At 39.5% G+C, this 144,179-nt stretch overlaps 1 protein-coding gene across 1 annotated transcript; it reads right to left on the bottom strand.

Moving 5' to 3' along the window:
* Positions 1-34,657: 34,657 nt before the first annotated feature.
* Positions 34,658-136,047, bottom strand: GUCY2F (guanylate cyclase 2F, retinal). Its single transcript, XM_072956336.1, has 20 exons — positions 135,827-136,047; positions 125,752-126,566; positions 115,903-116,204; positions 104,001-104,355; positions 102,536-102,620; positions 98,597-98,693; positions 89,903-90,034; positions 84,217-84,306; positions 68,872-69,048; positions 66,398-66,554; positions 60,564-60,713; positions 57,414-57,562; positions 54,996-55,159; positions 54,039-54,231; positions 50,064-50,238; positions 46,388-46,486; positions 43,371-43,465; positions 37,840-37,928; positions 37,662-37,750; positions 34,658-34,751 (listed from the first exon to the last, which is right to left on the bottom strand). The coding sequence occupies exons 2-19, from the start codon at positions 126,479-126,481 to the stop codon at positions 37,663-37,665; spliced, it is 3,327 nt and encodes a 1,108-aa protein (XP_072812437.1). The 5' UTR covers positions 126,482-126,566; positions 135,827-136,047; the 3' UTR covers positions 34,658-34,751; position 37,662.
* Positions 136,048-144,179: the final 8,132 nt, after the last annotated feature.

Below are 144,179 nucleotides of genomic sequence, written 5' to 3'. Positions count from 1 at the left end.
AGACAAGGATGCCCACTATCACCACTCCTATTCAACATAGTCCTGGAAGTCCTAGCCACAGCAATCAAGCAAGAGAAAGAAATAAAAGGGATCCAAATTGGAAAAGAAGAGGTAAAAGTGTCATTATATGCTGACGACATGTTACTATATATAGAAAACCCTAAAAGGTCCACACAAAAGCTACTAGAGCTGATTGAAGAATTCAGCAAGGTAGCAGGTTACAAAATTAATGTTCAAAAATCAGTTGCATTTCTTTACACTAACGATAAATCAACAGAAAAAGAAAGTAAAGAAACAATCCCCTTTAAAATAGCACCCAAAGTAATAAAATATCTGGGAATAAATCTAACCAAGGAGGTGAAAGAATTATACACAGAAAACTATAAACCATTGATGAAGGAAATTAAAGAAGACTTTAAAAAATGGAAAGATATTCCATGCTCTTGGATTGGAAGAATCAACATTGTTAAAATGGTCACATTGCCCAAGGCAATCTACAGATTTAATGCAATCCCTACCCAATTACCCAGGACATATTTCACAGAACTAGAACAAATCATAATAAAATTTATATGGAACCATCAAAGACCTAGAATTGCTAAAGCATTACTGAAGAGAAAGAAAGAGGCTGGAGGAATAACTCTCCCAGACTTCAGACAATACTATAGAGCTACAGTCATCAAGACAGCATGGTATTGGTACCAAAACAGACATATGGACCAATGGAACAGAATAGAGAGCCCAGAAATGAACCCACAAGCCTTTGGTCAACTCATCTTCGACAAAGGAGGCAAGAATATACAATGGAATAAAGACAGTCTCTTCAGCAAATGGTGTTGGGAAAACTGGACAGCAGCATGTAAAACAATGAAGCTAGAACACACCCTTACACCATATACAAAAATCAACTCAAAATGGATTAAAAACTTAAACATAAGACAAGATACAATAAACCTCCTAGAGGAAAACATAGGCAAAACATTATCTGACATACATTTCAAAAATGTTCTCCTAGAAGAAATAAAAGCAAGAATAAACAAATGGGACCTAATGAAACTTAGAAGCTTCTGCACAGCAAAGGAAACCAGAAGTAAAACAAGAAGAAAACCTACGGAATGGGAGAAAATTTTTGCAAGTGAAACCGACAAAGGCTTGATCTCCAAAATATATAAGCAGCTCATAAGACTCAATAAGAAAAAAATTAACAACCCAATCCAAAAATGGGCAAAAGACCTAAACAAGCAATTCTCCAAGGAAGACATACAAATGATCAAAAAGCACATGAAAAAATGCTCAATATCACTAATTATCAGAGAAATGCAAGTCAAAACTACAATGAGGTATCACCTCACACCAGTCAGAATGGCCGACATTCAAAAGTCCACAAATGACAAATGCTGGAGAGGCTGTGGAGAAAGGGGAACCCTCCTACACTGCTGGTGGGAATGCAGTTTGGTGCAGCCACTATGGAAAACAGTGTGGAGATTCCTCAAAAGACTAGGAATAGACTTACCATATGACCCAGGAATCCCACTCCTGGGCTTGTATCCAGAAGGAAATCTATTTCAGGATGACACCTGCACCCCAATGTTCATAGCAGCACTATTTACAATAGCCAAAATATGGAAACAGCCTAAATGTCCATCAACAGGTGACTAGATAAAGATGTGGTATATTTATACAATGCAATACTACTCAGCCATAAAAACCGACAACATAATGCCATTTGCAGCAACATGGATGCTCCTGGAGAATGTCATTCTAAGTGAAGTAAGCCAGAAAGAGAAAGAAAAATACCATATGAGATTGCTCATATGTGGAATCTAAAAAACAAAAACAAACAAACAAAAACAAAGCATAAATACAGGACAGAAATAGACTCATGAACAGAGAATACAGACTTGTGATTACCAGGGGGGTAGAGGGTGGGAAGGGATAGACTGGGATTTCAAAATTGTAGAATAGATAAACAAGATTACACTGTATAGCACAGGGAAATATACACAAAATGTTATGATAAGTCACAGAGAAAAAAATGTGACAATGAGTGTGTATATGTCCATGAATGACTGAAAAATTGTGCTGAACACTGGAATTTGGCACAACATTGTAAAATGATTATAAATCAATAAAAAATGTTAAAAAAAAAGAATGGATCTTAGTATGACTTAAGAATAACTGTTCCTCAGCCCCTTACAAGGCATTGACTCTGTGGGAGGTCTATAGCCAAGCACAAAAACTCTTTCCCAAGATGGAGTTTAGGGGACCTCGTGAGTATAAAATGGGAGCCCAAAGAAATGTGGGTCTCATATTAGAGGTTTTGGAGTTAGTCACCCAAGCCATGTTCTCTGTGGGTCATGAAGAAGATCCTTAGGGTCTCAAATAACTCCTCATTGAATTATGCCACCAGGCTCTATTTTGGGGGTTAAGCACGTGTCTGTGTCTCTGAGTCACTGTGTCTCTGTCTCTGTTTTTGTCTGTCTGTCTGTCTGTCTGTCTGTCTGTCTGTCTCTTTCATGTTGGGGGAAATGGTCTTTAAAAACATACAGCTCAAACAAGAAGGGAGTAAGTGGGAGTGCTGGAAGTTTGGGAGAGAGCCAGAAAATGTAAGTTTGGGCTGATGATGTTAAAACTACTAACTCTGGGAAGGGCTGGCTCAGAGCTTGCTTGCTCATTTGCTTGATCTCCATACTCAGTGTGAGGGCTTTAGGACAGGGATCATTTGTCAAACCCAAGAAGACTTAGAACCACAAATGCTCTTATACTTGTCTCTTCAGGAAGATGTTGAATATTTGTTGAGCAGGAAGCAGCTTGGTACATAGAAAGAAGTAACTTGGGACTCCTCTTGGAGAAGAAGACACGACCTAGGTAAGCCATGGGCTCACCCTGGCCTGAGCTTCCAGTATCATTGGGCCTTTAGCACGGTGAAAGGGGGTGGGGGAGTTCCTGAAAAGGGAGTGAGGGAAGGGAGTGGAGATCATATGTTGTTAATTAGAAAATAAGGAATGAGAAGAATGCCATGCTTTAGCTTAAGCTCTCCTTGTAGGTTGATGACAAGCCACATGTAAAGTTTAAAATGGGTATTTTCAAACTCATCCTTCTGCCCCACTAGAGCTGCTCCAGCTGTTTGGTAAAGAAGCAGAAGTGGCAAAAGAACAGGATGTTTCAGGCTTTGAGTTTCAAAGGGCCAAACAGAAGTGGAGATCTGGTCCTTTGGTCTTCTGCACTCTGAAGATTGAAGGGTTTGTGGCTCTCTGGGGCTATATTTTTCAGCTTGAGTAAGGGCCCTGTTTTTTCAGGTGTAACTATAAGAGAGGGAAAAAAAAGAGAAATCAGGTTGAGTGGACCCTGTGAGGTAAGAATATGGTCTTTCTCATGTACAATGGCAGAGATAAGTGGCCATTCTTGGGTCTGCCGAGAATCCTTGGGCAGTTCACTGAAATTTTCACTCAAGATTCCCAAATGGGACAATCTGCAAGTCTCCAAACAGAAAGAAAGTGTCTTCACTGCATTGAAGGCTGCTAGATTCCTAGATCTCCTCCGGATAGAAGGAAGAAGGAAGACGCTTGACTGGGTATGCCTTTGCCTGGGGAGAATATAAGGAATTTTAATGACTTCCTGTGTAAAGTCTTGAGGGGCCTTGTGTAGCCAGTATAAACAGGAGGCATTTCAGTTGATTGGATTTATGTTTCTGAAATCAGGAAACAGGCCAACATGGGCCTCTGTTTAGCTCTGTTCCATGGGATAAGAAGTTGGAATGCAAGGAGATGCCGCCTCAGATTTCATCCTGTAATCAGTGGCCACTCTGTCTTCTTGGCTTTTATCTCAGCTACTTAAATATGTGTGTGTATAAATATATGTACACATACACATAGATAAAACAAATATATATGTATATATTTATATACACAAACATACACACACATATATAACAAATATATATGTGTATATGTATTTTTAAAATTATATATATATTTGCCCCTATTCTCAGGGAGGTTAGGGACTGAAAGAGGTTCTGGCTTCCATGGATGGAATGACTAAGTCACAATAGGATTTCCTGCAAGCCTGAGACAATATTTCTGTAAGTGGCAGAAATTGGACAAACTGGTCTTGAACATCCATTCCAGAAGCTCCCTTGTGTAAGAAGTACAAAGGGCATTCAGGAACTTCTGTATTCCATTTGCTAGCCAAGCCTCTAGAGTTTAGATCACTTTACCTCACACTCATTTCTACCTTGTCTTGTGTGAAGAATTTGACACTTAAAGTTAGCCCTGGATTCCACCTTGGGCTTGGCCAGCAGCTAGGTGTGTAAACTAAACAATTCACTAAATAAGAATAGCCACTATTGATTGAATGTTTATTTACTATGTCAGCCCTATGCTAAGTGCCGTGTTTCCTCACAGCAACCCTGGGAGGCAGAAACTATTATTATCCTCACTTGAGAAGGATATTGTTCCTCAGTCGAGAAAAATGAAGTTAAGTAATTGACTCAAGGTCAACAGTTAATCAGTGGAAAGTCCAAATTGGAATCCAGAACTATCTCCAAAGCCCATGGTACTAAACACTATGGTAGACTGCTTCCACCCCCATACACACTGTATTCTTTGTGTCCTGGGTCCTTGTAAACTAAGAATAATAGCTTGAATAATACATTGTCTGCCTTCTTTACAAGGATGTTTCAAGGATAAAATGAAAGGATAGCTATTCCATTCCATGAATATTTATTGAGTGTTATGGGTGAAGCATTGTTCTAGGGTTTGGGTATTCAAAAGTAAGTAAGATAGGGTTCTTTTGCTCCAAGATATTATCATCTGATATGAAATTGCCTTGAAAAATATAAAGCACTACACAAGTGCCAATTTCCTATGATATGGTTTTATTGCACCTACAGTGAAGGGAAGCTAATAGCCATATGTACAGAACAAGCTAGGGTAAAATCCCACATGGCTTTCAGCTGCTCCCTACAAAATTTGGCAACTAACTGTTGCCAATCCCCATTGAGAATGAAAGGAGAGGAAACAGGCAATAATTTAAAATGCGACCATTATGTAATGTGGCTGCTGCTTTTTCACAAGCATATTAAGACATGCACATCCAAAGGAGTGGTGTCCCCCTCAGACTAGCACCTTGGTAGGCCAAATCCCTCTACATTTATTGAAATGATGTTGCCATTGCTCAAAACGTTTTTTGAAACTCCTCTTCAGTAATTGAGTTCAGAGCCTGCAGCACATTCTTTTGAATATCCTCAGTGGTGATAAATCTTTGTCCTTTGAGGGTGGATTTGATTTTAGCAAACAGCCAAAAGTCACTCAGAGCCAAGTCTAGAGAAGAAGGTGGGTAATTAAACTCAGTGATAGGGTTGTTATTTAAAAATCAACCCATTCCATCTCTTCTCCATTCCTTTCCCCACCCTACTTCATTCTACCTGCCCCTCTCTCCCTCTCTCCTGTCCTTCCTTCTAAATATGACTGGGAACCATTAAGACCATTTTTCTTGCATGTTTCCTAACCTAGTGCAAATAAAAGGTTAACTGACTACTGCCAAGGTCACAAGTTTAGGTAAGAGGTGAGCTAGGATTAGATCCTATATCTCATTCAAATCACAGCATGAGAAACTTCAGCTAACAGAGAAACTTGATGACAAAGGGATTTAATTAATAGAAATTGATGAGCAAAGGACCATGGGCTCTCCATTCCTAAAGGTCTTTCCAAATCCCTCATGGAGAGCATAAATATAGTGCTGCTTGATGGTAGCAGGAATGCCCTGTGATTTGGTGATTCTCTTCATGCAAATCCAACTGGGAATAGGCCAAGATCTCTGAAAACTAACTTTCCAATTAGGGTATAATTAGGAGGAGGTAAGAACTCTCTACTTCCTTACCCACTCTGGAAACAAAATGACAGCAGCAAGACTGTAAAAAACCAGGGCTGTCCTGAGTAAGATTGTAAGGCAGGAAAATATGTATCTTTGGCAACCACTTTTCCAAATCTATACCCTTCCCCCATCACCTTCTCCCTGTTTCTCTATTCTCCAGTTAGGGAGAAGTATATGTCTCATTAGTGCATTCACACAAAGGGGTTACACTGACCATCTGCATTTTAGAAAATAGCATTAGGGCTGTGATCATCCCAAAGGAAAGGAGACCAGACTAAGCAGAGGCTCTTGATATACCAATGAAGGGATACCTTTAAGCAAGGCAAGAGTGTGCCATATAACCCTAGTGAAATGATATCCACTGCTCCCATGCATGAAGTTATCCCTGGAGTGAGCTCTACTACAGGCTGCTTTCCCTCAAGCGCTGGCCACTGTTTGAAGAGTTGGATTTTAAAATCACAGAATTTCAGAGCTGCCAAAACCCTCAGAGAGGAGACCATTCCCTTATTTTGAAAATTGGGTCCCAAGGTAGGTGTGAGGAATTAGCAGGGGGAAGAACAGCCTGTTCCTAGATCATGCAAGGAATTCATGGCTCCACTGGAGCTAGAGCCCAGGTCCCTGGCTTCCCACCATTCCAGAGCTCTCTTCAGTGAACATCTGACCTTTCCAGGGCCTTGTTTGTGGAAATGCCCAGCTTTTCATTCAGTGGACCCTAAAGAGAGGCTTTTTGAAGTGGATCACTGTTCCCATGCTAGTTTCCTCTTCCTATTGATGCAAGAAGTGCTTGTGTTTCTCAGAGGAGGAAGGAGTGAGAGAAATGTCAGAATGCTGTGCCCTTTTCAGAGACCCAACAGTTTCTCTCTTTTGAGGACAAGAAATCCCCTTGGGAACCCAAGAGCACTGCTTTTGAGCCCAGGCAGCCAAGCGTCCCTTTCACAGCAACTTGAATTTGTATTTTCTGTTGAATCCCCAAAATGAACTATTGGAGAAAGTATTCTACCAATTATGTTTCCATGGGGCCCAGAGCACATGGTCCTGATTAGAATGAGCAAGAGCAAAGCAGATTTCCCCTGTGAAGGTCTGAAAGCAACTTGAAATTCAGCCAATGTTGTTCCAGCAGCCAATGCCTGGCTTCCAGCTGCTGCTTGGTGGAATTTCCAAACTCAAGGACATGACACCTGCAGGGGTACCTGGAGGTGCAGAAGGCCAAGCTAGGGAGGAGGAGAACAGCAGGAGAACTGGAGTTAGAAGAGTGCTAGGTTATGGCTTCCGCCAGCCCCTCCACCCCAACTCTAAATCCCAACACACCTACGCAGAGCTGATTGCCAACACATCCCATGTGGGGCTCCATGGTGAGACTCATTGGATACTAAGTTAATGCCTACCTCCTACAAAGTCTTAAGACTTTTCTAGCTTACCAGGAAGCCTGCATGGCCTCTCAGCTCTTTCAGCAAGAATGATATTGCTCATGATTATCTCTCTACCATTATATCCAGTTTTTCAGTCTCCAGTGGGTATGTTAGCTTCTTCCTCCTCAGATAGATTGTGAAATTCTTTTTTTAATTGAAGTATAGTTGATTTATAGTGTTGCGTTAGTTTCTGGTGTACAGCATAGTGATTCAGTTATATATGTATATTCTTTTTCATTGTAAGTTATTAGAAACTATTGAATATCATTTCCTGTGCTATACAGTAGGACCTTGTTGTTTATCTATTTTGTATATAGTAGTTTGTATCTGCTAATCCCAAACTCCTAATTTATCCTTCCCCCCTCCTTTCCCCTTTGGTAACCATAAGTTTGTAGTTTTTCTATGTCTATGAGTCTCTTTCTGTTTTGTAAATTAGCTCATTTGTGTCCTTTTTTTTCAGATTCCACATGTAAGTGATACCATATGATATCTTTCTCTGTCTGAGTTACCCTATTTAGTATGATAATCTCTAGGTCCATCTATGTTGCTGCAAATGGCATTATTTTATTCTTTTTTAAGGCTGAGTATTGCATTGTATGTATGTATGTGTGAGATATATATATATATATATATATATATATATATATATATATATATATATCACAACTTCTTTATCCAGTCATCTGTTGATGGACATTTAGGCTGTTTCCATGTCTTGGCTATTGTAAATAGTGCTGCTATGAATATTGGGGTGCACATATCTTTTCAAATTAGACTTCCCTGTGGATATACACCCAAGAGTCAGATTGCTGGATCATATGGTAACTCTATTTTTACTTTTTTTAAAGAATATCCATACCATTCTCCATAGTGGCTGCACCAATTTACATTCCCGCCAACAGTGCAAGAAGGTTCCCCTTTGTCCAACCCTCTCCAGCATTTATTATTTGTAGACTTTTTAATGATGGCCATTCTGACCAGTGTGAGGTGATGCCTCATTGTAGTTTTGATTTGCATTTAGCTGATAATTAGCGATACTGAGCACCTTTTCATGTGCATTTTGGCTACCTGTATGTTATTGTGAGTTTCTTGAGCTCAGTACCTGCCTCTTCCTTCTTTGCGCAACCCACAGGACCTCCCTCAGTTAAAACCTTGCAGGTGATTGACCACAAAGGAGAGTCTGGACAGGGACAGAAGCATAGATGGCCCTTTCAGCTTTTGCTTCCCTTTTCCATCCAGGTTGCCAATCTAACCTGCACAGCTTTGCTGGGCAGGAAGAACTGCAGTAAAGGCCAACCTCTGTAGGAGCCACCAGAGAGAAGGCAGCTTGAGGACAGGTGAATGCTTTATGGGATATGGTAGTGAGGCCAAGTAAGTTGGGTGTGAGACTGGGAGAGGAACCTAATACCCCTATTTTTATCTAGGGGTGACCTTGCCTGGAGGAAAATCTGTGGGAGAAGAGAGGAGTTAAGAAGAATCTAACTTCTTTAATCCTAATATTTGCTCTTCCAGATGCAAGCCCTATAACTCTTACTTAGGTTCCTCTGGGAGGCCAAGCTTTGCTGCAGTGGCTCTTTATGTGTGTGTGTGGGAGGGGTGCTGGGGAGGGTAGGTTAGCAAAGCTGAGAACCTTATGGATGTGTTTGTGTGTCTGTGTGTCTATGCATGTGTGTATATATTTGCACTTTCTTTTATTTTTCACACCGTGTCCCAGTTTGGATGCTGCTAGACATACTAATGCTGCTGTCACCCCTTCTCTGAAATGTCACTAACATCTCCCAATCCACCCAGCTCCCATCACCAATAAGATGGCATGAGAATAATAGGTTGACTGCCACATGCTAAGTAGAAACATATGATCTGTCATTCAAACAAGAATCCGTGTTTCCTAAAAGATGCAGAGTATTAATAGAAAGGGAGCCCCAAACTAGATACAAAGAGCTGAAAACATCCCCTCTACAGATAAGCTGGAGAAAGAAGCTGCTTTCTGGTTTGTTTTTTTCTTTAATTGTGCCAGGAATCTCTAAAGTACCCAGAAAATGGAGAAGTGCTCTGACTCTTGGGGATTCCTGCAGGAGTGCTCAGAAATAGCAAGGGTGAAGATAGTTTGAACATTTCATGGGCAAGGGTCACACAACTCAGTGGGACTTCCTTGCTAGATCTTATTAGCCTGGCCTGTCATTCACTCAGTTTGGGGCTCTGAGCTATCCAAATTGCACCCAGATTTTCTATCAAGCAGAGAGGGTGACCAAATCTTAGAGGATTTCCTCCTTTGTGTACTCCATAGTGCCTCACCCGAGACAGCCCACTCATAATCACCTACATCACCACCCACAGACCAAGAAGTAATGAGCTTGTAGAAGCACAAGGAGTAGAAGTTAACCAAAAGGGCACACTTACAAACAATAATTAAGGGAATTTCTCAATAAATTTTTAAAATAAGGGTACTGTGGCATCTGTCTGGGGTGGTTTAAATGTGACTCTATTTCTTAAAGTCCCTTCTTGCTTGAAGACCTTGTCACTTCTATGCCCTCCTTCTTAGAGCTCCAGAGGAAAAACAAATTTAATCCAAGAGGGACAATGCCCTACTTCTCACTGCCCTCTTTCATTCATGCTGTTTTGCTCACCTGCTTACTTCAGATACCTTTCAGCCCTGATGGCTTTGTTTCCTTGCTTGTAAAAAGTGGAAGATAACATAAGAAGCAATTTCAAGTGTGGGCTGTTGGGCACTATGGTTTCAGGAATCCCTAAGGTTTGAGCCTATCTCCGTGGGCAGGTTGAGGTGGGTTGGTACAGGCAGCACCCATTGGTGAGTCTCTATAACTTTTCAGGTATCTTTTTTCTTTGGAAAGAAATAGACTCACACTTATATACACACAGACACACACACACACACACACACACACAGCCTTCCCAAACATGCTGACTACTACAGGGAAGCTGAATAATAGAACTATGCCCTTATCATAGAGGGCAAGTGGTCAAGGAAGCCAAGTTTGACTTTTTTGGAATAAAGTAGTTTTTAAATACTAGTACTAATTACAGAATTTTGGAGCTGAAATGGATCTAGGAAAAATCCCATATCTGTTCCAGCACCCCTGCTCTCAGTTCTTCAGAGAATGTGCTAATTTCCTGTCTATCCATTGAAGATGTACCTGCTACATCCTTTCCATGACACCAAAACCAACAGAGTTCCACATGATGTAGGCCTTAAAGTCTCCCCTGCTGTATGAAGTGTGGTAGATACTGGGTTGCTGGTATCTGGTGCTTCCCCTGAAATCTTGATGAGGTATCAGAGCTCCACAAAGCTGCTGCCAGAGGGAGATTACAGCTGGCTCCAAGGTGGAGCCAGATAGCAATTTGGGCCAATAGGAAAAACAGTGAGACTTAAGAAATCCAGTGGTCCATCCCTGGGTTGGGGTACTAAGCTGCATGAAGGAAATTACCTAGGCACATCTTTACATTCACTGGGACTCTATTATTTCACATCTGCTATGCTTTCCTGGAATTGTCCTAAAGTCCTTTCAGGTATGTTTATATAGCAGGACAAGGCATATCGGGGCAAAGAAGGCCTCCTGGTTCCTAAATTCCTGCCATAATTCCAGTGCTGTGAATTTACTAGGCACACACAGTTGGGTTGTCTAGTGATGTGCAAATACGATGTCGACACAACTCATTGTCATGGCCCAGAAACACTCAGAGGCAAAGTTTGCTTCATTTCATCTCATTTCGTTTCATTTCTCCTTCCTTCCTTCCCCACCTCACTCCCCCGCTCATTCTTTCATCCTTTCTTTCTCTCTATTTCATTTCAACACCTCTTTTAGGATCAGAAACTGGAGACAGTTCTTGAAAGTCTGTACTGCATTCAGCATGGCTGGGTGGAAACAGGTGTTCTCATTTGGCTGTGATGACTCCTGCATGGCACAGAGCTGACTGGCCTGAGGCCTGGCCACCTGACTTGTCAGGTCAGGGAAGTCCTGCCATTCTTGCACTCTGCCCTCTATCGCTCTGGCTCAGCTGGCGGCAGAGCACAGTGGCTGGCTTTGTGTACTTTGGCAAGGCAGCACTGTTGTAATAGGCCAGGATGAGGTTTTCCTCAAGCCACTGTACATTCCCCTGGGAGACTGTGGATGGCCTCAACCTAGCTGAGATTTCACTTCCTTTTAAGAGTTCATCAAGAAGTTGTAAAATGTTCAATGACTTCCTTAGACATTGGAAGGAATACAGCTGCTCTCAGGCTCGAAATACTCACCAAGGGAGGCTTTCCAAAAAGGGAAGTTTTCCTAGGTTAATGAAAGGCAGTTAACTCAGCAGCCTAGAGAAGAAGCAAAGCTGGGTGGAGGCAATTAGCCAGACTGGATAATAGGCATTTCCCATTTCTCCTGACAACAGCACAAAAGGAAGTGCTCTTAAATTGCAGCATCTGGGCTTGAGGGCGACTTTAAGGGACAGCCTGGATTGCTGGCAGGCAATGGCCCAGGCTCAATGGAAGACACAGAAAGCAGCTCCAGAGTAGATCTTTGGCAGCTTGGGGGCTAGATGAGCATACCTTGCATGGTGTGTAGAGCCCTCTCTCCAATGTAACATTTGGGGCCTCTGATCAAGTGGGCAACCAGGATGGATTAGGTCCTGGTGCCCAGCCAGAAGAGACTTCTTATTGTCTATTCTTAGGACACAAAACAGGAAAAATCCTTTCTGCTAAGGAAGATTTAAGGAAAAATACACTAAATGATGTGCAAAAATTCTTCTAACTCAAGGGGTTGCCGAATATCAGTATCTGCTCAACCAGGATGCACTTAATATGTGAACCTAATCTAAGAAACTGGGAATGTTCTCTCCCAACATTGCTCTGTCCTTCTGGATGGGGTAGCAGCTTCATCAAGAGCTAAAGATGAGGTTTCTTCTCACATGAAACAAAACATAGAGGGCCAGGCATCCTCAGGTTGTTGTGATCTTCACAAACCCCCTGCAATCACCAAACTGTGTCACTCTCATCCATGTTGTCATTCATCTCTTCCCCCACCCACGACATGCCAAGCCATTTTCCCTGCCATCTCTTTCTTCATCTACTCTTTACAGTATGTATGTATTTCTAACTATATATATGACTAGCATGTGCAGTAGCAGGATAAGATAGGCTATGTGACAATAACAAATCCATTCTTACATCTCAGTGACTTGGCACAACTAAAGTTTCTTTCATATAGACATAAAATCTGATGAGAGTCATCAGGGGCTCTCCTCCAACCTGGTCAACTTGGAGATCGAAGCTCTTTCCATTCTGTGATGGCCCCATCTCACCATGAGACTCCAAGCTTTCTGCAACAGAGGAAGACAGGGCTGAAGGTTCCTATGAAATATATTTTTAAAAATTTTAAAACAACTTTACTGTGGTATAATTTCTGTGCAACAAACTACACATATTTCAGATGTACAATGTGATGAATGTATACACCTATGAAATCACCACCACAATCAAGATACCTAACATTTCCATCACTACCCAAGAGGTACAAATTTCAAACTCCCAATTTATCCCTTCCCATCTTCTTTACCCCCTGGTAACCATAAGTTTGTTTTCTATGTCTGTGAGTCTATTTCTGTTTTGTAAATAAGTTCATTTCTGTCTCTTTTTTTTTTAAGATTCCGCATATAAGTGATATCGTGTGGTATTTTTCTTTCTCTTTCTGGCTTACTTCACTTAGAATGATGATCTCCAGATCCTAAATGTCCATTGACAGATGACTGGATAAAGAACCTGTGGTATATTTATACAATAGAACACTACTCAGCCATTAAAAAAAGAATAAAATAATGCTATTTGTAGCAACATGTATGGACCTGGAGAGCTCCATAAAATATTTTAAGGGCCAGGCTAGGGAGTAGTTTACATCATTTCTTCCACATACAGTTGGCAATAACACAGCCATATGGATCCCACCTAACTGCAAGGAAGGGTAGGAAATGTAACCTTCTTGTGAGCCCAGAAAGAGGAAAATTAAACAGAACTTGGTGATTATATAACATTGTCTCTGCCAGAATTTATGTCTGTGATTTTGTGCCTTCTTTTTCATCTTGGTACCTATTCCCTAGAGAAGCACCTTACCTCCTGATTCCTACACACAGAAGGATGGATATAACTAGATAGCAGTGGACATGAACCTTATCTCAAAGCTAAGCTAATAGGTAGCTTAGTGGCCCGAAGTCCACAGAAGCATATGAAACTAATCTGTGCCTCTTTAATGGTAAAGTGGGGATGTACTGCTTATGTTACAGTGCTGTCAGGATTAAAAATACCATATGCCACATTTGAAAGTTGCTAAGAGGGTAGACCTTGAAAGTCCTCATCACAAGAAAATTTTGTAACTGTGTATGTGGTTATGGGTGTTAACTAGACTTATTGTGGTGACCATTTCACAATATATTCAAGTATTGAATCACTATGTTGTCCACTTGAAGCTAGTATAACATCATATGTCAATTATACCTCAATATAAAATTAATTAATTAATTATGCTTAGAAACACCGTATGCCAGACATAGGTAGGAAAGGGATACCTTTACCATCTTCACTTTGTCCCATGAAGACTCATAATCCCCGAAGTGGTTCCAGAAGGTTTCAGGCTGGCTTCCCCAGGATGTAGTTAGGCCTACAGCATTTCACAGTGAGCTCTTCCCTGATATGTAAGCTGTCTGACTGTCACTGTCAGCCTGGGTGTCTACATTTCGCTTGTCTGAAAAGACTAGCCTGTTTTCTGATAGGCATGCCTAGCTGGGGAGATTATCCAACTCTGCCCAGCAGAGCAGTAAGTGTTTCATTAAATAGCAATAGTGAATTCCACAGAGCTGTTTTAAGGAATTGCAATAACTATCATTTATTGTTTGCTATGTGCCAGCTACTTTATACGTATATTCTCATCTAGTCGGCCTAACAATCCTTCCAACTTCACAAATGTGGAAAACTGAAGCTGAGAAAGATTAAGAAAATTGTCCAAGATCATGCAACTAATAAATGACAGAACTGGGGTGTGAACTCGGGTCTGCCTGGCCTACAGTGCCCCTTGGCAGAGGGGAGAGGGTGAGAGGAAAGGAATCCTTGGAAGAGTGGGCCCTTCTGCTTCAACCACATTTTTTCCTTCCTCTGCTCCAGTTCCTTCTTCCTTTCTCTACTCCTCCCTGTCTTGATAGCACAGCTCCAGCAATATCTAATGGAGAACAGCAATTAGGTTTATAAGCAGCCTCCGGACCATAGAGCCATCCACTCAGAAAGGGTTTCTGGACCAAAAGTAATCTTGTCTATTGCAAATGGACAAATTGGTCTATTAGAGAAATAGCATACAGCTAGAGAGCAATGGACAATTAGTGAAGTGACCTTTGGTTCTCAGCTAACAGACCCCAGCATGAAGCACTCTTTGGTGATATAATGCACAGCTGGAGGGAAAACAGAGTCCTGAGCTGACATTGCTGAACCTGTCATGAACCTGGAGAAGAGTAAGAACGGGATGAGGAATCCTCTACCACCAATCCAGCAGGGACCAGATAATAAACTTGCTGGTAAATGAAGAATGAGCTACCAGGGAATCAGCAGGCATGGAATGATGAATGGAGGCCAGCTTGAGTGAGAGGTAGGGTAGTGTGGGGATGATGTCAGAGTTACATGGGCCTACAGATATGTCTAGTCCAACTCCCTCATTATCCCTATGAACAAATCAAGGCTCAGAGAGGGGAGGGAACTTGCCAGAAATTACACAGTATTAGAACCAGGACTGGAATTTGAGTGCTTGGAGTCTAAGTAGAAGGCTCTTTCACCTTGTCAATACATAATTTAGGCAACCAGTATTTGGAAAAGATGGTGCCTCCTAAGTGTGTGCACATTTGGAGGGGTGAAGAAAAGACTATGCTGTGAGAAGTCTGTTTGTCCTACCTTGCTCTATCCAGGAGCTGCACCAGATTGTTACTGGAAAACCCTCATTTGTCTACCCACAGGACATTCCTGCTTTTAGCATACCCTCATTCCCCAGAAGGATAGTGAAAAGGACCATCCTTCTATCTTCCTGCCCTTTTGGCCCAGAACTTTCCTACACTTCCTCATATCTGGTTATTCTTCCAGAAAACTAACCATTATCACTCCAGACCAGCCAATAGTTGCCTCCATAAGGGCCAGATTGTTAACTCTGACATAGACCAGAATTTTCCAAAAGCTAATGTGTGGACCAGTTCTAATCTGTGTTCGTGTCTCTACTGGTCTGTGTTGAAATTAGATGATCAGAACAGTGCAGTGAGTTTTTTATGAATTAAATTTACTCTAAATGTATTCTGTCCTTCCTACCTTTCTGGAGTTAAAGTGTCTTTTTTTTAAATGAAATGGTGGAGATTTTTTGCTTGTAGGTTTTTTGTTCCCTCACAAAATAAAAGCTGACCACCCTACGCCATTCCTAAATTAAATGATTTGTACTCTTCTATGAAATTCTAAATTCTGGGGAGCACTGGCACAAGCTACCCATCCTGTTTCCAGTAATATATCTAGCCCCTCTCTGGGCCTTATTATCTCTGCTTGCTGCTGCTTATTTTCTCAGCTTTGCTTCCTGCCCTGAAAGGTAAATCTTCATATGCAAGGAACACAGCCAGTGTCAGGTATTAGTGATACTAATGCTAATCACTACTCTTTCAAATGCTTAATGAGATGCCTAGGGGAAGGCACACATGCCAAGCCTGTTTGTTAATGGAACTGAAGGTAGCCACAGTATTATTAATAAATTAATTGCCTTATGATGTGAACCTCATACATCCCTCAGGCTCATCTTCCTAGCTATTGACAAGATTAAAAGAAATAATTTGTTCCATAGGGGACGCCCCAAAAGGGAATTTGACAATGGTAAAAGGTGTGGTTAGAAGTTGGTCAGGGCTTTTATGACTGTTATCATAGTCCCACCTCAATGTTCTAGTCTGAATAAAGGTTATTTCTTCTCGTGATAGAACTGGGATGCAAGACAAAAACAAAACTCTGAGAAGAATGAAAACATGAAAGCTCCAAAGCAAGACAGAAACCCTTTCTCATGACTCAAAGCCATCTGGTCTTTGATAGGCCAGTGGTAACCACAGGAGGGAATGAAGGACATGCCCATGGTCTGATGAGACCATGTGCCTTAATGTTCATTGGTGTTCCCAGGTCTAGGGTAAAATTAGGGAGATTGATTGTATTGTTTTTGGCCCCTTCCAGCTCTGTCATTCTGTGGGTTTATACATTATAAGCTGTCAACTGCAGTGATGTTTACCTTCTGATTATATTAGGACCTCCATGAACAAGGCAACATAGTTCTTGAACCAGTGAGTTTTTATAACCTCCTGAGTTTTACAAACCCTAAGCCCCAACCCTGCCAGGATGCTTGGTGGTTATCCAGATTGGGAAAATGAGGTGTCAGTTCCCATGGTGCAGCAGTAAGATAGGACATCTGAAAGTCTCAAGTTCCTCAGATCCTTGGTGAAATGAAGTGGGGAGTCAAGGAGTGAATACTCGTAATCATGCTAAAAATCTGACTCTACTGAACACAGTTCTGAGAAGCAGACATGAGGGTGTACAACTCTTGGCTTCCACTGTTCTTTCTCCCATTGCTGGGATTTCCATAGTCTTTATTGCAGGTCAAATACCTGACCTTCACCCTTTCACTGCTTCTTCACTGGTGAACCAAAGAGGACAATAGTTTATGACATCTGTGAAGAGGTAGCAGGGAAAAGTGCTTAATGGTGAAAGACTGGAGTGTGCTCTGGATGAAGGACTAAATGTAAAGATCTTATACATTCCAATAATCTCTGCCTTACAGATCTTCATCCCTTCCATAATAAACTGGCTTGGTTAACCCCTTACCATGAACCCATTATGTATGTATGTCACTTTTCTTGGTTGCATCTGAGGCTCTACTAAGAGCTTTCCATTGATTAAGTTGATTAACTTGACTAAGGCTTTTTGTTTCTGGGAAAGGGGCCACAGTAGAGCAAACAGCAGTGTAGGAGGCACCCACAAAAATCAGTATTTCACCAAAGACATTGGCCTTTGAGAACTCTGCTAGTGGGTGGCAATGCACATGGGTGAATACCTTCACCAAGACATCTTATCTTTCAGGCTGGCATGGATGTTTGGCTTTAGCTACAACCCAGAGTTTTCCAGGTAAGCTAAGAATGCTCAGTCTAGATTATAGGCTGCTTTAGTACATCTTGCCGAGGTGTAGGTATCCCATATATGTCTCAGCGAGCACCTCATTAATGGGCAACTAGTTATCCAGCACGTGCATTGCCACCCACCAGCAGGGGTCTCAAAGAGCCATGTCATGCCACCCAGGGCTTTTTCACCTTCCCTAATTATCCTATGGCCTGGAGCATCTAGCATTACTAGAATTCAAAATTAAATTTCCCTGAAATTTTTAATGATCTGACTGAATTGCCTGAACATAGAGTACATAGAAAATTGTCTGGAACTAAACATACCAAACCACTTACAGCATTAACCCCTGGGGATATAGATTGGGGGATTAAAGGCGATCTTTCCCATTCTAGTATATACATGTTTGGTATTGGTTGAAAATTTGTCAACAAGTATGCTTGTCTTTTGTAACTTAAAGTTCTTAAAATAACAATCTGTGACTATAAATTTGGTGCCAATTTAAACTGGTTGAAGAAGAAGGGCAGGCTTAGGCCCTAAGACACCTGAGAGGGAGGTGTGCCAAGAGCACTTAAGATCCCTGAGCCAGGGATGGGTGTGGTCAGCCTGAAGCAAAGCAATGAGGGCTCCTCCCAGGCTGGATGGGGCTAGGAGTTGAACTTGACTCCTAGGGGCACTAATGGATTTGTTTCACCATCATCACCCTACTCCCACTGCCCCTAAAAAGAAAACATCAGGTGGATGAATGGTTGAGGCAGAGTTGGAATGGGGTGGTTTGTGAGCAAGGAAAATGAGGAAGTCTATTCCCCCTTTCCCCTGTCTCAGAACCTACCCTTAAGTTACCCTAGATTCAGAGGCTTTAGGGATCAGAAGACTCTTTAGGTGTTCCTTTTTCTCTTTTAATCACAAGACAGCCTCAGCTTTTACCCACATCCACCCACCCCACTGCCTTTAAAATCTCTTGTAACATGAAATACTAAGTCTCATTTGGGGGCATTAGCCAATGGCTGTGCAGTCAATTCATTTGAAACTTTGAGGAAAGAAAATTTGTTTTCATATTTCATCAAAGTAACCATGCCAGCCTGCAGTCCCTAAAGGCATTCCCAGGTGATTGATGGAAAATGAATAAGAATCTTTGTATGTACAGACTATAGCACCTTTCACATAAATTTAATTCAGAGACTTCATCAACAGCTTGTTGTTTAGCTGTATTGGGTTTGGGCTTGGGGCAGGTGAATACCCGCCAAGACACCAAAATATCTGGTGACTTATGATGACTTGTTCAGTGTATGTCCATGGCAAGCCAGAGGAGGGCAGAGCAGGATGCCAGGAAAGAGGTCAACTGCTTACTTCCTTGAACCTAGTTGTCCTAGGCCATTTGAGAGACAGATGATTGACCAAATCCTGAAGGATTAAGGGACCTCTAGCCTAGTACATGAGGTGACTGAACCAAATACATCATTACTCTGAATGTCTGTATCAAATGTGCAGCTCACTCCCAGGACCAGTGCAAGTTTTGGCAAAGAGAATCAATTTAGATTTCAGCTTCAGTTAGATTGGCCTTTCGGCCTCTAGGCACACTCTGCCAAGGAGTAAGCCTGGCCAGACCCACTGATTAGTAGCTTATTTGTTTTTTGTCCCCTAGGACTTTGTTTGGGTATATGAAAAGACAACATGATGATTGCAAGAGATTAGACAAGTGAAAATGGCTTCTCACAGAAGATCTAACCTCAATAGTCTGAAGGGAAACATACACTATCTAGTACCTTCTCCTTTTCCAAAGACTGCTATATATATTATTTCTTTTGAACCTCACAACATCCCCATGAGCTAGGTAAAGAAGAAACAAACAGTCCCATTTGACCATTGAGGAAACTGAATTCCAGAGAGGAAACATAATTTGTCCTAGACCAAAGTTAATGACAAAGTTAATGGCAAGTTAATGACAGAGCTTGGACTGTATCTGAGGTCTTCTGACTCCCAGAGTTATGTACTTTGGACTATGCCATATTAGCTTATGTCATATTTCCTTTTTTCCCAAACATTTATTGAACACCTACTACATTCTAGGCACTATTCGAAAAACTGGGGATAGGGCAGTGAACAAAACAGTCCTTGCTCTCATAGAGCTTACATTCTAGTGGGGGGAGAGAATAAACAAGTAAAAACAAAGGTATAATTTTTCAAGTGGTGTTGGATGCTATAAAAAATAAGAAAGATTAAGAGGAAAAGTATGATGGATGCTATTTAAGATAAGATAATCATAGAAAGCATTCTCCATTAAGATGACATTTGAGTTGAGACCTGAAAAAAGGGAGAAAGCAAACTCCCAGAGGGAGCAGCCTGTGCAAAGTCCAAGGCAAGAGTATACATAGTGTGTTTAGGGAACAGCATGGTGAGTTCATATTTTATAGTACATCCACATTCATCTTATTTGAAAGCAGACAACACTTCTACCTTAGTCTATTGCTCATGCTTTCTCAGAACTTGGGTGGATTTAGGGGCAGTGTGACCCAGGGGTCTTGACTGAGTTGCTCAGTCAAAGCAGAGCTGAGAGCCCGAAACACGGAGTAGGGCTGTAAATCTGGGATCTCAGTGGCATCATCAATCAGAGACTGAAATTGACAGGATTAACATGTGTATCAATTAAATTCAGGTTTAATACTAAGATTATGTATTTTGAAGTTAAGTTAGTTTGGGCTCAGTCACTTCGGAAAATATACAACATTGGTTCCAGTTTGAATGAATCAATTCACTGTTTGTTAAGAACAAAAACCAACTACAGCAAACTTTGGTTCAGGTCACCGTTCAGTGAGAATATCTGGCTTCAGTTGGTGAAGTATGTTTTATCCAATGAGTATGGCTAGTCCTGGCATTTGGTTTCTGGTTTGAGTCCATCCAAATTCCAGTATTCAATATCCATCAGAGTCCCCTTCTGTAAGCAAAGGTAGGCCTTCTTGAAGCATTGATGGTTTTAGTGATGTGAAACTTTTTTTTAATTGATTCAGTAGTGTTTCCTCTGTCCAACGTTTTGAAACCAAACTTCTCTAAAAGGCTGAAATTTCAGTTAAGAGCAATGTGATTTAATGATTTGTGTTTGCTTATTGCATTTCACATTTTGAAGGAAATTATTTCTGCCTACCCAGCCACACCATACCCAGGGAACACACACTCTGACGCTGATTGCTGAATATGCTTGCCTCAGCCCTTATGTGTTCTCTTCTTAGCTGCCTCATCCATCAAGTATTTGTCAAACCAAGCATCAAAGCTAGGAAATTATTCTCTCAAGTAGGATATAAATTCCTAGAATTCAGAATTCCAAATAGTCCAGTCCTTGCAAAGTCTGCAGCGAAAATGTAATTTTGGTCTCCTTGGTTAATTTTGCATCATTTGAGTATAGCAGAATGTGAATCTGGTTTTGATTTCACTTGCCACTTACCACTTTTGTGGCGTTGGGAAATTTGCTTAACCTCTCTGAGTCTCAGTTTCTTCATTTGTAAATTGGAGTTAGTGATAGCACCTGCCTTCCAGGACTGTTATGAGGATCAGAAGAGATCATATGTGTACAGTTTCTGCCACATAGTAGGTACGCAATGATAGTGATAATGATGATGAGGAGGATTTTCTGCTAAAAGGAATAGATTAGCAATTTCCTGTTTGAAAATGACACGTTATCTGGCTCTTCAAAAGGCTAATGATGCCTGGAGTTAACAGTCACACTTGATGTTTACTCCAAGGATGATGGGCGAAAGAGGTAATACACTTTGGAAATTCCACAGTTAGTTGATTTCTCATAAATAGATAATTCAGATCATTCCAGCACCTCTACTGCAAACAAACCCACTTTGGAGACCATTTATCTGGTTTGGCTGCTTCTGTGGACCTGATTAACAGGGTATTTGCCAGATCTCTTTGCCATATGTGTCATCCTTGCGTTGATTCCTTGGCTCAGAGATGGGACTGGAAAAGAAGCGGAAAAGAAACTCCAACTATTGCCCATCTGGCAGTACCTCTTTGACACTGTGATAAAAAAAAAACGACTAGAGAAAATTCAAGCACATGCCCAGGATTGCCAGTCTGTATGAATAGCCTGCTGATCATACAGGATGCAGATTAACCAATGAATTACTTTAATGAGTAACACCTTGGACAGAATCTAGACAGCAGCCTACTCCAAATTGTTCTGTTATAGTCAGGTAGGCGAATGGTATATTAGACATCTGGGTAATAGTCTGTTTATTGGTTAATATTCAACATATTATATCACCCTTCTGGAAGCTAAACTTATCTCTATGAGGGACAGGGAGGACAGGTCAGCTGCAATTCCACTGAAGTTAATGTCACCATTGCCTACAACTGACTTTTAATAAATTCAATTCTCTCTTTCCCAAGGTAGATAATACCACTATGGTGAGGGTCATAATTAAGTGAACTATCACTCACTGGCTTAAATACAAGATGGAATTTTAAAATCAGTTAACCTAATATCATGAAGGTATTATTTTAAGAAGTTAGTCTGAAAAAGTGTTATGTAGGAGATCTGGTAGCTCGTAGCAGATTCTTGTTCTAGATGTGTAATCTTTCACAGTCAGAAGATTTGAATGGGAGGATTTGGAAACTAATTGGCCGATGTGTGATCCTAAACTGATCCATAGATTGGTAAGTTCAAGCCTCTCTCCCATAGGGGAGGAGGAAGCTGAATAAATATATCATTCACATAAGCATGATTTATTTACTTGTAAGGTCTAAAGACTAAGTCCATTTAGAAAGTATAAGTCAGGAAATTCTTAAGAGTGTAGACTAAATAATCAAAAGTTGAGGCCTTTCCTTTCTACTGATGTGATATAACTAACCAACTGAACTCGTCCAAAAAATATTTTGTGTAACTTTTTCAATCAGTGCCAAAGAAGGGAGAAAATGCAAGATCTTGAAGTGGGCTAGAAATGATAGTGCCACATGAAGACCTCATTAATCACTAATGATTCATCCACTTCATAATGGAAAGTGGTCAGAATATGTTGGAGTGAAGTGAAGAAGCTATTGAAGACACTTGGTGCCGTTTCAATAGTGGATACTCTGCTGATAGCCAGTGTTTGAATTTAACAGTAACTATGCACCTGAAGCAGGAAGAGAGGAAGTTCTAGTCCCAGCTCAGCCACTAACCAGCTGTGCAAACTTTGAGAGGATACTTTCTTCTCTGGGAATAGTTTCCCAGTCTGTGACATAAAAAGTTGAACTAAAAGATCTTTGAGGTCCCTTCCAACTTTGAAATTCTGTGAATCTATTTATTGGCACCATAAAAAGAAACAACAAGATATAAAAACTGTATATTGGGAGGCCCATAGGTGAGCTATTTGGGTAGATGATTAAGGATGTCTATCATTGTCATCCACCATTAAGCTTGACCTGCTTTTTCATTAATACATGCCCGAGCCTTTGATAGGTGCTTGAGACATAGTGCCACCACTGCTATGAATCACTGAGTTATTCTCATTGCTGTGTTTATGCCAACTACTATTCCCCATATCTGTAATCAGAGTGCATATCCCATCTGGTATCAGCATCCCATGACTTTCTGAAACAGTAAGATCTGAATGGTCACTAAAGTCAGTTACATTGTTAGTTGGGGAGGAATCGTGAAGAAATCTAGAAATTTAAAAATTTAGACATAGTATACACTTCTCTACTTTTCTAAAAGGTACAGAAGCTGGCATTTCTTTAACTCTACAGCCAGTGTTTTAGGTCCACAAATGAGAGGATGAAGATGTTTTCGCCACACTTTTAAAGTACTTTCGATTCAATTTTCTGTCTCTTAGCCAGAATCTTTGTCGATGGGGAAGAATGGTGTGATCACTTACCAAAATATTTAGATTTGGCTTTAGAATTTGGTGTTGGATTTTTTGTTTGAAGAGATATTCCTAATGCTTTGGGACTCCATACTACAAGCTGAATATTGAAGCTCCACTGCAAAGGGAGGACATAGGACGCATTGGGAAGTTTAGCCTGCTTCTCCTTGCTCCCTCTACACTGAAGATACCATGTCTCAGAATGATGTGTACAACCAGTCCAAGAGGATCCCCAGCCTTCCACCAGGCTTGCTACCTTTTCTGACCACATCCACTAGCAGGCTTTGCTACAATTAATTGGTGTTTCCAAAGGTCTTTGTTTCTAACTCTTGTAGGAAAATCTATTCTATAAGTTAGAGTGAAACATGAGATAAATTGGGTTAATAACAAAATGGAGTGAAAGTGAGTTATTCTGGTGATCTATCTGTCCACAATGAAGAATTGATTAAACTTCCATGTCATAGTGTGATGGAGTAAAAATGATTAATGTGTATACATTAACAATCTTTTCTTTCTTCCAGTGAATCAAGGAGAAGTTGCATTTTATTTTCTCAGATTCTTGCCATTCTAACCTGTTCTATGTTTGGCAAAGTTGATCTTTGGCCTCTTGTGATACACAATCAAGAAGAGAGAGCAAGAATACATGAGAGATAGTGGGAAAAGATTTAGGCTGCATTCTAATTCAATATATCTAATCAAGTGCTTGAGAGAAGGAAATATTAACAGAATTGTTCTGCCTTGAGGTCCAGGAAAAGTTGAAGGGGGTTGATGAATTGAAGAGAGAGACATTGGAGACCTATCGAATACGATGCAAAAAAAAAAAAAAAACAGGAGTGAAAGGGGGATTTTAATGAGTTGTTCTGGATCTCCTTCATGATTTTTTGATAAGCACAAGAACTTGAATTATTTTGAAATTACTTTTGGTTGTTATACTCTGTCTTTGACCAAGACCTACTCTGATACTGGTCAACAAGGGTCCTTACTCTATAAAAGTTTCATTCATTTCACAAAATCATCTTTCTGTGAGGTTGAATTCCTGCCCCTATAGATAAGCAATAACACTTCATAGCTGACCTGACAAACTGGCTTTTCGCAGGAGCTAACCACCAAAGCCCTGCCGGAGGCCTAGGCCCAGGTAAGATGCAGTCTGGTGACAATAGCATTATCTCTCATCCCTGACATTTGGTTAGAAATTGTAACTTTCCCCAGTGTTTTGACATCAATTTTCTTCGCTTCTTCCATCCTCACAGCATCCCTATTAGGTAGGGAGGACCAGGATGCATACCTCTACTGTCTTTTGTCAGCAAGTAATTGGCAAAGACCACCAATCCTTAGGCTCCTAACCTCAATCCTCCTTGAGACACCCCTCAGAGAATTCAACAATGTGTTGTCTGTGATCCAAAAGTTCACTTGATACAGGAGATACTTGAGACCAGATAAGGGTCATGTTAACTGTTCATTCTTCTAGGTTCTCTGTGCCAGATCTCTATATTAAGCCAGATCAACAGAACGCAACTTACCTTAACCATAATAGCTTAGCTTTCTGAGAGAAAAAGACTCTTATTGGTTTAAGATGTAATATTTTACATCCCCCCACCTTTTTTTTGAAGGAGAGGAAAAGACATTTCCATTTGAAGATTATATCTGTATCTTTTGTAAAACCACATTATCCATTGTAATAAACATTACCTATTATAGAAGGAATTACATGATAAATTCCTCCTAGAATTCAGTGGCAGGAAAAAAAATTTGTCTGGGCAGATGAACTCACAGGCATTTTTTTTTTTTTACTCAACAGAGAACCATGTGACTCAATTTTGTTGTTTTCTTCCATTTTTACCTTAACTGCCAAGAAACTCAGAGTAAAATTTAGTGGTCAAATAGAGCGATTTATCAAGGGGCTGTCAGAACTTTCTAGTTGTTCCTTATAACTTTTTTTCTGTTTTGAATTTGAATTGATCTGTTTTTATGTGTTCTTAAAATTTGAAAACTGCTTCAGTCTATTTTAAGGAGGCATATTAGGGAATCATAGAGCCAAAGCCTTTCAGAATGGGAACAGATCTTAGAAGACCATTTGTCCCATCCCCCCAAATACAATCCTAGAAATATCATCAACTCTCTCCCCACCACATGACCATATAGTCTTTATTTGAATACCCCTAGTAACAGAAAACTCACTATCTTTGGGGCCCAAATATTCATTTTTGGACTGCTCTGGTTACTAGAAAATTCTTCCTTATGTTGATTGACCTTATATCCTCAGCTTCCATCATTTGATCCACATTCTATCTCCTGAGGCCACATAAAACAAAGTGAAACCCTGCTATCCATAGTATCTTATCACATATATAAGGAGAGCTATCCTACCCCTCTCTTAGCCCTTTTGTTTCCATTTTTCTTGGCTAAGTATTACAATTCCTAATATTGGCTCCACACAATACCTCAAGAGAAAATAATAGTAAATGATAACTGGATTCTTTTCAATGCATGAATGGGGAACATTTATGCTCTCAAATGTCAGTGACCATAGAGGAAAAAAAATGTTAACCAACAATGGCATAATAAAAACGTGACTTAATTTATTATCTCTTAGAAATTTAATGAGGGGAATATAAAAATTGCTTTTCAAATTAAAAACAAGGTATTTAACCTCAACTTTATAAACACAACAAATACCAAATATATTTTATAATGGTTAATTTAATTATATATATATATATAAATTTTTGTAGAGACACAGATAGGACAGGGTGGTGAGAGATAGAAGCATGGGAGCACAGGGAAAACATTAAATACAAAAGGAAAAGAACTTTATTATTTCCTTCCTTCTGCTGCCTTTTGGGGATTTTTGCTCCACTTTTTCTAATTCTTTTAGCTGGTGGTTTAGATTGTTTATTTGAGATTGTTCTTCTTTCTTGAGGAAGGCCTGTATCGCTATAAACTTCCCTCTTAACACTGCCTTTGCTGTGTCCCATAAATTTTGTGTGATTGTGCTTTCACTTTCATTTGTCTCAAGGTATTCTTTAATTTCAACTTTGATTTTATCATGGACTCATTGGTTTTTTAATAGCATGTTGTTTAGTCTCCATACTTTCCTTTTTTCTCCTTTGTTTCTCTGTTATTGATTTCTAGTTTCATGGCATTGTGGTCAGTAAACATGCTTGAGATAATTTCTGTCTTCTTAAAATTGTTGAGGCTTCTTTTGTGCCCAGGTACATGATCAATCCTAGAAAATGTTCCATGTGCACTTGAAAAGAATGTATATCCCATTTTTGGGGGGTGTAATGCTCTGAAAATATCCACCAAATCTAATTTTCTATTGTATTATTTAATTTCTCTGTTGCCTTATTTATTTTCTGTCTGGAAGATCTGTCCTGTGATGTTAATGCAGTGTTAAAATCTCCGACTATGATTGTATTCCCATCAATATCTCCCTTGATATCTGTTAGTAATTGTTTTATGTACTTAGGTGCTCCTATATTGGGTGCATATATATTAACAAGTGTAATATCCTCATCTTGTATCACTCCTTTAATCATTATAAAATGTCCTTCTTTATCTTTCTTTATGGCCTTTGTTTTAAAGTCTATTTTGTCTGAAATCAGTACTGCAACACCTGCTTTTTTGGCTTTTCCATTTGCATGGAATATCCTTTTCCATCCTTTCACTCTCAATCTATATGTGTCCTTCTCCTTAAAGTGGATCTCTTGTATGCAGCATATTGAAGGTTCTTGCTTTATTATCCAGTCTGCCACTCTATGTCTTTTGACTGGAGCATTTAGTCCATTAACATTTACAGTAATTAATGATAGATGTGTGTTTATTGCCATTTTGAACTTATCTTTGCAGTTGATTTGGTATTTCCTCTCTGTTCCTTCCTTCTTCCTTTTGTGGTTTGGTAATTTTCCTTTGTATTATCATGGATTTTATTTAGTTTTTGTGACTCCCTTGTAAGTTTTTGGCTTGTGGTTACCCTTTTTTGTAAGTCTATTAGCCCATTACTATAATTGTTTTTATTAAACTGATAGCAATATAATCTCAAACCCATCCTACTGAGAACAAAAAATTTTAAAAAGGAAGAAAAAAAATACTCTGTATTTTCTTGTTTCCCTCTCCCACTCTTAATGATTTAGATGTCTTCTTTCACAATTTTGTATTTATTCTTTTTGTAATTTATGGCCGTTATCTCCTTTCCAGTTGTGAGTTTCTCATTTTTGTAGCATCCTGCTTCTTTTCTATTTAGAGTAGACCTGTCAATATTTCTCTTAGCATGGGTTTAGTGTTGCTGAGCTCTTTTAGTTTTTGCTTGTCTGGGAAATTCTTTATCTCTCCTTCTATCCTAAAGGATAGCCTTGCTGGATAAAGTATCCTAGGCTGCATCTTTTCTTCATTCAGGACTTTGAATATATCTTGCCAATCCCTTCTGGCCTGTAGTGTTTGTGTAGAGAAATCAGCTGAGAGCCTTATGGGGGTTGCCTTGTAACTCACTCTTTGTGTTTCTCTTGCTGCCTTTAGGATCATTTCTTTATCCTTGACTCTAGTCATCTTGATTATATGTCTTGGTGTGGGTCTATTTGGGTTCTTCTTGTTTGGGACCCTCTGAGTTTCCTGTACTTGGATATTTGATTCCTTCTTTAAGTTTGGAAAGTTTTCAGTCATGATTTCTTCCAAAACCTTTTCAATCCCTTTGTTCTTTCTTCCCCTTCTGGAACCCCTATTATGTGTAGATTGGCATGCTTTATATTATCCCATAGGTCCCTTATGTTGTTTTCATTAGATTTTATTTGTTTATCTTGTAGCTGTTCTGATTGGGTGCTTTCTGTTGTCTTGTCTTCTAGGTCACTTATTCATTCCTCTGCATTATCTAGTCTGCTTTGTACAGCCTTTAAATCAGTTCTCATCTCAGCCAATGAGTTTACCAATTCTACCTGGCTCTTCTTTATAGCTTCAATTTCATTTTTGACACATTTTATATCTCTAAACACTATCTTTCTTAGTTCCTTCAGCACTTTGATCACTCCTTTTTTTGAAATCTTGATCTAGTAGGCCATCAATGTCTATTTCATTGATCATTCTTTCAGGGGATTTCTCTTGCTCTTTTAATTGGGAATGGTTTCTCTGCTTCTTCATCTTGCTCATATCTCTCTGGCACTGTCGCCTATGGAGTATCAGTTATCTATTGTGGTCCTTAAGGAGTTTATTTATCTAGCTAATGCCTATGTAGGCATAAAACTTAAGAAAAAAGAGAGAGGAAGAGAATTTTAAAAGAAGGGAGAAAAAAAGATTTGAAAACAGTGTATAATCAATAATAGAAGAGCAATTTGAATCAGACTAGCAATTGAGTTGAGACGTCTTTTTAAAAACCCTTAAAAAAACGAAAAAAAGATCAAAAAACAATATTTGAAACCTGTGTATAATCAATAACAGGATATCAAAACCAAAAGAAATGAAAATAAAATCAGGTGGATTTTTAAAAATAATAATAATGAAAATACTTTAAAAGAAAAATTTTAAAAGGTTTAAAACTAGAAGCATATACAATTGTTTAGAAAGTAGAAATTAAAAAGATAATAGAACAAATAAAAAAGATGAAATAAAGAGAAAATTTTAAAAGAAAGAGAGAAAAAAAGGTTTGAAAAGAGTAATGAATAATACAAGAGCAAGTTGAAGCAGAATAGCAATCTGGTTGAGATGTCTTTTAAAAACCTTTTAAAAAGGAGAAAAGAGGAAAAAAATTTTGAAACCTGTGTATAATCAGTAACAGGAGATCAAACCTAGAGAAATAAAAAAATTAAATGATGTGGATTTTTAAAAATAATAATAATATTTTAAAAGAAAAATTTAAAAAGGATTAAAACTGGAAGCATATGTAATTGTTTAAAAAGTAAAAATTAAAAAGGTAATAGAAAATAGAACAGGTTAAAATAGATTAAAAAAAAGAAAAAGATGAAAATGCACATAGGAAAGATATATACACAGAGAGGCACAGAAACATTCATTTATTTATTCAACAAATATTTATTGAATGCCTTTTATATGTGTCAGGCACTGTGCAGAAGACAAAGATAAATCAAACATGGTTCCTGCCCTGAAGAAGCTTGTAACATTTATTTAATTTTTTCTCTAAAGCAGAAACGAGACAGTAAGACAAGTAAACAAATAACTATAAAACAAGTTAATAATATATAACCATTAAGGAAGTACAGGTAAAATTACTATAGGAATCCAGAAATAGGGACATATTACTAAAGGGAACGAGGAAGCCTTCATGGAGGAAGTGATACTTGACTAGAGTTTGAAAGACTGGTACAATTTGGACCTATGCTGGTAGGAGATCAGAAGAGAATTTCAGGTAGAGAGAAAAGCATGAATAAAGGTAAAAGAGCAAGCAATAGATTTGGGCTAGAGAATGACCTGTAAGAAGGATAAAGCTAAGTTGGAACATAACTAAGGAGTTTATAAAAATAGAGAAACATTGAAATTTTTGCAGCAAGAAAATTACAAGATCTGAACTTTAATCACAGAAAAGTACACTGAAATATAGACAGAGGTATACACCTAGAAGGGGAAAAATTAGTTCTCTGGAGTAACATAACCATCTTATGACACCCTTTTGGAATATTATCTACAAATCATTAGTGTTACACTTTCAAATTATAGGCAGAAGTAAGAGCATTTCACATTAATATTTGTCCTTTGGGGTCAGTGACCATGTCAACCCAAATCTGACCAATGAGACAGGTTCTGCAGATTCACAACTATCCCAACAATTTTGATCTAACCCTAGATTGCTCCCAGACCAAGGGATACCCCCCAAAACAAGCAGGTCTTGCTTCTTAATCACACAAAATATGTCCCAATGAAGCTAATATACCACCATTTATGAAGAACCTAGCTCTATCAGCTAGTCCCCTAAAGGGCCCTAAGAAATTGCTTGGAGAAATTGCTTTTCCTTTGATCTCTCATTCCAGAAAGGCATAGTCATGAAAAGTTCACCTGGGACTTCTCCCCATGATGGGCTTAATCACCCCAAAGCAGCTGGAGCCAGAGAGTGCTAGGGCAAAGTCCCTCTCTGACCAGCCAATTCCTACTGGATACAGAACTGTACCCACAACTCAGATTTCATGGCTCTGGAGGAGAAAGGTGGTGTCAGCAATAGTCATCAGGATACAACATTGTAAACTGACTATACTTCAATTAAAAAAAAAATAGTCATCAGCATTAGTTCTTATCTCACTTTGAAGTTTGCAAGCTTGGTTCTCCTCTGGCTTCCCTCACTATATACTGGAGCTCTTATTTGGATGATGGGAACAGTGAAAGTATTCCTAAGATGTCCTCTGAAGTCAGGCCTCTTCTCAGAGTCTATTTCTGAGACTTTAATTTAATAAATAGAACTAAACCAATGTGCTATCAACTACAAATGAATTCATATGGCTGGGCAGAATTTAGAGGTTTGTCTTCCACTTACTTGGGCCAAATCAACGTAGAAATATGTATGACTATGAATGAGATCCTATCTACATGATAAAAGTGATTTAGTGACCAAGGAATCGGCAATCTCTCTCTCTCTCTGGACTGTGATGTCAGTACAGTCACCTAGCTCAAAAATACTCCAAACCAAAGTATTCCTGCCAAGCTTATGCCCATACGTACTATTAGGGGTCTTACTCCAGGATCTCTAAGAAGTGTTCCTAAGGGTCAAGGGTTGTCCTTGATAACTCAAAAGATATTCTTTTTGACTTGGTAAGAGCAGTTCCTCTTTTACTAACTAGATTATGACCTTAAGAAGATGGCTTCTCCTCTCTGGACCCTAATATACTTTTCCACGTTTCAAAAAGGTTGATGGTCTCCAAGGCCCTTCTAGCTCTACGATTCTATGTGCATATTCATTTGCTTGGAATTAGGTCATCTTTCAAAAATCTTTAGTGGTATATGGAGCCACTCTAACTTGCAGTGAGCCAAAGTGAGATTAATAGATTAATGGTCACCTCTGCTCTCGGTGCTTCTTTGAAACAGATCCACTACTGCTTGGCCTGCAGCAAATCCAAAATGGAAAAGAGGTAAGATAGCCGGGTTTTTATAAACCACTCCAGAGAAACCCAAACACACAAATAACAGACGTATCATGTGTTTTTAAAAGGTACCTTGTGTCTAGGTCTGTGGTCTGCCTATCAATCATCTTGATCTAAGAACATCACGGACCAGAAAAGGGGTGAAAGAGAAATGTATTGCACAGATTCCATTATTTTAATGGGCTAGAAGCAACCAGCCAGGTGGGAAATGTGCTTGATTAGGTCAATCAGCTTTGACTGGAGAAGAGGTTAAAATAAAAGGTCCAATCTATTGTGGCCTTTTGTCTAATTAATACTTACTTGATTCAACTGAGCTTTCAAGTTACATCCAATTGTTTGATGTCACATAGATGTGACCACCCAGTGTTCGAAGTATTACTATTTGGCTGTTTGCCACCTCCCACTCCTTGCAAGTTGATTCCACTTGGATTAAGGACAAGAATGTGATGAGATGAGTAGCTTGGTAATAAAGTTGTTTATACTAAGTCTAAGGCAAGGTAGGCAGAATGGGAGTCCTTAGAACAACACTTTTTGATAGAGTAGCTTTATGTAGTAAACCAAGTTACAGATGAGGTAGATAGTCATCTGCTATCTCCTCCTGCTTAGGTACACCAAGTGAAATAAGGAACAAGTGGATCACTGAAAGCTGCTCACAATCCAAACAGGTTCAGCCTCTACCACCAAAAATATGAATAACACTGCTAGTAATAAAATAAAAGTAAAATGGACTAATTGGAGAACAAGGCTGACTTCGGGTATTCTTTGGCTGGTTAGATGTTATAATAACATGCAATAATCTATGAAGTGAGCCCAAACAGGAATGATAAAATAGAATAATTGATCCAAAGGGATTTTGAGCAATTTTAATTTCCTTTATGTCTTTCTGTGTTTTCTAAATTTTCTACAATGAATATGTTTTGTTCTCGATATCAATAAGAAAAATATTCTAAAGGGATTTAAATAATACCCCATGGGATGACCATTTTGTTAAGTTACATTTGTAGAGTACAGTAAAACCTCAAATAATCAGAACCCAACTTAAAGTTCATTAGCATTTGGCTTTCTTTTTCCAATACTCCATTTCAAGAAGAGTCAGCTCATAAGAAAATAAGCAGATATAACAGATGTGATGAAACTAATTTAAATATCTATTTGAAAACCTTGTTTAAATTGTGTTTTAAATATTTTGTTTTGTGCAAGGACTATAAGTAACTTAGGAAAAACATCATCTTGAAAAACTCATTTTGATCTCTCTTAAACACCAGCTCAAGCTGCTGTTATTAGCAACAGGTAAATAGAAAAATAATCAATTGTATGTAAGAAGCAGGCTATATTCCACTAAATAAATCAAATCATACATGAAAGTAGAGAGAGTTTTTCTTCTCCAGAAATAGTTAAAACACTAAGGCAAATTGAAGAAAGCTTTGTTTTGGTCAATGCAGAAGGCCTTAATGAACAAGTGTCCAAGAAAGTATAAAGGTTCATGATAGAATCAAGCAAAGGAAGACATGATCATGACCAAGACAGGACTAGTAGGTGAGACAAGGTAGGCCTGGTTGACATGCTAGACTAGAGAAATACTAAAGAGGGAACTAAGGGATAGGGTCAGATACAGAGCTAGAGATCACATTCACTAGATCTTGTGGCTCACTAAAGTACTTTGGCTGCTCAGTCCTCACTTTGTAGGCCCTGCCCTGGGACTATACTGTTCCTGAGGTTAAATTACTGGACGATGTCTGGGAGAATCCTGATCCATAGAGCCTACAGCTGCAGCCTCATTCCCCTACCTTGCCCCCAATAATCCTTACATATTCATATTAGAGGGCCGTGCCTCCTCCTCTAGGAGAAGTAAAGTCCTGTTTTGAGTTGGTACCTTTCTTTGAAACTTCCCTTAGGCTTTGCCTCTTTCTAGAAGTCTTAAAAGCTCAGCTTTGGACAGAGACCTTGCCACAAGTAGAGGATGATACCTCCTGTCTCCTCCTCCTCCTCTGTCATGTCTAGAAAAAGGAATTAGAAACTCAGATCCAGGAGGTTGAAAGGCAACTTGAGCCTTTTCTGCATCCTCTTGAGTAGCTTTAGCGTAGTAAATAGACCACCCTGAGGCTGGGAGAAGTTAGCTTCTGTGAAGAGAGAAGTCGTCTGAGGGCACCTTGACTGAAGGTTGAGGGAAAACTGCTGGGAAGAGCTTTTGGCTCTAAGTTCATATTCAGGGTGAGTTGATAATGGAAAAATTAAATATTAGTGAGAAAGGTATCAAATTATACCTTAGGCATTTCTTTCTTTAAAAAGGCTTGTTCTAAAAGAATTAACTGGCTGATATATTTGGGTTCAGCTGTTTTAATAAAGAGATTATTTTTTATAATAAAAGAGAGGAAAAGCTTGCTTAACTATTTTAAACATGCTTGTGACTTAAGCCTTATTGCTTTGGTCCATGTGACTGTGCCAAGCCACTGCCAATAACCCCTTGAGATCTGGAAAACTAAAAGCACAAAGTAAAAACAAATGTTAGAAGGGCTTTATTTTAAGGGCAGGGGTAGGGGCTTGAAAGGCAGGGTAGGCAGGGGAAGGAAGGGAAAGTACCAAACTTCAAGGGAATTGTTCAATTCAATCTACGACTTCTACACCTTTCACTCTGACAATATCTCTTACATCTCTTCTGTCATGTTCAGAATGTGGCACTGAGGCCCAGTGAGATATTCACCTAGCAAGGACAATTCAGTTATGTTGCCTAGATTCTCCTTACTTAGACGGGAAACGAGACCATGACAGTTTGGGAAAGATTTCGAGTAGTAAGCAATAAGAAAACAAAGGAACTTCTTAGCCCTTGGTTATCCAAACAACACAATTAACCAGACTCTTCTCCTCCTCCCGTGTTCCCTATGCATTCCAGCCAACTGAGGTCACAGTGGACTGGGATTCAGATGTATGTTTGCTGGAAGATTTTTTTCCTGGCACTAATCTCATAGTATCTGAGTTATAAATTATGCTCATTAAATACTTTCTAGAGATTCAAACGAAATGAAAAAAGAAAACAAAGTGCCTCCTACTTTTTTTTCTGTGAAAATAGAGACCTTCTTATCTTAGTCCAAGTAGGGCCTGCTGTTTTGGAATGACTAAACTTGGAGGTGGGTCTCTACCCTAATGGTTCACATCCATTGTAGTTTACATTCAAATGGCCTTTTGGTGATAGCTGTGCAGTGAGCAAAGCTTATTAAAGTTACTTCTCAGGGACCCCCTTACACTGGCATTAGGCCTGAATAACCCTGGAGATTGGTCATCCTCAGAGATCTAGTCATTCACTAACTTCTTGCCCAGGCAGAACAATTTGTTGAACTGGAGTGAGCGTTTCCATTGCCTCACCCAGAGAAGATTCCAATCTTGGCACCTTTTGCTCCTGGGTGGGAGAAAAAAGAAAACAGTCAGTATACCTTCTCCATCCTAGACCTTTCAAAGGATTTCAATATGAATGATCCCAAGCCCCACAACACCATGATACTCTACGAACAGCTTGCAAATTGCTAAACTTTCCTGGATTGTTGAACAAATAAATATTATTACATTTGTCAGGATTGCATAATTACAATGGCATACTGTTGCTATTTACAAGGTTTTCCACAGATTTAACAAAAAAGAGAGGGCATGTTAATATATAGGTAATTCTCACCTTCCTAATGAGATGTGTCCTAAACATGTATAAGTCAATTATTTCGAATTTGGAATAGAAACTGTTACATATGTGGTGGTCAGGTTTCTAGGCCAGTCCACAAAGGCTGATTTAACCCACATGAAGCAGTTATATTAGTGCTCTGGCAGAGGTCCTAGGTCCTGAGAGTAGAAGGAAAAGTATGCTTTCTTCCCATTATTTGGGTCCAAGGAAAACCCAAAGCAAAAGTTTTAAAGGAGGAGGGGATCTAAACTGACTTTCCCACCCTCATACTTCTTTCCACCCTTCTCCCATGTCCTAGGGATCCATTGCTCTTGTATTGTCCCAAACCTTCCACTATGACCTGCCCCTATTCTTTAAAACTGCAAACTTCTTTATTTCTCCCACTCTCAATCAAAATGAAACTTCCCAGTCCTCCTGAACATCTGAGTTCATCTTCATTACGATATGAATGATGAATTTCCCCTTACTCTCCAAAAGGTGTATCTATGGTTGAAAGAGGAGATTTGTCAACCCCAAATGAACCCAGTTGGTGAAATTTTAGGGAAAGTAACCAGATGAAGTAATAACTTCTAGGAAGTTTTAGGAAGTGGTAGATATTGGAGGACAGGAGGAAAGAGCTACTAAGTAGATGGCAGGGCACTGCCTGAAGGCAACCCCTGTAGCCAGTTCACCAAAGCTGTGCCCCTCTTTCACAGTATCTTTCCTTCCACCCTGTCTGACATCACAGTGCTCTCTAAAGTTTTCAAGTTTCTTCCCAATAGCTCCCATGATGGCAGCAGTGCATGAGAGGCATTCCTAGGTCTTGTAGGTCTTTTATAAATTGGGTCTGTCTCACTGAGTCACTCTGAAAATTCATAGAAAGTTGGAAACATTCTGGAATAGGTGGTGTTACTGGGTGACATCAACACAAGACATTTAAGGAGAGATAAGCGAGATGTCTGGGAGCTCTTAGATTTAGGTCAAGCCTTCTAAAATTTGTCAAGGGTGCTCGTTTTGAGGACTTTTGTGATTTGCACAGCCTGCCAAGGACATTGTGGTCAATTCACAAGCTGATTAAAGCACAAGTGCTAATGAGGCCAGGATCAGAGGTCAAGTCCACTTTGGAGCCAATTGGCTTCAATCTGTTCCATATACCCACAGCCCATGGAATCTTGCCCCTCTGTCAAGGGGATCCAGATAAGTGAGTGTAAATGGCCATGGCCACATCATCTGCAATGCTGAAAGCACTACCAAGCACACAGCCAATGATGGTAAGTCAGCTGCAGCGTCTTCTGCTGCAAACTCCAACACATTCTGAAGAATGGAGAGGTTCTTATGCAGTGCCTTCAATACCTGTGCCACTCTGCCAAAGAGAAAACCCTTCAAGAGCTTACAAGCCCTTTCCTGCTGTGAGAGAGAGGCAGAGAGACAGAGACAAACAGAGATAGAGACTGAGACACAGACCAAGACTGATTGTGTGCTGTGTGTCTTGGAGGTTTCCTTCCCCACAGGAAAGACTGTCCTGAAAATTAGACGAATGTGTGTCCCAGCTGCTTATCTGCTTGTATTGGTCAATAGGAAAGAACAGAGCCCGGTCCCAGGTAGCAGGGTGGCAGAGGGTGATGCAGTGGGCTGTAGGGCCACCACATGCTCAGTACTGAAGCCTTCTGAAGCATAAATGTTATGATTCTTAGATGTTACCTATGATTGTCACAGAAATGAAGATGCACCGGGTTTTCTTAGGCAAGAAGCAGTCAGAGAGCTGACAAAGTCAACAGAGACTGGTGGGAATATAGGAAGTATGTGGATGCCTTTGGTAGTTGCTGCTAGATTTGTGATTCTTCTGGAACATGCTAAAAAGACAAGGGAGCAGGAGTGTGTGGATATGCCCTAATGTTCACTGCAGAATCTTGTGATTTCCAGGAATATGTGGAAGGAGCAATGGGTCTAAGGGCTAGTGTCTCCATGAAAGAGAGACTAAGAAAGCAAGATAAGAGAAGAGATACTGACAGGAGCTCAATAAAGAAATGGATTCCTCAGGGAGAATCCCTGATAATTAGGCTGTTGTTGCTGCTTCAGAATGATACTATTCTAGTAGGGGAGGAGGGAAACTGTCCTGAATTCAAGCCAGGCAGTCAAAGAGTTGCCAGTCTCATTTTGATTGTCAATGCCAACCTCAGAAGCAATTGGGAAGCGCCTCCAGAGGCAATGACATAAATATCCCCTCAAAGATGATCTTGCCAATAGATCCCGGGAAAAGGGAGTCATTGCCATATTGCAGTGTTGCTTAGAGAGACGTGAGTCTCTAAAGACCTGAGGTGGCTCCCCATGTAGCCCAGGTGCTCAACAATGAAAGAGAAAGGTGCACCTGCCTGATAACCGGATAACAAGGCCAGCCTTGTTAACATTCAAATATGTTATCAGTGCAAGAGGCAAGGATCTCTCACAGCCCAGGGCCGCTGACCTCCCTCAGATGCATTTTGCTCTGCAACAGGCCTCCCTGCAAGGTTTTGCACAACTCAGTGGAACTTGGAAATTCACCAACTCCATTGCATTCTGCCAACAGTGTAGGCTGAGACTGGCACCTGTGCCAAAGGGAGCCCCAGCTTTGAAAATCTGGCAAGCTCCTGGGCTCTGTTTTCCTGCTCTGGCCATTACTTTATGGCTTGTTTCTCACCAGCTGCCTTTCTGCTTTTCTTCTTTGGAAGGCTGCGATCTCCACCGGTTGCAGGCCATGGCCCACTTCCCTGCAGGGCAGGAGAAACACGAAAATCATTAGTGAAGAGAGTGCAGCAGAGAGGGGCAGAAAAAGACTCTAAGCGTGATCTCCACTTACCCATCTTTGCCCACTGGTGGAGGAATGGGAAGAGGCTTGGTGAAGCCTTTTTTTCCAACCAGCCAGAAGGTCTCTTCTGTGCCTTTGCCCTTATTAGAGAAAATATGGAAAATCTTAAACATGCTCTAACCAATTTTCCTTAAGAAGTCCTTCTGGTCAATAGGGTGCAAACATTCTGTTTGGCTCAGAAACTTCCACTGCTTTCCTCTTGTCACCACTCCCTGGAGTCTTCCTTCCTACATGGCTTCTTTGCCCTATATACCTAAGGCTCAGACAAGCTCTGTAAGCTGCCACGGTAGCCAGATGAAAAGTGGACAGCATTTCAAGCTGTCATACATATGTTTTGTCTATCCGCTGCCACACAGCTCCATCTTTGGGAATGTGTGGCTGTTTTGCTTCATAGCAACTGTATGCTCAGTCGAAGATTTTGTTTGTCATAATTGCCCTGATCTTTTGGCACTGGGCAACTCATTGTCTTTTGTATCTAGAGTACATACGTTCAGTCTATCTCCCCCCAATACTCCATCATCCAACGGCTCTCACAAAACCCAAAAAGGGCATAGAAATGGAAAACACACTGTGCAACTTTGTTTTGAAGCCCGGGGCATCCTGGCTGCTTTGAGAAGTCTACATTTCTGTTGTGTGTTTTTCTTCAAGGTAGAGAGAGACCCTAGGGGGACCTCCATCTACAGCTCAGTTAGCTGGTTGTCGAGAATCACAGGTTTAAGAAAAAGGGAGTATAAACTCAAGTTCATTGCCCCAGAGCCTTAGTGATGACCTTAGAATAGCCAAATTTTCTGTCTCTGCTCTGCCCTCCCCTCTTTCCAATCAACCCTCCTCAACAATGGGTTTCTCTCTCTTCCTTCCAATTCTCTTTTGTCTGTCCTCTCTTTCCTCCAGTCTGTAAGGCAAAAATGTGTTTACTAAGACTGAGAAAAGTAATGGGATGTGTTTTCAACTCATTAACCTGAAATATGGTCCTACTATAGGCAGATCTCATTTGAAAGAGTTCTAAATTGTTTAACTTAGAAATTCCAATTAGGTTTGCCCCTTTTAAATATCAAATCCACTGTACTCTATATTACATCACATATATCCATCATTTAACAATAATAATAACAACCATAATAATAATTAGCACATTTAATTGGAGAATCTCAAAATATTTTGCAAATGTTTGGTTCAAGGCTCTGAACAAGCCTCCCATGAGGCAAGTAGGAAGAGACTACCACTACAGGCTAACCTCCATGAACAGGCAGCCAGCTCACCCTAAACCTCAAATAATTGGGCTGTTTGGGGCCACTCTGTTTTCAGAACAGGTGAGCAACTTGAAAATATACTCCCATCATTCATTCTTACATTTATTCCACCTTCGTGGTGCCAGGACTGGGAACAGAGAGATGGTTCTGTCCTTAAGGAGCTCACAGTACAGTTAAATAAAAACAACTATCAGGCCATGTCTTGGCCCTCAACAGAAGTCCAACTTTTCTGTCTCCTAAGCTATTTCTTTTCCTCACAGCACCTACTACCGTGTCTTGTATAGAAAAGGTGCTCAGTAAATAGAGACTGTTCCATTAACTGGAACTCACAACTCTTGAGTACTTGGAATACTCAAGGTGTTATTGGACCTCATTTTGGTAAAACATCCTCTCAAAACTTGACCCCACCCAGCCACATTTGACTATTTGTCTTGTGATCCAGAGGCTATCAGGACAGCATGCCAATCCCCAAGGGAGCTTTGCAGATGCCAGGATTGTCCAGGTATTTGGGTGAGTCCTAGGACACAGTGGGATGCCAAACCTAATGGTTACAAAATAGGATGGGAGTGTAATGGACTCAGGCAAGCTTCCAAATCAAAGAGTATGCTGGGGAGCTCCAGGGACTCTCTGAGGTTTTGGAGCCTGTCCAGGAGAATTCTTAGAATCCTAGTTCTCTGTTTACCCACCCTACTTCCAAAATTCTGCTGAAGGGAGAGAGAGAAGGGAGAAACAAGGATGCAACAAGTAAAACTTAAACTCTGACTCAGTATCAATCCCTAGGCAGTCCCAGAGGACCCCCCCCCCCGTCCCCAAATAACAGCACCTTACTTTGAACTGACACTTTTAAGATGCTTTGGCATCTCTTGTCTTATTTAATCCTCACAAAACTCTGGAAAGTAGGTTTATTATTAAGCTCATTCTGCAAATGGGGCCCCTGAGATTCATGGTGATAAAATGACTTGTCAATAAGCAGGCATAGTTGGGACTTGAGCCTAACTCTACCATACTCCAAATTTCATTTATTTTTATTATGACTTTGCTGTATTTTATTGATGTATAATGGACATACAACATTATATTAGTTCAGGTGTACAACATAATGATTCAATATTTGCATATATTGTGAAATGATCACCACAGTAATTCTAATGTCTTACAGTCCAAATTTTAACAGTTCTTCCCTCCACACCGTATAGCTTTTCCAGCACACTGGAGTCAAGGGGCAGGTCTAGAGGCCAAAAAGCAACTGTGAGAAGTTTTAAAGCTTGTGATTAATGAGCTTCCTGATAATCACAGGTCAAAAGAGGCCTCCATGTTGAGAAATGGAAGCACAGAGAAGATGAAGTTACTTGTCCAGTGTCACACATTGAGTCACTGATGGGACAAGAATTACAGACCAGACTTTCTGACCTTCATGACTCTGTCAATACAACCTCATTACTTCTTAGTTCAATTGCTAGTGTGCATGTGTGTGTGTGTGTGTGTGTGTGTTTACATATTCGAACGCATGCATGCTCGTGTGTGTGTGAAGAAGGTTGAGGGTAGGGATGGAAGAAGTTGTGGAAAAAGAAGAAATCGCAAATAAAATAGGACTACTGCTTAGAGGCCGAGGAATCAAATACTATTTAGCCCCAGAATTCAGAGACAAGGTCAGAAAATGCCCACCTCTGGCAAGGACAACATAAACCAGCTGAGAGCAACCATTTGGGAAAATCTTTTCAGAGTGTAAATCTACCTAAGTGGCCCTGGCAAACATATGTGATAAGCCTAGATACATACAATGTCTCAACAAGGAGCTTCAAACTTGTCGGGAAAACAGTACCTGAAACAGGATTCATTCATGTAAGAGGAGGTGTAATAAGATGGCTTATCAGCAAGCCATTAGGAGAAAGATATTGAAAAAAGCAGAAATGGTCGGTTAAGCACTGATGGTTGGCTGCCAGGATAGTACAAGAGGGAGTTGGAGTGGCAGAGGGACAGCTCCCCAGAAAGTCTGAGCTTTGCATCTCTAAATGTGTCCTCCTCTAAGCTTCCTCATTTTGGCCTCATTCTTTGTACCCCCCACCCACTCAATTACTCAGCCACTCTCTGTTCTCTTCCCTCAGCCAATCCAATCCATGCCTTTGATTCCACGAAGGGAAACAACTTAAAGTGTCATCACTCCAATGAAGGAGATGGGATTAGGGGGGAAAGAGTGTTGTTGTTATTGGATCCATGCCTCAAGCTTAAGAGAAGAGGCTCTGATGGAGGAATTTTAAGCATCAGCTAGCTGGAAGGAGAGGATGTTTTTAGCCATCAGCTTTGAAATCACACCTGGCTGGCCATCAAATGTGGTCCTTCTGACCCATGCTCTAGAGTGATTCTTGCTTTCCTGCATCAGAGGGTGAATGAGAAGTAGAAGTGTCAAATTAGAATTTCTGAAGTGTGCTGGTGATATGGTCTTATTGGAGATATATCATATGCCCCCAAGGGACAAGGACTCCTCTGTCCCCCAGTCCCTACTACGTAATGTCCAATACCTGCTTCTGGTGGGGAGCTGGGGGTACAGAGATAAAAAGGATTTCCCCTCCTCTCTCTTCCTTTTTTTTGGGTCTTACTTCCTATCCTTATCCTTTTTCTCATTGGCCTTTCCTTTTCCCTCAGTCACCCTCTCTTCTCTTTCAGTATCTCCCTCTCAATCACTCTTTCTCAGGAAGCTCCTGCCACCCCAATAACCAAAGTCCAACGTGGCCTTAGGAGAAGCCTCTTCCTGCCTCTTCTCCAACTTGCTGTAACACATTCCTAAATTCCCTCAGGTAAGGCAACATATGAAGCTGCAAAGGGCCCTTTTAAAGTAGTCCTGCTTTTGTATGAAAACCACCCAAAGATGTGATAGTCCCTTACTGGTGTTTGGGGGGCAATAAAAACCATGGGAGTTGGGGCATAGTTTTCCTTTTCAGTTTCAAAGGTGGTCCCTCGTCAGCTCTTCAATTCTCTCTTAAATGAGGGAATCTGTGTCTAGTAATACAGGGAGGCAAGTGTTTCAGGAAACCAAGCCACCCTTGTCCTCCTCTGCTAAGAAACGAACAGAATATAGAGAGAGATCACAAAAGCCTTGGGTGATTTGATTCATTGCCCAAGTAATATCATCGCCCCCGTCATATCTTTGAGTTCTCGGCAGAGGTGGAAAAAAACCTCTATCCCCTCTGACTCATCTCCCCTGCTAGAAGATATTAAGAATCTGTTGGATGTGACAAACTAGGACTAGCCATAAAATTAATTAATTGATCAACTAGAATCAGGCCTCCCAAACCTTTGACTTCTAAAATCCCTTCATATGTAAACTGCCACCATTTGAGGAAGGGATGCCAATGACAGAAACGAATTGTGCATCACTCAGTGACTGGATTTTGCTTTGCCCAAGAATAATCACTGAGGAAATAATATTCACACACAATGGTATCATAGAAAGAGTACTGAATGGGAAGTCAGGCTTCCCGAGTTACGGCTTGATTCTTCCATCAACTGACTGTGTGAACCTGATCAAATAGTTCACCTTTCTGGGCTTGACTATTCATCTGAAAATAAAAGGGTTAAATTATCAAATCTCTAGAGTCTCTTCCAATTGGGACAACCAGAGGCCCTGGGGTCACCCAGAGGAAGATGAAAAGAATCCAGTGGAAATGCCAGAAAAAAAGGGAGATTATTTTAATCCTGAATCTCAGATCAAGTGATAGTCCTAACAGAGAAAAGGCACTACAAAATGTTTGTCTTTCATAGGAACTAACTTTATTCCTCCTGGTCCTCTGGAAAAGACTTAAAAACCTCTCTGTAAACGGAAGTGGGGAGTCAATGCTGTGGATGAAAAGTCAGAAAGGGGGCCACCGAGCAGATGGACAAGAAACCCAAACTCCCCAATACTGTAGTTTATTAAACAATGTTTGGCACTGCCAAATATTAAACGAAATAGAAGTTAGAAAACGTAAATAATAGTGTAACTCACTGAAATGCCAATTTCTTGGCAATTTTTTAAGAGAGAAAAGTGCAACTCATAGTCTGCAAAAATGCAGAGGGACTTTTGACACTCCTTCTCACGGGAGCCATATTCTAAGGAGATGAAAACTGACGCAAAAGGGGACAATCCTTTGAGAACCACAAACAGAGCTGGAAATTCGGCTTGAACTACAGCTCCGAGTCTCAGACACCCAGGTAAACTCCTTCAGCAGACCGTGACCTCTCCAGAAGCAGGTGTGTCCAAGTGGTTTGATCCCAAAAAACAAAAGGACATTATACCTTGAGCTCGGTCCTTCCTCGAAGCTCCACTTCATAGCCCTCACTCAGGGTTTGAAGAATTGTCACTGTGCTGTGACTGACATGAATGCGATAAGCTGTCAGAGAAAGAGAGGCATGACTTTGGAGTCCTTTGGATAAAATCGGTGAGAAACTATTTATGTAATGAATGCCCCCCACTTCTAGATGAACTAGACCCTAAGCCAAACCTCTGAGAGAGTGAGCTTCAGTTAGGGTTTCCCATGAGGAGGAGGGGGAGTGATGGCCTTCCTTACCAGGCCCAAATAAAGCGTTAGCTGTAGCACCTATCAGCCTTCTAGACACTCTCTCAGGTGAAAGGCCATGCAATAGAAAGGTGTTAATTTAACTCGAGGACTGAGACGAAGAAGCCAGCAACCACTACTTTGCTCTCAGCTGAAACGTGACCTCCTCTGAGGGAAGTTAGGTTTCAGGAGCCTCTCTCACAGGCTGCTGCTGGGGCTGAACTCCCAAAGTTTGCATAACCTCCTTAAGAGACAAAAGGCTGTCTTTTCCATATACAACTATCTTCCAACATTGCTGTACTTAAAATAAAACATCAGTGAGAAGTGTCCCCAAACCTCTGTAAACATGTGGTGACTGTACGTCTCTAGCCGTTCCTTTGGTAGGTGCATCTAGCCAGGTACATGCATGAATATATTATTTTCCAACTAATGATCCCATCTAGGGATAAGAGATTTATGTGAGGAACTAGGACAAAACTTTTATTTAGAAATTGAGTATAACTCTTTACTGAGGAACAATCATTTCACTGAGGTAGGATCCTTGACCTTCCTGAAAACTGTCTATCCTACAAAGTAAGACCTCATTCAATTTGAGCATTCAATAAAAGTCCAAGACATTCTCACACTCACTTGAGAAAGTAATTCTTTTAGGAGCTGAGTACAATCTGAGTAGAAAGGCATGGCTGAAAAGAACTGCAAGAAATTTCTGCTGTGTGTTCTCACAATGACTTTCTTTCTCTTGACAGCTCAGTATTGCTGTTTGTGTCTTCCTCACTAACTCATGGTCACCCAAAAGCCTCTGCTCCAAAAGAGTTGTCCCATTCTTAAAAATCACATGCAAATCTAGTGTGCCCCTAGCCAGTCCTATGTGGGACATTCCAATGGCATTTGGTCATGAGGGAACCTTTCAATAGAAGAATCGTACTGATGGGGAACACACAGCTCAAAAAAGAGAGATCACTCATCCCAACTAACATCCAGTTGTGTGACAAGGAGGATCACTCCAGGGGTGGGTCACTAGTCACTTCCATTCCAGAATCAGTAGATTCAACTGAGCATAAAGGAGATATTGATGAAATTGATTAAAAAAATAAACATGGCATGTCCTAGTCTCATATCCAACATGAGGTTAGAGGCTACCTCCTTACAGATCTGTGATCAGGTGTGGCACTTAATGCTGTATTTCAATCACAGTCATTAGCTTCCAGAAAAGCACTCTAACCAGTTCCTTTAGAGAAGAGACCACATATGTATGCTTCTTTGTGCCCCTCACAATGCCTTCCTTGCATAGTCAGTGCTTAATAAACACCTGCTGTGCATGATTCAGTCCATTTTCTCCTTTCTAGCTGATCACTGGGCAAGGTGCTGCCTAAATCTGAAAATTCACTTTCTGCTCTCAGCACTATATTTGCAATGTGAAATGTGTGGAGTTTCCCTGGTGCAGACCAGAATATGACTTCAGTCTTCTACAAGCTTACATCAGTCCAGAATACTGTGCCAAATCTGCATTGCGGTTCCATGATCAATTTCACTTCATCTTGGGTTGCACTTCAAGAGCAAAGTTATATGCATACAGCAGTTACTGGATGACTACTTCCATGGCCTCCGCCATGTCTGTGGAGTTCGAAGACTTTCCCAGATGTCAGAAAATTTATTCTGACAACAGCCTCTAAGTTCCGTGCTGCCTCCTTAATCATGGCTGCACAGGCTAGATTGACTAAGACTGGACCCATTGTGCAAGCCTGTTTCTGCACATGAGTGATGAGGAGTGGGGTCAGGCAGGGCACCACCCACTGTGATATAGGCTACCATATCATCAGGGACTAGTTTGAGTATATTGCTGAAGTTTGGGAAGAGCCTGTCTTGCTTAGTAGCTGCCAGAGCCAAGGCTAGTAAGGACTTCAGTGTTTTTTAATATAAAATCCCTGAAAACTGTATATAGAACCAATTGTTCTCTATGCTTTTTTTCTACTAGCTTGAACAAATCGCTTTGCTCAACCATGATATAAGTAAAGAACATTGTGATTCTGACATTGCCTTAGTAGTCACAGAAAATAACTAAGAAATAGTAGCCAGCAACAGACAAATAGCATAATGGTTTGTACAGTTTTCTTCTCAAAGTGGGAAATAAATGGTATCTTTGATATCACGCTTGTTTTGATAGAAGCTAAGGGTTTTATATACAGGTAAGTTGAAATTAACTATTTCAGAATTCCAAGCTCCTTAGATTGAGGGATTATTTCTAGCTAAATTCGAGGGGGCTATTTGATGAAGCCAGAACTCCTGGGGTCCTAACTAGTTCCAAAAGAGGACAAGGGCAGCAAATAGCAGTTGACTGGGAGGCAGCTGTCTCCACAAACTAGCTGAAAACCTAAAAATGTCAGTCCCTTACCTATTTCTTTTTCTCAACATAATGTTCCCAAAGCCACCAGGCTGGCCAATTTTTTCCTTTACCCAAAGGATTTTTTTTAGTTGTTTTGATCAAATTGTCTGGCTTTTTCAGTGTCACCTAGCTACAGCTTCATTTCTAGAAAAAAAAAAGGTACTTGTTCAATCCAATATCACCCCCTACTGGTTTGCCATTAGAGACCAAACAAAAAAACAGTTAAATCTCCTTAATCTTCTCAAATTATATTTTATTTTTCTTTAAAACAGTGAAACATCAATTAACCTGTTCTCTTTCCCCTCTCATGATGAAGAATCATTTTCCCAATAGTAGAAGGTTACCATCCCTTCAATCCCTCTATAGGTACTCACGTAACCCTGTTGATTCCATCCGAGAAGCTGTATTCACAGTGTCTCCAAACAAGCAGTATCTGGGCATGGTGAGGCCCACCACTCCAGCAACAACCGGCCCTATAGAGTAGCAGGCCATTGGAATTACATCAACAGGTATGCATTCAAAGCTAATAAAGGTGCACTGCCAAGGGAGGGAATGTAGCTGCATAAGAGAATAAAACCACCAAATAGCTCTGGGAATCTTAAGGAAGTTTTATAATGAGTAATGAACTCTTTGCCCCTCAAAAAAGCAAATTTACAACAATGCAGAAATGACTACCCTTCTGATTTATACCTTTGTTCCAAGCAACAGTTACACCCAAGATGCTTATATCTGCCAACAGAGACAAATAAGCATTAAACCCAATCAGAAAAGCCTAGGCAGGGACTCAGGACCCAAACATGTTTGTTGCAAGGAAAAAATGTCTCTTTCTCATAGCTTAGAGTTGGAATGAAGGATCTCATAGGGCTCTCTGTCTCCCGAATTGTGTCTCTCAAGAGTATTATTACTAAGACAGTTGGTAAATCTGAAGAAAAAGTAGAATTGACTTTCAATCATTTGTGTTAGGGACATGGAAGAGTAGTATATAAAGATAATCCAAGAATGTTTTCTCTTTGTCCTTAGAATGGTTTTTGTTCTTACATTTTAATATGGCCGCATTAAGAATTCAGAGTGTAAAACTTACTTAGAAAAAATTTCAGCAGCCACACTAAAAATGTAGTTCAGGAATATCTAGAAATTTCCCCACCTTCACCTTTCTGGTCTCTGCTGTTTCTATGTGAAAATTATTCAACATTTTCTTTTTGCTATTTCCTGAGTTAGAGAAAATAATTCAGTGATTTTGCTTCAAAAAGTTTTCTCTGAACATTAATTTTTAACAATAAAAATAAAGAACTACAAAGCTTATGTTTCTCATTTTAATTCATTTCTCACCCATTCAGAAGTATTCATTGAGCACTGAGCTAGGAACCATGGAGAATAAAAAATAAATGTAGTACATGGTCTCTGTTCTCCAGGAGTTTAGAGTCTAATTAAAGAGAAAAGACCACCAAACCAGAAGCAATTAAACAACAAACGAAGACAATGTATGGTTGAGGCAAGATTAGGGTACAGGCAGAAGTGTTATAATAGTTTAGAAAATGAGGGGTTGCTGATTAAGACCTGATTCAGTCACTTCAATAAAAAATAAAATAAAATAAAAATTTAAAAGACCTAGTTCAGCCAAAAAGGGTCCAACGGAGAAGGTAAGACTTGATTTGGAGCCTTGATGGATGGGCAGGATTTGAGTAGAAGAAAAAGGACGTGAATCAAAGGTTTGTGGTTGGGATTGGGCATGGGATTCGGGGAAGCTCTTAGAGAAAGCAGTCTGCCTAGTTCAGGTGGCTAGGGAGAAACTAGAGACAAGGTTGGCTATTGGATTGTACAAGATGGAGGACCTTGAACCACTAGAGAATTTTGAGCAGGGAATTACATTATGAAAATTCTTTTCCTTTTCTTTTCTCAGATCAATGTACAGAATGCATTGAAAGGGGAGAAGATAAAACCAGGGAAAACTGTTAAGTGACTGTTGTAGTAATTCAAGCACAAGGTTGTGAGTATTGGAAAGGAGGTGATGATGGATGGGGGGTAAAACAGGGTGATAAAAGAGAGACATTATGGAAAGAGAACCAACAGATGTATTGACTCTCTGATCCGCAACTATGAGGAAACTGGCATGGGCTTATGAGATTGTGCTGATTGTGGGAAACAGGGACTTGAAGTTTTAGATATGCAGAATTTGAAGTAATGGTGATTCTTCCAAGAAGAGGTGTTTTGGGAGGGGCTATTAATGTGAAACTGAAGCACAAATGAGAGATGAAGGCTTTTCTTGAAAAGAAAATACTGAAAACCTGCTATGTGCTAAGCATTCAGGATACCAACATGAGTAAGATATGGTTCCTGCCATCAAGGAGCTTATGTTCTAATGGAGGGACAGACAAGTAAACACAGATTATGATGATGACTATAAGAAGGATAGATATAAATAAATAAACATAATTTAAAATAAACCTAATGAAAAAGGGAGTGGTGTGAGGGTATAGCTCAAGTGGCAGAGCACATGCTTAGCATGCACGAGGTCCTGCATTCAATTCCAAGGACCTCCATTAAAAATAAACAAACAAACAAACCTAATGAAAAAAAAGAAAGATGGGTAGAAAGAAGCAAGGGTGGAAGCAAGAAGATGCGATTGCAGTGATCTAGGCCAGAGATGCTTGTGGCCTAGATGTGAGTAGTAAGAGTCAAGAAGAGGCAAGACAGAATCAAGAAATATTGAAAAGGTAAAATGTTCAAGACTTAATAATTGGTTGAATGGTTAAGGTCAGGGTGAGGGATAAGTCAAGGAGGATGACTCTCAAAATGAACTGAAATAGCTAGGTGAATGGTGGTAACACCAACTGAAATAGAAAATAAATACAGGAAGAGGAGGAAGTTTACATGAGAAGAAAATAATTCTGTTTTGGATGTGTTGAGTCTGAGATCCTTGTAGAACATTCATGGAAATGTCAGCAGCAAGTTTGATATTCGTCTTGAATATCAATATGAAGCTTAAGGGAGAAGACATGCGCTGAAGTTGTAGAGTTGGAAGTTAGCATACAAATGGTAGTTAAACCATAGATGTGAATGAGATCATCCAGAAGAGTACATAAGGGGAGAGAAACAGTGGATGAAGGACAGAACCCTGGGGAATATAAATACTTAAAGGACAGATCAGGACAGAAGGGATTACCAGACAACAGTAGAAAATGAAAGCCAGGTTGGAGCAGGTTGAGAAATGAATTAGAGGTCAGGACCTGCAGAGGGCAAGAAGACCACAACTCAGAGCTTTGCAGAAAAATGTGGGAGCAGCTACAGTTAGCAGGAATTGCTAAATGAAATAGAGAAGAAGCAATCAGAGAGTGGGGAGCATGTAATAAAAGGCAACTGAGGAGAGTTTTAGGAAGGATCGTCCAGAATATCAAAGGCTGCAGAGATAAAGGCAGACAAGGACTGGGAAAAGTGAGAGCTGAAGCCAGATTGCAAATGGGCTAGAGAGGGAGTGGATAGTGAAGAAATGGCAGGATAAGTGTCCATCATCTTTTTAAGAAATTTGGTAGGAAAAGGATAAAAAAGATGGGGGAAGAAAAGGAGCCTAGAAGAGGAAAGCAAAGATAAAGAGGAGGGAAGGAGGGAAAGGAGAAAGAGAGGCTAGTAGGTGAGATATCTCTGAAGAGACCTGTGAATGCGAAGATAGATGGAAAGGGTACATTGAAGGAGAGACCTTCAAGCAGGCGGGGAGGAAGAAGTGTGGGAGGAAACTACTTCCTGAATTGAGATTTGAACTAATTAAGTGAATGACCCTAAATACAACATATGCAGGTTGATCTTGTATCATAATCAAAAATGGAAATGTTGGCTCTAACAAGAAAAGTGGACTGAAAAGTTTTGGTACCTAGAACAAGGGCTGCTGCCCATGGGGATAGTGCGGGTGCTGGGAAGAGAGAAAACTTGGGTAGAGGTGAAAGAATGATGCAGCACTAGACACCTGGATAATCCAACTACCCTCTTCCTTCCATTTCTAACCTTCTCTTGAGGTGCATGGGAACGCCTTCTCGTGCTTTAGCTGGTGGTTGTTACCTGAGTGCAAGCCTATTCGAATCCGGACTGGTACCTCCGGCATGTGCCGCATCTTGAAGGTACCCACGGAGCTCAGGATATCTAAGGACATGTTTGCAATCTCAGCTGCATGCCTCCTGCCATTCCTCTTTGGGAGGCCTGAGGCCACCATGTAAGCATCTCCAATGGTCTCTACCTGGAAATCGGGGGAAACAGAATTAGCAAGCAAATAACATTTGTGTGTGTGTGTGTGTGCATGTCTGTATGTGTATGTGTGTTTTCACAGAGCTTAAGTGGTATGATGGAGGCCAGGTGTTCTTATAAAGTAAGGAAGACAGAGAGAGGCTGTTAGTGCTTCTGACAGTGCACACTGGAATCACTTAAGAAGCTTCATATAAAAAAAAAACTGACGTCTAGGTCTCATACCCATAGATTCTGAAATACACGTGACTACTTTGCAGGTACTGGCTGGCCCTAGAGAACTTTCAGACTCCCAGTAATTCCTCAGGGAAAGGAAAAGCAAGATTTCTGGGACAGTCTGTGGATGTCCATGGGGGAGCACCCTCGGAGAAGGTGCATATGGTGCTTTCCCAGCAAGCATTTCTCTAACCAATTTTGGGTAAATGAGCTAGGGCAGCCCTAAGGCAAGTATAGGGAAAGGGAAAGGAAGGAAATAAAAGATTCTGTTCCTTCTGCTTTGCCTTGCTAATCTGATGCAGTTAGTTTTGCATTCTTACTGGGTATGAGAACTCAGTCTTTTACCACCAGCTACCTCCCCCTCTCCTTGTGATATTGTACTAGCAGCTTGAGCTGGATACCTGTAAATAAAGGCAAATCTGTGCTCTTTGTCTTCCCCACAGAAGTATGCTCACTCTTTTAGGTGACTAGTAAGTTGAAACTTTTCAAGTAAATCCGGAAGATAAGTAAGCTGAACAAACTTCTGTGAAATGTGCCAGTCAGACTCTGCTAGGATCAGTTTGGATCCAGTTAAAAATCTGTGTTCTCCTAAAGAACTGCACTCACATAGTGCAGTAGTTAATAGCATGAAACTCTGAAGTCACACGGCCTTGTTTAGAATCCCAGATGCACCGTTTACAAATGGTGTGGTCTTAGTCACATAGCTTAACCTTTCTGTGCATCAGTATCCTTGTCTGTAAAATAAGGATAATGACAGCACCTACCTCACAGAGTTTTCTAAGGACTAAATAACTTAATATATGTCAAAGCACTTAAAACCTGCCAGGTGGATGATGAGTGCAAGCCATTACCATCATCGTCATTATCATTATCATCATCATCATCATCATCATCACCACCATCACCACCATCACCATCATCATCATTACCATTATCACGGCCAAACTGACGCATCTTGAAATAAGCCATAGAACTGTGCCTATGACTCAGCTCCAGAGAAATTTTAGTAATCAGCAATAGGTCCCTTGTCATGACTTTCTATAAAGCCAATAATGGTGATCCTTTGCATTTTGGGGGCTTTATACCTCAGTATGCTCCCATCGAGGGCCTCCCTTACCTCATACAATTTGATAAAGGGATCCCTGCCCTCAAATAAGCATGCCTGCCTACACAGAGTAAGCCAACAATACAATGCAAATATTATGTGAGAGGGAGAAACTCACTGGTTCACCATTATAAGAGACTGGTGTTTGATCCTTCAGGTTTAAAGAGTTAGTCACCCAGGAGTCCCCAAGGATATGAATGAGAAGATTAGAAGTGCAGGAAGCATGGGCACTGCTTGGCCTTGGTGTGACACTGCTATGGGGAATTATGGGTTGCATAAACCAGCATAAGGACCCAGCTAGGGAAGAGGAGGTATAAAAAAAGCTCTGATTGAGATGGAGTGGTAGCAGGAGAACTGAAATTGAAAACATATTACCAACTTTAGAATTCTGTAGTAGCCTCTTCACTTCCATTTCAGATTATCAAGTGACGGGGAGGTGATTCCAGTTTTATAGGTAAAGAAAATGAAAACAAAAACGGATTTGGTGACTCGCTCCTGGTTCCATTTTTATTTCCTTTGCACTGTGTTGTTTTTATTAAACAGGGCTGAAAAATTAGATTCCATCTTTGGTTTCATATAGCCCTGTTCTGTCCTGAAAACAGCCCACTAACTTCTTACCGCAGCCATGAAGTACCAAAATACCTAACGGCTTCATTCCTAAGACCCCCAGCAATTGTCTGAACAGTATCAGCTGGGTTGATTAAACCAGTGGCTCTGTTACTGCCCACACTGAATCATCTTTGATTTTAGTTTCAACAGAATTAGCTTTCAGTGATTTGTTTTTCTCTTCAGGCTGCTTGAGTTCAACAAGTTAAAACAGGTAGTCTGATTCCATGGATTTTTTTCTTACACCGTGGTTTCCATGTTTGTGTCTTGATTAGCTTGCAGCTCCTGCTGATTGACAGGTATGATGTCTATTTCTGAGCCCTATTTAGGCAGCTTGGCCTAGCCCTGAGGCTCTCTACCTGACCTGAAAGGGCCCTGTCTAATCTGAGATAAACACACTGCCCTGTGTGTGATTTGAGAGTTGGAACATTTCAGACTACTGTGAAGGATCCAATGAATGGAGCTACTCATTCTCCAGCTCTACCTTGGTTCTTGGGACAGAGGAGCTGTCTAAAGTTTGGGATGCCTGGGGCATCGTTCTCCATCAATAAGACAACTATCCATGTTGCTGACAACGTGGAAATGTCCCCGCACAGCTATGAGATTTTCAGTTGTTTTCTGCCTAGAGACAGGACAACATGTAAAATCAAGGGTAAGGAAGAATGACACCAAAATGAGTGAATGTCATCATCTGTTCTCTACTCAGCTTCTGCAACCTATGATAGGAAGAGTGGAAACTGACAGGCTAGAGGAGTGGAGGAAAGAGGGAGCAGCAGGTTGCAACTTCACAATTGATCACTTATGGAGAGCTCAGACCAATAGGTGTGCTTTTGGTTACCCTATAGCAATCCCAAAGAGCCTCAGGTCTAATAGCTCCTTGACATGTATAATGCCAGAGTTCACTACTGTATAAAAATGGTACCTAAAGGAGGAAACCAGGTTTGGGCAGCATGTATTAGATCTACAGAGACTTTACCAAGATGAACTCTGCAATAGTCACCAACTATAGGCAAAACATCAGTACCTCTCTATCCCCTTTAGTACCTTGCATGTTACTGCCTCCACTGTGGGTACTTAGACACTGAAGTGCAATAATGCTTTTTGGCCCCAACCTCTTCTTAGTCCCAATTCTAGGAAAGAGCTCAAAAGGAATCTGACTGGCAAGCCCTTGCTGGGTTGAGATGGTTAATTTGCAAAATGTGAAATCATATGCATTCTATCAGGCCTTTGTTTCCAATGGGAGACCAGTGGAAGTGGTGTACTATTTAAATTTTAATTCCTAAATAACAGTATTCAATAAAATTGCAGCCTTCCTTCAATGTTGGAGTACACGTAGATGAGCCTAATATAAAAATTTCTCTCTGTAGAAAACAAACTTATGGTTACCAAAGAGGAAAGGGGAGAAGGAATTAGGAGTTTGGGATTAACATATACACACTACTGTATATAAAACAATAAACAACAAGGACCTACTGTATAGCACAGAGAACTATATTCAATATTTTCTAATAACCTATAATGGAAAAGAATCCAAAAAAGAATATACATTATATATATAACCAAAACTGCTGTACACTGAAACATTGTAAATCAACTTATACTTCAATTTTGCAGAAGTATTTTAAAAAAAAAAGAGAGAACTGAAGCATAAAAATGGTTAAGTCACCTGTCCAAGGTCATACAGTTGGTAAGTGGCAGAACCAGGGATTTGAATAGTAGTCTGGCTCCAGCATCTGTGCTCCTAATCACTGCAGTAGTGTCTCAATGTTTTCAATATGAAAGCCTGAATACGTGTCAATATTGAAAAACAAAATACCTTGAACAAATTTTTTTTCCTGTGGAATATATTGCTCTGCTAAGTCACATACCTTGTAAACATCATGACTACCAATGATGGCATCAAAAAGCGTGTACAGATCATTGAGAAGATCCACCACCTCAATGGGCTCACTCATGGCTGAAATAGTGGTGAAGCCCACAATGTCACTGAAGTACAAGGTGACCAAGTCAAAGCCTTCAGGCTCAACCGTGCAGCCCCTTTTGAGGGATTCAGCAACTGATCTGAAAAACAGACACAGTTATTCCTCAGAGGACACAGGCCTCCCTCCGTGCCATATACACAACTGCTAAAACACAATTTCTCCAAAGATCACTGCCAAGTAAAGGGTAAGGAAGAAAATGTCACCTGGATGAAAATATTCGTTATTTCACTTACTGTACAAACATAAATTGAGCGCTTACAATGTGCCAGGCACTGTGCCAGGTACTAGAACACAGCAGTAGGCAGGCAATCCCCCTTTGTACCCTTGTGGAGTTTTTTTTAACCCTCTGTCTTTCTTCCTCAGCTTCTCCCCACCCCATCTTGAGGGAAATGTTCCCAGCTGGTTGACTTTGCATGAGACTAGTTTCCCCAATTACCCCTAGAAGATCATGTTACAACCTAAGGCGCCTTGGAAAATTTGGAAATCATAGCAAGACACCAAAGGGAGGAAAAACAACCCTGTTACTTTCCTCTAGGAGCTCAAAGGACTGCCTCCCCCTAATTGGTCAACTTCCAGGCAAAGTCATGAAGTGACACATAGCAAAACCGAGGCATCAAAAACTTAAATGACTAGCATGATCCACAAGAAGTGAAAAATTAGGAAGTGTGCTCTGCTCCCTTGCTTTTCCAATTCTTCTTTGATTTGAAAGTGTGACTCAAACCTACTGGGAGTAGAGAGAGTACAGGACAGGGGGAGGGAGCAGTTAGTTGACGGGTATTTTTTTCTATTTTTAATAGAACACACTGTTACAAGGATTCACACTCCTCAGGTGTTCGCACATACGGTGGTAGCATCTGTGTTAGAAGCTTTTCCGTTTTCTGTTTTTCAATTTCCAACTCTTCAGTTCGCTCCCGGATCAAATCTTCCAAGTTGCTAGAATATTGCTCCAGCATCTGAAGCATAGAATCAATGATATTGGTCTTCTTCCCTTTATTGAAAGTTTTAAACTGGAAGTAAAACAGAAAGAGGAGCCAGGGAATTCTTACTCAAACTTAGAGATAATGGGGCAGGACCCCACATCACAAATCCCTTCTTCTAAAATGCCAGAGCAGGAGAGGTGAACCCAGGTATAAATAGGAAAAGTCACCACCCACCCTTATTGTCCCTCTCTGGCCATTTCACAGGATCCTTTAGCCCTGAGTAGTTCTTACTCTACCCTTCTGATTCTTTCAAGTCTGAGCAAAGGAGCTCCAGGAGCCCTCAGTGCTGAGATGCTATCACATGAATAGTGGCCACTTCAAAGGCAACAGGATTTGGTCTTGAGCTCAGGCCAGTTGTAAATGGGATAAGGGGAAGAGGACAGGGAGTGCTCTTTTGCTCTTCCAGATCATCAATCAACAAAATCATCCTTCTCTTCTAATGCTACCATGTTGCCAGTTCTTGGGCAGTAGGAGGTTCCTTGACTGCTTAACTATGACCCAAGATCTACATGGCAAGCTCTACCCCTATTTCTTGCCATGGGGTCCAGAAATAATGATGTCTACTAGCACTCGGCCTTCATGTCTGGGTCATGTGGAAATTCAACTGGTCTTGCCTCTGATACTTTAGAGGTGGCTGCGTGCCACAGATTTTCAAATGCCCTCCTAGGACCCTGTTCACCTAGAGATCAGGAGCTTGGCATAGCATTGGAATCATGAGGGGTCGCCCCTCCTTACTGCTGTATTCAACATGCAAAAGGCTGGGTTCACAACAACAGAAGACTGGTCATCATTTTGCACAGAAAACACCTAGGAATCTGTCCCAATGAACCTTCTTATATAGTTGGGCCACATATGTTCTCTGTAGCACTCAATGCCCCAAGGCTAACACTAGGAGTTTCCTTCTGAGCCTGGTCCACATCTACACGTCCACCAAGGTCCTGCAGGTAATCTCAGTAGCCAACTCAGATGCTTTGGGTGGGGCTTATTGCCTTACTCAGGGAGCCTCCTTCTCCTCTTTCCATTTAAGCTTTATTAGCTGCAGGGAGTTTGGAGGCTACCTTTGTCTTTCAGACAGTCCAAACTTCCACTGAAGCATTTCAGTGAGGGCAGCCCCAGCAATGCCTTGTTTGAAGGTCGTATGATGTGCACTCCTTCTATCTATCACCAGCTTGTCTGCTGCCTTCTGAAATAACATCTCTAGCATCAACACAAGGACAAATGCTTTCTCTCCTGCCTCAAGGCAAGTTTTTAGAAATTTGACCTTCATTGGTCCTTTGCCTTTTCCATACTAGCAAACACCTGTTTGAGTGTCCTCAAGAAACTCATCCAGGCTAATGGAAGCATTGTAAGCTGGGGACACGGATGACTTCATATGTAGGGCCCCTCAGGCTTTCAATCCAACTCTTTCTTTTTTCCACCTCAGATACTTGCCACTCACAAACATCTCAGTGCTGTACCCCAGCCAGGCTCAAAAGCCTCTCTGCCAGAGCTGACACAGCACTCACAGAAAGCTCCCTCAGTTTCAGTATCCTGTAGTTTCAACAAAGCCCTAAGCTGCATGCTCCAATGTAGGAACTGCACACTAGCTCCCTTAGCAGGGCTGTCTCCATCTTTTCCTCATTTTCCCTCTTAGATCCCCAACTCTAGGGAAAGCGTCAACCTCTTCAGAAATTCAGTATCTTAAAGAGAGAGCTTATCAATTTTCATGCACTCTATTGCCTCCAGGAGTTCTCTAGGAACCTAAAGAACCTCCTGCTTTTGTATTCCACATTTGCACTTTCTTCCATCTTCAATACCCTTCCAAACACCCCATGCTTTTCTTGACCATCCAAAACCAATCTAGCCTCACTTAAATGTTACACTCATTTGAGTTCTCTTGGATTTCCAAAGCAAACACGGCTCTATGGGGAACCCCATCTAGAGTATGACACATCTACTCCATCTTCTAACGGTCTCAATGTCATTGCCTTGCCAATGCCTAGTGGTTCACTTCCATCTTTGAGAGGTTACTTAGGTCAGATTGTGGATGGTTTGGAACAGAGATTCTGATCCAGAAGAGCACCAACACCAATCTTGTGCTCCTCGACAACGTGCTGGGGATGCCCCCACCACCAAAGGCCTTCAAGTAGCTAATTTTGTGCTTCTTCCCCAAGAGGAATGCCTTTTTCTCTTGGAAGAGGTTCCTTCCACAATATGACAAGAAACCAAGGAGTTAGTTAGGTTTCGGTGGGCTGGCTTCAGGATGGCTTCCAGGCAGTTGTAAGGTTCACAGAATTCTTACCTGGTCAAATATTTCATCAAAACTTGGTCGCTGTTCTGCAGCCTCAGCCCAGCACTGCTTCATCAGCTGGAGACATTCTGGAGGGGCATGTTCAGGAGGAACCACTGGTCTGTACACAGGAGGAGGCTTCTTAAGTCTTTCTATGATTTCTGTCCAGAAGCAAGAAGAGAAAGGTCTACAAATTGTGGGAAAGGCACCAAGCTTTGGCAAAGATAATTGAGTCTTAGACAAGAATGGGGTTGGTCAGGAGAAATCACAGAAAGGCTATCTCTGTTGCTTTCTCTTTAGGAGCCCTGAATAGAAATTGTATCTGAGCAAAAGCTGCATCAATCAACTGAGGAAGGAGGGAAAAACTAATCAACTGAGCTATTGGTATCATTTAAGCACAGCTTTATTCTGCTTCTGCTATATTTTAGATACAGCCTATCTGATGTCAGTTCTAACACATGCCTCCAACGATCTGGGTCCCTTCACCCACCCCCAAATCATCTAAGCCTCCCCCACAGTAGACCCAGTTAGCCGCCGCTGAAGGCCCAGGCCTAGCCCAGGTCCAGGCTATGGGCCATGCCTGGCCCCTAGGGGAAGGGAATTAAGAACTCAAGTAAATGGTTCAGGGCCTCATTGGGATCCTCCCGACTGCTGGTACTTGAACTCTACTTTAAGTGGAACATTTACTATGTATCAGACTATGGGCTGAGCAATTTGCACATATGGTTTAACTTGATTCTCACTACAGATAGATGAGGTAGGGACTCTAATTTTCATTTTACAGGAGTGAAAACTGAGGCACAGAGAGAGTGAGTAACTTACTCAAAGTCATATGGCTATAAAGTGCCAGAATTTGAATTTGACCCCAGACAGTCTCAATCTGCCACCTGGCCCTACTTCCAAATGCCTCAGACCTCAACTGGGATTTCTAAGCTCCCTATTCAGACCCAACAGTCATGAGTAACCAGAAGTCTAGATCAGTCAGAGGTCTACATCAGTCCTCCTGATGTGGAAGTAGGAGAAAATAGTTTGCCTTCAATGTCCCCAGCCACCCACATTGGGCCTCAAACTGGTCTCTGTGCTTCCAGCCTAGCCTACTCCAAACCATTCCCAAAACATGAATTTCGCCATGTCACTTTCTTGCTTAAAAATCCTTTCATGGATTCTTATTACTCACAGGATAAAATCCAAGCCCCAAATATCTCTTCAGCTCATTTCTTATTCCTTAGCTCCTTTCCTCACCCCTGGCTCTAACATCCTCATCATGAACTGAACTTTGCTTGTACCATCTATGGGCCCTTCCCACCCCGACGTTGGCTGTAATACTCCAGCAGTGCCACTTCATACCATAAAAAGTGAAATAAGAACTTCATTTGTTTCCTCTGACTGCTCATCTCCTTGTGACACCACACCTGCAACTCCATTAACCCGGGCTGGCCCACATCAGTAATGGTTTCACCATCACAGCTCTCACCCTAAACTCAGTGCAATAGATTCCATGGAAGTCAACCCCTTGGAGGGCAACTGCCCCATCCACTCTCTAGTAGACAGAATCCCTTTCTCAGAACAACATCAAGCTAAATAGGTCTCCTCTCCTTAGGCCCAGCATGATTCATGTCCTCAAGGTGTTCACAGTTCAATTGGGGAGATAAACGATGGCCAGCAATATAAGTGCTCTAACAGATATATGCACAGGTGAGCACAGAGGGAGACACCGGACCCACACTGGAAAGGTCAAGGTAGTTTCTCAGAGGAGGTTACATAAGTTGGATGAGGCAAGGTGAGGAGAAGGTGGGGGCACTCCAGGTACTGTGTACAGTATGTGTGGAGGCACAGAGGTGGAGAGACCATGGTGCTTTCAGGGCACTGCCAGTCATGTGGCTTAGCTGGAGGATGAGGAGTAACAGAAGATAAGCCTAGACACATGGCTAGAGACCAGATGATAGAGGGCCTTGTATATCATGTGAGGCGACTGGGCTTCATTTAACTTATAATGAAGTTGTGGGGGCTTTAAGTAGAGGAGTAAAATAGGACTCTGAGTGGAGCAAAAGACAACTAAGTATTTCAGGCTTGATTTGTATTGATTTTGCATTTTTGAAATTTTTTCTTTTGAAATAAAAATTTAGACTTCCAGAAAAGTTGTCAAAGTAGTACAATTGTCTATATGCCCTTCACTCAGCTTCCCCATAGTGTTAGCAACTTATAAAACTCAAGTACAGAGGAAGTTATATTGGTACAATACTGTTACTAATCTAGCATCTTTATTTCAATAGCATCAATTTCTCCTCCTAATGTCCTCTTTCTGTTTCACAGTCTAATGCAAGATCCCATATTGCACTTCTTTCTTCTGTCTCAGTTTCTCCAGCCTGTGATGATTCCTCATTCTTCCCCCTGGCTTTCATGACTTTGATACTTTTGATGAGTACTGGCCATTTATTTTGCAGAAATCCCCTCAACTGTGGTATGTCTGATGTTTTCTCATGGTTAGATTGAGGTTGTGCAGTTTTTGGCAAGAGTACCACCAGGGTGGTGTTGTGCCCCTTCTTAGTGCAGCATGGTAGGGGGTACATTATGTTGATGTACCTTGATCACTGGGTTAAGGTGGTGTCTGCAAGATCCTCCACTACTAAACCTACACTTTTTCCACTTGTAATTAGTAAATATCTAGTGGGTTCATACCTTTGGAATATGTAAACATCCTGTTTCTGCCTCAAATTTTGCCTGACAGCCAAACATTTTGATGGGGGATAAGAAAATGAAAGACTATGGCGTGTCACAGGGAAAGAATGGGAGAACTTTGACAGCCAGGAGCATCATACAGGGGTACTGAAATCTCTGGCATTGGGTATCTCAAAGGAGTAGAGGGGGCTGCTAAAAAGGGGGAATTAAAAAGGACTAACATAAGTCCTGTAGGCTCATGGCTTGTATCACAGTTTGGGAAAAGACCAGCTTCTTGGGTTGGCGGGGAGAATTTCTTCCAAATGCCTAAATCTGTCTGGCTCTGAGTCCCACCTGCACACAACACGGGCTGCTGGCAGACCAGCAGGCAGTTAGCACAAACAGAATGATGTTCACTCTTCTGGCAAATCACAACAGCCTGGGTTGGCCTGATGATCTGGGTCATGGTGGGCTCCGACTGCTCTTTGCTCACCTCCTGCTTACCTTTGGCAGGCAGATCCATCATGCAGAATGGGGTGCTCTGGACTATCACTTCTTGCATGATGATGGCAAAGCTATAGACATCTCCCGCAAAAGAACCTAACCTACTGCCCTTTGGGCCTCTCAACAGTTCAGGGGCCGTCCACAGCAACTCTGAAAAGAAAGCATTGTGTAATGAATATAGGGAGGATTAACTGACAGCATTTGCAATGCCCTTGAGGGCTCCAAGGGTGCTGTTTCATTGACTGCTTTATATTTTTATTAAGACAGACTGGCATGCTAGTGCTGTACCCCCAACCCCACCCCAGGATCTAAATCTGTTAATCTCAGGAATTACGCCCAGAGAAAGCATCCTACTTTCCCCACCCCAGGACCATGCAGGCAGAAAGAGCAGAGGTGTAGGGAAGAGCAGAGAAGCTCGAAGTAGAAAGCTATCTGGTGCTGGCTTTCTTGCTCTCTTGAGCCTGCAAGTAGCAATTGGCAGGCTTCCAGGGAAAGGCAAGTGCACTGCCAGACTGGTTGCCATGGATTTGCTGTTTGCTGAGATCTATATGTGTCTGGTAATTTGACTGTGCTGAGGCTGGGGATTCACAAGTTGCTTTTTCCATGTCTTCTTTAAGAGGATTAGAGGACCCCCAGGCCTCCTCTGTTCCTTGCAGAGCAAAAGGGTGCAGCAATTCCTTCAACGCAGTTCTGCAAATATTTACTGAGGGTTTATTATGTACCAGGCACTGTGCTAGGGACGGGGGGTGCCAGAGGTGAATTAGACTTTGCCTTTGTCCTTGCAGAGTTCACAGACCAATGGGCAAACCCACATGTGTACCCAACTGTGATACAAAAGAGATAGTGATGAGGGTCATGATATTGCATAAGGAAATCAATCTATTAAAAGCCAATAATGAGCATTCACTTTGTGCTCTGCTGCATTTCAGATGCCAATAAGGAAAAAAAAGATATTATCTCTGCTTTCAGAGAGTTATGGCAGTCAGAGACTCAGAAATTTGGGGGAGGGCCCTTTAAGAGGTGTATAAAGAAATATCCACTAATAATATAAATGGAGTAGTCCAAAGTTGGAGGGAGTCTTTTATGAAATTGCCGTTTCTGTAGCTCAAACAGGGTTCAATATGGGCAAGTCCATGAGGTTCAAACCAATAAAAAACTGAGCTGATCAAATTAATCCAGGAAGACTGCCTGGAAAAGTTAAATCTTAAAGGAGCTTGTTAAGAAGGTCAAGGATGCAGTTTCCTAGAGCTGCGAGGGTAAGAGCTTTGCAGGGAGAAAGAACAGTACGTGCAAAAGAATAAGAGGTAGAAAGGAGCAAATTGCAGATAGGGGTGGTGGTAAGCAGATTAGCTTGGCTGAAGAGAAGGGCTCTGTTAAGGAATAATGAGAAATAAGAAATGGGGTTGATGAAGTGGGGGAGGGAGAGTGGCTGGAAGAATGAGGGCAGAAAGGGAGAGGCCCTGAGAGCCAAATGAAGGCATTTGGAGTGAATACAAAAGGCAGTAGGGGTGCTGGAGCTAGAGAAGGATTTGATGAAAGCCCGTACAGGAAGATTAATCTGGCAACCTGCACAAACTGGATTGAAGGAAAGAGGCTGGAGTCAGGGAGACCAGCTACGAAGTTATTACAGTAAGAGCCAGAGGCGAGGTGAATGGGGTCTGAATTGGGGTGGGATAGGGAACCAGATACCTAGCAAGGCTGGAATGGAGAAGGAAGTGGCAGGGCTGGTGATAGAATGTGCATCTCCCGAGGGGAGAGAATTGGAGGAAACAACAGGTTGCCATCCTGATAGGGAGGCTGGAGAAGAGTATCTGCTGAGGGTAGGGGTGGCAGGGGGAAAGTGCTAGCTAACTCTTCATCTTGTCAAATTTGGGGTATTGGGAAGGGAGCCCAAAGGACAAGCTCTTATGAAGCAGGAAGGAAGATAACAGGTCAGAGATTATTTTGTTTTGTCAGTGAAACCCAGGAAAGAGAAACTCACCCTGGAAATTCTGATTTTAAGCTAATTCTGATCAAAATGGTGGAACAGGGAATTCTAGCCTCACCCCCAATCCCATACTCATCTCCCTTTGTCCTCCAGGTGTCCCCCGCCTTTGTCCCCTGACTCCTCCACCCCCCCATGAATGTCTCTGGTGCACTCACCATTAGTGGTTTTACCCTTATGTCTTCTTGCCTAGGAGTACTGATACTTACAAATAAAAATAAACAGACTGAATAATACTTTAGTCAAAGGAATACATTTCTGAACATGGAATTTGAGGTATATGGTTTTGGAGGGAGGGTGGGGGGGTATTTGGGAACAGGGAAAATGGTATGCAGCTGCTTTTCCTAGCATCCCTCTCCCTGAACATTTGAAAGAACAAGAAGGGAAAAGAGGACACGACTCTCTGGGAAAAAGCTAGGTGATTAAATACAATCATTACCAAATAGTATTTTCAGAGACCACTTACATCTATGTTGTTAATGGCTAAAATGAGGCTTTATCTGCACTGTACTTATGTAATTGAGAGTGGGCAGTAATGAATACACTTACAACCTGCCCCCATTTCCCCATCCCCACTCCAGAGCCAAGTAAGAGCCTCTACCTGCCATTAGACTCAAACTCTCAGAAAAAAACTAGAAAAAAAAATCACTTTGGCTTGTTCTGTGTCTGCTGGAGCCAGTACTAACTCTGAGCCCCACTATGGTGATAAAAATCAACTTTGGACAACCAGTGTGGTGTAGTTCAAGAGAACACAAAGCTGGAAATCAAGAGACCTGGGTTCACAATCTCAACTTGGTCACTCATTAGCTCACCTTTCTGAACCTCATTTTCCCCATCTTAAAATGGAAATTAAGCCAGATAATCTCCAAGAGCCTTTGGAGATAAGATTCTATTAGCCCTGTCATCTAAGTCATCTAGGTAGGAAGCAGCAATGCCTTTATTTTATTTTTTTTTCCATCCATTCATTGATTCAACAAACATTTATTCACCAAGTCCTGTGAAAGGCACTGAGGGAGGCAACCTGTTTCTTGCCTTCACAGAGCTTCTGGTTTAGGAAGGGAGAGAAGACAGCTAATTAAAACATGTAATACCAATGAAGTATGGTATTACAAAGTACAAAGCCTTAAAAGGATCATAAAGAGGAGAATTTAGCCAAGGATAGGGGGTCATGGAAAGCCTCTTGAATCAGTGGTATCTAAGTTGAGCCCTGCAGGAGTAGAATCTATCAGATTCAGATGAGTGGGTAACAGACAGGGAAGGGAAGAATATCCCAAGCAATGGGCACAGCACATGTCAAGTTCTGGAATTAAGAGAGAGCCTGGTGCAAATAAACAACGGGAATGTGGTCAGCATAAGTGGAGCATAGAGACTTAAGGGGAGTGGTTAAGCATTTGAGATCGGCACAGCTCAGACCACGAAGGGTTTGTAAGCCCTGTAAAGGAGTTTGAACTTTATTCTAAGAACAACAGGAAGCCATTCAATGAATTTCTGGCACAGCTGTAGCATCATCAGATTTGCAGTTTAGGAAACTCCTTCTGGCTGCAGTGTATGAAGAATGGGTTGAGCATCCAGATCGTCCTTGCAATTTGGAGAATGAAGTGAAATGGTAAGAGGGAGAAACAGAGAAAGACACAGACACAGTCCACCCCACCTCCAAAAAAAAAAAGCCACTGCACCTACCCTTTCCTCACTCTAAGACCAGAGCTTCTCAAGTTTGAAAGTTGCCAACCTGTGAATTAAATGGAATTCTGAGAAGCTGGCCATTGTGTTTTTCTTTTACAGATGAGTAATTTTGACAGGATCTAAGTACTTCCCACCCTGCAGCTGTTGTCCCAACCTCCTAGCTCTTAACACCAGGCAACTATTCTAAGCTTTCAAATTGGAATTAGCCAAATAATAACCACACGACTAAGTAGGCAACAAGAACAAGTCCACAAAGAGAAAGAGAAGAAGGAAGAGAGAGAAACAGGGAGACAGAGAGACAATATCATATGTTTTTTACTGTGATTACCAGGAGCTTCAAGTCCTTCAAAGCATGGATGAGCAGAGAAAGGAGAAATTGTTATTATATGTTTTAATTTAGGGTGTAGGAGCTAGTCTTCAGAAGAGCTACACTGAATTCCTGGACCTGCTCGCTTCTAAGTAGCTGCATGATTTGGACAAATCTTGAGCCTCAGTTATCTCATCTGTAAAATAAGCAAGTTGGACCAGATGACTCTCTAAAGTTTAATCCACAAGTTTTGTAAAGCACAAAGATGATGCCACTGATGAGTGGACTATTTCCATCTGTGCGTGTATTTCTCTGTGTCTTTGTGTCTTTTATTCTTCATTTCTCCTATACAATAAAGTCAGCAGTTTTAAAAATTATAATGCCAAAGATCCTTTTTTTTGCCTTCTGCATCTTTTCTTTTTATTTCTTTTTTCTTAAATTGAAGTATAGTCGGTTTACAATGTTGTGTTCATTTCTGATGTACAGCATAGTGGTTCAGTTATATATATATATATTTGTTTTCATATTCTTTTCATTATAGGTTACTACAAAATATTGAATATAGCTCCCTGTGCTATGCAGTATAAACTGTACAGTATTTTATATATAGTAGTTAGTATCTGCAAATCTCAAACTCCCAATTTATCCCTTCACTCCCTCTTCCCTCCTGGTAACCACAAGTTTGTTTTCTGTGTCTGTGAGTCTGTTTCTGTTTTGTAAATAATCCTTTTAAGAATACAGACTTGTGGTTACCAGGGGGGTTGAGGGTGGGAAGGGATAGACTGGGATTTCAAAACTGTAGAATAGATAAACAAGATTACACTGTATAGCACAGGGAAATATACACAAAATGTTATGATAAATCACAGAGAAAAAAATGTGACAATGAGTGTGTATATGTCCATGAATGACTGAAAAATTGTGCTGAACACTGGAATTTGACACAACATTGTAAAATGATTATAAATCAATAAAAAATGTTTAAAAAAAAGAATATGAGTATATGTTGTCATTTTACATTTCTCCCTCTCTGTCTTTTTTGGGTTGTCTGTTTCTCTGTGTTTTTGTGTCATTATCTTTCTTCTTCCTCCTTGCAATACTGTTAAGACTTTTAATGCCCAAATTCTCTATATGTACTTAACCTAATTCATTCTTCCTCCTTCTTACCCCTTTTCTTTCTTCCTCCCTCTCTTGCAACAGTTTATTCCCTCATAGTCCTCAGTCACCCACTCTCATGCCCCATTTCAGATTTCTCCTATTTCTTTGATCGGTTATGACCCCTACAGGCATTGTTTGGTGCTGCCGCCGGTGCACTAAACAAAAGACAAAAACACAAAATGGACATTACAGGCATGCCTACTGATTTACTAGAAGGCCATAGTTCTGAAGCCATCCCACACAACCCACAGAGCATTTACTTGCTGGGGGCCCCCTCTTTGCTTCTTTCTTTCTGACAGAGACAGTGAGGGTAGAGTCTAGTGACACCCCATTCCAGGATGGGCTTTGTGGGAGTCCAGGTACCAAATTACCTCCCATTTAATCTGACAAGTATTTATTGAGCACCTACTGTGTGCCTAGTGCTCAGCAAGTTCCTCCAGGGACACCTGGGGTCTCCAAACAATATAACCTAATCCTGCCACAGCAGGAACTCAACATTATTGCACTGGCTTTGTTCAGAAGGCTAGGCTGTGCTGAGATTACAGCCTGCAGACTTCATTCAACTCCTTTGGCTTGGAAATGAGGCTGATTTTCAACAAAAGTAAGGAGTTGAATCAGCCTGAGGCTTTAATTCAGGGCATGTTCTCATTTGAACTATGGAGTTACCTTGTGTGCATCAGAAGGGTACAATACAACGCTTACCTTCTGCAGAAGGTTCCTCTTGGGAGAGTCTTAGCACTGCCAAGATGTCATTAAAGCCATAATCTGTCACTTTTAGTACAAAACGCCCATCTACCACACAGTTTCGAGACTTCAGCCTCCCATGAGCAAACTCTCTGTGGTGTAAGTACTTCATGCCCTGTAGATGATACAAACAGGATTTATTTAGCAACTTATTTAACTATTTTGTGCTTTTAGAGTCACTTTCTGAGACTGTTAATGGCATGAGCTATTACAATCCAGCATTCAGTCTTTTTCTCTTATATGCAGGCAAAGCAAAACTTTGACAACAAGAATCGTTTCCAGGTCCCTTCTAGCTCTAAACTTTTATGCTTTGATGAAGTATCATATCTTGTGAGTATAGAGAATTTTGTGTTATTGGGAGACTTACTGACATTTCAAACACAGGATGGATCTATAAATATATAATAGCCAAGAATTTGAAGAATCTGATTCTCCCCCAAAATGTCCAGCCCAACTCTCATCCACTACTGGCAGGAATGGAAATTGGTACTGCCTTTTGGGTAGGTAATTTAGGAACAGCTATCCAAATTCAAAGTATGCATACCCTGTGACCTAGGGATTCTACTTTTCCTCCAAAGAAATGCTCACACATGTACATAAGGAGACAAACACAAGAATGCTCACTGAGCTCTACCTTATATTACACAATTGAATATACAATAAATATCTATCAAGAAGGAACTGTCCAAATTGTGGTATATCCAAACTACAGAATATTCTGCAACAGTTAAAAATAATAGATCTTTTTGTACTGATAAGGAATCATATCTAAACCATAAAGTAAATGAAAAATAGTAAGTTGCAGAACTACGTGGCAGTGTGTATTTTAAACAACAAACAAAATCTAGAATGTATGTAAATACACATAAAAGTAACTGCAAGGTTAATCACCAAATTGTTGGCAGTGGTTAATCTGGGGAGAGGGCATAAAGGAGGGTGGAGTAAATGTCAGGATTTTCCCATATATATTTATAGAATTTGATTTTTAAATGTGATGAATACATCATTTTCATAATTAAAATATTTTCTATTTTGGTAATTTATATAAAATATACACAAATTATATAAATATGCAATTTATTTCATTTTTAATAATTAAAAATAGACAATAAAAAAGAAAGCTGAAATCAAGAAAGCTAAATACTACTGACTTCTACAACTTGCTTGGCAACCTTATATGATATTCCAGTGTGATCCACCAGGATTTTATCAGATGGGTTTAATCATTCATATATAAATACATCCATATTTGAATGTAGTCATCTCAGGGCTGTTTATGCTGAGCCTTTTTAAGTATCTGTCTCTATTTCACAGTCTGACACCCTTTTGTATGCTTTACATCTTGCACCCTAGGAAAGTCTGTAGTCCCTAGTACCTCCAAGCAGAGTCTACAGTGGGTAAGATTTCTCCCAAGCTCTCTAATGCTAGGGTTTCATTCATCATGGGCCTGAGAAAACTGTCATTTAGAGGATTCTCCCTTAACTCACTGGACTTTGCTTACAGAGTGAGTGAAAAGAGTATTAGAATAGGAACCAGGAGATTTAGATTCTAGCATCAGCTCTGCCACTTAATAGCTGGCTGATAAATACTTATTTAGCACCTACTATATGTGGCAGACACTAAATGACAAAAAGCACCTCCTTTAGCTTCTCTGAGCCTCTGTAAAAGGATAATCACACTTATTTTATGGAAAATTAGAATGAGATAATGTCTATAAAGCTTCCTTGAAAAGAGTTCGGCCACAACAGAAGGGTCAAGATTATGATCAATATACAGGAAGCTCAACCAGTCATTGATTATTCACACCACGCTCCTAAAAATGCACATAGACACAATTTTCATATCACTCCAGGGAGTTCATGGACTCTGAAGCCCATCCATGAACCCATCAAGTGAACCACTCCCACTTGGCTGTTACTAGTCCTTGCCTCTGAGGATGGAGGTGCTGCCTGATAGAACCAATGGTCTTTTGGCTTTCTGATCATGCTGAGTTCCACATCTCCACTTATAGTATGCAGAGACTCATCACCTAGTTCTAGACTGAACCACCTTTTAGAAGGTGAAAGGCAGGAAATAGGGCTAAGCAGCACCAAGGAGCTTGGGAATAAGCACTTTTCCACAACAGAAAGCAGAAAAATAGGATGGAAGAAAGGATTGCTTAAGGCAGAAGAGTGCTCAATGGCTATAGGAAGTAAAGACAAATCTGACCCTTTAATGGGATAGGGGTGGGGGTACGGAAAGCAAATCCTTCTGTATCAGGACCTTATAACAGGTATGGACCAAGGGGCTGTGAGAAGTGGTGGGGGCAGACACAGGGAAGGAAGGTGAAGGAGTGAGATCATCACAAGGGCCCAAGGAAAACAAAACATCTCAAAATATTGAAGTTCTAAACTACAGGGAAAATTCAAGATTTCCTCAGTCTTTCCATTAACCTTGATGAGATCCAGCAGGAGTGATGATTTAAACATCCAATCTAGTTTCACATCCTGATTTGTCAGTATGTCTTCCAGGCTCCTTCGGGAACAGAATTCTGTCACAATGGCAAACATCCCCGAATCATAGAAGAAGCCCAATAAAGGGTTAACATTCTCATGACGCAGGTCCTTCATCTGGAAATGGGGAGGGAGAGAAGAGAGTCACAGCTGTCTTGTCTCAGTTGGAGCTGGGACCTCCTTCCTGATTCTTTAGGGATTCTGTGGAGCTCAGTGACCCAGGAAGACTTAAAAGGTTAGTACAGTAAGAAGTGGGAAAGATTGTCTTTCTGTGAATATTCATCTATGCAGCATCCATTAAAATAAATAGCTTATATAAACATCAGGCTAAAGCCTACAAATTTGTTTCAGAAGAAGCATTGAGAATTTTGACTACATTTTACCTTTGCATCCATTCTTTTTTTTTTTTCACTAAGGTGAGAAGCATTTAGTGTGTGCTAAAAATGTCCAAGGCATGGGACTGCATGCTAGTGATACAGAGATAAACAAAATGAAATAAATGTCCTGAAAAAGCTCACATTCAAAGAGGGGTGATAGACAAGCAAACTGACAGCTTTGCTTCCCTATGAAATAGGTTCTTATGGAAGAGAGAATGGGTTGTTGGTGGAGCTCAGATGGTTAAGTATCTAATTCAGCCTTGGGGACCAGAGAAGACTTCCCTGAGGAGATAATATCTAGACCATCTTGAAGGAAAAGTAAGAGTCGACCAGGTGAAGGGGACATGATGGGAGGGGCTGAGCACATTATGCTGAGGAAACTGCAACGGGTTTAAAGTGGCCAGAACATAGTGCAAGGGAAAGAATATAAGACAGTTGGCTGGAAAGATAGATAAGAGTTGCATCCTGTATGGCTTTGAGAACCTTGCTTTAGAATTTGAAATTAATACTATGGGCACTGAATAATTATTATCTATTATTATTACTATTTAATGGGAGATAAGGGAGAAAAGAACTCTATGATGTCTTCTAGATTTCTACTTGGATTCCTGGGTAGATCGCAGTAATATACATCAAAAAAAGGAATTCAGGGATGGTTTAGTAGTGGATATATTGGTTCCCTACTCATATCCCTTTTACTGTGCATCCCCCAGCTACTGTGAATGTTGGCCAATAACTCACAGTTGCTCCATTCTCAGGAAAATTGTCCTAGAGGAGCCACCTTACCTGAAAGGTTAGGGCCTACCCACAGATCTCAGCCAATTGTCAACTGACTAGGCATGGTACAAAAGTTCAATTCCTTAGCCTCAAGGTGGAACTCATGGTACAACTTATGCTCCAGCATTTCTCCCATAAGATCAAACTGAAGCTAGTCTCAAGCCGAGATCACGTACTTGCTGAGCTTTCACTTCTGCCTTATCCTGCACCCCTCACTCCCTTTCTCTTGACAGCATTTTCTCAATTAGTAATTTGAACAAGACTCTCCATCTTAGGCTTAGCTTTTAGAGAATCTGACCTAAGACAGTAGGAAAGCAAATTTTTGGTGGCAACGGCTGATTAATTCAGTTTGAGATATATTAAGAATGAGATGCTTGTGGAACATCAAGGTTGAACTATTCCAAAGACAGTTGGATATTCAGCGTTTGAGACTCACAAGAAATGTGATCAGGATAAACAGACTTGGGAATTGTAAGCATGTAAATGGTAAATAAAATTAATGGGAGTGAATTAGATAATCTAAGGGAAGCATATAGAATAAAAAGAAAAGGGGGAGATATAAATATTTAAAAGATGGGAAAAGGAAAAACGCCCTGCATAAAGGCTTAGAAATGAGGCTTGAGAAGTGGAGAAAAGCTTATTTAGAGCAACATTATGAACACCACAGGAAGAGTTTCAGGATAAGGGAGATACATGCCAGAAGGAATTTCAGGAAAATGTGGTAAATACCAGAGAGGTCAGGTAAGATGAAGACAGAAAAGTATCTGGTGAATTTGACCATTATGAAATTATTAATTACAAAAATTTACCCTATAAATATTTGCACAGATGTACAAAGATACATATAAAGGCTTAGAGTGGCAGCAGTGTGAATTAACAGAAATGGGCAGATCTGAGATATGTTTTGGAGCTGTAAATCATATAACTTGTTGGGGTAGGGAGTAAGGGAAAGGGTAAAATCAAGGATTATTCTATTTTGAGCATTGAGATGTGGTAGGCCATTTATTGAGGTGGAGTCCACTGGCTTAGAGTATAAGCCTGCTTCTCCAACAAGCCGATCTCAGCTGAGGTTAAATTACCCCTGATGGGAATGGCAGCTATTGACCACTAAAGCTGCCTTTAAGCATAAAAGCCTGGCACCCATGATGCTTCTCTTAGTCCAATGCATCGTAAATCAGCTAAGGGAGACATGGAAATTCAGCCTATACATTGCAAAGTCAATGCTTTCTTCTAAAGTTTCATTGTACTATCTCATATGGACCAAGCAGCCAAAACTACTGGACTCTGAAGTTCTGTTGGAAGACAGAGTACAAAGTGGTTATGTCACAGACTGCTAGTTGTTTAACACACATCTATTTTCTTTCCTTATGGGGAAAACAACTAGTCCACATTTTCCAGCCTCCACTGAAGCTTAGCGTAGCCATGTGACTGAATTCTAAGCAATTGAATGTGAAAGGGAGTGATATATACAATTTCTAAGCTAAGGCTTTTAAAAAGTGCATATATGCCTTCTCCACATGCAGGTCTCCACTTAACCCTACTGACACCTTGATCCTCAGTTCTCAGTCTCCAGAACTGTGACAAAACAAATTTCTGTTGTTTACGCCACCAAGTCTGTGATACTTTGCTATGGCCGCTAATACAAATCCTCTATTGCGTAAAAAAAAAAAGTGAATATATGCCTTCTATGTTATTTTTCCACTTCTCTAGATGAATGTGGAGGATAACAGGTCCTAGGAGATTGCAGGGCCATACAATGATCATATCTTGGACTGCTGAATCACCATACTAGAAGAAAGTAATCTGCCAACCCAACACACCTACCTTATACTGTTATTTGGACAAGAATTTAACTTTTGCTGTGTCTGAGATATTGGGTATTTGGGGATCTAATTGTTACACTATCTAGCTTTACATTAGTAACACTAGCATGGAAAAATTTCAGGCCTAGATTTTCCCTAAATCTTTATAATCATACATCTGCAGCTATAACCAATAGAAGGGCAGGAGCCCTTTCAGAAAAGCAGATTGTTGCCAGCCATTTTCTTTCCTGGTGACATTCTCTAATTCTTGGCACAAGCTTAAGATTTGGCTTAGCCTCAGAAAAGGAATTTGCTGGGGAAAAGAGAAAATCAGCAAAGCTTTTGGCAATTGTGGAATACTGGCATAACAATAAACTTCAAGAGAACTAAATGTGAGCTGGTTTTCCCCCACAGTATATTTTCTGAGTTTGGGGGCTATTGAGGAGATTAGAAAGCTTCTATAAGGTGGGTTGAAATCTCCTTTAGTCTCCCAATATTTAGGAGACAGAGTCTCATTGGAAGAATAGGCCTGCAACAAACACATAGCTGGTCTCTTCCTCAAGATATTTGCCAAATTTGGAAGCAGCATGGGGTAAAGGTAGAGGTCAAAGAGTAAAGATCAAAGGCTCTGAAGCACAGCCTTAATATACCAATCTTTTGAAGTAGAGAATATAGAGCTCCTCAGGCTCTTGGAGGGGGCATGCTTGAGAAACATAGTAGAACTACAGGTGTACTGAGTCTGATTAAAATTACAACATAGCTTAAATCTACCTCAATCTCTGATTAGATTAATGAAATTAGTCCTCTACCCTATCCACTTAACAAATGAAAAGAGAAAACCCTCACTGGTAGAACATATTCCTGGAGCCTCTACAATATCTTTATTTAAAATGTCTACCATACAATAAAAAATTACTAGATATTTGAAAAGGCAGAAACAGAGGAACATGGAAGAATGAAACAATGTCTCTAAAAAATCGATAGGCAAAAAAAAAACATAAAATATGAACCAAAAACTTTTTAAAAGGCAGTAGAGAGTGATCAAAAGCAGAAATGGAGGTAAAGCTAAACTTGAAAGACACACTAAAATAAGTAAAATTTGTGTTTGCTACTTTTTGTAAGTGTGCAGTCCCCAAACTTCATGACTTGGAAGTAAAAACTATAGCCCAACAGTTTTGACATATCAGAAGGCAAAGTTTGAAGCCAATGAACAGCCAAAAAGTTAGGGAGGAATTCCTGGAAGTTAATTTGCTGCAGAGGGAATTCAGTTCCCAAATCTATATGTAAAATCTGCCCAAATCTTTGGCTGAATGTTAATCTTTGCACATATAGGGAAAATCCCAAAAAGCCTAGTAAAAAAGCAACAGCTAAACCTGAAAAACTAACTAGAGATTTTAGCTGTTGAATACCACACAGAAGTTGAAATTTGAGTTCAGCCATGATAACTGCCTGCAAGAACAAAAAAATCATTCTTCAGTGTAACATAAAAGAATCCAGAGTTTCTAAAATGCATCATTCATAATTCTCAGCAACCAATCAAAAAGATTTAGAGGTGCAAAAAAACAGGAAAATGTGGCCTATACCCAATAAAATAAAAGCAGTCCATAGAAATCAACCCTGAGATGATATAGCTATTGCAATCAGCAGAAAAGGACTTTAAAGATGTAATAAACACATTTAAGGACTTAAAGGACAGAATATGCAAAATGAATATGCAGATAAGTAACATCAGCAGAGAAATAGAGAATATAAATATGAACCAAATGGAAATTCTATAACTTGAAATGTACTGAAATTAAAGATTCACTAGATGGGCTTAGAATATGACAGAGAGTCAGTGAAATTGAGGAGTGATCAACTAAAAAATACATAAATCTGAAGAATATGGAGAAAACAGATGGGGAAAATGAAGTCTGAGGGATTTGTGGGACAATATTAAGCAGTCTAACATTTGACTTCAGTTCCTAATGGACACGAGAATGAGGAAGAAAACAAATGTTAAGAAAGAGTGACTGAAAATTCTTGAATTTATTAACATCAACTTAAAAGTCCAAGAAACATACTGAACTCCAAACAAGATAAATACAAATAACCTAGAAACATCATATTCAAATTCCTACAATTCAAGATCAACATAAAGATAGAAGAAGCTCAGTGAATCCCAAACAGGTTAAATATAAAGAAAACTACACTTGGACATACCATGATTAAACTCCTAAAATTAAAGATAAACTTTTGCAGGCAGTCAGAGAATATACAAAAACCTCTTCATGATTAAAAAAAAAAACACAGAAAATCGGAAGTAAAAGGGACATGTGTGAAAAAAATCTTCAGGTAATATCAAACCCAACAGTAAAACATTAAATCATTTTCCTCTAGACAAGGATGTCTTACTTCACTATTTCTACTCAATATTGTGTAACAGCATCAAAACACTGATGAGAAAAATTAAAGAAAACTTAAGTAATGAAGACTTCAGACAATACTACAGAGCTACAGTCATCAAGACAGCATGGTGTTGGTACAAAAACAGACATATAGACCAATGGAACAGAATAGAGAGCCCAGAAATGAACCCACAAACTTTTGGTCAACTCATCTTTGACAAAGGAGGCAAGAATATACAATGGAATAAAGACAGTCTCTTCAGCAAATGGTGTTGGGAAAACTGGACAGCAGCATGTGAAGCAATGAAGCTAGAACACTCCCTTACACCATATACAAAAATTAACTCAAAATGGATCAAAGACTTAAACATAAGACAAGATACAATAAACTTCCTAGAGGAAAACATAGGCAAAACATTATCTGACATACATTTCAAAAATTTTCTTCTGGAAGAAATAAAAGCAAGAATAAACAAATGGGACCTAATGAAACTTATAAGCTTCTGCACAGCAAAGGAAACCCTAAGTAAAACAAGAAGAAAACCTACGGAATGGGAGAAAATTTTTGCAAGTGAAACCGACAAAGGCTTGATCTCCAGAATATATAAGCAGCTCATACGGCCCAATAAGAAAAAAAATAAACAACCCAATCCAAAAATGGGCAGAAGACCTAAACAAGCAATTCTCCAAGGAAGACATACAAATGATCAAAAAGCACATGAAAAAATGCTCAATATCACTAATTATCAGAGAAATGCAAATCAAAACTACAATGAGGTATCACCTCACACCAGTCAGAATGGCCGTCATTCAAAAATCCACAAATGACAAATGCTGGAGAGGCTGTGGAGAAAGGGGAACCCTCCTACACTGCTGGTGGGAATGCAGTTTGGTGCAGCCACTATGGAAAACAGTGTGGAGATTTCTCAAAAGACTAGGAATAGACTTACCATATGACCCAGGAATCCCACTCCTGGGCTTGTATCCAGAAGGAACCCTACTTCAAAATGACACCTGCACCCCAATGTTCATAGCAGCACCATTTACAATAGCCAAAACATGGAAACAGCCTAAATGTCCATCAACAGGTGACTGGATAAAGAAGAAGTGGTATATTTATACAATGGAATACTACTCAGCCATAAAAACCGACAACATAATGCCATTTGCAGCAACATAGATGTCCCTGGAGAATGTCATTCTAAGTGAAGTAAGCCAGAAAGAGAAAGAAAAATACCATATGAGATCGCTCATATGTGGAATCTGAAAAACAAAAACAAACAAACAAACAAACAAAAAAGCGTAAATACAGGACAGAAATAGACTCATAGACATAGAATACAGACTTGTGGTTACCAGGGGGGTGGAGGGTGGGAAGGGATAGACTGGGATTTCAAAATTGTAGAATAGATAAACAAGATTATACTGTATAGCACAGGGAATCACAGAGGAAAAAATGTGATAATAAGTGTGTTTATGTCCTTGTATGACTGAAAAATTGTGCTGAACACTAGAATTTGACACAACATTGTAAAATGATTATATATCAATAAAAAATGTTAAAAACTTAAGTAATGAAGATCTATACCACATTAATGGACTGGAGGACTCAATTTTGTTAAGATGTCCATTTTCCCTAAACAGATTTATAAATTCATATAATCGCCCCCCATGAAAAATTCTAGAAGGCTTTAATGAACTAATAGACAGCTAATTCAAGAACTTATTGAAAATTAAAATAAACTACACTATCCAAAACAATCTTGAAAAAGAACAATTTTAAAGAGCTTACATCATTTAACTACAGGACTTATTCTAGAGCTATGATAATCAAGACAGTATGATACTGGCAATAGGGTACACTAATGAGTTAGTGAAACAGAGTAGAGAGTCCAAAAATATACCCACACATATATAGTCAGTTAAGTTTTCACCACATTGAAAAGTTAATTAAATGGAGAAAGGAAAGCTTTTTTTAAAGACAATTGTTACTAGAACACTGGATGTCTTTATGGGAAAAAAATTAACCGTGATCATTATCTCTGTCCATACACAAAAACTAATTCAAGATAGATCATAATCCTAAATCTAAAATTTTGGAATAGACAAAGATTTCTGGGTCACAAAATAAAATAAAACCATAAATTTGATTTCCTCAAAATTAAAAATTTTGCTCATCAAAAGACACCATTAAATAAACACGCCACAGACTGAAAAAAATATTGTAAAACATAGATCTGACCAAAGGCTAATACCCAGGATATATAAAGAATGTCTACATTTCAACAGTTAAAAGACAAAACTCTCAATTTTTAAAAATGAGCAACCATGTGAACAGACAATTCAGAAAAGAAGACATACAAATGAATTATAAACACATGAAAAGATGCTCAATAATGTTAGTCATTAAGAAAATGCAAACTGAAATCACAATAAGGTAACATTTTACACACCCTAGAAAGACAAATATCAAAAAGACAATTGTTGCTGAGAATTTAAAGCAACTGGAACATTTGTACATTTCTGACAGGAATGTAAAATGTTATAACCAATTTGGAGAACTGTTTGGATGTTTCATATAAAATTACACTTACATCTACTTTATGACTCAGTTAGTCTATTCTTAGGTATATACCCAAGAGAAGTGAAAACATATGTTCACAAAAATACTTGTACAAAACTGTTTATAGTTGCCTATGAAAATATAGTCAACATCACTAATCATCAGAGAAATGTAAATCAAAACTAAAATATGATTATCACCTCCTACCCACTACAATGGCTACTATAAAAATAAAAATTTAAAAAACAGAAAATAACAAGTGTGAGCAAAGATGTGGATAAATTAGAACCCTTGGTTTTTGTTGGAAGGATTGTAAAATGTTGCAACTGCTATGGAAAACAGCATAGACGTTCCTCAAAAAAATAAAAATAGAACTACCATATGATCCAGTAATCCCACTTCTGGGTATATATCCAAGGAACTGAAAGCAGGATCTCAGAGAGATATTAGTATATCCATATTTATAGCAACTCAAATGTCCATCAAGAAATGAATAAATGACATAAAATGTAATATTATTCAGCCTTTAAGAGGAAGGAAATCCAGTCATATGCTACCAAATGGATGAACCTTGAAGACATTATTATGCTGAGTGAAATAAGCCAGTCACAAAAAGACAAATACTATATGATTCCACTTACATAAGTTGTCTAAAGTAGTCAAGTTCATAGAGGCAGAAAGTAGAATGGTGGTTAGCCATGAGTAGGGGGAAGGGAAAAAAGGGAGTTGACATTTAATAGGTACAGAGTTTTATATTTGCAAGATAAAAAAGTTCTGCAGACATGTTTCACAACAATGCAAATACACTTCACACTATTGAACTATACATTTGAAAATAGTTAAGATGGTAAATTTTATGTTATGTGTTTTTTATAACTAAAAAAATATTTATACTCACCTCACTCATAACATCAAAAAAACTAGAAACTAGCCAAATGTTCATCAACAGGAAAACGATAAACAAACTGTGATATAGCCATAACACAAAATACTACTTAGCAATTTTTTATAATGGGCTACTGATACATGCAAAACTGTAGATTAATCTTAGAAAGTACTATGTTGAGAGAAAAAAGTCAAGCATCAAAGAATACATACTGTATCATTCCATTTATATGAAATCCAAGAACAGAAAAAATACTAATTTATGATAATAGATATCAGAACAATGGTTGCCTCTTGGGTAAAAGAAATGACTGAGAAGAGAAATAAGGGAACTGTCTGGGGTGATGAACATATTCTGTACCTTGTTTGGGAAAGTGGTTACACAGATGTACACAATCATCAAAATTCAGTGAACACAACATCTAATTAAACCTAAAAAATGTATTTTAAAAACATGAGACATTATATTAAGTGAAATAAGCCAGTCACAAAAAAAGGTAAGTACTGTATGATTCCACTTATGTGAGATATCCAAAGTAGTCAAATTTACAGAAACAAAAAATAGAATGGTGGCTAGGTATTAAGGGTGAGTAGGGAAAAGGAGAGCTTTGTTTAATGGGTACAGTTTCAGTTTTGCAAGATGAAAATGTTGTGATGATCTGTTGCGAAATAATGTGAATATACTGAACACTACTGAACTGCACACTTAGAGATGGCAATTTTTAAAATTATTTTTATCATAATTGAAAAGAAAAAATTTGAAAACACAGTGAGATAACCATATAAACCCACTAGAATGCCTAAAACTATAAAGACTAATATGAAATATTAGTGATGATGTAGAGCAAATGGAACTCTCACAACTTGTGAGTAGGAATTAAAATAGGAAAGTTTTGATAGTGCCTTATAAAGTTAAATGTATACTATAACACAAAGATTCCACTCCTAGGTATTTACCCAAGAGAAATTAAAATATGTGTCCATAAAATATTTGTAAAAAGCATATTCAGTTTTATTCACAATAGCCAAAATTGGAATCAACTTAAATGTCCATCAGCAGACAAACATAATTAAATTGTGTTATATTCATACAATTGAATACTACTCAGATGAAAAAAACAAGTTATTTATACACACGATAACATAAATGAATCAGTCAGTATGCTGTATGATTCCATTTATATGAAGTTATAAGATAAGCAAAATTAATGCAAGAAAGACTAAAAAAGATCCAGAACAATGGTCTCTTCTTTTTTTTGGTGGAGAGTGGGGGCGCAAAAATTTACCAAGAAACAAGAAAACTTTCTTGAGAGAAAGAAATGTTTTATGTCAAGGTCAGCAATCTTCTTATGTAAATGTACATATAGTACATATTGTAGGCTTTGCAGATCACATACAGTTTCTGATGTATAATCTTTGTTTTCTTTTTCTAAAACCCTTTAAAAATGTAAAAAGAAACAAAAACAATTTGAACTTCCAGGCTGTTAAAAACAGGCCATGACCCAGATTTGGCCAATGGGCCATATTTTGCTGACTCCTATTTTATATCATGATAGGAGTCTAGATTATATGAGCATATCCCTTTATCAAAGTTATATATCCATGATGTGAGCATTTCAATGTGTTTAACTGTACCTGAAAAATATAGAACTGCAAATTAACAACAACAATAATAATAACCAACAGAGATGTGGTAAGTGGGTGGGAGTACAGATGAAATAATAATTGTAGAATGTTGATCATTGTTGAAGTTGGGTGATAGTCATATGAAGTTTGTTTATATTATTCTGTGTATTTTGTATGTTTACTATTTTCCATAATAAAAGTTTTTAAAAATAAAAGAAAAAGTTCCAGGATGTGGTTGAAGAAGTACTTAAAGGATATTTTCTAGCTTACAGTGACTATATTAGAAATTAAGGAAGGTTAAAATCAACTATAAAAACTTCCAGCTCAAAAAAACTAGAAAAAGAACAAAAAATTAAAAACAAAGTAGAAGGAAAGAATAAGAATACAAATCAATGAAATAGAAAGCAGACATACAAGAGGGAAAAATCAACAAAACCAAAAGTTGATTTTTGGAAACGATTAATAAAATTGATAACCCCTTAGTAAAACTGATCAAGAAAGAGAAAACACAAAATATCAATATCAGAAATGAAAATAGGAGGATCACTGCAAATCATAGGGCTATTTAACATATTGCATGAGCATATTATGTATAACTTTTTGCCAGTAAATTTGACAACATATATGAAATGGACAACTTCCTTTTAAGCCATAACTCACTGAAATGGGTACAAGAAGAAATAGGAAGTTTGACTAGTCCAGTATCTATTCAAAAAACTGAACCTCTAATTTTAAAACTCCACACAAAGAGAACAATAATAGGATCTATTTAAACAGATTTAAGCAGAGAACTGACAAGATCAGGATTGATTTTGATTCTGACTGCAATGTAGAGAAAAGTTTTAAGAGTGGTCAAAGTGTATGTAGGTACAGTAATTAAAAGACAATTTAATCAGTGATTGCCAGAGGTATAGGCAGAGCATAGAGGATTTTTAGAACATTAGAACTATTTTGTATGTTACTATAATGGTAGCTACATGTCATGTTACACATTTATCAAAACCCATAGGATGTACTAAACCAAGAACCCTATGAACCCTAATGTAAACTATGGACTCCGGGTAATAATGATGTGTCAATGTATGCTCATCAATTATAACATCAGGCTGTTGATAATGAAGAGGCTGTGCCTGCGTAGGGGCATGGGTACATGGGAACTCCCTTTACTTTCTGCTCAATTTTGCTATGAACCTAAAACTGGTCTAAAAAATAAATTCTCTCTCTCTCTCTCTCTCTCTCTCTCTCTCTCTCTCTTTATCTTTCTCTCTCAAGACAATTGCAGCAGTTCTAGTGGCAGATGATGGTGGCTTGGACCAGGATGGTAGTAATAAAAATAGAGGAAAAGAAGGATATTGAAGGTTTAAGGAAGATGGAGAAACTGAAATACGGGTTGTAGAAAGTGAATTAACCAATGAAGTACTATAATTGACTTAAAAGACAATGTTAAAGAGTATTTTAAGGTGAGAAAAGTGAATTTTTAGTGGAAACAATATACTTGTTTCATGACTTTCTGCAGGCATAAAGAAAGTTAAGAATTAGGATCATCCAGAATTTGAGTTTTGTAGGTATATCTGACCAAAAAGACAGAAATAAGAATGTGTTCAAATGATAAATTATGGAATCTAAGGGGGGCATGAAAGATGATAAAAGAAGGGCTTGTGGGATGGGAAAAAATAGACGTCAGAAGATTGGAAGACTCAATGCAAAATATAGGCACAGTTGAAAGAAGAGAAGACTATAGTCAGAGAGTGTGATGTTTGAATCTGATTTTGGAAGTGAAGCATTTTCAGTAGCAATTATAAATAATGATGAAGCCCAGGTATAATGATAGTGGAGGATGGCCAAAGTGGAATGGAAAAGAAGATGATTATAGATTATATGGTAAGGTATTAAGTAGCCATGAAATGAGATAGTTCAAAGAGTATGCCAATCAGTTCCAGATGATAGGAAAGAACATGAAACTAGGAGATAGATAAGGCCTGATTTTCCTGCGTACACTTTTGCAGATATTGGAACCCTAAAAGATGTTGGAAGTCATCAGTCCTTTGACCTTCTGACTCCAGCTGTTTCCCTTTTAGGAACATCCATCTGATTGTGCAGGATTCCCTTCTATAGTTGACTCACCAAGATATGCTTTCCAGTCTGGCCCCTGATACCCAGTTCAAGCATTTTAAGGTCATGAAGGCACATAAGTAGTCAAGGCAGTGTTGGACTCACAGTGATAGCATCATCAGATCCACCTCCTGCTTCATAAATGCACTAGAAAGGAATTAGGGCCTTTTATATGGTAAATTCTGGAAAACTCTGACTTTCCTTCATGTTAGGATTGAATTAACTATCGGCACCTGGCATGGCAACACAAGTTAGTAAGAGGATACAAAAAGATGTCATGAGGATAATGGGAGTCAGTTTTCTAACTGTTGGAGAAAGGAGTTACAAATATGAAAAAGGGAAAGGACAGAATGAATTTTGTGGCATTCAATTACAATTGGAGGTTTTACTGGGAACTCATGGTTTTAAACAGATGATAGATAGATAGATAGATAGATAGATAGATAGATAGATAGATAGATAGATAGATATGTAGGTAGATAATTGAAAAAATTAAAACCCATACATGCACACCGATGTATATATATGAATAAGTAAATAAATGGTAAAGAAGATAAGGCTCTTTCTTGTAATACCAATGCCAACAAATAAACATGGAAAGAATGCTGGAGTTAGAAAATCATCAATGGATGCTAAAGTAAGTAGGGAAAAATTGGATGAAAAACAGGGTATGTATACAGACTCAAAGTATCTCTCTATAAATTATGTATTGATTACAATGAGGAAAAATAACAGTAACCCTACAGTGGCAAAATCTGGTAGACAACACCTACAAATGATCAAATTAATATCACTAGTATTGTGAAAATTGGCACTGTGTGCCTCCCAATAAAATGCACTGAAAAGAACACTGCATGACTTCTGTAGCATTCTGGCTAAGATGCATAACCTAAATCTAACCATGAAGAACATGGGACAGACCCAAATTGAGGGAGCATCTACAAAATAACTCACCTGAATTCTTCAAAAAATATCAAGATGAAGAAAAACAAAGAAAGGCTAAGAATCTGTTTCAGATTAAAGCAACTAAAGAGACATGACAACAAACTACATGTGAACCTGGGCTGGAAACTGGCCTGGGGGAAAATTAACTATAATGTATTATGACCATTGATAAAATTAAAATATGGACAGTAGTTTAGATAATATTATTGTATCAATGTACATTTTCTGATTTTGATAATCATACCATAGTTATGTACAAGAATATCTTTGTTCTTAGGAAATTCACTGAAGTATTTAGAAGTAAAAGGCATGATGTCTACACCTTACTCTCCAATGGTTCATATAAAAAGAATATAGTTATCCCTCAGTATCCACTGGGGATTGATTCCAGGACTCCCAAGATACCAAAATCTGCGGATGCTGAAGTTTCTTATGTAAAATAATACAGTGGGCCCTTGTTATCCACTGGTTCTGCATCTGCAGACTCAATCAGTCAGTGGTTCATTAAATCAGGGCATAGGAAACCTGTGGGTACTGAAGACCTACTGTATATAAATTTATAAATAGAGAATGAAAAGCACTAGGCAAAATGTAACCAATTGTTGGATCTGTGTAAGGTGTACAGGAGTTCCTTGAGTTATTCTTGCAGCTTTTCTGTAAATTTGAAACTATATCAAAGTCTAAAATTACCCAAAAAAGATATCATGGACACACTCTACCTTGAATCAATACCTATCTTCTTATTTCCATACCTCTAGTTTACCAGTTCCCCCAGGTTTGGCACTGTTTGGCTTCATACTTTGGATCTAGCTCTCTGTTTAGCACTCCAGATCATCAAACCAGTCTGGAACTGCCTATCCTAGCTCTGACCTTTGTCCCCCTCCTGGATTCATCTCTTATAATTTTTCCTATACCTCCAGGCATCAAAATCACATGTAAAGGAAATACCAAATTATAACATCTCATTCTGACCCCTGCAGCACAGTGCATCGACCATCGGCTGCATCCCTTCCGTTTGCCCATTTCCTTTTTTTCCTCACTCGTACAGCAGTACAGTGGTCGAGATGTAGCAGGTGCCTATTCAAACCTGTTAGATTGATTTGAACTTGACTGACTCATAAATGTGAAGAAATCTATCATTATCTTCTAAAAATTCCACTTTTATGAGTCTGAAGGAACCTGAGACTATCTCCACAAATCTTTTATGAACTCTAAGTTCAAGGAGGAGTCAGGATTTTAAATGGTTTGAGAGGAATCATTATCATCCCTGCCTTATCTACAGGCCGCTTCCTTAAACAACCCATCCAAGGAATTTTGAATATGATTGGTGGGACTGGGAAACCATCATTTTTCTTATGTAAATAGAAATTACCAGATGACTTTTCCAGGTCAGGCAACTGGAGATTTTGAATGATTATGGGATATGTACTTAATAATAACTATATTCATTCTACAAAGAAGCTGTATGTCAGGAAATATGCAAGATGCCTTATAAGTATTATCTCAACCTTGGGAAGCAGACATTAATATACTCCTTTTACAAATAAGGAAAATAAAGCTCAGAGAGTTTAGGTGACTTGCCCAAGTTAATATATCTCTTAAGTGGTAGAGCCGGGAATTGAATCCTTCATGTCTCTTTGACTCCAGCGCCCATACCTTTACCATTGCATCATATGGTCATATCAGTAGCAACCCTGTAGTCTCCCTGCACTGGTTTGTTAAGGGATCTTCCTAACAGCTGGTATTACTTATTTTGGAGAAAGGATTGGTTTCAAGGGGGATATATATATATAAGAATGGGCTTCTCATACCATTTCAAATATATCACTTGCACTTGATTTGATGAATTTAATGTCTCCAAAATCTCCAGAGGGGAACTTTTTCAGCCATACCCAATCACCCTAGAAAGAAAAGGTAAAGAGTGTTGATGAGACTTAGTTGCCAACAGCTTTAGAGCAATGTCTCTTCCACGTGAAGGGTTTATAGTTAGACCATCAACCCAAACGAGCTTTGCTCCTCCTCTGTCACCCTTTACTCCACGGACATTCTGTATTCAGAGCTAAAAAGGAGATCATGCAGAGAAGTCAAAGGTTAAAATTCCAATTAACTAAAGACAGGGAAATAATTGCAGGTATGCAGACTCCCAAAGGAATGATGCTGCTCTCTGCCAAGACTTCCTTAACTAACTGCAGAAAGTGCTAGGTCATTTCACTTATTCATAGCTAAGTGATGTAGCACCAGGTTTCTTGCAACTAATGGTGATGGTCGGTGGTTGCAATTCTCACTGCCTTGAGGCGTCTGTGGCGAGAGATGTAGGGCAGGCAATGTAGTGCAGCAAATGTTTCCTGCATTTACCTTGATCCATTTTTCTCTAGTGGGACAGGCCATTCGGGGGGCTTCTTATGCTTTAATCATAAACTGATTGGCTTAAACGCAGAGTAAACATTTTTTATTTGGATGTACAAAGGTACTACCATAGTAATATGAGTAATCTAGACTCTTTCAGAAGACTATTTCTGACTTTTTAAGCACAAAGCAGTGATTTCTAAGGCTGCTGTCAAGTCAAAAACAACAATTATTTTATTGTCTTCACTTTAACACTGCTGCCTGATAGATAATTTTCTTCTATGTGCACAGCCTCAAGGATTCATCAGTCACCAAGCCCTATTTAGTTTCTGTCCAACCCAAATTTGAAAAAAGCAATACATATATAGATTCCTTTTTCTCTGTAATAATAATAATGCCTTACATTTGCACAGTGCTCGCTACTCTTCAAAGTGCTTTCACATCTATTACCTATAGCCTGGAGATCCCATTTCAGGCTGCACCAATTTGTCATCAAGTAGAGATAATAAAGCAGAGAGCTCTGTGCAGTCAAATTCCAAGAATAAGAGAGTATAGCCACTCTCTTATTAAGGAATATATCCAGCTGTGGCACTGCATCTGGAGACCTGCCGGAGGCAAAAGATAGTAATAGGAGCTGCAGGCATCTGAGTTACTTGCCAATACTTTGTGTTAGAGAGCATCTTCTAGCCAAGGAGCTCGAAACCATTTAACTAGGAAATGGCTTTCAGAGATCTTCAGCAGCTGAACAAAACTGCCAGCCAAGCTCATGCTCACAAAGTTGAGAAAAATAGTCCAGGATCAGTGTCTTCCTGCAGCCAGATGGTCAAAGCACCAAAGGCAGATTTCCTGGTCTCTTGCCCAGCAATCCTCGGAGTGTGGCCCTGGATCAGCTACATCATAGTCACCTGGGCACTGGTTAGAAAGGCCAATTCTAAGGCCCTACCCCACACCTACTCACTTAGTTATGGAAGTCATGAGGGCCTGACATGAGCTTGAAATTTTAGCTTTCAGAGGACTTTGCCCTTTAGAAGGATCAAAGGCTAAGGCTTAAGCTGAAAGAATAAAACTCTAACTGGGAATTTACAAAATCAGCCAATTTGTGGATTATATACTGATAGGCAATAAAGCCTTCCTAGTACCTTTGCAATTATAGTACTCAGGACATGGTCTCTGTTAGCCACTATGGCACCTTGGTGCTAATTAGAAAGGGTGCTTTCCCTTAAGTAAATAAAAAATAATTATTTGAGAACATTATTTTGCAGCCTGCGGCAGCCCTGTAATATTGAGCAATAGCCTCAGATACACACATATGTGCATGGACCGCACTTTCATTTACTTGTACATCCTCCAGACACCAAGGAACACATTCCACTAGCAGCTTTGTTACTCTACATATCATCCAGCCTGGCCTCCCAGGTGAGGCCTCTTTGTCAGGTTTGGAGTCAGGCTGTAGAGGTGGAGGTAAGAAGCTGAAATTGGGCCTCTAGGAACATTAGGCAGAAGAAAGGAATAACCTCAAGAAATTCTTGGGATATTGTCAAGATAGCACAAAGCCCAGTATACATTTTTACCAGTGACTATGTATGTGCATAGTCAGATGTGCTGGTATAAATGCAGATATGAGAAGGTTCCTCCTGCCACCTCGTTCCAGAACTAGGCTGGGAGGCCAAAATCTCTTTGCCCACTCCTACACCACTCTCATATAAGTTAGTATATGTCTACCACATGACTAGTACCCTTTTAGATGTGGTTCCTTTGTGCAGTACACAACCTGAACATCAGTACTGACAGCCTAGACTCTGCCTGTACCCACTACCTGATACCTTCTTCCTGGACTGGACCCTATTACAGACAAGGATTAGCTTTCTCTCTTGCTTATTAACTTTTACAAGTAGTTAAGCAGAGATTTTTCTTCCTGCCAAATCACCAAATTTGAGAGCTGGAAAGGGTCTTAGGTATTTCCTAGTCCATTCCCTTCATATTTAAAGAAATTGAAGCCTGAAGAGATTAAATGACTTGCCTAAGGTCAGAAGGCTAGGTAGTAACAGAACCAAGGCCTTCCATCTCCCACTTTGTTGCTCTTTCCTCCCATGGGCTTTCTTTGATTTGGGGGATTTGTGTGTGTTTGTTTTAAGGTTTAAATAATTCTCACAAACTTTATAAGCAAATTTTTATTGAGTCTGTGTGTGTCCTACTTTATGAATCATGAGGAAAAGGGAGGAAATGGGCAGTTTTTATCTTTACCACACATGCTCTATTTGTTTTGTTTCTCTTTTAAGAGAAAGAATGATAGAATGCTTCACTCATCATTCACTTTTTAATTAAGAGGAAGAAACATCAAACTCTATCCACTAAAGTTTCTAGAAGTAATTTAAAGTCCATCAGTTCTGCACTAAGGCCATGTTGTATTAACTAAGAGTCAAGAGAATTGGGTTCTAGACTTAGCTTTGCCTCAAATTCAGGGGTGGCCTCAGGGTAGCCACTTCATTGGCCTGAGCCTCAGTTTCCTCAATGATAGAGTTAGACAAATTAGATGATTTCTTAGGTCCTTGTCAGTTTTGATGATCTGATTCTGTGATGAGAGAGAGAATGTGGTTGGTGAAAAGGAGATTGGTAGAGAGAGAGCTATATGGGACATAGATGGTAGGAAGATAGAAGACAATGGCTCTGGGAAAGAGATGAATGGGGAGGGTGTGTCAGGGAGAGATAGAAATGAGACAAAGAGAAAAACACAGGGAGAGGTGGAGAGGCAAAAGGAATCAGAGAAGGAAGAGGGAGGGTAAGTCCAGTGGTTTCTCTCTGAGTGTGTCAGGGTTGCACTACTGCCCTCTATACCCCTCTCCCCTAGACTGTGGCTATTAAAGCAGATCCTGACATGTTCGTACTGCATCTGTCATTCACAGCTCTTTCTCCCCAGCAGTCTGCTCATCTGGTTTTCCTTTTACATCTCAAAGAGTATCTATGAAATGAGGGCTGGTTTTCCTTTTACATCTCAAAGAGTATCTATGAAATGAGGGCTGATTTTCCTGTACAATTCCAAAGGTTATGCATCTGTGCCCATAATCAAAGTGTGAATTTGTGTTATTGTGTATTACAACGTTATGGTACATCCTAGAGAAGCGTGTCCTTTGTTATTAGGTATATACTACATCAGGCACATCGGCTGGAACTTCCAGATTTTCCAATAAAAATTCTTATGAAAATTCGATCTATTTTAAACAGAAACTAGATCATGCATCTTATTTAAAAACACTCTTAATAGAGGGCCATTTCAGAAAGCACACAGGACCTCTTTGTTTGGTCTGTTGATTCAATTAACTTCCACTCTCTCCCAGGATCCTCTTCTGCTCCAGTGGGTCAGTTTTCTAGCTTTACCTGCCTTCCTTTGCACCCTGCCATCAGCCTAATCTTGACCTCATGGTGTGGTATTATTCTTACTAATACTTTTCTTTTGTGCAGAGAAAGTCCCCCTTTGGCCTACACAGTTCAGATATACTCATGATCTGACTAAACAACAGTCATTACAGGAACTAATTCAACTGTCTGCCTCCTTCCAAATAGAGGAAATATCTGACAGATTCTTAAAGGCCAATTACATACAGATGTTTATTTTTTCCCTTCTTAATTCTACACTGTACCCTTCTAGCTCCACCAAATAAAACATACCACGATTCAACACACAAATTCTTCCACAGAATCAGAGAATCACAGCAGATCTGAGCCAGAAGAGGCCTTAGAGTTTTCTTCATCCAGCAATTCTCAACCCTGGCTGCACATATAGGGAAAATTAAAAAAAATACCAATGCCTGAGGCTACCCCATACCAACTGAATCAGAGTTACTAGGGTAGAGCCTGGGCATAGAGTTTTGTTTGTTCGTTTGTTTCCTACAGAGATTCTAATGAGCAGCCAAGATTAAGAATTTAGTTTAATCTCTCAATTTACAGATGAAAAACCAAGAGACTGTCTTAGGTATTGATATTTACTTCAGAATGTTAAAGGTGTCAATACATTTTTAAAGCCATCAGCCCCATTCCATTTGACATTCAAAAGTTATATGATTATCTTGTCTTTGGTCTTTGAGAGAATAGAGCTGTCAATTCCCTAATACCTCAGGTTTACATTTGAAGCAAATCTCTTCTTTGATTAAATTAAGTGCAAGGCAAGACCCAGAGGTTTCCTGCCACAAAGCACTTCAGGTACACTGAACAAATATATACTATGCTAATTTTGGTGTTTTAAGTATCTGTCAATTACTTATCCAATGGAGGAGAGCTTTCACTTGGAAAATTCAATATGGTAGACAACCTGAAAACTCATTCTGACTTGTTTTGGACTTTCTTTGTAGTTCTGTTGAAGTTGCTAATGTTTGCTGCTTTTGGGAGTATCTTCAAACAAAACAAGGAAACCACACTGGGAAGGCCTCACTTTGGAGGAACCAAAAGACAGTCTAGTTTCCCTTTTACCCCCTGCTTAACTCTTTCCTGCTGAGAAGAAACAGCTCATCTCTCCAACTGATGCAAGATTTGTTCTGGTTGCCAAATTCCAGTGTCTTAGAACAAGGGATTGGGGGTAGTCTCTTAAAGCTTGAAAGACAGAAATTTAAGTGAAGTAAAAAGGATTTCTATTTTACACAACCTGTCACTCCAAGAGACAGTGTAGGCTGAAAAAAGGAAATAAATGAATAACTTTTTTTTAAATTTCAATAATATTAGAGGATAACAGGTATAGGAAGAAACAACCAGAATTTGAAAGGAAGAGTTTGTCCCAAACCCTTACTCTATACAAATGTGTCTCTAGACATCCCATCACAGACAGTTTGCTCAGGAAACAGTCATTTATTACATTAATATATCTTCTGGAATGAGTGACATGGTTAAGTATTTGAGTCTCATGGACTTTTTTTTCCCACATACATAGTAAATACATGACATTGAAAGATCAATGAAGTTGTAAATAAGTAGATTAGTTGCCAAGGAAGATCATCGTCAAAAATGTCAATCAAACAAGTCCACAAGTCGCTAACGGACAAAAAAAATTACCAAAAAAAAAAAAAAGATTTACCAAAAGCCTCAATATTTTTGCCAAAAGACTAAGTTCTAAGTCACTGCCTCATCTTAAAACCCAAGAAGGCAGCAGATAAGGTATCCTACCTCATAAATCGCTATGTTGGAATTTTCATAGGTAGCCGGAGTTAGACTCCCTGAAGAAAAAGAGAGCCTTGGGGACCTTCCACTTTGGACCTCTGAGGTGATCTGGAAGCTTACACTGGCACGACTTCCTCTCTGTGAAAGGATTAGGAAAGAAAGTTTATGAATAAAATTGTCACGATTTAGGACAGAGCATTGAGCTATGGTATAAATACTGTGCTTATCTGTCTTTTTTAATTCCTAAGAAAGTAACTCTATGAGTTGAGCTCTATAAACATGAAGTTGATTCATTTTTCCTATTCCCAGCATTTTTTTTAATGCTAGTGTTGATTCCGTGCTTCGCCTCCACATACCGCAAAAGAAAGATAAAGGTTTGTAGATACTTCCATCTCCTAGAGAAGATTAGAGTCATAGATTTGAGGGAGTGGCAAGAAAGAACAATCATAACTTAATCTGGGATCCTCATTTTATACTCAAAAATGAGAAAAAGATGAAAATCTAACATTTTAAAAAAATCAATAGCAGAACTAGGACAGAATCCCATCCTTCTGGCTCTTAGGCCTAGCTCTTTTTGTTATATCTTGAATGGCATCCTTTTTGGTGCAGGCAAGATTAATGGCAGAAGATATCTCAGAAAGCAATAAGATGGTAGAGAGGTAGTAGATCCTCTGCCCACAATTTATAAGTCTGATGCTAAAATAAACCAAATTCCTTATTGCTTGATTTGTTAACTTGTACACATAAGTCTGGTAAGAGAGGGCTAAGAAGTGCACAGTTGAATAACCAAAGGAAGGGTTATCTGCAATCTGTGTTAACCTTTAAAATTATCTTCAACTGAACCAGCAGACTTATTTCATATGAAGACAAAATAAATCAACAGTTTCCTCATACTCTTCTCCATGTCTTCAAATATGCCTTTCTTAGAATTATAAGCAATTCAGAGCTAGCAATTACATTTGATATTATCTAGGACATTCCTCACCCCCAACTCGAACACTCTCATTTTACAATGAAGAAACAGAGACCTAGAGAGGTCCATGGGCCTGGAAGAAGAATATAAATGTTATATTTCCTGGTCTTGTGTTCTTTCTACCACATCATGCTTTGCTTCACTCCTGCTTAACACCAAAAATTAATCTAAAGTACTTCCACACACTCTTCCCTTAACAGTCTTTGATAAACTAAAGATCACTAGTTGATTTAGCCCCAAGTTCAGTTCATTCTACCAAGACAAGACTATCAAAAAGTTCCAAGGTAATAGTAAACTATACCCAGCCCCTCGTGTGTTGAAATCACAACAGCTCAAGATTCAGACAATATGTAAAACTTGACCCTTCACATAACCCTTAGATCAACCTGAATTCTCCTCAACAGAGCAAGGCCAGAGAGGAATCTATTTCCCTTTATTCTTTGTTTTCATATCTCAGCAGGAGCACCTAGTTCTGTATATTGAGACTTAGACCTCTCCACGAAGGGCAAAGGAGAAACCGAGAGAATCTGCCAAAATCCACATACATTTGGACTTCAGCTTCACTTTCTTCTAAAAACTTCCTTTTCTGACCTGACTTCTACTGACCTGCCAATTTTTCTAGACTGAATTAATTTTATATTCACCAAGAGTTTACACTTTCAGACATTCCATTTGGATGGAATTCTTGGCTTGGTTTCTTGATTGATTAGACACAGCCAGCTGCAAGTTTGTGACTACACAGCAATTAAGGAAAATGTATGCTTCCCCTATCTTTTCCCATCAGAACCCTTGATACAAGCCAACTGCCAAAAGGGATCTAGAGGCCAAGAGCTATGTTCTTCTATGGTAATGCCATCCTTTTCCACCTGGGTCAAAATAGTAAGAGAATAAAAAATTCCCTGTAAGGCTATCAATCTCTGCTATTATTCATTTCAATCACTCATACGTTGAGAAGTGGTGATGATTGTGTTTTTGTAACTCTCCTTATGTAAAAATTTATGCGCAAGTGAACAAAAACATCTATCATCATGAACAAGATATTAAAACCCTAGGCACTTGGTTCACCTGAAGGTAGCACTATTCTGCTTATTTATGGTGATTTTGTGAGAACAGGTATGAAACCCAAATATGTTCTGTGTCTCAATAGGAAAGAGAGAAGGCATAGGTAGAGGAAGTTTGGACTATTGCAGGATCTATACGAAAGAAAAGCTAATTCAGTCCAAAATTGAGCTATGTTTATTGTTCTGACACTTTAGACCCAAAACATCTAGGCAATTAACATGAACTGTCATTTTGACATGGATACCACTAAAGAAGTAGAGATTTAAAAATAGATTTATTGTCTTTGATAAAAACTTTACTATATATTGCTACATTTGGACAATGACCTCTAGCCATCTGCTTTTACTACTGATAACTCATTTCTGGATAAAATATTTTGTCACAGAATTGAATACTTGTTTTCTTAGTATTGTGTCATCTTTAGATTGCTTTAGAACTTGCGCTTCAGTAACTTCCCTTTCTTATTGAGGTGGGAAATTTCTTTCTTTTTCTTAAGCATTTTTTTATTGAGTTATAGTCAGTTTACAATGTTGTATCAATTTCCAGTGTAGAGCACAATTTTTCAGTTATACATGAACATACATATATTCATTGTCACATTTTTTTCACTGTGAGCTACCACAAGATCTTGTATATATTTCCCTGTGCTATACAGTATAATCTTGTTTATCTATTCTACATATGCCTATCAGTATCTACAAATTTTGAACTCCCAGTCTATCCCTTCCCACCCCCTGCCCCCTTGGCAACCACAACTTTGTATTCTATGTCTATGAGTCTGTTTCTGTTTTGCATTTATTATATATATATATATATATTTAGACTTCACATATGAGTGCTCTCATATGGTATTTTTCTTTCTCTTTCTGGCTTACTTCACTTAGAGTGACATTCTCCAGGAACATCCATGTTGCTGCAAATGGCAATATGTTGTCATTTTTATGGCTGAATAGTATTCCATTGCATAAATATACCACATCTTCTTTATCCAGTCATCTGTTGATGGACATTTAAGCTGTTTCCATGTCTTGGCTATTGTAAATAGTGCTGCTGTGAACATTGGGGTGCAGTTGCCTTTTTGAAGTAGGGTTCCTTCTGGATATTTGCCCAAGAGTGGGATTCCTGGGCTATATGGTAAGTCTATGTTTAGTCTTTTGAGGCATCTTCATACTGTTTTCCACAGTGGCTGTACCAAACTGCATTTGAGGTGGGAAATTTCATACAAGGTATATTGAGGATGACAAATCCAGACAAATTCTGCCACATGAGCCCTTGGGTCCTCTGGTGGCTTCAAAAATAGAGACTAAGATCAATAAGTTTTGATGGCATAAAAGTGGAATGTAGCTTTCAGCCACAGTGATAATGTTGGCATTCAGCAATACATTTCCAGGAAATTATCAACTTTACAAAAGGATCTGGAGATTTAAATAAGTAAGAGTTAGGGTTGTAGTTGAGACAAACCAAACAGCTGAACATTTCATTTGATTCCAACTGCACAGGGTATTAATGTAAATCTGTTTTCACCCAACCAACTAGTTAAAGCACACCTTTTAGTGTCATATTTAGGAAGATGATCAGTTCTGTTACAGAGATAATTCTCAGATCTGGTGTGCTGATGTAGCAAAAGTAAGTAGCACATGGGGACAAAATGAAGTGTTTGCATCCTCTCCCTTCACCCTGCCACCACCATACTAGAATTTGCCAAGACTAATGTCTTTATTTTAGCCAAATAGATGGGGCACAAAAAGGCACATTCTCCCACTACTAGCTACATTCAACAAAACTTCCCCACACACTCTCTTTTCCAAGCTTTTGGTTCATGCTGTTTTCTCTGCCTAGGATGCCAGGCGGGTAATATAAATTGATGAAATTGGCTTAGTATAAGACAATAGAGAGTGATGGGAACTGTGTCATACTGCAGATACAGTTTTTGCAAACTCTTTCATAAAGGGCAACTACTGCTGGGTTCCAGCCAATTGCCATAATGATGCCCAAGGTTGATAGATTTTCCAACCTTTAAAGAACACCCAGAAATTAGGTTTTTATGTGTAATCTCCCAATTCCAAAATTCTGGCTACAATTTTTTATAACCATAAAGGTCAAGCAAAATTTGTTATCAGTTTATGACCTGGGACCTAGACAAATCCTATACTTTCTTCTTTAAGACCAAGTTTTGGTGCTGGGTTTCTGAGAAGTCTTCCTCCACTGATCTATCTGTTCTTAAGTTCTACTATATTTCTAGTGTCTTTCGTGCAATATGGCATCTATCAACTCTTTTGTGTGGTACGATTTGTCTCTCTTACTTGACTGTAATCTCCATGAAGGCACTGAATACATGCCATTTCTGTATAATGTTTCAGTCATACATATACATACATATAGTCCTCTTCATATTCTTTCTCATTATAAGTTACTACAAGATACTGAACACAGTTCCCTGTTCTATACAGTAGAAACTTATTGTTTATCTATTTTATATATAGTAGTTAGTATTTGCAAATTTTGAATTCCCAATTTATCCCTTCTCACCCCCTTTTCCCTCTGGTAACCATAAGTTTGTTTTCTATGTCTGTGAGTCTGTTTCTGTTTTGTAAATAAGTTCATTTATGTCTTTTTTTTTTCAGATTCCACATATGAGTGATCATATGGTATTTTTCTTTCTCTTTCTGGCTTACTTCACTTAGAATGACAATCTCCAGGTCCATCCATATTGCTGCAAATGGTATTATTTTATTATTATTATAGCTGGGTAGTATTCCTTTTTATTTTTACAGTTTTTTATTGAATAATAGTCATTTTACAATGTTGTATCAAATTCTAGTGTAGAACACAATTTTTCAGTTATACATGAACATATATATATTCATTGTCACATTTTTTTCACTGTGAGCTACCAAAAGATCTTGTATATATTTCCCTGTGCTATACAGTATAATCTTGTTTATCTATTCTGCATTTTAAAATCCCAGTCTGTCCCTTCCCACCCCCCACTGTCTTGGCAACCACAAGTTTGTATTCTATGTCTATGAATCTGTTTCTATTTTGCATTTATTATTTTCTTTTTAGATTCCACATATGAGTGATCTCATATGGTATTTTTCTTTCTCTTTCTGGGTTACTTCACTTAGAGTGACATTCCCCAGGAATATCCATGTTGCTGCAAATGGCGTTATGTTGTCAGTTTTTGTGGCTGAAAAGTATTCCATTGTATAAATGTAACACATCATCTTTATTCAGTCATCTGTTGATGGACATTTAGGCTGTTTCCACGTCTTGGCTATTGTAAATAGTGCTGCTATGAACATTGGGGTGCAGGTGTCATTTTAAGTAGGGTTCCTTCTGGATATATGCCCAGGAGCAGGATTCCTGGGTCATATGATAAGTCTATTCCCAGTCTTTAGAGAAATCTCCATACTGTTTTCCAGTGGCTTTCCTTGCTTCCCTCTCCCACTCTTAATGATTTAGATGTCTTCTTTTACAATTTTGTGTTTATTCTATTTGTAATTCATGGTAGTTATCACCTTTCCAGTTATGAGCTTCTCATTTCTGTAGCATCCTGCTTCTTTTCTATTTAGCGTGGACCTGTCAATATTTCTTTTAGCATGGGTTTAGTGTTGCTAAACTCTTTTAGCTTTTGCTTGTCTGTGAAGTTCTTTATCTCTCCTTCTATTCTAAAGGATAGCCTTGCTGGATAGAGTATCCTAGGCTGCATCTTTTTTTCATTCAGAACTTTGAATATACCTTGCCACTCCCTTCTGGCCTGTAGTGTTTGTGTAGAGAAATCAGCTGAGAGCCTTATGGGGGTTCCCTTGTAACTCACTCTTTGCTTTTCTCTTGCTGCCTTTAGGATCATTTCTTTATCCTTGACTCTGGCCATCTTGATTGTGATATATCTTGGTGTGAGTCTGTTTGGGTTCTTCCTGTTTGGGACCCTTTGAGCTTCCTGTACTTGGATATCTGATTCCTTCTTTAAGTTTGGGAAGTTTTCAGTCATGATTTCTTCAAAGACCTTTTCAATCCCCTTTGTTCTTTCTTTCCCTTCTGGAACTCCTATTATGTGTAGATTGGCACAGTTTATATTATCCCATAGGTCCCTTATATTGTTTTCATTGTTTTTTATTTGTTTTTCTTTCAGCTGTTCTGATTGGGTGCTTTCTATTGTCCTGTCTTCTAGGTCACTTATTCATTCCTCTGCATTATCTAGTCTGCATTGTACAGCCTTTCGGTCAGCTCTCATCTCAGCAAATGGGTTTACTAATTCTACTTGGTTCTTCTTTATAGCTTGTATTTCATTTTTGACATATTTTATATCTCTAAACACTATTTCTTTTAGTTCCTTCAGTACTTTGATCACTCCTTTTTTGAAATCTTCATCTAGTAGGCCATCAATGTCTATTCCCTTGATCGTACTTTCAGGGGTTTTCTCTTGATCTTTTAATTGGGAGTGGTTCCTCTGCTTCTTCGTATTGCTCATATTTCTCTGGCACTGTGGCTTAAGGAGTATCAGTTATCTAGTCCTCCTGGAGATGGTGTGCTCTTAATGATTTTATCAAGAAGTCTTTGTGTCTTCACCCTGTTTCACAAACTCAGGTTGCTGTTTCCAGAAGCCCTCTGTTGGCGCCCTCATCTGTGCTGCTCCCAGTGGCTGTGGGCTAGCAGATCACACCCCCTCCCAACACTGGGTCATGTGCTGAGCTTTTACCCGGTGGGCGGGCGGGTCTCTTCCCCTCCCAATGCCACAGTCAGATGCTGCACTTGGGTGAGGCAGATGGGTTGATCACGCCCCCTCCCAGCACCACGGTCAGGTGCTGCGCTCCTGCCAAGAAGAGGGGTGGCCGCCCGCCCTCCCCCAGTGCCAGTCACTCTGCTGCTCTATGCAGCTGCCCGCTCCACCTTGGTTCGGTGCTCCCAAAGTGGGCATGGGGAAGACCGTGGAACGGCCTCGCCCCTGCTCCATGCCAAATCTCAGCTCCTTGTTTGTCTTGGTGGCACGAGTTCTCTGAGGTGCCAGGGCAGAAAGATCCTATCTGCCTTGGGCTGTAAACAAGTCTCAGTCCTGCCCAGGAGGTTGCAGAGACCCCGGGTGCAGATTCAGGACTTGGTCCCACCCCTCCCGGGCAGTGCACACAGGAGATGGCGGCTATGGCTGTGCCCCACCTCTCTTCTTGTGAGAAGCACCAGTAATGGCAGCGCAGGTCTGAGGAGACAAAGGCTACGGCGCCCCTCCTCCCAGGGCACACCAGCCGTGTTCTTTGCTTTTTTCACAATTTATGGGGGACCGAGGTGGTTCTGCTAAGTATCCCCTCCTAGTCACGGCACGTAGCACCCTACAGTCCCCCAGGGCTGCCTCAGTGCAGCCACCCCGGTCCTCTGCCTGGCTTGGGCAGCCTGTCCCGGCCCCAGTTGCCAGCTCGCATCTTGGGCTGGGTGTTGCGGGGACCCTACGTGACTATTAACTCAGTTCTGTCTGTCAAGGGGTGCTCGGGGCAGATCTGAGCCATGGGGTCTACCCCTCCATCCCGCTGGCCTCTCAGTTGGAGAGGGTAGACCCAGCAAACTAGCACCAGTCCTCCTTTGCCGCTCCCTCCCTGCGGGATCAGTCCCACACTGTTTTGCTTTTTCTTTTCTCCTACCAGATTTTTGGAGTCTTTGTCTTTCGAAGAGGGCAATGTTCTGTTGGAGTTCGACAGGTGCTCTGGTTGGTTGAGTGGGTCCGTGGATGTGAGTTTTGGCGTATTTGTGGGAGAGGGTGAGCTACAAGCGTCCTACTCCGCCATCTTACTTCTCTCTCTAGCTGGGTAGTATTCCTTTGTATAAATATACCACAACTTTTTTATCCAGTCATCTGTCGATGGACATTTAGGTTGTTTCCATGTCTTGGCTATTGTAAATAGTGTTGTTATGAACATTGGTGCATGCATCTTTTTAAATTAGAGTTTCCTCCGGATATATGCCCAGGAATGGAATTGCTGGATCATATGGTAAGTCTATTTTTAGTTTTTAAAGGAATCTCCATACTGTTTTCCATGATGGCTGCACCAAATTAGATTCCCACCAACAGCATAGGAGAATTCCCTTTTCTCCACACCCTCTCCAGCATTTATCATTTGCAGACTTTTTAATGATGGCCATTCTGACCTCATTCACCAAACTTTTATGAGCACCCATTATAGCACCACATCAAGTGCTATGGGCTAACATTTTTAAAAAATGTACCTCTGCTCTTGAGGAGCTAGCAATCACGTGTTGAATCCAAATGTACAAAGAAGCACTATAAGAAGTCAAAGCTACAGTCTTCCTCAAAGTGTACTGCATCACTTTCACAAGACTATTCTAAGATAGCACTATCCAATAGAAATGTAACATGAGCCACACATGAAAGTTTGTTTTCTAGTAGTCACGTTAAAGAAGCATAAAAAGAAACAGGTGAGATTAATTTTAGTAATACACTTAACCCAATATATCCAAAGGATTATCACTTTGACATGTAATTAATATTTGTAAATAATTTAATGAGCTATTTTACATGTTTTTGTATTGTCCTCTAAATCCAGTGTGTATTTTCCTCTTACAGCACATCTCAGTTCAGACTAGCCACATGTCAGGTGCTGGAGAAAGTTGTGCTTTGTGGCTACTATATTGTAAGAGAAAGGGATATGCCTTACCTTACTGCCAAAGTGGGGATTGATAAACGTCACATCCTCCGAAGTCAGTAGAATTCTGTTGGGTCCTTTAATCAATTGGATTTTATTTATACGACGTCTGAAACAAGCATAAAATTGGTGGGTCACAGGGTGCTAGAGGGTTTGCAAAGCAGGGGTAAATTTGCCCTATGCTAGAAGTTAAAAAATATACAAGATAATTGAAAGAATAAGCACACATGGAAGTTTACCAGAGTATAGGCAGCAGAGAGACAGCAACCCCGGTCCTCATAACTTACAGAATTACAAAGACCAAAAGAGAAAAGTAAGACTGCTATTAAAGAGATATCAAAAGGGAGGGTGCTGCATGGGGATGGTATCTCAGACTAATCAAACGGTGATTCCACATCAAGGACACATTCAAAACAACATCTCTGAATACTTTTAAAGAACTCCACACCTTTTCCCATATGCCATACTATGTATTCTAATAATATCAGGGCCAAGAATCATTAGTCTCCATTTTAAAGGTACGAAAACACATTAAAGAAACAAAACAAAATTAAGCAAATTATGTGAGATCCCATAGCCTGAGGCAGAGCTGAGAGTCGAATCCTCGGTTTCTGGCTGTGGGCCCAGATTTCTGCCCACAAGACCACTTGTCTTACAAAGTTGCATCTATGCGTTGCCAAAGCAACAGGTTGAAAAGTGGAAAAATTCAATCAGTTGGTTGCTTTGTCTACATGATTCCAAACAAGTGGGCTGACTGGATTTTTATTTCCTTTGACTGAATTGGTCTCTTGTCTGAGCATTACATAGACACAGTTTAAACCTGATTCTCTCCAAACATGCCCATTAATTTGCAGTGAATACAATTATTTCTTACAAATCAATTAGTAGACACACAGGAGTTTATGATGTCTACCCACACAGCCAGGTAGGTCCTCAGTAGAGCTGACAGGGAAACTTGAGGACCTGGAGGGAACCTTGGATTAGTAAATGTGGTTGGTTTTTTCCGTTTTGTCTTGGGGGCTCTGATAGTTACAGTTTGGCTTCACTTTTTTCATAACTCCTTAATGGTCACCCCGTGGAATGTATTAAAGCTGAGAGCCACAATGGGTAAAACAACCAGTGAATGCTTTGTCAAGTTGCTCTAAGAAGTGTATAATATCACTGTAGCTCTAAGTACCAGCAACTCAGTCAGTTTTTTCTCAGTGATTCCACTGATTTATAAACAAACAATTAATGTGTTTCTAATTGTCTGCCAACAAATATGTTCCTTATCGCTGTGGGAGTGGCTGCCCTGCAGAGAAAATTAAAAGAGCCCTGTAGTGAATTCTTGGGTAGAGCACACGGGTCTTTTGGCAAAGCAAAGCATCACTCCCTAACTTATCTATTTCATATGTGTAGTGAATTGTCTTAAAGCAGGCACACCTGTAAAAATAATCATGCCACAAAATACACTTTAGTAGAAAGAAAACTGGACTCCCAACCCAGAGACCTGGGGTGTAGTAGCAGACTCTGTCATTAATTAGCCAGATGACCTTGGATAAATAATTTAACCTCTTCATTCCCCAGTATCCTCATCTATCTAGCAGGATAATAGTCTTTGCATTACCCGCTTTATAGAGTTGTTTTGAAAATCAAATGAGATAATATATGTGAAAGTGCTCTGCAAAGCATGAAGCACTATGAAGTATAAGAGCTCATTATTATCATTATCATCATTAGTATTACAAAGCATGGGAGAGCTTTATAGAAAGGCGAGGCAATTTGGTTCAGAGTAGGGAGAAAGGAGGAGTTCAAAGAATCCTTTGTTTTGGGGTGGTTGGGTTCTTTGCACGCCTTTCTGTCTGAAAAAAAAAAACTTAAACAATCAAAACACAGAGAAAAGGAAGGAACAGAGAGCCACTCTCCTGCAAGTAATCACCATCTATTACAGAAACTCATCAGTCGCTCAGCTCTTCTGATTGCAGCCATGGTGGGCAGAGAGAGGGAGGAAAGCAGCAAAGAGAGGGCATCTTTTGTGCTTTGTTAACTGAAGAACCAAGGCCCAAGTGACTCTGGGAAATGATGTGCCTCTCTCCCTTCTCTGAGTTTTCTGTGACCACTTGAAGTACCAATTGTCTCAAACTCATTTTCCTCTCCAATCATTTTTCTCTCTAATCATGTCCCTCTCCAATCATTTTCCTCTCCAGTCTTCTTTGCCCTTCAGCCTACAAGCTCCAAACAAACCCCTCCTCCATGATTTTTTTCCTTCCCTTCCTAAGAATTGAAGGTTGGGCTCTAAGTCCAAAGAACCAGTCCATTCAATGGGAAAGACCAGTGAGATCAGTCATGTTGGAGGGTGAGGGGGCTGACAAATAACATAAGCAGCTGAGTGACACCATTTTCCACCTTGACATAGGATGTTTGACGTTGGGGAGCCAGAGCTTATTACTCTTCAAATCTCCCTGGAGGGGGGAGATTTTAATTGGATGGCATTTATTTTCACTAAGTAGCTATCTAATGATGTTAATTAAATACTTCATTCTTTGGCAGCAGCTAAAGACATTAAATTTCTGTTCTGAACAGGGATAGGCCACAGTCACACAGAAATTAAAATCTTCCTTTGAAGTACTATCTTCATCAAATGTGCTTTAACAATTCATAAGCTACCTACTACTTTGTGTAGCTTTATCAAGTTTCTTGTACCAGGAAGATTGGATAATAGTGGCTTTTCACAGCAACACTAACATAATAAACACTAAGAGTCACACCTGTTATAGTTTCAATCCAGAATTTCACAGACTCATTAGAATATCAGAGCTGGAAGAGCTCTTAAAGATCATCTAATTCAATTCTTTCTTTTTACAAATAAGAAAATTCTGGCCACGATAAGTTTAGTGTCTTGTCCAAATTTAAACAGCTACCTAATACACTCTAGACATGTTTTCTTGGAATTTGCAAAAATAGCTCCACTCCATTCCTTACCAATTTTGTGTCATTATTGTCAGGACCACCCTTATAAAAAGATAACAAAGGTGTGGCTTGCAGGGTGGAAAGAGAAAAGTGGGAGGGTTGTGGCTGACTTTGTTTCTCAGTTTTCCCAAATCATCCTAATATGGGGAGAGCCCAACTGTCAAAATGCAAAGATTATAAGAAAGAGGTGTCATATTAAGCTATCTTCAACCATTTATTCCTGATCCTAAATTAGTTCATCAGAGTACTTGATCATTTGTTATTAAGGGGTCTGATGGAGAAAGACAAAGACTTGATGGCAATGATGTTGATGATTAGCTAGGGTAGCTTTTGCCCAAGGAAGAAGGACAGTAAAAACCTAGAATTTGATACCCTGGGCAAAAGGTATGAGTCCAAGTGAGGATCCTAGGTTCCCAAAAATCAGCAGGAGAGTCCCATGTGCTTGAGAGGGAGTTGAGATTTACCATTTCTTGAGCACCTACTGTGAGTCAGGTATTGTTCTAGGTGCTTTACTTGCTTCAGTTTATTTAATTCCCCCTTTACAGTCCTGTGAGTTAATATCACTATTCCTAAATCTTGGATTCTAAGAAGCCAAAGTCTGCCTAATTCTTGGAACTTGTTAAAATATCCCAACTTCATACCTTACCAGTCCATACCATTTGGGGAAGGAAGTGATTATAGGAGACTCTGCCAGTGGAAAAGGGAGCACAGATAAGGAGTAGGCAGGCCCTAAAGTAACTCGTTCTCTTATTTCACGATAGTGTTGAGAGCCAGATCTACCCACAGGCAACAACACTGACAACATAGCTGAGGAAGTTATTCTTGGCATCATGAAAACACTTCACTCTAAACTGGGCCAGTAGGTATGGTAAATCACTATGGAAAAAAGAAAATCAGAGGGCCATGTAATGAGGCAATTGTACTGAAACATGACTCCCAGAAATCAATATTAACAATGCTATTATGGCCTTATATTTTTATATAAAAAATGAAAAAATGTACCTTATAAAGTAAGCAAATCCATTAATAGACAGCAGGGCTATAAGCAAAGCAAGGCAGACCATCACAGCAAAGGCAGGGTCGATACCTGCAGAGAGGAAGAGGAAGGAGGAAGAATAGCATCAGAAGGAGGCTGTAAATAAAGGGCACCACAGAGTGACTCCACATGCTTTCTGGTGATTCTAAAATCAAGCCACATCTACCTAACTTAATTCCATTTTTCTACACCACAGTCTGTCTTGTTGACTTTATGGACACAGAAAGCAATTTAGCTGTTCTGAAGCAAAACCACTCACCACTCTGATAATAACAAATCACATGAATTAAGGCTGACCTGGGTGTTTTTTGGAGAAAAAAGTCCACGAATGGAAAACTTTGAGTATCTTAATTTAAGTTGGACAGCAATAGAGTTCTTGAGAGTAAGTATGTTATCTCACCTGTGAAGGGTATTATGTTGCCTTCATAAAATAAAAGAGCTTTAAATTCACCTGAGCCCATAGACCTCGTGAGTTATAGATGAAAAACATAGCACTTGTCCTTCAAGGGTGACTGGTTTTGGTAATTAGTGTTTTCACTAGGATGTAAATTGTACTCTAGAAAAGCCACACATTTGGATAGATTACTAAGATTTCAGAGGGAAATATATGATGACACAAATGAAGAGGTAGCTGGGTATGTCATGCTAAAAGAAAATAGAAATCGAAGTCTATTTCAAATAGATGCATTTGGTTCTAGAAAAGTGTGGTGCACACTGGCATAGGAATAATACAGATCTTTCCACCAAAGTACCCCTCTGGTTCTCAGAGATTTGATGGAATTTCCCCTCTTTCACAAGCTAGAGGAGTTCAATCAGTCAATCAAACTGCAAGTATTTATTGGATACCAACCATGTTGGGTGGTTGAAGGGCATAAGAATTATTAGCTATGGTCCTTGCCCTTAAGGAGTAGTCTTTTGGGGAGGAAGAGACACAATCAACACATGAGAAACAACTGAAAAGCAATTTTGTGCTAAGCTGTGAGGTATAGACTTAGCTCAATGGGAGTTCAGAGAGGAGAGAGTGTAGATACATTATTTCTGTGGTGGAAACTGAGTGGCAGAATTTGGATACATCATGGGAAGGACAGGTGAATTTTCTAGCAAGGAAAACAATCACAGATCATAGCCTACAGAAGACCAAGGAGAAGGGTGATGCTTTCTTCTTATTAGAGTAACCTCTTTGGAAGTGGGGTCTTTTTAAAATGGGAGTAGGGGTAGCTTTTAAATTGTGGAGGGTTATTCATGGCTGCAAAGTACCTCTCACTGTCCTTATTATTTTAAACTTACAGACAGTGGCAAGATGTTTATGTCACCTGAATGCAAATAATTGATTCTATGAGTGTTCTAATATTAAAATATGCCTTTCCCTAAAGAGGTTCCCTGTAACCCAAGCTGAGCCAAATTGACTACCAGTTATTTTCCATTCCTTACCTCCTCGGCAGATCTTTCCTTCTGCAAACCAGCATTTTGCATCTGCTCGAGGGGGTCTGCCACCAGGGAAGTGAATGGGGGTCTCTCCAAACCGTAGCAGCTCCGTCTCCATGTCCACAGTGTAAGTACTGTGGAGTTCCCATTCTTTCCAGTTGGTGTCCAGGATTACATATTCGGAAATTCCATTTCCATTTGAATCTGTCCTTATCAACTGGTTGAATCCATAGAACTGCATGTTTCTGGAATGCTGAACCAGGCTGGCAGCACTAGCCCGTCCATTTTCTTTCATAGCATTATTCATGGCTTGTGCGATAAAGTAAATTGAATTGTAGATGGTTCCAAACAACGGTGAAACCTATTTTTAAAAATTACAATTATCTTGAGCCCTAGTCGCCCTAGAGCAATCACAGAGTGTATTCCAAGCCTGTGTTCATTATTATGGGCTGCACGTCTGAGTGGAGGTGAGCTATGAAGACCCAGAGGAAAAAAAAAACAATTGTTTCTGAGGACTTGCTTGGTTTCTCCCCTGTATTTTCCTGTTTTTCTCCCCCAGGCCTTCACATCTTTAAATATATCAAATATGACAATTTTATGAGCAAACCAAGTCCTACACAATATATTTTTATGCTCCTAAACTAAGAAAGTGATTTAGAGTTATAAAGGGCACTAAAAAACCAAGTATGAAACAGACAAGAGGCACTCAAAGGAAATTGACCAGGTTAATTACTGGTGCATTGTGCATGGTAAAATCATTTGACTGCCACTACTAGAGTGGTAGGTGTGTTGGTAAGACTGGAAATAATGTGTCTCCGTAGTCCACGTCTGTGTCCTGTTTTAGTTCAAAATGGCTATTTTCCCAGACACGTGCTCCCCAGAGAAAGTGAACATAGAATACAGTTTTAAATACATACCCCCACATGTACACATGCAGACATGCATACTGACACATACACACCCAAGATACAGAGTCAAATGTAATGAATGGAGAATGTCAGTTTTAATCAAGAAATCCTATATCCTATTGGTGTGCAAAGTGACAAAAGTTTGATGAGAATTCACTGTAAAGCAGTAAGGCTACTACAGTGGACAGCATGGCTCTTTCTGCTACATAAATATGGTAAAAGCAACAGCATTTGCGTACTGTGCCTGATGCCCTGCTCATTAACCTTGAAAGTTTATTTTTGGAACAAACCTTATATCCTTTTCCCAAAAAGGTGGGGAAGAAATGCAAATGATCCCTCCCTGCTTCCTCCCACACTGGCCATGGCTCCATGGTTTTTCATAACATTTCACTTCTAGGATGGAGTTCAAGCTATGGTCATGCCATTTTACTGAGCTGCAGGGAAAGCTGATACTTACTACTTTGGTTTTTGCAAGGTCTAGAAAGCTATCCTCCTGTAACAATCTTCATCTGAATAAAAGGGTTTAAAATTGAGTGAATCATTTTTGTGTTGGAAATACAAGTCAAGATGTAGAGAGGTATAGCAGCTAGCAAGATACTGCCATGCCTTGTTAATGTAGAGCAGAGGGTTTTCAACCCTGGCTGCACATTAGAATTACCTGAGGAATGTCAAAAATACTATGCCAAACACAACCTAGCTAACAAAATGAGACACTTTAGGTTAGAGATCCAGTAATCAGTATTATAAAAAGCTTCCCAGGCATTCTAATATACATACAGGGTTCAAGACCAACAGTATAAAAGACACACTGACCTGTGGTCTATTCCTATGCCAGGATGTTGGGCAAGTCACTTATCCCCTCTCCCTGGGCTTCAGTTTCTTCGTCTCGAAAATGATACAGAATTGTGAATATCTAAACCTTGGGGATTATCTGGTCTAAGTAGATTATTTTCTAGATCTGAAAGGGAGACTCAGAGAAGTTAAGTGATTTGTCAAGGTTGGTTAACAGACATTTGGTCTTGTTCAAAAATCCATAAGACATTTGGTCCACAACAAAAGATCCTGGAAATCTAGTCCTACCCAAAACATGCATGAGCATATTTGGTTCATGCCAAATGGTTTCAGACAGGAACAAATATCAAAGATCTTTTGGCATGGACCAAATGTCTTATGGATGTGTTAGACATAATTAAATGAACCTGCATCTATCAAGGACACTTTGATGTGGATCAAACATCTTATGGACCAAATGTCGATGGATGTTCTGGTCAGGACCAAATATTAAGGACATTTTGGTGTGGACCAAATGTATTATGGATATTTGGAACAGGATCAAATGTCCTGTAAGGGTCAAGGTCCCTCATCTAGGCATAAAAGTAGGACTAGAATCCAAGTCTCTTGATTCTTAGTTTATTTTAGCATTCTTAATTGAAATAGATGTTCCTTGTGGTCCCTTTTAGTTCTGAACTCCTATGAAACTTCGTAACTCTTGGTCTAATACAGGAAGCAGACAATTTTGTTTGGCTTATTTATAGATTCTTCTTCACTTCACTGAACTTTTAACATTGGAGTGCCCCACAGCTCAGTCCTTGGTCCTCCTTTCTATCTACACTCACTCCCACGGTGATGTCTTCTGCTCTCATGGCTTTAAGTACCACACTATGCCAGAAATCTCAGATTTATACTTCTAGCTAAGACCTCTTTCTTAAATTCTAGACTCATATAACCAACTGCTTACTTGGTATCTCTATTGGAATACTAAATTTCAATGTATCCCAAATCAAACTCCCAATCTTCCCCTCAAATCCTCCTGCTGCATTTACAATGAGTTTTCCCCATTCTTGTTAAAAGCTACTCCATTCTTCCAGTTGTTCAGGCCAAAAACTTTGCCCCAGATAACAGAGCTAACTAATAGCAGAGCAGAAGTCAATATCTCAATCTCCTGAGTTTTATTCCAATGATCTCTCTTCACCACCCTGCCTTAACACGCACTATAGAAATAATCATGGTGAGTGGATGACATGTGGTGCCACCAAGGCATCTACACTTAGTTGCCTAGCACACACTAACATTCCTTTAGGGATTTTCACTGACTCTCCCTCTTGACATTCTCAGATGCTACATTTAATTGTATTTAGGGTTTCTGCAAGAGTCTGCCTGTTTTCTGGGGCTTTGGTAGGTTATGACAATAAGTGAAGGCTGGAAGGTAGAGTATCAAATACTAGTAAAACAAATGAGTTAAAAAAAAACAGAGGGCAGCAAGCCCCTGAAAGCAGGGAGAATGCTAGTATTCTGGTTCTAAAGGCACAGAGCTTTCTGAGAAAGAGACTGCATCCAACCTACAGCCAAAAGCAAAGATTGAAACTCTCAAAAACAACACCCTTATCTCTGAATTGACCCGTTTCACAGGGTTGTCAGCTGATCAGGCTTTGCTGACCTTTTTGCTCTTGGATTGACCCCTGTTAGGGCTGACCCCTGTTAGGGCTGACTGACAGCAACTCCCCAAGATGACTGAAACCTCATGCTTGTTCTTCAAGATTCTCTAGTCTCCACCACATATCACACACAGACACATGCATGCTTGCACATATACAGCCACAAAAGTATGGTAGAGGGACTTGAAGCTAAGGGAAAGAGCATAGCAGTAGTAACAGCATTCAGTTGCAAAAGAGGGGCTGTCACAATGGCCCACTCTCACTATGAAGGCTTGGATTTGTGGTCTAGCTGATTTGTGTTGCTGGTTTACCTACTGTGTCCTTCAGCAATGGGATTGCCCCTTCCCATAAGCCAAAGGCACACTATGTTAGCATTGGTAACAAAAACTCTGCAGCTGCAGCTGCTGCAAAAGAAGAGAAGAGGTAGAGGGTGGAGCAAGGGAAGTAAGGATGCTCTTTACAACCCCCTGTCCTGGCTTCTGACTATAATTCCAAAGAAGCAAGACAGAATTGGCAGGAACTTCAGTCAGACAGATGACCTTGTTATATCACAGCCTAGAATGGGGATATCACTGATGACTCAGTCTATTGGCCTTATCTAAACCTGAATGAATGAATGAATGAATGGCAAAAAAATGAATGATAATTGAAACTTATTTTTGATTATTATTCAGTGACTTGCTTGCTCTACCCTAGGCTTTTTAAAGCTTGTATCCAAGAGAACAAGGTCTGGGTCAGGAGCAGTGATATTTGTATTTGTTCATTTTAATGGTTCATGCTGTCATTAAGTTGACTATCATCATTTCAGATTTACTGTGCTTGAAGGACACAAAACTGGTTTCTAAACAATTTTGTCCTTGGAAGTGTACATTAAAACAAACCTGGCTTGGCGGCGAGGATAGAAATAGTTCAATGGTAGAGCTCATGCTAAGCATGCTCGAGGTCCTGAGTTCAATCCTCAGTATCCCCATTAACAACAACAAAGTCATACCTGGCTTAGAAAGCATCACTTGAAGGACAAAACTGCAGCATCACCTTTGAACAAAAAGCCAGGCGCATATAGAGATCAAGAAACCAAAGGGTAATTGAATTCCTGTTATTAAAGGTGATACCTCATATAATGTGTGATCTCAACCCTTAGACTTAGTCAAGAGATGGTGAATAGCCCAAATTATTTGATTTGATACTTATGAATGTACCACTCTTATTTTATATAGAATGAGGTGCAAAGACAATTGAAGCCACTGTGAGCTACAGGCAACCTTTTCTGACAACCTGTCTAGTGGGCCCCATCCTGGAATGCTCCAGTCCTAGCCATATCCCCTTTACCCTGCCAAGCACCATATTTACAGTAATGGAAAACAATAGGTGCAGGAGCTTAAGGTCCCCCAGGCTTGCTGAGAAATCCAGAGGATTTCCTTCACTTAGCCAAATATGACCACATTTGGGAAAAATATCCAAAATGTGCTCTAGCAACATGCATTTGTAGCTAATAGAATTTCACTGAAAGCAAGCATTGGGAATACAACTAAAGTGAAGAATGTAGGAACTAAAATCTTATTTTAGAAGTCTTTTTTGTGCCAAAATATAAAGGTACAAAGTGATAATCTTTGCCTAGTCATGCTGAGACCAAATTAGGAAGATTGTCATTGGTGTCCCACTCCCTAATCTCTCCATTCTGATTTATTGCTCTCTTTTCACAGGTCCTCTTAAAGCCCTATCATCTCCTATATTAGAGGAAAACAATCCAATAAACCCATTCAAGTCAAATTATTTGTCACTTGGTAATGTTACTTTGAGTAAAGCTCTAGACATGGGACACAGTCTGATTTTTTGTTAAAGGCTAATGTGTAGTTAAATGATTAGGTTCTGGTATTTCTGGTAATAGACTTGGGTTGGAATCCCAGCTCTGTCACTTTCCAGCTGTATGACCTTAGAAGTTACTTTGAGCTTCAGTTTTATCGTCCATAAAATGGAGTTGATAATACCTAATTTGTAGGTTTGGCCTGAGTATTCAATGGGATCATTTATGTAAACTACCTGGTGCAGAATAAACACTGAATACATGATAGCTGCTATTGTTTGCATTTCAGAAGAGGAGCACAGGGCTTTGGCAATATCATGCTGGCAGTATAGTGCTGAAGTCCCTTGTCCCAGTCTTGAATTTGTGACCAACAAGTAATAAAGTCCCAGTTTTAGGCCCAGTGCCCTTAGCACCCTGAAATGGTAAAATTGTTCCCCTTCAGTGGGGGAAAGATCTTGTTTCTATTTTGTTTTCTGTTATATCACCTGCAGAGTACCTAGCCCATTGTATAAATGTAAATAAAAACATTAATAATAATAATAATAATAATAAACATTTATTGAGGAGTCGTTAGGTGCCAGGCAAGCCCTTTATGTGTATTAACTCATTTAATCTTCACCACAACTCTATGAGATAAGTACTATTATTATTTCTAATCTAAAAATAATGAAAAGGAGATACAGAGAGCTTAAGTAAATTTACAGCAGTCTTCCTTCAGAGCTCATGCTCTTAACTACCATGTTATTTCTGAGCTTAATAAATACTTGCTAAATTAATTAATGCACTGAGGTAAACCCACCAATAAAAGAATATCATATATAACCTCCTGTAACTTCTTTTTTTCTTTCATGACTTCCTGATTAAAGATAGCAAAATCAAGATTTTTTCCTTTCATTCTCCTCCTCATCCCAAACATCACTCTCAAACAACAAGGAGAACTAGAAACAGAAATAATAAACCTCCATCTCTGATGGTATTAGGAGACATCTGTAATCCTGAACCACAGAATATGAAGATAGAAAGCTGCTACAGGAGTGGAAACTGATTTAGCAGAGTGGAGGGTAATTAAATCTAAGTATCTAAAGAGGAGAATATTGGTAAGCAACGAGCAGATTTGTCCCCTAAGAATCCCAGAAAAGTTTAGGAATTAGAGGCACCATGTACTATTGAAATGGAGATGAGACTGAGCACCAAAAGAGGGATAGCTGTTTGAATGTCTGTGTAAGGAGCATTTGGACATCTGCCATTTCCATATCTACCGAGGAGAGCCAGATCTCTGCAGAAAACAGGTTAAACCGATTCAGAGCAGCTCCAGAGCTGCTGGGACACTTGACCTTAAGGAAAGTGAAAGTGAAGTGGGCCACAAAAAAGAGCGATGAAGTTAAAGTGTTCATACTTAGTGATGAGAGTCCCAGTCTACTTCCCCCAACATGGCTCCTAGAATAGAGATAGCCAGGATTACGACTCTCAAGATAGAGATTGAAGCATTCTTCTCTGAAGAAAGTGACTAACCCAAAAGATAAGATCTACAGATATTGCCAAAAAAAAAATAACCAGCTAGCAAGCCAATTGCCATATAGCCCACAGGTCAACACACCCACCATTACATACACTTTCAAATCTGCCTTTTAGAGCTCCACCCTTAAATATGAACAGACAGCCATGACCACCAGATGTTTAAGGAAAGCTTCCAAAATTAAAAAGACCAAAATAAAGAATCATGAAAAATTAAGAACTGAGGAAAACACAAATAGTAGAAGAGAACTTCAAAGAGACTATAATGAATATCTTCAGAGAAATAAGATAAAATACTATATTCATGAAACAAAAGCAGGATGCTACAAAAGTAGAATAATTAACAAGAACCAACTCTTGGAAATTAAAAATACAATAGCAAAACAAAATTTTTTTAACCGGTAAAAGAACACAAAATTGAGGGGCTCTTCCAGGAAGAAAAACTAAAAATAAAGATATGGGTTACATGAGAGAACTAATAAGACAATTAAAAGATCAACCTAAGCTATCTTACATCCAACTAATATTATTTCCAGAGAAATATATTGTTGAGGAAGTTATCAAATAAATAAGTCTATGGCCATACTACCCTGAACACACCCAATCTTGTCAAATAATAAGGAAGAAAATTTACTAGGCAGAATGAGCTTCTAGATTGAAAGGCCCCACCAAATATATAGCATAATACATGTCATGAAATTTCATAACATCAGGAATAAAGAGATAATCTTAAAAGCTTCTGTGAGAGATAAGGAGGAGTAAAAATAGATTGCATCAAAGGATCAGGAATAAGAATGGCATTAGAGTTCTCAACATCAACAGTGGAAATAAGAAGACAATGTACCATGTCTCCAAAGTGCTGATGGAAAATAATTTGTGACCTAGATATATATACTTAGTCAAACTATCAATCAATAGCAAAGATAGAATAAAAACTCAGACATGCAACATTTCAAAAATTTACCCCTTGTGTACCTTTCTCAGAAATTACTAGAGAATGTGCTCTACCAAAATGAGAAAGTAAACAAGAAAATAGAGTCATGAGAGTCATGAAATAGTGAATTCAACACAGAAGAAAGGGGAAGGGAATTTCTAGGGTGATGAAAAGAGAGCTCCTACTACAGTAGTTGTACAGCACCCTTAGGGAGCAACAAGTGTAGATTGGAATAGGAGGACAGAGAGCCTCAGGAAAAACAAATGAAATTGATAAGGGATTTAATTTTACCATGTTTAAAATTGTTTTGAGATGGTTCTACAGCTTTATCAGACAGTACAGCGAGACTTAGAAATTCAAATTAAGGTAAACAAATTTAAAAATAAAGCAATTATTAACTCTGGTAAAAATCAAAAGTTATACGTGAAATAAGTTATTACCGTAGTATACCATATGGATCATCTCTGAATGATGTTTAGATAGGTAAAATGTTAAAAACATGAAATATGAATTTAACTAAAAATTGTGACATAACTATACTATGGGTTTAAAGGATGGTAAGGAAGTATATAAGAGCAAACAATCCATAACTCTAACAGGAAGTCAGTAAATAATGTCCAAGATTGAGTTATCAAGAGAGCAGGAGCAGTATGGTATTTAGAAATGTAAATACCAGAATAAAGAGCTAAAAGACATGAAAGTGGTTGCTTCTGATGAAGGGTGGGAGAAAGGACTAGAGACTGCTTTGTCGTTGATACAAACCTTTTAGCATTTCTTGATTTTCAAAACTATGTACATGCATCGCTTTGATAGTTTTTTGTTTCTTTCTTTTTTCTTTTGTAGAAGCAAGGGTATAAACTAAAACAGAATGCAAACCACCACTATAAGCAATATAGCCTATATATAGAAATTTCAATTCCACTGAAAGTTATTCGGCAAAGGAGAAACACAGTCATCTTTTTCATACATTTTTTATTCATTTACTATCTCTCATTAGAATTTAAGCCCCATAAGAGCAGGAGCAAGTAATGTGCTAGTAAACGTCAGCAACAACTCCATGAGGAGGAAGAAATTCTTATTTGTAGCATTTACCAATTTCTGTGGTGTAAATACTCCCAATGCCTGATTTCAAGCTACCAGCATGATGCCACTGAACACAGAATTGGGAAAAGAGGCACACAATTAGCTTTTATGAACTGGCTCCAACACACCACTGACAAAAATCCTGTTTTCTTTACTGTTCTATCTAGAGTTCAGCATAGTACATGACACATGGAAGGTGCTTAATAAATAGTCGTTGACCTGTTGACTGAATAGGAAAAAGCAGCAAGAGCCCAGGGCAAGAGCAAACATTGAACTACATAATTTGATCTGAGAAAATACCATTTGGAATTCTGAAAGCAAAATAATTTTTAAAGCTGGAACTATAGAGCGATTCTGTGCCATAGTCAGAAAACTTCAAGAGAGTTAGAAGCTGAGATCAGATTGTAACTTACATGCTAGGACACCATCAACCAATAAGGTCATTCTGGCCCCAAAGGAGAAAAAGTGGGAAAAAAGTAGCTGTGAGCGAGCCAGGCACTCTGCTAGTCACTTTACACATACATTACTTTGTTTAATCTTCACAAGAATCCTAGAAGATGTAGATCACTAACCCATTTTATAGATAGGAAAACTGAGACCCAAAATCTAAGTAACTTGCCTAAGGGCACACAGCTGGTAAGAGTGATGGCTGAGATTTTAAACACAAGTTTGTCTAACTCATTATCATAGCTCTTTCTGCTATACTAGCTGCCTTTAAAAATCTTTTAGCATGGTAATTTAGGGGAAAAGGGGGTTTTCGTTTATCAGAGATGTGAAAATAATTGTCTCACTTTTCTATCATTCTTTGGTTATGAAGGTATAGCTGAGGCACCTGCAAAGTGGGGGTGGAAATGCATCTAAACAAGCTTTTTTATAAGCTTTGGAGTCTTTGTTTTCACTCTCTCTATTTCCTTGTCTAAGGCAGAGTACAGGCTGCCTAGCAACCAAACTAATGGTGTCTTTTTTTTTTCTGCCTTAATTACCTTGTGTTTTCCACAAGATCAAAGAGATTGGATCAAAAATTAAGAGTAGAAGGTCTGAATTTTTTCTATCAAAATATCTGTTCATATAGAACACACCCCCTACACACACATACATACATACCTTCTTACTTCTCTCAATCCTGTAATTAAAGCAAAAAGATGACTTAGTCTTGTATCTATGTGATGCCGTATCATTGACTAAAAAGTATAAAAATTCACTATCTGGTTGCTTGCCTATAAATACACCAAACAACTGGTTTGTGCAACCATTAGCAGTTTGAGGGATTCTTGCCATTCTGGACCAAATCAATGAATTGTTTTCAACTAAATATGTGTGTGTCTCCTGAAAGAAAGATTTGTTATAAACCAACACTGTTAATATCTATACTAGTTGCATTTTTATTAGAACAAGAATCAACAAAATTTTTGCTATCCATACTCAGGACAGAAAAAGATAAGAAAACCTAAGTTTCCTCTGAATCATTTATTCATAGAGGCAGTGCATGGGATAAAGAAATAAATGGTATTTAAAAAGGAGAAGATCATGGAGAATGTGAGTGTTAGACACAATCAGTTACCTACCTGACAGCCTTCTTCCTTGCTAACAGAATCCCAATTTTGTTCACACTTTTCCAGCAGACACAGGGTCAGTCACAATGGTCTCATTCCTCTTCCTAAATTATTAGTTTAGATATGGATATGGGACACAATTGTGATCAGGAAAGTGTGCGGAGAAGTCTGCTCGATGAGCTTACGGGAAAGATTTCCTCACTCTTTAAAAGAGACAAAAACTGAGAGACATTCTCCATTTTTGTCGGTAGACAGTTCCACCTGTATGTAATGTCTGGAACTGTGGCAGTCATCTTGGGACCATGAGAGCAATCAGATCGTGAGGGCAAGATAGCATGCTATGGTTGTAAAGTGGAAAGATGAAAAGACCCTGGTTCACTGATAACATCATTGAGCTTCTGAATTAACTGAACTTGAAGTTCCCATACCTTCAAATATTGAAAAAGAAAAGAAAAAGAAAAAAAAAACATGCTACTTGGGCCATTTTTTGTTGCACTATTACTTGCAGCTACAGCATTATAACTCATACAGTATGCTAGGAAAAGAATGACACATACATAATTTTCAACTTATGTATGTGCCATTCTAAATATTTCTGAAAATAACTGCTTTCTACATCTGGCCTCTAACCTATAAAAACCCCCTCTGTATTTTTTCTAATCTAACTGGCATTTTTGGCCTCCCCATCTTCTCATATTCCTTGTTTTCTTTGTATTTTTCCCTTTCTGTTTTTGTCTTTTGTCCATTTTGTTCTTGTTTGTTCACTTCTCTGCTTTCATCCTGTCCCCATTGCTTTTCCTTCCATTAGCCCTCAAATGGCTGTGATTTGAACCTGAAATATGTTTATACATATATTTGCCTTTTCATACATAAATATTATTTCTTGTATATTATTAGGAAGGAATTCTTCCTCATTCCAAATGATTCCTTTCATATAGTGATAGCTCCACTAGGAAAAACACTGACTTCTTCATCCCTTTACTCATTCCTTAATTCCTTCCCACAAAGGAGGAGTGACTTAATTGATTAGTTTGGAAGGAAAACTAAACATGTGTAGCCCAGACCTTCCTAACTTCTTTTTCTTGGAAGGAAGCTACCTCTAGGGAGTACTCACTCCACTATGCTCTTCCAGGCTGTACATTTTACAAAAGACATGCCCTCATGGGGCAGGAATATAAGGGTCCAGCAATGCTGATAAGTAGATGGAGAAGTCTGATCAATCCTCAGATTCAATATTGGAAACTCAAATGCATATAGACAGAAGCTGTATTCTCCAATAACAACTTTATCAATAATAAAGGTAATATCTCCAATATGCCAGCTCTCTTGTCTTATTGTTGAATTGGTTCAGAACTTGGGTCAGAAACAAGACTTGTTTTTACTAGACCCCCTTGAACAGCACTAGTGTATGTTAAAGTTTTGTTTCCCTGTTCTTAAATATATTTTATTTCTTCTTCACAGCAGTATGCTATCATTACAGGTTTCTTGAAGATGAGTCCAATAATCTGTCTTTACTTTATAAATGTTTTCTGCAAACAAAAGGTGTTTTTAATTTGTGTGTGGTTGCTTGCTATTAACTGAGTGTCCTATGGAACAGAGGTACTTGATAGGAAAAATATTTACCTTCCTGATTGTTGAGGTTTCAGCTCATGATTAACGTGTGAATATGCACTTACTTGATCTGACTCCAGCTTCTCAGGAATTTCACCTCTAGCTGCTGCTTCTGTAAAGGCTTGATAGAAGGTCTTTTCTTGGGACTCCACTGTAATGGTCAGCACAGCATCGTAGGCTTCCCGGAGTTTAGGATTGTTCCTCAGAACCTGGTAGGGGGTATGCTTATAAGGTAAACTGTAGAGCAGGGCGTCATAGGGAACAAAGACATAGGTTCCATCAGTCATTTTCAGATCGTGAGCCCATTCCAAGAGAAGCGTCTGAGTCTCTCCCCCAATCAAGGCTGAATGCATACACATGATGATCACTGAAACCAACAAAGCAGGGAGGTTATGATGGCAATATATTAGTAAAATATAGTCCCCAAAACTACAGATTAGGAGAAATACATAAATGTATTATAACCCATTTGTAAATGGTTTCTATCTCATGTCTTCAAGATGAGCAAGATGTTGAGGCCCTGAGCCAAGGCTAGGGTATTTTCAGGGGTTCTGAGTAGGCATAGGGACAAAACTGACATGTCCACAGGCTGCAGAGCCTAATACTAGACTGGAATAGGAACAAATATAGCCAGCAGGGGATATTATAATGAAGAGGCTTTAGGGCTGAAAGACCTAGGTGTATATCCTAACATCACCAGTTACTACCGGTGTAACCTTAGGTGAATTACTTCAACTCTCTCTGCTTCATTCATAAAATGGAGCTAATAAATATGTGTTTTGTGGGGTGGTAGTGATGACTGAAGGAGCAGTCTATATAATGGGCTTAGCGCATAACACTCCATTAACGGTAGCTACTATTACACCTAAGAATAAGAAGGCTAGAGGGAGAAGATGGGATATATTCCCATAGCCACTGTTGCTTTTTTGTTGCCTACTTCCTACAAACATACTTTCCAACAGATGTTGACCAAGTATTCCCACCCTTACCAAGGCCATTCATTACAGACAATGAATGCTACTAACTCACACTCTGCTGTAAATGCTATTAATATTATGGGTGATATGTTCAACTTGTAAAAACCTAACTTCCCTATAATTAGAATTACTTTGCACTCAATTTAATTCTTCCTAGACTTATGAAACTATGTTGTTTTGCAAGGCTATGCTAGAATAGAGTGGATTAGAGGAGGCCACGGTTGAAGAATGGCAGCTAGATCATGAAACTGAAAGTATATCCAATTTCGCCCTTGGCACGCTAAATGAGTTTAGTTTAAGTCCACTTGTGCTTCAGTGCCCACATCTTTAAAATGTAGACTCCCATGCATTTCACAGGTACATTGAGTAGTTTAATTAGATAATGCTTGGCAAGTATTCTGAGCTCCTTGAAGAAAGGCAAAGGCCCTACTGCCCTCGGTAAATATTAATTATACATGCTCATACGGAACCTTTAATCTCAAGAACTGAGTATGCCTTAACTATGTTCAATGATTGGTCTTTGGCATTTACATATTGCTTCATCTATTTTCAAAAACCTTCTTTGCACTTGTTAAATACCCCTAGAAAATTTCCCGTCTGAGCTAGAGCTAGTACTCTTCATTTTTTAAGGTGTAACTAGTAAATTATGAAGTTGATTGAAACGCCACACACACACACACACCATAACTTGAATTTTCAAATAATCATTAGCTCCTTCAATATAATTACCCTGAGAAGTTCTACATGTATTCTGATGCCCAAATCTTCCTTTGAATACTCCTGGGATATCTTTGGAGCTAGTTCACGAGCCACACAAGGAATTCAGCCTCCCTTGTTCATAATCATGCATTGTGTAATGGGAAAATGGAGTGCCAGAGAGGTCTGACAGGGCAATAATTGGATTCAGGAAGAGAAACTAGAACCAAAGGCCCCCAACACCCTAAATTTGGCTACACCATTAAACTTGAATCACTTTGATCAAATTATTCCAGTAACAGGTCCACTGAGGGGAAAAACTGAGTTTAGTCAGATGCTTCAGTTAGCTGGCCAGTTCATCCAACAGTATTCTTGGCAAGTAGGTCAGTATTGGCATCTTTCTTCTATAAAAACAGATTAGATGACTTTACCAAGGTTACCCAATAGAGACAAAATTCCATTTAATTAACTTAAAGGAATGTTAAAAATTACTTCACTGAATGAAAAATGTTAAATAGGACTAAGTGCTTTGTGTTGGTTGAAATACAGCAAATATTTTAACATCCACTATGTGTAGTGGGATCTGTGGTGTGCCAGCCAGAAGCAACCTTCAGGAATGAAGTATTCCTTCTCCTGGATGCTGGGAGTGTTAGGAAATAACAGCTGGCCCCTCTCTAAGAATTGCCCTCAGCTGAAAAGAACCACCTCTCCCAAAGTTGCATCCCCTCAGTAGTGTGCTAGAGCTGGCTTGCACTGGTTCACAAGAGCCTATGGTTAAGTTTTCAGGGAATTTGTGAGCTAATGTCATGTTGGTAGCTTGAAATTGGCCATGGTGGGTGCTAAATGCCACAGAAATCAGCAAACACTACAAATCAGGGCTTCTCCCCACCATAAGCTGGCTGTTAAACAGTTATTGTCACATTGCATCCCTTTATCTGCATTAGTCTGTCCCCAGTGACTGGTCAACATAGAAGCATAAAGGCAAGCCCCCTTACCTCAATCCTGGACAACTCTGACGGGCCATCCCTGCTCCAGAGCTCCCACTGGGACTGGCTGAGACCTTTGTTATGACTGCAGGACAGTTTAATTCTTCTCTCTTTCCAATCCTACTGCCTTCTCTCCTTCACAGGGGTGGTCCTTGAAAGCATTCCCCCAATAAGCTTCCTGTACACAAATTTTCATCTGACATACTTTTATTCTAGGGTACCAACTTGTGACTTTGGTTTAGAGCCCCACTGTACCCTGAGCTGACTTCTGTCATTGTACTTACAAGATTTATTGCCCTTATTTATTTACATCAGTCTCTACTATGAAACCATGAGCAACTTGTGTCTTATTTATTTCCATATCCTGGTACATATTATGTACTCAACGAACAACGAATGTTTGAAAATTTCAGCAAGAAATGTTGTGTACTTGGGTATCTTTAGTGGGTTCCTTGAGATATGAGACATGGGCATATTTGGATTGTTAGTATGAAGGAACAATTTGAAGGGATATTTTCTGGGCAGGTAGATACTAACATGCCTGTCTTTAATGCTTAATGTCACTAACTATGCTTAAGACCTTACCCTCAACCTGAATCTCTCCTCTAATTTTCATTTCATTGGCCCACACTGAGGACATTTTAGACAAAAAGTCAAAATTTTTATAACTGGAAAAATCCATTGAGTCTATCTAGCCCCTCTTACTCTGCCATTCTTTGCAGATGAGAAAATGGAAACCTCGAGAAGGAATGACCACAGGCTCTTCTATTTTGCAATGGTAAGACTTTGCCATTGAACACAATTAAAATAGAAAGCATAAATACTGAACCCAAACAACACCATCTTAATTTAGTAGATTGAGTGTTTTGTGAACAAGGATTTGGGAATGCATCTGTTCTACATGATTAGTTGACTAAATAGCTTTATTATCTCAAAATGACATTCATTAAAATGGGATTTTACCTGTAAGATGTCAGGAAAGGATTAGTGGACAGAAATCTTAAATCCCAGACAAGACCTGGGTCAACAGGTGATCACTGAATAATATTAATTTGTAAGTTTCCATCCTGATTGTTAACAATCAAGCCACTCTACAGCCTAAACAAGGACCAGGAGATATGTCCTCCTGAGATCTCATCCCACCAGGATTTGATATTAGCACTTTCTCTGAGCCACCTGAGCTCCTTCTTGAGCTGTCTAGCAGCTATGTCTTCATACTGTGCTACCCACTATGGCAGGCTGCCCAGGACCCTCTCTTTCACCCTCCATTCTAATAGCAGAAAATGTCATGAAACTATAGAAGCCAATTCCTAAGTCACTCAACTTCTACTTCTCTTCCTATATTGAAATACTCTCTCCAATACTTCCTTGAGATAGAGGAACTGTGTTTCTCCAAAAGCAAAGTTCACCGTATTTCTCCCAGATTACTGGCTAGGGAGTCCTCAGTGGAGGAATCTGGGCCCAGTCTCACACCTTGTGAGATGGAAATGGTTTCACTAGCTAGTGCTGAAGAAGTTCTTAAGAGTCATATCCATATTATAAACCCATGATATTCCTCCCAATTCACAGAAACCACCCCCAGGCTATTGTCATGGATTTTCATTTTAATCCTTTTGTGACATCTCCTACAACTAACATTCATTTTAACCTATTTCATGTTAACAAATGTTCAGAGAGATTGGGAGGGTAAGCAGGCCAGAGGGAGAGGGGGTTATACAGTGTGATTTATCCCAAGTCCTCCCCTAGGTTTCACCCCATCTGGCCACACTGTGAAGGAAGTCAATTCACACCCCTCCTCCCTCAGTTCTCCCCCACCCACTCTATAAAATGGATATATAAGAAGATGGGAGGCTCTGGAATCTTCATGTTTCCCAACTACCCCCACCCAAAGTGTGACTAGTTGCAGGTCTTCAAAACACACTGCATTTCATGATGTGTGGCTATTTCTATCCATTGAGGAGACTGCACACATTTTTGGCCTTAAGTCCTAAGACAACCACTTACCTGCCACCAGTGTTGAACTGGTCCATGTTGCTCAGCATAATGTCAGACACATAATACATTCAATGGCTATTCTGTCTGCATCAGATCAGCTCGTGTTTATTCATACCCAGCATAACTGGTATTACAAATGCATTTATTGCCTTCACGTTGCTGCCCAGCTTAAGATAAGTTTTTAATACTTCTCCATACCTTGCAACATATGCTTTCTTCAACTTTTCCTAAACTGCTAGCCAGATAAGGTCTCTTAAACACAGGAAGCCTAGATGTTTAGAGATTTCCTCTTAGGCTGGGTCTTCAATAATTATATCACTCCTAATAATAGTGGACCCATTCATAAGAGTAAGTTGTCCTTTAACCAGTTACATTTACTTACATTTATCTATACCAAATCCTATACTGAATTCCCTACCAGCATTAAGTCTCTTGGCCTTGGTATCATAGTATCACTATTGTTATTACTGTAGGAAAACTGTGCCAACACCTGTTACCTTGAGGCACTTAAAAGAACTTCATTAGTGGGCCCAAAAATTAAGAGAGAGAAATGGAAGGACTAAATATACTGTGGTACACAGACTCTCAAATGAGTATGCTTTAGGGATGTACCTAAAGTGGACAGGAGGCAGTAGAGCATGTCTTTCATTAAACCAGTGATTCTCAAAGTATGATCCCTGGACCAGCAGCATCAGCACCACCTTGACCTGGTTAGAAATGCAAATTCTGGAGCCCTGTTCCAGCCCTTCTGAGTCAGAAACTCTGGAGGATGGACCCAAGGCCTTCAGGGGATTCCAATCACACTTACATTTGAGAGGTACTGTTTAGATCAACCTGAATACATATCCTGGCTTCCCCACTCACTAGCTATTGGGCAAGTTATTTAACCTCTCTTAGCCTCAGAAGTCTCATCCATAAAGTGCATTAAATAGTAATTGGCCTTACTTTATAGGGATGCTGCAAGAATTGAATGAGATGGTCCAAACAAAACCCTTGCAAAATGAGCACATAATAAATTCTCAACAAATATTAGATATTAGCATGTTGTCACTGTTATTATTATCGGTTTGGGGGTGACTTATTGGGGTTTGGGGGGGTTCAATGTACAAGAAACTTCAATAGATGGGAAGAGGCTAACCGGGTCCCTGACAATGACAGTAATAAAGTATACAATTTTTGAAGAATGAGAAGGACATTCTGACTATGTCCTATTTACTGAACATCATATTGTAATGAAGCATTCCCAATGTGGATGGATTTAAAGGAATCTCCAAATGGTTCCACAACCTGGTAAGCCCAAATTGGAAGAATTCACAATCAGTCAAGCATTGATAGGCAAAAAGGTGAGGCGAAGGGAGGAGGGCTCCAAATAGCCATTTGAAAAGTTCTCTAAAGAGCTTTTTAGTGGGGCCTCCTGCTAGCCTTTGTGAGAATTAGCAAAGGAACCTCTTCTGGGTAATTGCAATCCCACTGGTGCTCTGCCTGGTGAGTGATGCTCTTTTGTGTCATTGGCTCAAAACCTCCAACAGGATTCATGGTTTAAGGAGCAGACAGTGAACTGGAGTTTGGCCCTCATGCCCCCCAGCTAGATTCCCTTGTGCGGGGCACAACCTACATAACCACATATAGCAGCCCTGACAGAAGGTGAAGCCTTTGTCTTTGATGAATATCTTTCCTCTATGACTTTGTCAGAAACAAACATACTTGGTAATTGCCACTGAAGCTTAAAGGAAGTGAGCTGACAATCTGGGAGAGGCTGAATCCCCCTTTTCTGGGACTTCATTTACCCCATTCTTTGGTGTTAATAATGCCTACACCTACCTACTTGTTATGTGAGATTCACAGGTGTTGTAAAACTTGAAAGAAAATACCTTTCTCCTGGATAACCCTGAGGATTAAATGACATTATCTATATGCAAATACCTTGTAGACTGTAGAGAGCTGTTCACATGTAAAGAGGTATTATGGTTACTTTCATTGTCTCAATGGCAGCCTCTAATAACACCCTGCTGTTTCGCCTTCCAAGAGCCCACAACCATTATTATTGTTATCATCATCTTTACTGTTAAATTGTATCATTGTCTTGGTGTTATGTAAGCAAAATTTTGACAGATTTCTGAGAAAGACATTCCTTCTAACTCCAGTAAGGTGCCAGTGATATTTCCTAATTGGAAACATCCATTTACAAGAAAGAGAAGTGGCACACCAGCTGGCAATAGGTTTTCTCTACCCTCCCTCCCCACCACTGTCCCTCACTACCACCATAACTGCCACTGCCACTGCCACTGCCACATGCGACTGTGGTCACTGTTATTGTGAGCAGATCAGACGAAACCAATCTTACAACTATTTCCATTACTTCCAAATACTGCCAGTCCTCTCCAAAGGAAGTGATCCCCTCCCACTTTATTTTGTATATCACAAAAGGTCCTTCTCTGAAGGTTTGCTTGCGGGTCCACGGTGCTAAGAAGTAGTCTCATATCCAGCAGAATAAAGAAGAGGCCAGGCCTTGCCTTCCTCAGCTGAGATCACAAAAAAAACCTCAGTGCTTTTTCAGTCACAATAGTTAACAGCTAGGACTACTTTAACAGGCTCAGTCCTACCAGTTGAAAGGGACTAGAAAATCAGCTAGAGATTTGACCTAGTATTTGCTGGATCTAGTGTGATGTAGCCATCTTCACTGTTCTGTTGGCCCAATTCATACTCTTTGGCTTCTGGCTCTAGTTTCTCACCAGATCTCCCATTTTCTGATGGGACTGGAGATGTGCCTTGGACCCCAGGCCCCATGGCTAAAGTCCTGACGCTTTATGTTCATACTCTGGATCCTGCTTCTCGGGCTCTTATTGGCTGGAGCACTGCTCTCAATGGATGAGCAAGTGGATGACAAGTTTACCTTACTTTAAGACTCATTTCCCTTCTGCAACTCCTACTGTCATATCCCACCCACCACTTGGAGCACCTTGGCACAACTGACTGTGCCAAGTATGAGTCCCACACACTCTTTGGGACACTGCACACTGCGTTGCCAGAGGTCATACTCAGGCCACAGCTCAACCAATGCCTCAGTTTCCTTGCATCCACCTCCAACCCACACACATTCTGACTCATGTTGCTGAGGTCCCAGCATGTCTCACCTGAATCTGCCTATGTTTTATCAGCAACCAGAGACAAAGTCCTAGAGAGTAGAACTGTCTTCACTCCCTTTTGTTTCCCTTTCTGAGTTTCTACTGCACTTCCTGTTTCTGTTCTCCCTACCCAGAGTCTTCCCTTGCTCCATAACCACATTCCCTCCGACTCTAGGCTTCCCCACCCCCACCCCCATCCCCATGCCTCTTCTTAAAATTTCCATTCCCTTGTGAGCTGATCCACACTGTTGTAAAGAAAACAATTTCATCTTAAGACCAAAAATGACTGATAATTTAAAGCAAGGAACATTTCTTTTTGCACTTTCATGAACTTGAAGCATTTGTTCTTGACTCTTGCTACATTTTATAAGCATCTGGGAAGCTATTTAAAATACCTTTACTGCCCACCCACCCCCCACAGACTATCAGAATCTCTGGAGGTGGTACTCTGGCACCAATCATTTTGAAAAGATGTCCAGGTACTTCCAGTGTGCAGCCAGAGTGAGCATCACTGACCTAAAGGAATGAATCTCTAACACTAGGGCAATAATATGTACATTTGCTACCTCCCTGCCTCAAAAGAGTTGTGGGTGGTGAGCACTCGATTGTAACTTCTCTCAGTCTGACAACCCAAAGAGCTTCAGGGCCTGGATTTATTTAACATTTCATGGTAGAGGCCAAAATGTCATTTCGAAGCATATACTATTTAGAACGGGTGGGATGTGAAACACTCATGGAATGTAAACTTGCAGGAGACAGCTGGGCTTCATGAAGATTTGTAACATATTATAAAGTTATGATATTAAATATGTCAGCCTGTTTCTGGCATGACTCCTCCCTGGAAATGGTTTTATAGTTTTAAAAATAATTCTTTGCTCTGCTTTGAAAGTATCAAGCTCTATTATGAAGTATTCAGAGCCACAATGATTGCTTAACATTTATAGGATCTTGTAGACTGAAGCTGGAAGCAGACTACTGTAGTTCTTGGAATGAAAAATTCTTGCCTTCATCCTCCCATAATAATCATAATTAAAGTCCAATACTGGAGACATTCAAAACTTAAAATGGGCTTCTGGGTATAGGCCAGCCCTTAGCTGGACCAGTCTCTAACAAGCCCATTGTTATGTTAAGGAAATGATTGGGAACAGGACTAATCCTCCAAGTAATCAGTCTGACAAGTAGTTTCTGAGCTATCTGTCCTAAAGTGATAGAGTGGCTACAATGGAGGACGAGCAACGTTCCTACAATGCACTGCTACTTTCCAGGAAAAGGCAAAGTGGAGATGAAAAAATTGGAATAAAAAAAAATCAAAACCAGTGTCACAAGGGCTTGGAGTAAGTATATGTCAAAGACATCCATCTGATTTAAGAGGACCAGGAAGGGCTTCAAACCCAAATGACACCGAACTTGCCCTGGGTCAGTGGGTAGGTCCTTTGCTTCACACTTTGTCCATTGTCTCTGCAAGAATCGTCTTTGAACATAAAACTACTCTTGGCAGAAGAAAGGTAACCATTTAAGTCGGCTTCTCATTTTAACCTGCTTTCATTTATCAGCTAGGTCCCTCCATATCGTCTGGTTGTGTGCTGCAGAGAGAGAAGCCCTGCTTTGGGGAAGGGGGAGTGGTAAAAGAGCAAAGGGGGGATGTGAATTTGAGAGTCCAAAGTAGACAGGTTCTAAGTGAGATGTGAAGACACATGGGTACTGGGCACCTGTGAGGGAAAGTACCCAGAAGGGAATCAAAGGTAAATCTCTCTTCAGTGACTAGACCAGATAAAAATAGAGCCAAAAGCACACCTCTCTTTGGCTGATCTGAAACTACCAGGGTCCTAAGGGGTAGAGGGTGTGTGGCCACAGTTGCTCTCGATGCTATTCTTCCCCACCCAGGTGCTAAGGGCAGGCATTGGCACACAAGGGCATTTTAACCCCACAGGTCTTTGTACCTTTATTCAGTTCACAAAACAGGCTCTATTGAAACAGGACAGTCTTGGGGCCTTAGTGTGATTGAAAGGGACAAATGCATGAAGAACTGGGGAGTAATGTGCTATCCTGGGGTGTGAGGGTTGGAAGCCTTTTGAACATTGTAATATCCTTTCACTGAGGCCACATTTAAAGCTCAGCTGGGAGAAAGCACTCACTGCAAATTCTGTCTGCCTGGCGAATCCGCTGGAGAGCTTTCTGGATGCTTTGGCTGTCTTGTCCTGTGGTCAGGACGACCCCTACAGGTAGGCCGTGGCTCCGAAGAGCACCTGCCACTCGATTGGCTGTGTGCACCCAAATGTCTTCATCTGAGGAAATGACTCCAGCATGAGCCCACTGGAAATATTTCATGACAGTTACCAGCACCCGAATGGGAGAAGGGAGTGTCCGAGAAAAGGTCGGGTGGCTATTTTTATTGTCTAATTCATAATTCACACAAGCCCAAGAGAAAATCCCTTTGTCCCAGCTGTTTCCCAGGAGCGAGGCTGCCTCACAGTAGCCAGGGTTTGCAGGTCCAATAAATCCTGAGGCCATCTGGTGGTGGGAAATGAAACTGGCGAGGGCCCTGGAAGTCTGGCAGTCTTCGTTGAGAATCACGTATTTAAAAGAGTAATCCAGGTCCAACGATGAGTCCCTGTTGATCCGCTCAATGGCTAACCGAGCAGCAACTTCAGGCAGAGCCTTTGAGAACAACGGATCACAAGTCCAAGGGCCCACTACCCCTATCTTGTAGAGGGGTGCCCACACCTGCTGTGGGAGGGACGTAAGGGCCAGGAGACACAAACACCACCGGAGCTTGAAGGATGCAAGGCCATGGTTTCCTTGCTGTCTTCTGGGAGCCACAAACCAGAGCATAAGGTGAGAGAAAGGCCAGGGTCCCAAGAACATAGCTCTCCTGCTTCCAGCAGGCTAATGAAGAAATACCGGAAGATTAGTCTGCCTTCCCGAGATGGACAGTGGTGTTTCCAAATGCCTGTCAATTAGAAGTAAAGATGTGTTACATTATTCCTGCAGTTTCTGTAATAACACTTCTGAAAGAATGGCAAAGGAATGGCAGTCCTTAAATGGAAAGTTTCTTTCCCCTACCCTAACCAAATCTCCTCCTCTTCCTGTACTTCTTGTGATCCTTATCTCAGAAGATGGCGCTTCCATCTACTGTTCACCTACTTGCTCCAGTCAGAAACCTGCCAGCCAGCTGAGACTCTTCCTTCTTCTCTGCCCCCTCACTCAATCCATCACCAAGTTCTGTTGATTCAACTTCAGTAACAGCTGCCCTTTCACGGACTCATAAGGATTACATGGATTAACATACAGCAAATGCTTATAACAAGGTCTAGCATGTCATTAGCATTTTATTAGTGATATTATCGTTTTATAGTTTCAAATATGTCTACTTTTCTCCACCAGACTGCCCTCTTGGAGACAGACACAGATATAAATAGATAATGGCAATACAGAGTAAAAAGTGCTATAATTGAAGTAGCTCAGACAGAGGAAAACAGAGTGGATCACTCAAACCCAAATTTCAGGGGAGGAGGAGGGATGTCTCTCTGAGTTGAATATTGAAAAAAAGGAGGGGGTTGGTGCTAAGAACCTTCCAGTCATAAGACACAATATGCAGTAAGGGCCAGAGATTAAAAATGGGAAATGATACATTAGATTCTCAGAATCCCAAGGCATTTGTTCTGCTCAGCCAAGGCAGGGGCCAGATCACCAAAAGTCTTATTTGCCATTCGTAAGTTTTTAGATTTAATCCTGTATACAGCAGTTTTAAGCAGAGAAATGATATAGAAAGATTTCCATATGTAAAAGATTACTCAAGTATCAGTGTGAAGAACAGGTTGGAAAGGGAAAAGAATGCAGGCAGGGAGACCAGTTTGGATACTATTGTAGTAATCCACATGAGACGCGATGGCAGAACAAGAGAGGGGTAATGAAGATGTAGAAGAATAGAGATGGATTCCATCAAGATTAAAAATAATGAAGAGATTCAGAAGGTAAAACCAATAATAGCTTAGTAGAAAGTAAGGGGGATAAAAGAGGATGCCAAGATGGTTTTGGGCTTCAGAGCTAGGCAACTGGCTGGAAAATGACATAAATCTCTGAGATAGGGAATGCTAGAGGAAGGGGTGGGGGATATAATGTATTCTATTAGACATGTTGAACTGATGATGCCTGAAGAATATACAAGTAGCAAGATCCAGTCGACAATTTGACATATTGGATCTCATAATAGAAGCTGAGCCAGAGGTATAAATTTAAGTGTAATCAATTGATAGAAGGTAATTGAAGACATGGCAGTATATAAGATCAACACGAGAGAGTTGCAGAGTAAAGAAAGAACTCAGAGGACAAAACCCTGAGAACCTACAACACTCCAAAGTCAGGCAGAGAGAAAGAAAGTCATAATGAGAACTCCCATGAAAAGTCCAGAGAAACAGCAAAACCCAGGAGTCAGGGGTGTCTTACACCCCAAGGAAGATGACACTTTGAAGATGAAAAGTGTTTGTCCCATCTCACACTCTATTGAGAAGTCAGCTAACCTAAAGATAGAGGAAAGGTATGTATCCATCAGATTTGGATTCAGAGAGTAAGGCTACAAGTGGAAGGACCACAATGAGTCAAAAATGAATCAAAATAAGTGGAGTTAAGAAATGCAGAGAACTCTTTTAAGATAATGCAGGCAATCTCCATTTAGCCCTTGTCTGGCTTTATACCCCTATCTCCCTGTTCTCACTGGATGCTATAATAAATGCCTTGTTCTACAGACATATATCACATAGTCTATCAAGCATAGGATTTGGAAGATGCCATTCCTTCTTCCTGGAACATCCTCCTGTTTCCTCCCATACTCTACTTTGAGATTCTCCTGATGAACTCTACCTTCAAGACACAAAAGAAGCATTCCTTACACTGTGCAGCCTTAATTAACACTTCCAGGTTGAGTTCATTGTTTTTCCACCTGTGCCTCATATTTAGACCCATTAAGGAAGATGTTCCTCTGATTTATAAATTGTCCTTATTTCTGGTCTATGTTTTGACAAGGACACTGAACTATTTGATATCTCTGTATTTACAGGACCTCATACCTCCAACTACAAGGGGTGGGCAACAAGGAACAGAGACCATTGTATTGGGAGTTCCTAGAGATCTTCATCACCCTAATACCTAGCCAACACATAGTAGGTGCCAGATAAATGTTTGTGAAATGAATTAATAAAACACTAAAGTTGATCCAAGATCAAGAATAACCTCCCTAGACATAATAAGAAGAATTAACTGCTTGGGGAAGATGTTAATGAGGAAAATCCTTAGTGAATTTGTAATAACAACCAAAGATCAAAAAAAGGCATAACTTTTTTCAGGGCTGATAATCAGCACTGGTGTGTACCAGTAAAGCCTGACTGGTTGTTTACAGTCAGCAACAATTCTGCCTGTGCCAGGCCTGTTGGTTATTATTTTGACTGTCACCCCTAATTTTATGAAAAAGCCTGACTCCCCAAAAATCAGTCAGGGGTATATCTGCTGTATCTTATAGACCTACCACAAGAGTATGTGCCAACGTTTATCCACAGGTGAAAGCTGGTTAAAATGAGGGTCAAGAAGGACTTGGGAAGAAGAAACGTCTCACAAAACAGCATGACCCCCGGGGGAGGGGTACATAGGATTAAGGGTGAAACTTCCAACTTTGCCTTGTGGGTAGTGGAAAGGTAGTTCTGGGCTACTTACGTGCATAAGGACCTCAGTTTATACCTAGACCTTCAAAAATAATCTAGCCCAAACTCTCTCCCACCAAAATAAGTCTATTCTGTGTGCTGATTATGTTGAAAGCACAAGGGTAATATTCATGATGGATGAGGTGTGAGATGTGGACTGAGCCTCTAGAGACCTCCCAGCCTGGCATTCCAAGCTGAACTCTAGTCAGGAACCACCTGCTTCTCTCCACCCTTCTTCTCCACCCTCCACCAGCTCTGATCCTTTATTTGCTGAGGTAAAACCTGGGAGCCAGGGCACTGTAGGAGCAGCCTCTCCTCTGGAGTAGTATGGAAGGGGTTCCTATTTCCAATGTATAGTGTGACAAGGATATTGAACTGTATGATATCTCTGCCCTTATAGGATCTCACTCTTTCAACTACTAGTAGTGGGCAACAGTGAAGGCAATTCTTTATAGAGAACAGAGCTCTGCTCACAGCAGCAGGGCAAGGAGGCCAACTGACTGCCTCTTCTCTTCCAAACACCCCTAGTTTGATGGGTTATCTTCCAGCAGTGGTACATTTGAATCAGAAATTAGCACTTGGATAACAAAGGCTAAGACTTACTGAGTCCTTGCTTTGTATCAAACACTAGGCTATACTCTGCTTACATTATCTTATTTTAAAAACTCAATATATTGACTATAGTTCCCTGTGCTATATAGTAGGACCTTGTTGTTTATCTATTTTATATATAGTAGTTAGTATCTGCAAATCCTGAGCTCCCAATTTATCCCTCCTCACCCTCTTTCACCCCTTAGTAACCATAAGTTTGTTTTCTTTGTCTGTGACTCTGTCTCTGTTTTGTAAATAAGTTCATTTGTGTCTTTTTTTAATATTCCACATGTAAGTAAAACCATATTGTATTTTTTCTTTCTCTTTTTGGCTTACTTCAGTTACTTTGTAATGGTCTATAATGAAAAAGAATACAAAAAGAAAAGAATCACTATGATGTACACAAGAAATTAACACATTGTAAACCAACTATATTTCAATAAAAAATAAAATAAAAAATCAATTTAAAAAAACAACTTATCACAGCCCTTTGAAGTAGGTATTCTTATTACCCTCATTTACAGATGATGAAACTAAGGTTCAGGAAGGGCAGGTAACTTACTTGAGGGTACACGATAGTAGAATGGGATTTGTATCTCAAGTTGATCGAGCACCATACTAAACAGCCTGCTGACAGTCCCTAATCTATGAAGTCACTGAGACCATCTTTATTTTATACATTTTATGCTACCCGGACTGAGCTTGAATGATTCATTGGTGGTTTTTAAAAGGAATCCCTTTGTCCCTCATGAAATAATAAATTAGGTAATGAGGAAGAGAGGGATGGAGCAAACTGGGAGGAGCAAACAGAAATTTATGATCCAATCTAAAGGAATTTGTCACTAGTGTTCAAGCCAAACCTGGGGACCCCTCACTCAGGGTTCAAGGTTGCACAGTTGAGGATGGCGACCTCCAGAAAACTATGTTGTACTCTACACGAAGCTAATTCCAGCCCTTGAGAATAGAAATCTTGGGCGTACAACCTTTAGCACATTAGCTCTGATTCTTAACTTCCTCATCTGCAAAATTGAGATAGAATGCTGAGCATGCAGTTGTCTTTCAATAAGCACTAGTTCTTCCTTGCTGTTTGGAAAGAGGACCACATTGGGAATCAGAAAGCCTGGATCCTGAACCCAGTTCTGCCACTGACTCAGCACGTGACATTGAAGATATTGTTCCCCCTTCTAGGTCTCTCCTTTTTTCCCTCAGCTAAACTAGAGTATCTGCAAATCCCTTTCTTCTCTGACATGCATTGATCCTGGGATTCTGTACTTCTTCTAAGAAGTGACTTTTCTAAACCTCTGCAGTATTAAACTGCTTTCTGAATTCATTAAACATTCTCTAGGCTTTGCTGTTCTAATTAGCTTTTTTTTGCTGAAATGGTTTGTACTTGCTTCTATCTGGCAGATCCAGCTCATGATCATTTTTATTTTTAATCTAGAATCCTCTATCAAGTATCTAAAATGTGAAGTCCACCCTGCCATGCTGGAGTTATGCTACACTGAAAATCTGGGTTCCTAAAATCATTCACTATTATGTCATCACTATTAACAAATATACATTGAGAATCTGGTTTGTGCTGGGCCTATAGCTACAAAAAGAGTGGGGGAAGATAGGGCCTGGCCAAGAAATCTTAACCAGGAAAAGAAACGATGTACACCAGGAGGAAGAAAGCAATAATGTCCACCAACATGGCTCATATGTAAGGTCAAATTTGTAAATTCTTTGCTTGCTTTTGCTCACCACTGTTTCTCCAGAGTCCTGCGCAGTGCCTGACAGATAATAGGTATTCAGCAAATATTTTTTGAATAAATAGTGAAGAGGAGACATGGAGCACAAACAAAATGTTTTATATCACCATGTTCTTGAAAAGACTTTATTTTAGGCCTTGGTCAGGAACCAGTTATGGCAAATGATCCAGTAAGTAAAATTTGTATTCAAATTTCTAGTGCAGCTCTCTTTGCCCTCCCTATTAATGGAGAGAAAAACAACTCTAGAGAAAGCTCCTTAAATGATTTCCACTGATATGTAAAAGAATAATAATATTTAACACTTTCCCCTACTCCTCTTCATACAATGGTGTTTGTTTTTTAATAAAGGATGGGGAGAAATTTATGCCAAAGGAATTAATCTATAATATAATTTCAAAGTCAAGCATCAGTAACAGGTATATGAAGAAGGATGGACCACTTTTTGAATAGAAAATGAAGAGATTTTTGGTGCTCCTCAGATCTAAGTGATCAGCTGTCTATTCTAGTTATAAGGCCAGCATTTAAAAATTATAATCCAGGTCATTCCTCTTAAGCAGAATGTTTACCCACTCCAAGTACTAAAAAGTTTGTTTTTCAACAGCACTTTAAAGGATCATACACCATGATCAAGTGAGATTTATCCCTAGGATGCAAAGGTGACTCAAAATACATAAATCAATAAATGTGATATACTGCAAAATACTTAACAAAATGAAGGATTAAAATCACATTATCATCTCAATATCAATCAATAGATGCAGAAAAATAATTAGGAAAAATTCGACACCCTTTCATGATAAAAAACTCTCAACAAACTAGGTAGAGAAGGAATGTACCTCAACATAAAAAAGGCCATATATGATAAGCTCACAGCTAACATCATACTCAATGGTGAAATGTTAAAAGTTTTTCCTCTAGATCAAAACAGGAAAGGGATGCCCTTTCTCACCACTCCTATTCAACATGGTACTTGAAGTTCTAGCCAGAGCAATTAGGTAAGAAAAAAAAAACATAGAATGCATCCAAATTGGAAAGGAAGAAGTAAAAATATCTCAGTTACTAGATTACATAGAAATCCCTAATGACTCAAAAAAAAACCCCACCTATTAGATCTGATAAGTGTACTCAATAAAGGTGCAGGAACAAGATCAACATACAAAAATTAGTTGCATTTCTATATACTAACAATGAACTATCCAAAAAGGAAATTTTTTAAAAATCCCATTACAATAGCATCAATAATAATAAAATATCTAGGAATAAACTTGACCAATGAAATGAAAGACTTCTACACTGAAAGCTACAAAACATTGATGAAGGAAATGAAAGAATACACACAAATAAATGGAGTCAATGGACAAACATCCCAGATCATGGACTGGAAGACTTAATATTGTTAAAATGTCCATTCTACCCAAAGCAATCAGTAGATTCAGTAATATACCCATCAAAATCCTAATGGCATTTTTTACAGAAATGGAAAAAAATCCTAAAATTGATATGAAATCACAAAATAACTTGAATAGCCAAAGCAATCCTGAGAAAGAAGAACAGAGCCCCAGGTATCACACTTTCTGATATCAAAATATATTACAAAGCTACAGTAATCAAAACAGTGTAGTATTGGAATAATGACAGACATACAGCCCAATGGAACAGAATACAGAACATAGGGAAAAAAAACCCATGCATATAGAGTCAATTGATCTTTAACAAGGGAACTAAGAATACACAGTGAGGAAAGGTTAGTCTCTTCAACAAATGATATTAGGGAAACTGGATATCCACATTAAAAAAAAGTTGGAATCTTACTTTACATTATATACAAGAATTAACTCAAAATGGATCAAAAATCTAAATGTGTAAGAGCTAAATCTATGAAAATCCTAGAAGAAAAGGGAAAAGGCTTCTTGGCATTAGTCTTGGCAATGGCTTCTTGGATTTGATGCCAAAAGCAGAGTAAACAAAAGCAAAACTAGAAAAGGAGATTACATCATTCTAAAAAGTTCTTCTCAGCAAAGAAAATAATCATCAGGATGAAAAGGCAACATACAGAGCAGGAGGAAAATATTTGAAAATTCTATATCTGATAAGGGGTTTATATCCAAAATTTATAAGAAATTCCTACAACTCAACAGCAAAAACAAAAAAAAAAACCCCATGATTTTAAAATGGGCAAAGGACATGCATAGATGTTTCTCTGAAGAAGACATACAAATGGTGTATCTATGACAGTAGGTATATGAAAAGGTGCTCAACATCACTACTATCAGGGAAATACAACTCAAAACCACAATGAAATATCACCTCACATCTGTCAGAATGGCTATTATAAAAAAAAAGACATCAAATGTTGGCGAACATGTGGAGAAACTGGAACCCTTGCACACTGTGCACACTGTTGATGGGAATGTAAAATGGTGCAGCAGCTATGGAAAACAGTATGGACATTTCTCAAAAAATTAAAAATAGAATCACCATATAATCTAGTAATCCAACTTCTGGATATATATCTAAAAGAAGAAATCAGGCTTTCAAAGAGATATCTGCACTCCCACATTCATTGCAGCACTATTCACAGCAGCCAAGATACAGAAACAACCTAAATGTCCATCAATGAATGAATGGAAAAGAAGATATGGTATATATTCATAAAATGGAATATTATTAAGCCTTTAAAAGGAAGGAAATCCTGCCTTATGCAATAATATGGATGAACCCAAGGGATATTGTGCTAAGTGAAATAAGCTAGAACAAATACTTTATAATTTTACTTTTATGAGATATCTAAAATAGTCAAACTCATAGAAGCACAGAAGAGAATAGTGTTTGCTGAGGGCTATGGAGAGAGGGAAATGGGGAATTGTTATTCAACGGATATAGATGAAAATGATCTAGAGATCTGCTTTACAACGTGGTGCCTATAGTTAACAATATTGTATTTTGCACTTAAACATTTTTTAAAGGTAGATCTCATGTTAAGTGTTATTACCATAATAAAAATTTAAATAAAAATTTGGCTCTTTTTTTTTAGCATTTTTCAAGTTTACAAATTTACAACATGGGTACTTCTTCAAGCTACACATCAGAAAGTACCTCTTGCTATTTGTCACCACTGTTGTTGCCCTTTGTTAAACACCCCACAAGCTGAAGATTTGTCCCTCCATTCTTTCTGGCTCTATTTCATACATTAGGTGGTACTTCTAACTCTGCTAGGACTCCCTTGAGAACCAGAAAGTTCTCTGTTGCTCTAGAATTTAGTCTTGATCCCTGACCCCAGGATTTTGCAGAAGGAAACTTGATTTGGAAAAAAAATGTAGGAAGACAGAGAAGAGAGGAATATAGGGAGGGAAGGAAGGAAGGAAGGAAGGAAGGAAGGAAGGAAGGAAGGAATAAAAAGGGAAGGAGGGAAGATGCCCTAAGCTTTCACCTACTGATTTGGGTTTTAAAACAAAATTATAAAGCCCTTGTGTAAAAGACACTGTCTTCAAAACAAATAAGCTGAAACCTTCCTTGGGGTTAATGGGAAACATGGACATAACTAAAAGTTTGAAGATATGAAATTTTGAAAATAGAATACTACTGACCCACAGCTCTTCTGGGGTCACTGCCAAGGTAACTCAGGTTAGAACACCTGCATGGAATCGAGCTTCCATGGAAAGTAGCTAGAGCATAGGGATGCATCATTTCATTTCAAGTAGCTTTCACAATGTGATGGGAAGCCTGATTTCACAAGGAAAATGACTGTTCTTTAAACACATACAAAGAAAGACTATGACAAATAGCTCTTAGGAAAATGGTTCCTCATCCCAGCTTGTCAAGCTGAAAACTTCTGTGGATGATTGATCTTTACAGTTACAGCCTGAATCAACTTAACAGCTTGTGTACGACAACATCAGAAAGAAATAAAAAAGAATCATGAGAGAAACTAAATGAAAGCTTGGATGAGAGCCTTTCAGCCCAAATTTTGATTCAAAGTGTCTTGAAAGCTCTTCCTCCCTCCATTCTCCCCTTCTTTCTTCCTCTATTTCATTCTTTCTTTTGATTCTTTTTTACCCACTACATATTGCATTTAAAACTCATGTATCTCAGTCAGACGTCTGAGCTCCCAAGTAGGTTGTGTTTTTTCTCCCCGTTAAGATCTTTCTAATAAACAAGAGCTGTCAACTACTCACCATGTAATTCACTGCTCAAATGTCTTCAGTTTACTGTCTGTACATGCAAATCTCTGGCATGGCTACCCAGTGTGTCCATTTCAGTGCATCCTCTATGCGTTCACAATCCTGCCAAGGATTCCAGTCTTTTGATAAATTCCATTAATTGGGTAAATAATTGAGAGGGATAGTAAACCTTTTTGTAAATCACTCTTCAGCATCCCCAGACCAAGACTGGGATTAGGATTTAAAGAGACACTTCTAATCCTTTAAATTGATCCTACCTGTAACAGAGTTAGTGCTGACCTAAATGCATTGACCCAGAGATTAACAAACGAGTCTTCTGGATAAATGTGTCCTCCACAGAAGACTGCTTTCTTCTACCTTTCAAAGTTGGACTCACATGCCCTCGGATGTTGCCTCTGTATTCTTCCTTCTTCCTTTCTGTCTAGTAATCACACGTTGTCCTTTTTCCAGGATGGTTTTAAATGCCAGAACATTCATCAGTTGTGATTGCAGTCCAGGGTATGAAAGATGATGCAGTCTGGGTCCCTGCAAAGTTCAAAGTAGGTGAAGTTTGCCTCCTTCTGTTCTCCTTAAATGCCTTCACTGCCTTTCCTCCCAAGAGAGACCCCCAGCTCCCTCCCTTCAACTCTGCACACACCCTCATATTTTAAATCTACCCCCTTTCCCTTAGCAATTCTCTTTGTCATGAGCACCATCCATTCAAGGACCTGTTCTAGATTCCTAAGGTAAGAGCTGAGGTGTTGGTGGCTAAAAATGATTTCTATGAAATAATGGCTACCATGTGACAGACATTTTAAAAATAACAGCATTATTAAGACATAATTCACACAACAAAAATTCTTTCCTTTAAAGTGTACAATTTGGTGTTTTTCAATATGTGTAATCACAAGGTTGCACAACCATCATCACCATCCAATCCCAGAGCATTTTTATAACCCCTCCACAAAGAAATCCTGTACCCATTTAGCACTCACTGCCTATTCTTCCCTTCCTCCCTGCCCTTGTCAACCACCAATCTACTTTCTGTCTCTATGGAGTTGCCTATTCTGGACAAATTTATAAAAATTCAAGCATACAATCTGTGGTTATTTGTGACAGCATAATGTTTTCAAGGGTCATTCACGTTGTAGTATGCATCAGTACTTCATTCCTCTTTATGGCTGAATAATATTCCATTTCATTGGCTATATCACATTTGTTTACTCATTTATGAATGGATAAATACTTGGGTGATTTCCACTTTTTGACAATTATGAATAATACTTCTATGAACATTGTGTAAGTTTTTGTGTGGACACATGTTTTCAATTCTTTGGGGTATACAGCTAAACATGGAATTGCTTGGTCATGTGATAATTCTGTTTAACTTATTGAGAGACTGCCGAACTGTTTTCCAAGTTCTTGACAACACTTATTATCTGCCTTTTTTTAAACATGGTAGGCATCTTTACATGTATGTTATCTCATTGTATATTCACAGCAACCATGACAAAAGCTATTATTCCCTCCCCATTTTGTAAATGACTCAGAAAAGTCAGGCAATAATATTTATTTGTTGAGTACTGATAATATGACAGGCATTCTTGGAATCCCTATCTCCTTTAATCTACACAGTGATCCCATATGTTAGATACTGTTTGAATTGCAGATATAAAAAGAGGTTAAAGTAACTTACCCAAAGTCACACAGCCCCTAATCAGCGGGGCCAAAATTTAAACCCAGACAATCTGATTCTGGATAAGTGGCAGAGCCAGAATTCAAACCCAAGGCCATTTGGCTCCAACAAAGCCCATTCTTATCCTTGCTACATTCCACTAATTCATGTCTTGTACTATCCCTCCAATGCAGCTTGCACTACAACAAGGGCTCCAAGAAAACCTGGTGACTACCCAAAGGAAACAATCCCTAATTGTAGAATGTTGGGTAACCTGATAGAAATATTCATGCAAGTGAGGGCCCTCTAGCCTTCTCTATCTAAAAGCTAGCAGATACTTCTCAGGAAACTTATGATGAGGGCTAAGATGCTCAAGGGAGCACATTCAAGGAATGCTCCAAAATCCTGAATAGACATGAGATTCCAAATTTATAAGTAGGAATAGCTGGGAATTAGCATATAAATAAAATTTCTGAAGTGATTTTTTAATTAAGCATTCAACAAATATTTGTCTCTATGTTAATAATTATAGTTAACAGTAACAGAAAGTTCACTATGTGTTAGGCACTGCTCTATAGGTTTTATGTATACTAAATCACTGAATCATCACAACAGTCCTATAGGGTTTGCATTTATTATCATCTGCATTTTATAGATGAGGAAACTGGAGCACAGAGAGGTCAAGTAACTTGCCCAAGGGCATGCAGCTACTATGTAGTAGAGTTAGATTGGGGAAAAAAATGGTCTAGCTTCAGAGACAAGACTCTTAACCGTTGCCTTTTAAAAGCAATCACAGAGTGGGGCCATTGGATTTATCCATAAGCTCAAAAATACTCACTGAATCTCTAGACCTCAGTGACAGTGTAATTAATGATGACAAATGATAATAATTAATTTGGTTGCTTGTGAGTCTGAAAGTTACAAAAAACGTCAAATCCATTCATAAATACAATCTTAGGGATCATTTCTACCAACCTTTTAGAATCACTATGTCAGAAATATCAGCTACACTATCTGGTTAAATATTGTTCCTCAAGGGTCTTGTTGAAGAATGTTCATGGGATGCTACTAGATTTTAGTAAAGCTTATATCAGTTCCTGTTCTATATTCTCAATGTTGAAGCCTAACAATTTACAGAATTCAGTCATCTCTGGATAATCTTCACTTTCCAAGGAGTAATCACAAGACTGATTGTGAAACCAGACACATCTCTCTAGATTCCCTCTTAACTTCAGTTGCAAAGACAAAGAGTCCCTTAACATCTAATGATTTGGTTTATTTTTACAGCTAAACATAACAGGAAAACTTCAATTATATACATCAGTGTATATAGTGGCAAAGGCTTCCCATGACATTAGACTGGTATCTATGCATTCTTTTTGAGACTGAGATGCAAGATGAATAGTTCTGCATGGCTGGGGCCTGGGCTATAAGAATAGGTCTAGAATGGTGTGTTCCTAGTTAATCATCCAGAACAAGTCTTGGACAAGTAGCTCCTTGTAGTCAGGAAGTCACGTGAGAATCTAGAGCATGAGGGAGGTGGGGGAAGATGACAGAGAGTGGGAGAGGAAAACTACAAAAAAGGATGCTACACAAACGTCTGCATTTTGCCACAAGGGCTGCCATGTCATGTACAACCCCACTGAGGATAAGGAGGAAAACAAAATTTAACAGTTGCTGTGAGCTCTACATGCCAGCCACTGTGCTACAAGCATGAAAGACACTGTCTCATTGAAATGGTCACAAAAACTCTATAATGCACGTAATATTATTTTTTCCATTTTTGACAAGTGAGGCTTAGACAGAGCAGATAAATTACCCAGGCTCAAACCATCTAGTGCAGGCTCTGAACTGTAATTTTCATCTTCTCTTTAAACGTTATATAAACCCTACCCCACTGAATAAACCCTACTGTGAATTCAGTAGTAGTAACAAAGTTCTCTTTCTGATTGTAACACTCAACAAGATATATATTGGTTCTTAAAGGAAAGAGAGCTTTGAACAGCAGGAAATATAAAAATTACCAAGTATTGAACATCCCTGTCCCCCACAACTGGCACTATAAGCCTATTATTCCATTTGTCCCCACATCTTAGGGTTGTGGGGACAATTGTTATCCTCACTTTAGAGATGGAGAAAAAGGTAAAGTCCAGAGAGGTTATGTAACTTGGCCAAGGTCACACAGATAGTAAATGGTGCAGTCAGGGCTCAAATTCAGGCAACATGGCTTGAGGACTGGATGGTTAGTATGCCTTTTTTTTTTAGGGGAAGAGGTAACTAGATTTATTTGTCTACTTATTTTTTAAGTGGAGGTACTGGGACTTGAACCCTGGAACTTGTGCCTGCTAGGCAGGCACTCTTCCCACTGAGCTATCTCTTCCCCTGAGGACTGTATGCTTAGTATCTCTGCTATATTGCTTTAGGATGCAGAGTATTAGAAGGCATTTTGTTTATCTGTTTAGTTATGGCATTATAAATGGGTTTGTTTTCTTCAGTTTTGAGGGGAAAGGTGGAATCGTGAGTTGGCTTTCTGCCAGGGTTAGCCCAGAAATCTTGGTCAGCATTCAGTGCTGCCCTCTAGTAGTTAGCTCCAAAACTGAAATTAAAGCTGAGGCTGTAATGACCCACACATAGCCACAGGATGTCACTATTATCCAAATATTCTCAAACCCCTTTTCATTTTTAAAGAATTAGTGTTGCACACCTGTTGTAAAAACTATTTTAGAAAATGTTGACCAGTGAAAATCAGAAAAATATTTTTTCAATGAATACTGTATGCTTTTCTAAAGTCAGTCAAACCACATATACAATTTTGTAAGCTTTTAAAAAAATTTGACACCATAACATACATTTAAGGACCCGGGATTTGGAGTCAAGTCAACCTGCCTTCAAATTCCAGCTCTGTCTTTCCCAGCCATGTGACCTTGGGCTACTTGCTTAAGTTCCCTAAAGCCTAGGTTTCCTCTTATGTAAGAAATGATGATAAACAGAGCTACAACCCAGCACTGTTGTGGGGATTAAAGATGATGATGTATATGAAGTGCCTGGCACATAGTATATACCCAAAACATAGCATTTCTTAGCCAGAGCATTTTAAGACCATGCTAAACCCTATGCACTCTTGCCTTCAGAGGCTCCACCCCACATCATTCCACTTATACTTTACCATGTACCCACTTCTTACATTTTTTGCTAAAAATATGAAGTAATTTTGAAATTTTTGCTTTTAAAATTCATTAGTCATAACTTCTTAAAAGAGATTATATATATTCAAATTCTTACAAACTGATGCAATCTAACCAAAAATTTTTCCAATATATTGAAATATTTCTGAATACAAAAAGAAATAATTTATAAAATTGATGTGTTACATTCCTGACATTTACTTAAACATTTATTGACTTTAATTCTGCAGTTACCTACATATTTTGAAGCCAATAATTTCCATCAAATGTCAAATATTTTTGCAGATCCCTGAAAAGTTCACAGACCTTAGACATTGTTTCTATAGTGCTTCATGAATTAAAATAAAAGTTTCTGGCTAATGTTATTATCATCTCTCTTATGCATCATTTTATGGCTGTGGAATATTGAATTTTGTGTATGTTCAAAAATTTACTCAACCATTCCTTATTATTATATATTTAAGTTGTTTCCAATTTTCTTTCTTTTTTCCCATTTTTTAAACATTTTTGATTGATTTATAATCATTTCACAATGTTGTGTCAAATTCCAGTGTAGAGCACAATTTTTCAGTTATACATGAACATATATATATATTCATTGTCACATTTTTTTCTCTGTGAGCCAGTATAAGATCTTGTATATATTTCCCTGTGCTATACAGTATAATCTTGTTTATCTATTCTACACTTTTGAAATCCCAGTCTATCTCTTCCCACCCCCCGCCCCCTTGGCAACCACAAGTTTGTATTCTATGTCTGTGAGTCTATTTCTGTTTTGTATTTAAGCTTTGTTTGGTTTTTTGGGTTTTTTTAGACTCCACATATGAGCGATCTCATATGGTACTTTTCTTTCTCTTTCTGGCTTACTTCACTTAGAATGACATTCTCCAGGGACATCCATGTTGCTGCAAATGCCATTATTTTGTCAGTTTTTATGGATGAGTAGTATTCCATTGGATAAATATACCACTTCTTCTTTATCCAGTCATCTGTTGATGGACATTTAGGCTGTTTCCATGTCTTGGCTATTGTAAATAATGCTGCTATGAACACTGGGGTGCAGGTGTCATCCTGAAGTAGGGTTTATTCTGGATATATGCCCAGGAGCGGGATTCCTGGGTCATACGGTAAGTCTATTCCTAGGATTATGAGGAATCTCCACACTGTTTTCCACAATGGCTGCAGCAAACTGCATTCCCACCAGCAGTGAAGGAGGATTCTCTTTTCTCCACAGGCTCTCTAGCATTTGTCATTTCTGGATTTTTGAATGACGGCCATTCCGACTGGTGAGAGGTAATACCTCACTGTAGTTTTGATTTGCATTTCTCTGATAATTAGCGATAATGAGCATTTTTTCATATGCCTATTGGTCATCTGTATGTCTTCCTTGGAGAATTGCTTGTTTAGGTCTTCTGCCCATTTTTGGATTGGGTTGTTTATTTTTTTCTTATTGAGTCATATGAGCTGCTTATATATTCTGGAGATCAAGCCTTTGTCGGTTTCATTTGCAAAAATTTTCTCCCATTCCATAGGTTGCCTTTTTGTTTCACTTCTGGTTTCCTTTGCTCTGCAGAAGCTTGTAAGTTTCATTAGGTCCCATTTGTTTATTCTTGCTTTTATTTCTTCTAGGAGAAAATTTTTGAAATGTATGTCAGATAATGTTTTCCCTATGTTTTCCTCTAGGAGGTTTATTGTATCTTGTCTTATGTTTAAGTCTTTGATCTATTTTGAGTTGATTTTTGTATATGGTGTAAGGGAGTGTTCTAGCTTCATTGTTTTACATGCTGCTGTCCAGTTTTCCCAACACCATTTGCTGAAGAGACTGTCTTTATTCCATTGTATATTCTTGCCTCCTTTGTCAAAGATGAGTTGACCAAAAGTTTGTGGGTTCATTTCTGGGCTCTCTATTCTGTTCCATTGGTCCATATGTCTGTTTTGGTACCAATACCATGCTGTCTTGATGACTATAGCTCTATAGTATTGTCTGAAGTCTGGGAGAGTTATTCCTCCAGCCTCTTTCTTTCTCTTCAGTAATGCTTTAGCAATTCTAGGACTTTGATGGTTCCATATAAATTTTATTATGATTTGTTCTAGTTCTGTGAAATATGTCCTGGGTAATTTGATAGGGATTGCATTAAATCTGTAGATTGCCTTGGGCAATGTGACCAATGTGTTAAAATGTGACCATTTTAACAATATTGATTCTTCCAATCCAAGAGCATGGGATATCTTTCCATTTTTTAAATTCTTCTTTAATTTCCTTCTTCAATGGTTTATAGTTTTCTATGTATAATTCTTTCACCTCATTGGTTAGATTTATTCCCAGATATTTTATTACTTTGGGCGCTATTTTAAAGAGGATTGTTTCTTTACTTTCCTTTTCTGTTGATTCATTGTTAGTGTAAAGAAATACAACTGATTTTTGAACGTTAATCTTGTAACCTGCTACCTTGCTGAATTCTCCAGTCAGCTCTAGTAGTTTTTGTGTGGATCTTTTAGGGTTTTCTATATATAGTAACATGTTGTCAGCATATAGTGACACTTTTACCTCTTCTCCAATTTGGATCCCTTTTACTTCTCTCTCTTGTCTGATTGCTGTGGCTACGACTTCCAAGACTATGTTGAATAGGAGTGGTGATAGTGGGCATCCTTGACTTGTCCCAGATTTTAGTGCAAAGCTTTTGAGTTTTTCGCCATTGAGTACTATGCTGGCTGTGGGTTTGTCATATATAGCTTTTATTATGTTGAGATATGTTCCCTCTATACCCACTTTGGCGAGAGTTTTTATCATAAATGGGTGTTGAATTTTATCAAATGCTTTTTCTGCATCTATTGAGATGATCATGTGGTTTTTGTCCTTTCTCTTGTTGATGTGATGTATTACATTGATTGATTTGCGTATGTTGAACCAGCCTTGTGTCCCTGGGATGAACCCCACTTGGTCATGATGTATAACTTTTTTATGTGTTGTTGGATTCTATTTGCTAATATTTTGGTGAGGACTTTGGCATCTATGTTCATCAGTGATATTGGCCTATAATTCTCTTTTTTGGTAGTGTCTTTGCCTGGTTTTGGTATCAGGGTGATGGTGGCTTCATAGAATGAGTTTGGGAGTATTCCCTCCTTTTCAATCTTCTGGAAGAGTTTGAGAAGGACTGGTATGAGTTCTTCTTTGTATGTTTGGTAGAATTCCCCGGTGAAGTCGTCCAGTCCTGGACTTTTATTTGTACGGAGGTTTTTTATTGCTATTTCGATTTCACTTCTAGTGATCGATTTGGTCAAGTGGTCAGTTACTTCTTGATTCAGTTTTGGTGGACAGTATGTTTCCAGAAACTTGTCCATCTCCTGTAGGTTATCCAGTTTGGTTCCATATAGTTTTTCATAATATTCTCATATGATATTCTGTATTTCTATTTTATTTTTTGTAATTTCTCCATTTTCCTTTCTTATTTTGCTAATTTGTGCTCTCTCTTGTTTCTTCTTTGTGAATTTGGCCAGAGGTTTGTCG

The sequence above is a fragment of the Vicugna pacos genome, chromosome X (assembly GCF_048564905.1).
Source record: "Vicugna pacos chromosome X, VicPac4, whole genome shotgun sequence".
Taxonomy (NCBI): domain Eukaryota; kingdom Metazoa; phylum Chordata; class Mammalia; order Artiodactyla; family Camelidae; genus Vicugna; species Vicugna pacos.
Note: the sequence above shows the minus strand (reverse complement) of the source record. Positions and strands in the feature narration are given on the sequence as shown.

Coding starts and splice junctions, on each gene's coding strand:
- GUCY2F (XM_072956336.1), bottom strand. CDS start 126,481: ATGTTCTTGGGACCCTGGCCTTTCTCTCACCTTATGCTCTGGTTTGTG. Junction 84,307..89,902: donor CCAACATAGCGATTTATGAG/GTAGGATACCTT, acceptor TTTTCTTTCTAG/GGTGATTGGGTATGGCTGAA. Junction 69,049..84,216: donor CAAGTGATATATTTGAAATG/GTATGAGAAGCC, acceptor CCCCATTTCCAG/ATGAAGGACCTGCGTCATGA.